This window comes from Calonectris borealis, chromosome 14, assembly GCF_964195595.1.
Source record: "Calonectris borealis chromosome 14, bCalBor7.hap1.2, whole genome shotgun sequence".
NCBI lineage: Eukaryota > Metazoa > Chordata > Aves > Procellariiformes > Procellariidae > Calonectris > Calonectris borealis.
In genome coordinates this window covers 2,758,528-2,882,259 of record NC_134325.1, presented here as the reverse complement: position 1 = coordinate 2,882,259, position 123,732 = coordinate 2,758,528, and the positions used below count along the sequence as shown (strand labels likewise).

At 40.0% G+C, this 123,732-nt stretch overlaps 2 protein-coding genes and 2 long non-coding RNA genes across 7 annotated transcripts; 2 read left to right on the top strand and 2 right to left on the bottom strand.

The window, feature by feature from the left end:
- Positions 1-27,043: 27,043 nt before the first annotated feature.
- TOLLIP (toll interacting protein) lies at positions 27,044-55,992 on the top strand. Of its 4 annotated transcripts, XM_075162983.1 has the most exons (7): positions 27,154-27,298; positions 34,988-35,054; positions 35,253-35,402; positions 39,361-39,543; positions 40,954-41,106; positions 42,496-42,586; positions 52,514-55,992. In XM_075162983.1, exons 3-7 carry the CDS (start codon positions 35,364-35,366, stop codon positions 52,726-52,728), a joined length of 681 nt encoding a protein of 226 aa, XP_075019084.1. In that variant the 5' UTR covers positions 27,154-27,298; positions 34,988-35,054; positions 35,253-35,363; the 3' UTR covers positions 52,729-55,992. The 4 variants fall into 4 exon arrangements, with proteins under 4 accessions (XP_075019081.1, XP_075019084.1, XP_075019083.1 ...); XM_075162980.1 differs by lacking the exon at positions 34,988-35,054 and having other exon boundaries at positions 27,044-27,298; XM_075162982.1 differs by lacking the exons at positions 27,154-27,298; positions 34,988-35,054 and adding an exon at positions 28,985-29,004.
- On the top strand, positions 35,411-37,788 carry LOC142088063 (uncharacterized). Its single transcript, XR_012675709.1, has 3 exons — positions 35,411-36,759; positions 36,911-37,567; positions 37,673-37,788. It is a non-coding gene; the product is annotated as an uncharacterized LOC142088063 (long non-coding RNA).
- Positions 55,993-68,703: 12,711 nt separating the features above from the next.
- LOC142088446 (uncharacterized) lies at positions 68,704-117,663 on the bottom strand. The gene is made up of 39 exons (XM_075163829.1): positions 117,552-117,663; positions 106,805-106,873; positions 105,792-105,845; positions 105,078-105,339; positions 104,560-104,674; positions 103,841-103,931; positions 102,888-102,997; positions 102,463-102,676; positions 101,379-101,504; positions 100,789-100,906; positions 99,842-99,980; positions 98,687-98,797; positions 98,038-98,107; positions 97,073-97,210; positions 96,824-96,988; positions 96,246-96,340; positions 95,302-95,428; positions 94,291-94,546; positions 92,767-92,819; positions 92,279-92,379; positions 90,758-90,909; positions 90,192-90,330; positions 89,991-90,104; positions 89,279-89,458; positions 87,756-87,995; positions 86,884-87,040; positions 86,472-86,600; positions 85,977-86,103; positions 85,232-85,275; positions 84,949-85,140; positions 76,262-83,647; positions 75,634-75,798; positions 75,262-75,425; positions 74,535-74,751; positions 73,400-73,443; positions 72,410-72,532; positions 72,205-72,303; positions 70,763-70,800; positions 68,704-68,947 (listed from the first exon to the last, which is right to left on the bottom strand). Exons 1-39 carry the CDS (start codon positions 117,661-117,663, stop codon positions 68,704-68,706), a joined length of 12,480 nt encoding a protein of 4,159 aa, XP_075019930.1.
- On the bottom strand, positions 70,851-71,699 carry LOC142088061 (uncharacterized). Its single transcript, XR_012675708.1, has 3 exons — positions 71,670-71,699; positions 71,286-71,331; positions 70,851-70,874 (listed from the first exon to the last, which is right to left on the bottom strand). It is a non-coding gene; the product is annotated as an uncharacterized LOC142088061 (long non-coding RNA).
- Positions 117,664-123,732: the final 6,069 nt, after the last annotated feature.

Genomic DNA, 123,732 nt, shown 5'->3' with positions numbered 1-123,732 from the left:
TTTTTTTCAGGTGACCATACCTCTTTTAGTGCAAAAGTGTTTCATTTCAGCTAACAAAAATTAATTTTATTACCCTTGCTAACTGTTGGGTTAGCAGATCTTACTTATTTACTGAATATTAATCAAATCCTTATAAAAAGACAATTATTAATTTCCCTGTGGGCTTTCCTATGGCAGTCATCACTGTACTGTACTCAGTTTTTGTAAACTGAGAGAAAACTCTCCCCAAACCTCTCAGCACAGCAAATAGAAGGTTCAAACAATAATGAATTAAAAACCCAAAATGCATTTGGCTTTTCTGACTTATCAGTTGTCCACATTTAACTAGCTTGGATTTCTTGTAAGGACTTCTGCTATGGTTGTTCTTTTTAATAGGTGTGATCTAGACCCACTGAAACTAAATGGGAATTTTTCAGGTGACAATGCTTTGCACCAGAAGAGCATTACTCTGCCTCTTGCCCCAAAACCACTAAGCACATAGCAGTAATTAAATGGATATAAGTTCATAAAAGCCCCTGTGCAGAGGAGACTCATGCCCTTGTGTTCATTCCTATCCTATGAACTACAGATATATGTAGTTTCTAGTAAAATTGCACTAACCACTTCCTTTCTCTTTTACAAAATACAGATTTCATCCAAGTATCTCCAGCCCTTACCCTATCCATGTGAAAAGCATTCTGTCTGTGACCTCTTTGATTTATAGTCAGAGAATTCCCACTGAAGTGCACCTAGAAATCTCAGCCAGGACAGTTGCAAAGGAGTCAAGAGGCAGTCCCTCTGGTAACCATATCCCATAAATTTAGGGATTTACAGGTTGATCCTAGTATTTCAAACTCCATTTAGAAACGCAGCGGCAGCTGCTACAGACCCAGAAATATTGGTGCAATAATAATTTTGTCATGATGCTGCTTTGAAAATTGGTCATAGAATTGTTCCTCAGCTTGAGTTTCCCAGGGGTGTTAAGGTAAAGTGTAATGCAGCTAAGTAATCTTGAAGTGATAGAAGTGGGGATTACTCTGGCAGGGATTACCCCTGGAAGAGAGAGTCATACTCTTCTCACCAGATACAGATGAGAATATTGATAATAAATCTGACTGAGAAAAGCTTTAGCATCCTTCTGTTTTATCTAAGCAGTAGAATTCAGCTGACATCTTTCCAAGTTAATGAGGCCACCATATAGGACATTTTGTGATGGCTGTGCAGCACTAGAGAATCTAGCTCAGTCTTTAGCTAGTGTAAATCAGCTCTGTTATCTTCTCACTAAATTGGCAAGTACTGTCATTCCCAAAGCCTCCAATAGCTTCAGGAATCAAGCTGCCATCCTTAACTTTATATGTCTGCTTCAGGACAAAATGAAAGTGCCTCTCTTAATGCCTAGAAATCCCCTGTCCTCACCCTGCTTATTATTACAATGTCTTGAAATTCAGCCAGAATGCTTAAGTAACTGAAGAATAATCTCCAGAGATTGAGAGATCTGCAACAAAAACAATAGGCAAGTGATCCCTAGAGTAGGGAGCTTTGTGACTCTTCTTTTGCTTATATAAGTCCATAGCAGCTTCACAAAAGTTACAGCAGCAGAAGAAACAAATGACAAGAGCATCCAGCCCTACGATTATTGCTAACTACATCTTTAAAAAGGAGGATTTTCCAGTGTAGAAAGGGAATTTGGAAGTGGATGGAAGGGCTTATATGAGTTTTAACACAAAAGGCTCTTATCTTTCCTGTTGATCTGGTTTTGCATCTTTTTTTTTTTTTTTTTTTACATTAGTGACCTACTCTTATCCCATATGGGGCAAAGATTTGGGGGTTAGCCTTTTTACTAGACCTCTGTAAAAGCTAGAAAGGATGGACACATGGTTATGAATCTGCATAGTGGACACAGACTTTTCTTCCCTATAGACTGAAAGCTTCTTTACCTGTTCAAGTTTCATCAAGTGTTTAATGTACAGCTCCAGAGATATCTGCACTATCTCTATAGACAGGCAATTGGTTTCCCCTTTTTTGGCAGTCAGTCATTTCACTGTTGTGCTGTGCTGAGCAGACACATAGGTCTTGGATTTGCCCAGGCCAGAGATTAGATCACATTTAAGTGGCATTGCAATTACAACATTTTCTTCTCTTCCTCATTCTCAGCTTCCAGGTTTCCTTCTTACACAGCCTTCTTTAGCTTCCAAAGTCTGCTAATTCCTTGCTTCTGTTTTAAGTAGCAAAGCCCAAAGCACCCTCCTTTCCATAACCTGTTTCTTTCCTAAGCTGACAGATATTTTTTCCCTTCTGGATCTTTTCCAGTCTTCGTTTTCTGTCTATCATGGCTTTCAATCAGTTCTCCTGACAAATCCTCTCTCACTGTGCTCCCAAAAACCTGGCTTTTGATCCAGTGCTCAGCCATTTCACCTCTGGGATTCCAGTCCTGTAACTCTAAAGATATAGCAATAAAGCAAGCACAAGTAAGACTAATCCCTGAAATGGACTAAGTAATTCTCCTTCCTATTCTCCCCCAAGGCAAACACATTGACATTTTGAGTTAAGTTATATTCTGGCTATATAAAAAGAAACTGAAGCTTACCTATAAAGTTTCTAATGGCTAGCTCTGAGAGTCTCTCAGAGGGCAAAAACTGGGGCAGACCTTGCTGCAAATTCATAGTAAATTTCTCTGGGTAATGACAGGGAAATCATTCTCCCTCTATATAAGCAAATCTTACTGAGGAACTCTGAGGAAAGCTATTAATCCCGGGCCTGATCCATCTTACACTAGTGTAAATCAGAAAAAAATCCTCTGAACTCAGAGGAGTTACAAAAACGCATTAAAAAATCTTTAATTATTACTAAGGCCAGGGAACCCTGTTATGAAAATAGGGACTAAGCCCCTGCCTCCATGCATTTGGCGTTTCTAAACTTGCTACCATGAGGAACAATGTGATCTAGCAGGCAGACCACAGAAATAAGAGCTTGGAGGCCTTGACTCTATTCCTGGCTCTGACAGTGACATATTAGGTGACAATGAGCAGATCATTTTACTTCTGTAAGCCAACACTTCCCCTTTCACCTTTGGTCTTGTTGGTCTGTAAATTCTTTGGTCTCAACAGGACCTTCTAAGTAAGTAACAACAAACTGACCCTTGCAAAGATTAATTCTAAAGGAAAATTAAATGGGACTTACATACACTGAAGTTACTTAAGAATGGAAATAACATATCAAGGTATTGTTTATTAGCACTGGGATTATATAACTCCAGAGCAATGAGGCTGTTTTGTTACCCCAAGACCCATTTATCACCAACAGTCACAATGTTTTCTTAAGATGACAAGAGATCAGTCTATCTAACTTGCAATTAGGGATAAAGAAAAAAGCTTGATTAAAAGATCTGACCTTAATTTAAAAAATTAACACTGTGGCAAAAAGCAAACGAAGTGCATTTTTAGTTTAATTAAAATGCCACAATTACAATGTAAATAATTGTGTTTTATTAATCGTCGGCATTCAAGCCTGAGACTGGAGCGATACTAAAGATAATTAAGTTGCTGGTGCTGAGTATGGTGCCTTAATAATTACATAGTAGTTAATACAGAATGCTAACTAAAACTGGGAAGTTCTGCATAGCAATTATGTTATCTAAGGCTGCTAATTAGTTATGTTAATTTAGAATTACTTTAGTTTCCTGTGTAGACTGGGCTTGTTAAACTGCAAGTCCCCATTGTCACTTCTGTCATATGCAACAGAACTGGTGCTCTCTTTCCCTTTCCAGTGAAGTTTACACAACAATGTTTCACATCATCAAAGTGGTCTCTAAAGGAGGCAGATCCTACAGAATCTTATACTGTATTTGTTAGTTATTTGTCTGGCATGTGCAGGTAGCAGCATGTTTATAGCTCAGGATGCTTAATCATGACAAGGACCCTTCTAATTGTTAAAGTCAAGGCAGAGTCCACTTTTTAAAGTCATTCTTATTAGTCCTATTTTACTGACAGAAAAAACAATGTGATTTTAAGGGGTATGAAGAGAATGAGGACAAGAAACTAAGCTGGTCCAGAGATAGACCAGAGACAGAATAAAAAAATCATAGGTAATTCCTGCTTGCAGTCATAATATTGAGGACTGTGTTTTAAGGTCTGGGCTCCTGAGTCAGGATATGGGCAAAGAGCTGTGAAGCCTGAAATGCCGAATCAGTTGAGCTGAATATAGTGTAAAGTAGACGTTGCAAATAGCTTGAGTGCACAAGGTCTCAAAGGTAAAAAGGAATTGAGAAAATACCCTGCAAGGGAAAGTGAACTGGTCAAAAGGCCCCACTTGTCAATTTAGAATTCTCCAGAAATATAGAAATCAAATGGAGGAAGATTAATGAGTACTTTCCCTGCGTCTGCAAGGAATGGCTGTCAGAAAAAGGAAGACAGAGGTGCAGCCTTCTTTCAGATAAACCTCGAGTGGCTGGGAGTCAGTAACCTAATGTCCCCATCTCCTTTTACCACCCCATGACAGGGTGGTTGCCCCCCAGTTTGAGAATGGGGGACATTTTTTCTTTATACCCTCCCATTAGGTTGTTGCAGGTAGCCATAAGATCTCCTCTTTGCCTTCTCTTCCTAAGACTAAAAAACCCAGCTACCTCAGCCTTTCCTAATGGCTTTTATGTATATATATATACTAAGATCCACAAGGGCATTTGGGCAACCCACTCAACTCAATCATCTAAATGCTTTTATGCATCATGGCCTGATTTCTGAACACCAGACAATCTCCTCTTTGTTTCTTAGAGAAGTAAGCTGCTTTGCCCCTTTTGTGGAGTAGTTACACCCACTGGAGGCAAAGCCTTCTTTGCCTGATCCTTCCATTCCCTGCCTTTTTGATCTTAATAGGGAGAAATACATACTCCCTATGCATTCATGTGATGACTTAAGGGATAGGGGGCAACGGCGACAAGTTCCTGCCTGGCGCAGCAGGCGCATCTCCTTCATGAGTACCCCACCCTCCCAGGTGCTCTTCATAATAGGTACGAGGCTCTGCAAGTGGAACCAAACAATGACAAGGACAATGGTTCATCTAGGTTGGAAGAGTTGCCAAGGTTAACTTGGCCTATGCCCTGCATCAAAACCGCTTCCATGAAGACAAAAAGACGGGTCATTGTCACAGGAGACTCTCTCCTGAGGGGAACAGAAGGCCCAATTTGCCAACCAGACCCATTTCTTAGGGAAGTCTGCTGCCTCCCTGGGGCTTGAGTTAAAGATGCAACAAGGAAACTTCCTACCCTGGTACGGCCCTCAGATTATTATCCATTATTGCTTTTTCAGGTAGACAGCGATGCAGTAAGAAGTCCGAGGGCAATCAAGAGAGACTTCAGGGCCTTGGGACAACTGGTTAAGGGATCAGGAGCACAAGTAGTGTTCTCCTCTATCCTTCCAGTTGCAGGGAATGATGAGGGAAGAAACAGGAAGACCCAGCTGTTCAATACCTGGCTCTGAGCCTGGTGTCACTGGCAGGATTTTGGGTTTTTTGATCATGGGTTGGTCTACATGACACCAGGCCTGCTGGTGACAGACGAGGTACACCTGTCTTAGAGGGGGGAAAGGATCTTTGCACAGGAGTTAGCAGCGTTCATTGAAAGAGCTTTAAACTAGATTTGAAGGAGGAAAGGGATAAAACCAGGCTCGCTAGAGATAAGCCTGGGGGTGGCATGCCAGTGTGTGAGGAATGGTGTGCTAGCAAGGTCCTTCAGCCTGCTCCACGATGTGCTGAGTACACTGGAGCACATTTGAAATGTCCCTGTACCAATGCGCGCAGCACCCTAGCCATTTCAGTGGAGGTAGGGGATGGGGATCCACGCGGCAGCAAAGACGCAAGGGTTGTTGATGTGTTAGAAACCACGGAAGTGCCTGATAACAATCACATAGGAATTAGGGCCTCTCCCCCAAAAAAGGTGGCAGGATCAATAGCCCAATTGAAGTGCATCTACACCAATGCACGCACTATGGGCAACAAACAGGAGGAGTTGGAAGCCTTTGTGCAGCTGTAAAACTATGATGTAATTGCAATCACGGAAACATGGTGGGATGACTCACACAACTGGAGTGCTGCAACGGATAGCTATAAACTCTTCAGAAGGGATAGGCAAGGCAGGAGAGGTGGTGGGGTAGCCCTGTATGTTAGGGAGTGTTTTGACTGTCTAGAGCTTGACGATGGTGATGAAAGAGTCACGTATTTATGGGTAAGAATCAGGGGAAAGGCCAACAAGGCAGATATCATGGTGGGAGTCTGTTATAGACCATCCAACCAGGAGGAAGAGACAGATGAAATATTCTATAAGCAGCTGGGAGAAGTCTCACAATCACTAGCCTTTGTTCTCATGGGGAACTTCAACTTACCAGGTGTCTGCTGGAAATACAATACAGCGGAGAGGAAACAGTCTAGGAGGTTCCTGGCGTGTGTGGAAGAGACCTTCCTGACAGAGCTGGTGAGTGAGCCAACTAGGGAAGGTGGCCCGCTGGACCTGTTGTTTGTGAACAGAGAAGAACTTGTGGGTGATGTGACGTTGGAGGCTGTCTTGGGCATAGCGATCACAAAATGATAGAGTTTTCAATTCTTGGAGAAGTAAGGAGGAGGGTCAGCAGAACTGCTACCTTGGACTTCCGGAGGGCAGACTTTGGCCTGTTTAGGAGCCTGGTTGACAGAGTCCCTTGGGAGGCAGTCCTGAACGGCAAAGGAGTCCAGGAAGGCTGGACGTTCTTCAGGAAGGAAATCTTAAAAGCGCAGGAGCAGGCTGTCCCCATGTGCAGAAAGACGAGCCAGTGGGAAAGAAGACTGGCCTGGCTGAACAGAGAGCTTTGGCTGGAACTCAGGAAAAAAAGGAGAGTTTATGACCTTTGGAAGAAGGGGCAGGCAACTTAAGAGGACTACAGGATATCATGAGGTTATGCAGGGAGAAAATTAGAAGGGCCAAAGCCCAACTACAACTTAATCTGGCTACTGTAGTAAAAGACAATAAAAATGTTTCCATAAATACATTAACAACAAAAGGTGGGCTAAGGAGTATCTCCATCCTTTATTGGATGCGGGGGGAAACATAGTGACAAAGGCTGAGGAAAAGGTACTTAATGTCTTTAATAGTAAGACTTTAATAGTTCTCTGGGTACCCAGCCCTCTGAGCTGGAAGACAGGGACAGGGAGCAGAATGAAGCCCCCATAATCCAAGGGGAAATGCTTAGTGACCTGCTACAACACTTAGACGTACACAAGTCTATAGAGCCGGATGGGATCCACCCAAGGGTACTGAGGGAGCTGGTGGAGGTGCTCACCAAGCCACTTTCAATCATTTATCAGCAGTCCTGGCTAACCGGGGAGGTCCCAGTTGACTGGAGGTTAGCAAATGTGATGCCCGTCTACAACAAAGGCCAGAAGGAGGATCTGGGAAACTATAGGCCTATCAGTCTGACCTTGGTGCCAGGGAAGGTATGGAGCAGATCATCTTGAGTGCCATCACACGGCATGCACATGACAAACGGGTGATCAGGCCCAGTCAACATGGGTTTATGAAAGGCAGGTCCTGCTTGACTAACCTGATCCCCTTCTATGGCAAGGTGACTCGCTTAGTGGATGAGGGAAAGGTTTTGGATGTTGTTTACCTGGGCTTTAGTAAAGCTTTTGACACCATTTCCCACAGCATTCTCCTGGAGAAACTGGCTGCTTATGGCTTGGATGGGCATACTCTTTGCTGGGTAAAAAGCTGGCTGGACGGCCGGGCCCAAAAAGTTGTGGTGAATGGAGTTGGCGGCCGGTCACAAGTGTGTTCTCCAGGGATCAGTATTGGGGCCAGTTCTGTTTAATATCTTTATCAATGATCTGGATGAGGGGATTGAGTGCTCCCTCAGTCAGTTTGCAGATGACACCAAGCTGGGCAGGAGTGTTGATCTGCTGGAGGGTAGGAAGGCTCTGCAGAGGGACCTGGACAGGCTGGATCGATGGGCCAAGGCCAATGTATGAGGTTCAACAAGGCCAAGTGCCGGGTCCTGCACTTGGGTCACAACAACCCCAGGCAACGCTACAGGCTTGGGGAAGAGCGGCTGGAAAGCTGCCCGGAGGAAAAGGACCTGGGGGTGCTGGTCAGTAGATGGCTGAATGTGAGCCAGCAGTGTGCCCAGGTGGCCAAGAAGGCCAACAGCATCCTGGCCTGTATCAGAACTAGTGTGGCCAGCAGGAGCAGGGAGGTGATCGTGCCCCTGTACTGGGCACTGGTGAGGCCGCACCTCGAATCCTGTGTTCAGTTTTGGGCCCCTCACGACAAGAAGGACATGGAGGTGTTGGAGCGTGTCCAAAGAAGAGCAATGAAGCTGGTGAAGGGCCTGGAGCACAAGTCTGATGGGGAGCGGCTGAGGGAACTGGGGGTGTTTAGCCTGGAGGAAAGGAGGCTGAGGGGAGACCTCATCACTCTCTACAACTACCTGAAAGGAGGTTGTTGCGAGGGTCTTTTCCAACCTAAATGATTCTATGATTCTATTCTTTCATGTCTTTAGAGAAACAAGAGAGCTTGGCCAACATGGAGTTGCAGGGAATGTGCCTTTTTCTTTTCTCCTTTTTATTGGCAGAGTAAGGGATACGAATCAAGATTTTGTGCTAATGCAATGGCAACATCAGGAGCTTTAAACCCTGATCTTATGTTTTCCAACACATATTCATCTTCTATGTTGACTGCTTCCTTATATTGTGAGGATAAGTTTCTAACTAATGTTCAAACGTTGCTCTGAGCTTGTTTGAAAAGACACTGTGGCTATGGGGAATCTCCAGAGACAATGGAACAAAAGAGAAGAATGCTTCCCTCCACTCAGCCTTTATGCATGCAGTAGCTATTTTTAATATTAGAAATTAATACATATGGGGAAACAGATCCTCTCAGCAACAGAGTGTCAGCAGCATCTAAGACTGAAAGATGCAGAGAAGCAGGGCTGGCAGCTCTAAGCTGAGCTTTAAGGGCTCTGTTGCCCCAGGTAAAGCAGCAAATCTCCCGTGTGGCATCGCCTACACATCTTTACTGGACAATTAGCTGTCCCTAATGTTTTGCAGTGCTTGCTAGCCCCATTGATAGGGCTGGCCTTGCAAAGAAGTTAAATACATCAGAATAGCTCAGTGACACTATCCCACAACTAACAGTTCCTTCACAGCTCAAAGCCCTGCTTATCGGATGTTGAAGGTGTGGCTGCTTTTACTTACTTTTTTTTCCCTTGGTGACTTTATTAGATTTTGATCTAGGCCTGAAGTTCATAATTTGGGTCTGTATATTTTCATAACACACCTGACTGAGGACCAAATTATGCTCCAATTACTCCTGTATAATATGATTCAAAAGTGTTACATGGGAATGGATTAATTTAGTTCCCTGTAGGGACTTTAATTTAGGGCCTCATTATGAACTTTGGAGTCCACATAGGAAGTCATCAGGGCTACAAAATACTGGTTTTTATCTTCCTCAGAAAGCTACTTGCGTAGTAGAATTTTTAATGTGAAATTTTAATTCTGCCATTATTTTCCTAGATTTGTTTCTAAGCTTGTTTTTCACGGAAGCAAAATTGTTTTTCAAGGAGCAAACACTATTCAGAGAGGCAGACTTCTGTTTTCTGTGGACAACTTTTCACAGTTATCCATAACTCCAGGGGCATTGAGACCACTCATTCAAGCTGCTCAGTAATTTTTATTATCCCAGTTTTACAGAACATGCAGCTATCAAGATAGACTGAAAAACTCGCATATGCTGTCCTATACAAAAAACACTCCTTGCATGTAGCCAGTAACATCCCTTGCAGTATCACAAAGCATTTTGTAAACATAAGCTAATTACATCGCCCCAGGATGGGTATCTCAACTGCAAATTCACAAACAAGGAAACTAAGACCCATAAGGTTTAAGTAACTTGGTTAACAGGAAGTTTGTGGTTAAGATATAGACTCTAGAAATTTTTACGAAGTTCTTCATGCTCTAATTGCTGGGCTGAACTTCTGAAGGGATTCTCCCCTGAAGCACTGCTACTTTACAACCGCTTTCCTGGCTATCTGCTACAGACCATCCGGACCCTGCCTGACTTAGTTTAGGTTATTTTCGTTGGCTGTGGCAGCGTCAGCAGAGGCAGTTCATCTCTTTGTTCTGCATGTACAAGCAGGAGGGTCTCTTTTAGGAAACTGTCACGTATTCCTTGCTAGCTGCATGTGTACCACCATAGATATGAGCACTTCTGTCCAGGAAATTTTGAGGTGAGCCACTTAACAAGCTGCCTCTGTACGGGAGCTTTGTCTAGAAAGCTGGAATGCAAAAGACTCCAAGGCCTGAATTGCCTCTGACAGATGAGTCGTTTCCAAATGCTTTTTATGTACCACAGGGTAAGAGCAATTAGCACAGTTCAGCGGATGTGCAGCAACGTCATGTCTAGCTTGTTTCAGTATCTTCAGCCCTAAAGTCCCCGCAGAGCATGCATCGGGCTATTGTGAAAATTTGGGCTTTTGTCTGAAGACAGGTCAGCCTGCATCTGCTTCCCCCAAAGTACAGACATGCTGACTTTTTCAATTTGGCATGCAGCTCCAAATGTTTCTCAAATCTTCCCCACAAACCCTTAGAAATACAGATCCTTGTACTCATGCTGTTCTCCATGTACTGAAATAAGTGGAATTACACCACTGTAAGATAGAAGTGAGGGGCGGAAATGGCCCCGTGAGAGGTCCTTCTGGATAGCAATGGTGAAAATGAAGCTGTTAATCATCATACTGCATAGTGATGAGGCTCCACTGCCAGGCTAATAAATACACTCTGATCCAGCATGGTGTGGATGCGCAACCAGATGTGTTCTTGTCTGCAGAGGGAGCAGAGGGATTTCAAGGTCTGCAGTGGGTCTGCTGGAGACAGAGGAATTATTAACAGTGTTAGCAATTTGAATAGTTAAATTGATGAGGGGCTCAGGGAAAATGTCAGGAAATTAGAAATCATTAGAGACATTTTGAAAAGCATTAGGGTTGAGAATTTTCTTAAAGGACGTGTTTATTACAAAGATGACTGAACCCTGTTAGAAATGAAAAGACATTTTGTAATATCACTTGACTGAAAGAACAAGGGCATACATATGTCTGTAAGTACATGCACACACTCACATTCACACACACTGGCAAGCTTTTAAAAGAGCAAAGTTTCAGACAAACAAAATGAGAGCAAGAATTTGAACAGGATGGGGAGTTGAAACAGAAGCTTTTAATTGCTTCCTGATTGCTGGGGTCAAGTGTTGAATATGATAAAAGGGAAAGCAGAACAACATGATTTTCTGTTTGATTCTCCCTCCTGCTGTTCTGTGAATGGAAGTGGTGAAGCACTGAAGAGGGGGGTAGGAGACAGGGGTCTGGAGAGACGAGAGAAAGAAAAGGCTTCTCAACACTTTCTACTTTTGTGCATGAAAATTTTGAAATATTGTAAAACTAATTATTTTAGGAGAAATGCACTGCTGTATTGTCTGAATGCCAGAAATACTTTTTTTTACCATAATCAGCAGAAATCATCCATCTCTATAATGTTTTCTAACTTCTTGATTAGCACTAAGTTAATTTGGTGCTTATCAGTCCAAAGCAAGGGGAGCATGAAATTAACTTAGGGCCAAATCTTCGTTTCCTTCCTTCACCAACTTCCTTTTGACATAAACAGTCATTTTGTTGAATAAGGAATAATTTTAAAATATACGAGGACTTTATTATTTTACTTATTACGGAGTATTTCCATGTTATTCAACATGGCATTTTTCTTTTGTGCAATTTATTCCTCCCTCCCCCAAAACCTTCTGAATACTCCCTTAAATACAGCAGGTCCAGTTTGGCTCTCGTGTAACTCTCTGGTTTTCCAACTTCCTTTCAAATAGAAAATTAGAATTTTGGACTTCCGTTCTAGTAATACCAATAGATGAATTGATATTGAATGTAGATATTTCTTTTCCAGTTTTATGACAAGCCATAGTGGTCCAAGGAGTACCTTCTTTTGGTTTTGAAGGCTGAACTTTTTTATCTTCCTCAAATTGTAATATCCCACACTGTTGTCTACAGGAGTTTGTCTTTCTCTCCTGCATCAATATACAACACAGGTGGGGAGGCTGCACTGCTGAAACAGCCACATGGAGTCTTCAAGAGGCAACCTGAACGGCGTGAGGAGTCATCAGCAGGGTTTTTAAGTGATTATCACTCTCCTTAGTCTCCCTTGGGTTTTGTGCAGCTGGTGGAGTGCCGCCTTAGTGAACCTTAACTGTGATGAACGAATCCTGTATGGGTTAAAATAAGTTGGGACATAACCTCCTAACAAGGTTCTCCTCCCATAGAAATTCATTGCACATTTCTGAATCTCCTTCTCGCTTCCCCCACCCTTTTTGCTTCTTAGTGAAGTGTGTTTTAAAGGGCCATTGTTCAAAGATATTTTAATAGAAGTGAGTCGCGCTATACGCCGAGCTGTTGCATGTCCCAAACTTATTAAAAACAATAAGGACTTCCCACACTGAAAATGAGGCTAACAAGCTCAAACTTTACAATGCAAGACATACCACAATCTTTCTTGCCCCTATTGCCTTTTCTCCCCCTGTGTTCCCTACAAGGTTAGTGGATGCTCCCATTCAAGAGACATTTAAAAAGGGCAGTTTTCTGAGGCCACTTGGAATTGCCTTTCTTGATACACCTGATATCCCTACAGAAATCTAATTTGCAGCATGGGACTTTGTAATTTCATGCTAGAACAGCATAAAATGGAAGAATAACTCATCCAGAAGGAGGGGATTATGTAACAGTAGTGAGGGAGAATCAGCAGAGACAGTGAAGATCCTTTGGAAAGTCATGTTGCTGGTTCTGCAGGTGCCGTATACCTGCTAATTGGTTTCAAACAACAGGGAGATACATTGCCAACAAGCAGAAGAAAAGGGAGGGAGGAAAAAAGCTTGGTATTAATACAACTCACCTAAACTCACTCAGACAGAAAGGTATATTGCAGCTGAATAAAATCCTCCTGTATTGCCCAGGCTCCATCTCATGAATGCCTGCTTTTTCTTCTCCTTTCCTTTTCTTTTCCATGGTATTACAGACTGTGACAAAAACAGTATCTTTGGTGTCACTGGTGTACTTCAGCCATTGAGAATGAAGAACGAGACATTTGGCATAGGGATGTGCACAACCTGTAACAAGTCATGTCAAACAGGAGCAGTACAGTTGAGTGCTGGGAGAGGCACAACACCACAATCCACATTAAGGATTTGGTGTGAAAGCGTGCCGAGTTAATGGAAGCTGTGGGCTCTGCCCCAGGAAGGACACTCATTAGCAAAGCAAAGGAACTGCTGACAGACACACTGAAGAAGCTTTGAAGGTTGATGAGCTGGATTGGGAAACCTCATTAATTATTCCAACACATGGATGCTCTAAAGGTGCCACAGATCTCCACTGGAGAATAGGGTAGACAGTCCTATACAGCCCACTTTGCTTATCCTGTTACTGGATTTTGTGAGGATGGGACTAGTGTGAAAATAGCAATGACTCTCAGTGCTGTATAAAGCGATTCTGGGCTGCTCCTTAACTTTAAAATAGCCACAGTAGAGGCACAGACAAAATACGCCGCCAACCAAGAGAAAAGGGTACACTACCACAGGCGCAGACTGGAGAAAAACCAAGCAGGAGAATTGCCATGGATAGGAGCAGGAGATGGGTGGGAGAGCCAAGAAGAGAGGGGTAGAGGAGCTCTGCTGCAAGAATGGCCCCCTAGGTCTTTGTTCTCCCTATCATTTTTTAATCTAGTATGAATTCTCCCTGCTGCTGCTAATGGTATGCTAATGGTAATGGTTGTTTTATTGATCTATCCACCATGATTTCCATGTTTGCCTCCTAAATGGTTATTGTTATCTAAGAATCTGGTGTACAATTCAGCTGGAATTGCTCTAATGGGCAGTATTTCTTAACTATCAAAAATGTACTTATCATTACATCATCTGTCTAGATGCCTTTCAAATTTCTTAATTTTCATGATAGTGCAGAATGCTATGTCATCTAAAAATGCGGTCACTTCACTGTTCATAACAGTTCTCTGAACATTCATTCAGTAAATATACCAAAAGCATCAGTCATAGCACAGTGCCTTTCACCGCTCTGTGAATACTTAGTACTTAGCTGTTTTGAAAAATGATCTGTTTCTGCTCACTGTTTAACTCTTAACTCATTTCTAATGAAGGAATTTTAGCCTAAAGCTCTTAATTTACTTAATAACACCTTCTGATGTTTTTTATCAGAACATCTTGCAAGCCTCGTCCGCCCAGTGGGAGCAGGCAGTTAGGAATCATGGGATTGTGACATCTGCACTATGTCACACTTGGGCAGGCTGGAAGCTCTCAGAGCACGGCAGTGTCCTGACACGATGGCTATGCTTTCTCCCTCTGACATGAAAACCTCTCTGGTTAATAAACTAACTTGGGCAAATGAAAACTTACAAAATCAAAGATGGCACTTCAGAGAAACAGTAGCAGACCTGGATATTGAAAATCGGAATTTACTGAAAGGAACTAAAGATTTGAAGGATAGATACAGGCAACTGCAGGCCAGTGCAAGCTGTTTGAGGACATTAGTAGGAGATCTACACAGAGAAGTGGATGATGCCAGGGACACACTGAAAGACAAAGAAAACAAGATCAAACAATTAGAACTGCAGAATAAAAATTTGAATGACATGAATGAACAAATGAAGGCAGAGATCATGGAAATGTCCTGCCAAATTTCTGCATACTGGGATAACAAAATGTATCGAAAGATAGATATATTAGAAGTGAGGAATATGTTTGAAAATGAGAAGCGTTTGGAACATTTGCAAATCAGACTGGAATTGAAGGAGATACTGTATGAGCAAGAAAAACTCCGAACCCACCATTTAAGGAACTTACTAGAAGAACTTGACAAGCTCAGGGAAGTTCAGAGAAATTGCATTGTGCAGATGAAAGGACAACTAGAAGAATTAGCTGAGGAAGCTGCACTTTTGGCAGTGAATGAGAACAAATCCTGGGCACGTTCCTCCTTACTGCATAAGTCTGCTGAACCCATACTTCTGGATGACTCTTTCCCTTTGCTTAAAACCCAAAATTGCTTCTGTTACATTTGGAATATCCTAAAGCTCTTTGGACTTCTCGGTTACTATTTTATCATCAACAAGATTCCACTATTGTTCAGTGGCTGTGTATTTGATATACTGGTGCTAATCTTGTACCCATACTTAATTTTTAAAAATGAAGGACTATTACCATTTTAAGAATAGCTATAAGGGCTCTGCAGAGCTGTCCACATCAATTTAGTAATCTCCCCTTGTACTGGTTTTGGCTATGATAGAATTAGTTTTCTTCAGAGTGCTTGTATATTGCTACATTTTGGATTTGTGATTAAAACAGTGTTGATGTAACACAGGGATGTTTTCGTTCCTGCTGAGCAGTGCTTACACACAGTCAAGGCCTTTTCTGCTTCTCACCCCACCCCACCAGCGAGCAGGCTGGGGGGGCACAAGAAGCTGAGAGGAGACACGGCTGGGACAGCTGATCCCTACTGACCAAAGGGATGTTCCATGCCATATGACGTCATACTCGGCAATAAAAGTGGGGAGGGTGAAGGTTGGCAGGGGCTGCTGTTGCTCAGGGACTGGCTGGGCATCGGTCAGTTGGTGGTGAGCAATTGTTTGCTTTCTTATCACTTGTGTTTCTTGGTTTTGTTTTGTTGTGGTTTCCCTCCACGCTTTTTTTTTTAGTTATTAAACCCTCCTTATCTCAATGCACAAGTTTTCTCACTTTTACCCTTTTGATTCTACCCCTAATACTGCTGGGGCGGAGTAAACGAGCAGCCATGTGGTGCTGAGCTGCCTACCAGGGTTAAACCATGACATCCCTTCTATGCATTAATACACGTGTTCATGGGTTTTTTTAGAAATAAGTAAACTTCAGGTTCTGAGCATAGTTTTTTTGTTTTAATTAGGTTGTTAACTGTGAATATATTTATAGTAGATAGCTGCATGTAGTAAAAACCCAAAGAGAACTCACTGCCTCAGGCAAAGGAGAGAAAAAAATTGCAGTTTGTGCTAATCTGACTGAAAGTGGGCAATGCGCAGTACTTGATCCTGGAATCCACTTCCCTACTAGACTGTCAACTTCTAAGTTTTTTCACCTGTCGGTCACATTGCAGAGTATAACTTTTCTCCAGACTTTGAGGAAGAGCATGGAGGAATTTAAAGATGTGGGAGGGTTTAGTATGTTAGTTGAGGTTGGTTAAGAAGGGCTTTCATTAGTGGACATTAATTCAGTCAGTGCATATTTACATTTGGTTAAAACCTTTTGTTTGTGCATCTAGAGACAATAGGCACAGGAACTTTTTAAATACAAATAAATAAATACATGCCATTTTGTGGATGTTAAGTTAAATCCTAAAAACCAACATGGCAGCTGGCCAACTGGTAATCATGCTGAGCTTTCAGAATTATCCCTGACATTTATGCACAAAGCAGGTAGACGAAGCTTGCCAGGCAGGAGCTAGCAAACAAACAGTACACTGAACAAATATGATACAGGGGAAAAAAGTCTTAGACATTGAAGTGAAAGCTGTGATTCCAGGACATCATTTTCACTGTAGCTTGTAGCAGTGGCAGTGGAGAAAAATTCCAGAGATGAAAAGGCTAGAACAACCTCTTAATCTCCTTTGTGCTTGTCCTGTGTGACAAGTCACCCTTTGAAATCAGAAGAGAGACAGTCTAGAAGAGGAAAGTTTGAGCATAAAGAGATCAGGCAACGCTCAGAGGTAAGGTGAAGTCAGAACAAAGAAGGTTTCTATTTAAGATGCTGAACTGTGACTCAGAGGAACTAAATTTTCTTCCTGCATCCTTCCTCCTTTTCCTCTGGGAAGTCACTTAATCTCTCCCTATCTCGGTTCCCTGACTGAATAATGAGGCAGTAATATTAAATAGTGTGTTTCTTTTCATACTTGAGAGCATTTGTTTGTTTGTTTGTTTTAAACTAGAATAATTTTACAGAACTGAGGGAGGGAATGATAAAATAAATAGTTGAAAGACCAAAGTGGAGAGGGCAAAAGAGAAGGAGTTGCAGCAAAGGCTGAGGGTAGGAATTTCTTACCCTGGATCAACAACTTCAGTCAGAACAGTTTGTGTACACATAAAAATGGTTTAGTCAGAGAAAATGCCTAGTATAATTAGGACCCAATCTAAATAGAGACCTTTAAGTACTATTCTTACTGGATAATACTAGTAATGAGAGGTGAACTGCCTGTAAGGGGGTATTTGTGCCAAGGGAGTCTGAACTGTATTACCTGGCAATTCGTTGACAATTGCAGCTGTGCAAAGCCAGACTGATGTTACTTAATCCTTGCTGCCCAGTGCCACAGGGAAAGCCATGAGAAAAACAAATGTTCAGTGGGGTCGAAGTTAAAAAGGAAACATGGTCACAAAGAAAGGGTTCCAGAAATATGTCCTGAGAAGAGTCACAGAAGATAACTCTGCAATGGGGTAGATGATAGCTTTGTTGCCCTAATTTTTCAACAGATCTTCTCAACCAGCTTCAGCTGCTGTCCTGTATGCACAACACACATGAAATCTGAAGGTGGCTTACATAAAACTGTAGAGGCTTCTGTAGGAACCAATGGTAGCATTACAGCTTGCAAATGTATTTTCAGTAAAAAATTGTTACTTCATGTAACACATAAATATGTGGTAAATTCTGCACAGAGAGGAAACAAATCTCTCCCTGTTTTTGATAGACTGTGTCAATAGCAGTATTTACAGGTCATACAAAAATAAGGTTTTTTGTTAAACCAGAGATAAAGAACTAGAATGAGGCAAAAAATCACATATGCAGCATTGTCCTTTCTACAATTTGCAGTCTTTATGAAGGATGTATAGAAGGCTCAGATAATCCTATAATGTTCCTGTCTTTCCCATCTTTATTTTAGGAAAAAAAAAAAAAGAAAATTATGTGCTTGGTTATCACAAAAAAAAGCAAAGACATATTTTTAATTCACACATTTGAATATAGCTGTAGGGCTGAATTCCTGCAGGGGAAATCTGTACAATTACAGTCAGGTGACAACACCTTTCCATTGAAAACACCATATGTGCCAGAAATTGCTACATAACGCTATAAGCAGCAGAAGGGAAGCCGAGCAAGAAGTGACTTGAAACAGGTACGTAAGCATGTGTTACACAGATATAAGATATGTGTGTTATACAAACTTTTGCTTTCTTTACAGTTTATTACAACTTCAGTTAAAACCACACTTACAGCAGCAATTAATTGCTTTTAAACAGCAGTTTTCTTAATCTGAAAACTTTACATACAAAGATGATGAAAACTAGCTTTTCTTACCCACCTTATTTCATTTTCACTCTTTGATTGGATCCATTACTTTTTCTGGCATTCATTCTTCCCACGTGCATTCTTGTAGACAACTTGAGGTGTACATGAGGTCTCATGAGGGTTCATATGCACACATACTTCCGCGGTTATGCTAACTAGAAGACCACTGTATGTTAACAAGTTAGTGATCTACAGAACAGTTAACCTGAGAAGGTGCAGGCTTGTGCTGTGCTGTACATTCAGCTTGGTATTCGGGCCTGTGGTGTGCTGCACATATCCTTTGGCCACAGGGGAAACCTAGCCTGCTTATTGTAATGAAGGAGCCTGCTGGCAGCTCTCGTGTGGCACCAGTGATTACACCACCTGCATGTCCTGTAGCTTAAAAAACACTTCCATTGTTCTAAGACTTTCTCCAGTCTTTCAGGAGATAGAAAGGAATGAAGTACACTCTCTAAATACCGGGTTTGTAATTTCTTCCTGTAAATGACAGTTTGTATATTGCATGTTGCAATAAGTGCTGAAGACCTTGACCAAAATGACCTTTTGTGCTAAACACTCTATGCGTGTTTATTGACACAGAGATCCTGCCCTTGAGCATGCAGAATTGTAACACACAACAGGTGTGTTAATATTGCCTTGTTTGGGAGTGGAGAGGCAGTGTGTCGAGATCAAATTAGTTATTGAGATCATAGAGCCTATGGAAACTGAACTTGAATCTTCAGCAAGTCTAACAAGATGAATATTGCTCTTGTGTTTAAAGCAGTTAGCTCATTAGAAGTCTCCCTTGTAGGAAGAAAATGAATTTTCTTCTTCACTCAGATACTTGTGTGACTGAACATTAAGGTGACACCTTATATGGTGACACCTAATGGTCAGTGAAGAGGAGTTGGGAAATGCTTGAAGTATTTAGCTACAGATGTAGACTCATCCAGTCCAGATGTTTGAGAACTCTGAAGCTACAGCTGACTCAATATCTAATTGCTTTTCCTCAGCACTGTCTCTAGTACCCTAACAACTTTGATATTGTTGGAAGAAACCTGCTAAAAAATTGCCAAATGTTCTGCGTTTTCAGAGGTGCTGCTCTCCTGCAGCTCCTGTTGACTTCCCTGAGGCTGAGGTAAGGCAGCTCTGCAGAGAAGCAAAACCGCTGTCCCTCCCTGGACAGAGCTCCAGACCCTCTTTGTACATCAGTGCTGACTTCAAAGGAGGCTGAGGATCTGACCACAAACAAACCAGAGCCAGTACGTATAAGAATCCTTTCACTACAGGCACCAAGTGTATTTCTGTGCAACTTACCCTGTTCCCCATAACCTCTCGCATTCAGCAAGAAAGGCTCTGGACCAAAGATGGAAATAGTAAATCAAGCTATTGTATCATTTGAAAATAATCTTTTCCAAAGGGAATATAGGCTAGGGACTTTTAAGAAGATGGGACTTTAGAGCTGACGAGTGTATCTAGTGTGTCAATGTAGTAATGAATTTAGTTCTGCACTGTTTGGAAAACTGCAAATTTCCTTGCAAGGTTTGTGATTAAACATCTAACAGAAAATAACGATTTCCTTGCAGGCACTTAGGCAGCAAATATAAAGACACAGAGGGAGAGCCAACCAGAGAAAGAACTTGCTAAATATCACTATTGAGAGACACTATTATCGTAGAGTCCTCTTAATATTCACTATTAATTATAAAAACTAATATCTATAAAATTGAAGTACCCAGTGGGAGAAAGTACGACATTTAACTTGCAGAATTCCTTCTCCCTTCAATCCTTTTACACACACACAAAATTGGTGCTTATTCTGTAAAAAACAGCAGTTGAAGAGAGAAGAGAGGTAGCATATTGATTTACATGTATATCTTGTTACCGAGGGGGAGCAACAAATTAGCTAAATTACAAAGGAGAAAAACTGTGTTTTGCTGCATATAAACAAAGATTTCTGTAATGAACTTGAATAAGCAGAAGAGCAATGTTTGCTTGCCTGGAGATGGAGTGGGAGAGAAAAAATTTCTGCCCATTACTATGTGTGGGGAATTGTACCTTATGTAAACCAGTGGCAAATGTTTGTTATGTTGAGCAAAGATTCACATTTGCACTACTTGTGCCTACATAAAATATTAGATTAAATGGGAAACGTATGAACAAATCGAGTATGAAGTATTTGGAAGAAATCTGAAAAAAAATTGGACTTGTTACCATTACTCTAAAATAATACCCTTAACTTCTTGAAGGAAGTTGTTGCTTCTTCCTATGTCATTTCACTCTTATTTTTCATCGTTTCTCTCCTTCTGTGTCTTAGTTTATATTTTGGTGAGGGGAAATTTAGTGAGTGGACAAAAACAATTCCTTCACTTTTCTACATATTTATTTTCTTTTCTGAGAAAAAAGAAAAAGAAAAGAGAAAAGAGAAGAAAAGAGAAACAAAGAGAAAAGAGCAAATAAAAAAAGAAACAAGTATATGGAAAATTGTACAGCATGAACAGGATTCCTACAATATCTAGTCACAGACTGGCATGGTACTAGATACAAATATGGATATCACAACTGAGAATGCTGCATGTCCTCTTTCTGTAAGACTAGAATGCCAAAATCTAAGTTGCCTTAGTCTTTGTTTTCAAATAACGACTTCTGAATTCTGTCTTTTTAAAAATGAGGCAGCAGGGAATTTTCCTATTTGAGAAATAATCTAGATAAAAAAGGATAATCTGATTCAATAAAAAAGATGTGAAGATTTCATTTGCTAGACTTCTCTCTAGAGAAGAGAGCAGCTTCTTTTTCAATAATAAACATGTTGATTTATTCACAAGTGCTGTGGGTAGGTATTTTTGCCAATCAAACATAACAGGTATACATTGTAGAATAACTTCAGGAGGAAGTTGAGAGGATGCAACTCGATAAAAACAACAGGTCACCACACTTAGACAAGAATAATGAACTGCAAAAACATAAGGCGAGGAAGGACAAGCTAAGTAACAGCATGGCAGAAAAAGATTTGGATGTTAACATAGATCATAGGCTGAACAGGAGTAAACAATGTTATGCTGCTGTAAAAACAGCAAATCTTACTGCAATTTATAGCCAGTGTTACCACGTACAAAACATTTAGTAATTCTTCAGCTCTCCTTGGAGCTGTCTGTGCCCCAGCTGGGATGCTGTGTTCAATTTTGGATACTTCAAGGAAGGTATGGTCCTATTGGGAAAAAAACAGAAGACAACAAAAATTACCAAGCTTCATAAAAGTATACTTATAAGGAAAGGCTGAAGGAATTGGGTTAAGTTTAGACTGACATCCACCTGAACAGCTGAACTTCAGAGAAAAGAAAACTAAGAGGTAAAACAATAGCAGTTTTCAAATACATAAAAGGTAATTTCAGTGAGAGGAACAAGCTGTTTTCTGTGTGTATTGTGGACAGGACAGAAACATTTTACTCTCATAACTGTTTGTTCATCTCTTTTGAAGTGCTGTCTGGAAATCGACAAGTTATCCAAATAACACTAAATACAGTTTTTGCACCGCTACAATTTTCCTGGTGCATTAAAAATACACTTAAGAAATACAATTCAGGAAAAGCATGGTGGAACTGGAGAAAAAGGAAAAAATCTTCCTATGATTGTAGATTGCTCTTCTCCTCTGAAGCAGCTGCTGTCTGAAATTGTTTTCAGAGAACCTTCTCCTCACCTCTGTGCTGAATGAGCCTACAGAAAAACCTGGCACGAGCTTGATCTGAAATGAAGTAACTCCCATTTTGGAGTGGACTCTGTGATGAAGATGTAGTTATAAAATAAATAATGATTCAGCTCTAACTTTCAATTTCGTCCTTATTAAGTTGCTCAACCAGGTGTTGAAGCCAATAGAATTTGCTTTTCCTCTGTTGGAAAGCTATTTTGAGTGCAGCGTGACTGAAGAACAGCTACTTATTAGCTGCTCGGCAGTGCTCTCGGCTTTTCTGCTAGAATCCCCCGCAATTGCTCGAACAACACTTTTGCCAATACTCATCTAGCTCAATCAGTAGCTGTAACGCTGGGGTATGAAATTATGCGTTGGTTGCAATGGTGGTAAGTTGCCTGCTGTTTAACATCTCTGTTTCATGGCCTGGTGTCGGGAGGGATGCAACGCTTATTTTGAGCTTGAGTCTGTATTTAATTCTTTCTCTCTTCAGTCTATCCAGTTGAATTCCCTTGTAGTTTCAGTGCAGTATGCATCCTGGCTGAAATTCCTGGGTAATGTTGTTGTGTGCTGTTACAGAGTTGCCATGTTTCCTGCTGGAGCTATCTTTCCTTCGTGATGAGGGATATAATCCTTCTGCATCCCAACTGGACTGTGAGGATTAATTAAAGTTTGCAGTGCACTGTGAGTACCTTGCATGCTATTGAAGTGGAAATTATCGTTTGTTACAGCCAGTCTGAATGCCATCTGGGATTTCCATGTTATTGTTTCAGTTCTGTTGTACATCACTAAGCTTGAGCTGGTACCAGGAACAAAAGATTAGCATTGCCCTCTGTTGTGTGTTTGGTGCTGTGTCCAGCGCCTATATAAGGCCACATACATCCTGAGGAGCTGGGCTCAGCACACTAGGACTCCAAGGGCTTTTCTATAGCTTGAAGCCTGCAACATCCCTTTCCTTCTTCTGCACTTCCACTCTGGTATGGGCTGGATCCACAGAGCAGTGGATCCCTTTGGCCTTCTCCACTGTCACCCTTGCCTGCTATTAACTTCAAGTCAGCTTTGGGAGACTGCATAAGAAATGATGGTGGAATTGGACTCTGCATTTTGCAAAAGATGCTTTTTCCTGTGCAACAGAGTTGTACCTTTGTGTGGCATCTAAAGTCCTACGGGGACATGGCAAAAAAGGCTAATCTTGCCTGAGACCCAAGCCAGTGATGTAAGTGAGGCATAGCCATCCCACATCATTTTTGTATGCTTGTAACACCTACAAAACTTAACCCAAATCCTGTCTTGCTAGTTCACTGTGAGATCCTTCTTCAGTCTCTGCAGGGCCAGATTAATATCTCTGAACTAAACACATCACAGCCATGATTTGTTACTCTGCTTTTATGCACCAGCTTTAGTTCAGCTAAGAGTGCATTTTAAAACACATTCCTGTGACTTCACTGTCTTTGTAAGCCACAGTAACCAAACAGGGTTTAAATGTGGAACTGTGGGAACTCCCCCAGTATCATGACAGAAAAAATGGCATAAAATGTAACCACCCAATTCACTTGTGAGCTTTCCCTGGGAAAGAGATCAGCTAACAGTTTGAAGTTCATTTCCTAACTGAAGGATACTATTATGTATCTTACCTAAATAAACTGGGAGGCTTGACCTTCCTAAAAGGGCACTATTAAAAAGGTACAAATGTAGTCCTCTCACCACACTAATTACTGCTGTTTACATTTTTGTAGATCTGACAGGTTTCAGTTTTAGTTAGACCCCAATGCTGAGTGCTAAATAAATACCTACCAAAAGTTAGATGCTATCCCACTGAGCTTTGTGTTCCCTCACTCACCCCATAGCATCAGACTCTCCTCAACCTTTGAAGTGTCCCTTCTGGTTTTGTGAACAAGCACAAAATTAATTTGGCAGGAATTCTGCTGTAACTGTTCTTCAGTGAGGACAGCATCATGTGCATTACTCTTCTTCTCCCCTCCTCCCCCCCATGAGACATTAGTTTCTGTTTTTATGAAGAAAAGCATAATTGGTATCTACACTTTCAGATTCTGGAGCCAGCCTAGGGAGCAATGCCTATTTGATAATTTTCAAGCAACCACACTATGTGGATGTATATTTGTTTGTCTCTACACATCTCCAACCTGCTGTCCACTTGCAATCAATTTTTACTTAATGTCTTCAGAGATATTAAGCTCTTAGAAAGTTCATAAAAATAAGCAACTGGTTACAGAAAATAAACCATATTAGTGACCCCACCAGGCAAAGGTTTCAGCAAAGGTAATAGTCATCTTTGGCATTTGGCCTTGTATTGGGGAAGCAGCATGGAGGGCTCAGAAATATCTGTTGCCTCTTACCCAGCCAGTAGCTGGGAGCAAAGAGATGAGGTTATAAAAAATGTGAACAGAAAGCTCCAGGTGAAATTTCAGGGAATATGGGGCTTACAACAAATCTGTAGGAAGCAAAGTTAAATAGAAAAATGTAGGAGATGAAACAGAGTGTCAAAGCAAAAGAGAGGATGGAGAGGAGATGCAAAAGGGGTAGAAACATTTAGGAAAGAACAGATGGGGCAATGGAAAAAAGGGGGAGATTTGGGTAGGGGAGATTCTGGGAGGGACAGATGAAGAACTGGGAAGAACAGAGAAGAGACTGGGAATCAGAATGAAAGAATGATACAGGAGAAACTGATGTCTAAATTTTTATTACAAGATAAATGCAATTTATTGTCATTATAGCTTCTTTAATTACCTTTCAACCTTTTTTTAATGATGCCCATATGTTGCAAATAACAGGGTTTTATGACTTTTGTTCTCTCACCTTTCCCATGGCTTACATTCCCACTTTAATTACTACATAGACATCAGATGCCTTGCCTAATGTTTTTGCACCAGTGCTCCCTATTTGTGGTGATATCGCACTTGGGGAAACAAAAACACCTCTCTCTCCTGGTCGAAGGCTACTTGCTGTTCTTGTGGATGTCCACCAGATGGCAAAGCCGGTATTTTTGTAGAGTTTCCAGGCCACCTCCAGATACTAATTTACCCTAGGGAGAGTGGAGGCTTTTTTAACAACAGATCCTTTACTGCATAGATTAAAAATGGTGATTAAAAATAAGTGATTAGATTCTATGTGGATTTCCTGGGAATACTAGTAAAACAGGAAAATAAAAAATGCAGTTAGAAAATGGTCGTTCTGTCAGGAAGGCACAACGTTCGCTCTAGTCACTGCGAATCTCTGTATGAGGAAAACAAATCTCAAGAATCTCTGAGTTAATATTGCTACTTTTTTCTGTTGATATAAATTTTATAGAGACAATAACGTTTTCTCATGTTTAATCCCTTTGAAATTGTTGTGACTAGACCAGGTCTTAGAATGAAATCCACGGTAAGTAAAACTGTAACTGCCCATGACTTACCTAAAACTAATTTCCTAGCTCATGTGGTTATAGAGGTAAGAATAGCAACGAGGCTTGTTAACATTCTTTTCCCTCCAACCTGCCCTCACGATGTCAAGATTGTAATTATGGAGATAGGCACTGATTTTCTTCCCTTACCTCTATGGGGTTTACTTACTGTTTTAACCATGTTGGCTCAAGAAACTTCTATCATTTAATCATTGAAACTCAGTTGCATATATATACAGTACGAACAAATGGAGAGTTTCCTGAAAGAGGCTACATCTGGATAGCATTTGTTATAAACTAATGTAACTGTACTAGTACACAAGCTTTGTACAGACAGGGCACATATCTGACATTATAAGATGCTGAATGTTCTTAATCACTTAGCTGAATTTTACATTGCATTGTCCCTTCATATAGTGCACTATCTCTGCTGAAAGGCCTATACAAGAGGCAATGAAAAAAATCTAGTCCCTTTAGCTTCCCCCAAGAAACTTAACCCCTTCTCCCTGCAAAAAAAAACCCTATGGCAAGAGACTGTTTAGAGACTTAAACTAACAAAACAAACCAACAACCAACCAAAAAAGAAGGGGGTGAATTTACCCTTCTTTTTAAAGAAAAAATCCATGTCTTTTCAGGTTTGGTTTCTTTTCTAGTGGTAGGACCAAGGGAAGGATGATTTGCTTTTTTAATGGTTTTGTAGGTTGACCTGAATTCTGCTTCCATGGAGGAGCCGTTGACAAGGGTAAGGGGAACGTTACAGCCTTTCTCTTCAGCGGGCTGGCGGACTTACAGCTGGCGTCAACTATATTTGTTCCACGGCTCCCAATCAATTATATCCTGTAGTACTCATTTTTCTGAGTATCAAGACACAAGCAAAAAGATGAGGCCATTCCCACTCCAAGTAGATGTTAGGGTAGTGCGCAAAAAAAAGCTGGTGCTATATTTGGAGCGTTCCTAATTGCACTGTTCTATTTCCAGCTGCTGAAATCTGCGCTAGAATTTTAATTAAGGGCTAAATTCGTGCAGCAGATCCTAACAACAGGAAACAGTTATGTTATTTAAATAGGCTTTGAAATGATCAGATTTTATCTCCCAAAGCAGCGCTCCGATGAATATTAAAGCCGCTATTGTTCTTCTGGAACGGGCTGCGATTGCTCAGCAAGCTGAAGGAGGTCACGGTCTCCGCTTTGGAAAACTACTCACACCGGGCCAGCTGTCCAGAGGACAGCCTGGGCGAGGCGAAAAGTCGCTTCCTTACACACATCGCATCCACTGACAGAAAACCCAGCGGAGAGCGCTCCACGGGCTCCCACGCAAAACCTCTGCCCGCTTCGTCCCGGCGTGGGAGGGGAGCCCTGCCCCCGGCCGGCGGAGGACGCCGCCCCCGCCCCAAGATGTCGGCCCCGAGGCCTCCTACCGGCCCCGGCTCCTCCCCTGCGCCGCGGCGCCCCCTAGCGACTGCGGCGCCCCCCGCAGCGCCCCGCTCCGTTGCGGCGGCCGCAGAGGAGAAGAGCGCATGCGCAAGAGTGGCTCCGCGCTTCCCGCTCCTTCCCCTCCCAGTAGGTCGCTAGGCGCATGCGCGAGGCGGGGTGGCCGCGTTCCCCCTCCTTCCCTTGGTGCATGCGCACGGCGCGGCTTTGGAAACCGCCAGAAGGGGCGGGGGAGGAATGCGTTGCTGCAGGCACGCGCGGCGCTGGGGGCGGGGCCGGGGTCAGCTGACTCGAGGGCCTCGCGCTGAGTGACGGTTAGCGGCGGCCGTTGGAGCAGTAACGGTAGCGGCGGCGGCGGCGGTGGCGGCCTGGCGGGGCGGAAGGAGGGGTCTCGGCCCGAGGGAGGCGGAATGGCGACCACCGTCACTACTCAGCGGGGCCCGGTGAGTGCTGCCGGGTGAGGATCAGCGGCAGGGGCCTCTGAAGGTTGTCTCCTGTTAATTCTTGCGACTGCACCGCGTTGGGCCGGTGAGGCCCGGCTTGGACCCTTCTGGGCTTCGGCTTCTGTCCCTCTCCCCCTCGGCTCGGCTCCTGCCAGTGGGCCTCGGTGGGAGCGTGACTCACGCTTCGTGTCTCTCTCCCTTCCCCCGCTCACGGCCTGTGGCAGAGAGGAGAGACAAGACCTCTCTTCTTCTCCAGACTGCCGTGATACGGGGGAAGGGGGCGGGGGAAGGAAAGTCTGCCTCTTCTCCTGGTTCTCCGCCTGGCGAAGAGGCTTTGGGAAAGGGGAGGGGAAAGTCCCTCCTATCCGCGTGTGGGGCTTGGAGAGGCTATTCTGCCCGTTCTTTGTCTAAGGGCCTTCCAAAGGAGGGAACGGCTTAAACTAAACCAAAGCTAAACCTCTTTCTCTTTAAAGCAAAGTAGAGCTTTGTGTTTTCGTGGTTGGGCTGGGCAGATTCAGGTAGCTGTCTCTGAAATTGCCACCTGAAAGCTGGAACGTGAAACGTGCTGAAAGACACATTTAGTGGTGGTACGTAGGCATGTGTGTTGGGGGGGAGGAACTGAGCAGTCTTAAAACCAATCTAACAATATTCTGGGAGTTAGTGTTGATAGTTTATTGGAAATGTGTTATTGTCTAGTTTTGCCCTGGAATAATCTTGCCCTACACCGGGACGTTCTACTGTGTGGTGTATAACTGCGGTATAACATCAGCTCTCGATTGATGTGCTGTTCCTGTCTGTTCCTCCTGCCTGGAAGGATCTGGTAGTAACTGACAATACGATGTTGCTCTGCAGGCGAAGTAAGATTTTCTTAAACAATCAAGTTAAACTGTATTTTATTTCCTAGAAACAGCTACTTTTTTTGTGTGTCTGTGCAGCCTTGATGAAAGACCAGAGGAGTGAATTATTAAACTGCTGATCTTGAAAAACTGCATCACCATCTGTTATTATCTCGTGACAGTAATATTATATGATCATCAATTTAATTCCTTAAAATGCCTTACTTGTCTGGTCTTCCAGAATAGATTCCTTTTACAACAGATTGTGATGATGGTTCTGTTGTTGGAATAAAAGTTTGAAATGGAGAATTAAAGTAAAAAGAGTGAATTAAGTTTTTTGTTCTCTCTTGATGGTATTATGAAAAGACGACAACTGCTGTTCTGGTTGAATCTGTGGTGAATTAAGCAGTTGCAATCCTCAAAGGCTTGATGTTTGGGAGTTGATTGGGTGGGTGTGATTGGACCCAAATAGAATTCTGTCAATATGTAACAGGTTTTACTCAAAAAAAGCTCAAAATAATATAAATACCTTTTTTCTTATGTGTTCCTAACATTTTTGTGTATGCTTTTCTTCCCTGTCTTAACCACTTTAGAGATTTGAATGTTTTCAAATGAATGAATAAATTATGCAATATTAAGCAGCCATTCACAAGTGAGGATGCTGATACGGTACATGCCAGCCTTTCTTAATTCTCTTTAGAGCAGAAGGTAGAATTCTGCTTGTTTCTATATATACAGCTGCATTACAAATGAATAGCCACTAAATGGTGCTAAAGGATTGGGAAACATTTTCTCTTTAGTGCTGCAGAGAACAGTTCTGTCTCTTTCTGTTTGAACAGGCAAGAAAATATTCAAGGTTGTTTCATGCAGGTAAGAAAATAAAGTATGCTGCTATACTGTTGCCAGTCTTGTTCTTATACCTGTGCTTTCTAGTTTGTGATGATGCTTATGTGGTGAGTAATTAAAACTTCTGATTGCTGTTTAGTTTTTTCAGATCAAACAGAATTGGAATTCATCCTGTTTGTTACTGGTAAATATTCTGCTAGAGTATAGATTTCTCTGGCTGTTTTCAGGATATTGTGGAATTAGCATGTTTTCACATTTTGTGATCTTTTGGGAACAAAACAGCTTTTGAAGTCTAAACTGTAGCTGAATATATAAGGGCTGGTAAATGATACCTTTTCCAAGTGAGAGGTATTAATGAACAGTTTGATCAGGCTTCAGGTTAAATCCAAGGGACCAAAACCTTGTATTTGATTCCTTATCAAGCCAAGCACACCCAAAATTAATCTCCGTGATTATTCACCATGCTGGCAAATATGTCAGGTCCTCCAAAATTAGATCAAGTATCAAGCTAGGACTACTTGGATTTCTGCTCCTAATCTCGCTAATAACCACTACTCTGATGATTGGACATCTTCTAATGGGCAGGCTATATTTATGATTACTTCCCTTTTCTTGTCCTAATGTTGTCATTTAACTACGTAAGTCTTGTTGTCTCTGATTTTACTTGAAGTTTTGTTTTGAGGCTCTTCAAAACTTTGATACCTTTTTCTGAACGAAGGTGGCAAAGAAGCAATTCCTGTTTGCTTTGTCCGGTATCAATATATGTTATGCTGTCACATGAGCAATTCTGAATGCAAGGTCCCATCACCACAATTGTGTTGATAATTCTGGGTATAATTGAGTATTTTATTAGATATTTTGTTTCTTATTAGGATGTGAATATATGCAGTATTAAAATCCTGATCTGTGAAGGTGGAAATATCATAAAGACACATTGTTACAATCAATTTGGATTTCAGAAGTTGTTTAAGAAGTTGAGGGAGTAAGATGTCATTAAGTGCTTCTAAGCAAAATGTGAATTAATTTTTAAGTGCTGGGATCTGATCTCTGGAGCCATGTTCCTTTGACAGAAAATGTTGAGGGCAGCGTTGATAATGCTTTGAAGTTCTTGCTCTCTAACAGATAAGAGAAGTACCTTAAGGCACTATGTGGCTTCTTTTCTGTTGCATCCAATGGCATTTTCTTTTAACCAGGACTTAGAGGAAGGAAAGATCTGAATTGGTATGTCTAGTGGTAGTGTAGAAAAAATTAGAAGCCTGTTCCTGGAATTGATGGCAATTATCCTGCTCCTTAATGCTAATCTCAATACTATTAAGGCGTTGACTATAAAATCATAAAGCCTTTACAGGTAGACATACAGAAGCAACAGAAACAGCAAAGTAGATTGGCAACAGGAAGAAATAATAAGAACGGGAGAAGAAATGTCTGGTACCTTACAATCCATGACACTTTTTTTATTTTGGTGACATTTTAAAAAAAAAAAAAAAACCCCAAACCAAAAAACCAAACAGCAAAAATCTGTAAATGTAATAAACTTAATTGCTGTTATATTCTTTCCTTTATCCACCTCTAAATTGAAATTCTGAAGTAGAGCCATCTCAGAAGAGAACCTGGCTCTGTTTTCGTAAGGACCTTCTTATAGATACTGGAAAGCTGCTACGAGGTGCGTACTAAGTTTCTTCTACTCTCAAATCCTCAGCCTGTCCTCACAAGTCTTGTGTTACAGCCCTTTTCATGCGCCCTCTTGGTGGATCTTTGGTGGGCTCACTCAAGTTTATCATTTTTTCATGTACTACTGGGCCCCAAATGGGTTGCAGTATTCCAGATGTGGTCTAATGAGTGCTGAGTAAAGGGAAACAATCGTTTTCCTCAGCTTACTGGCTAGGCTTTTGTTGATCCAGTGTAGTATGCTCTTAGACTTCATTGTTGCAAGAGTGCTCTGCTTATTCATGTTTACCTTGTTCTCTACCAGGACCTGCATGTTCCTCTCTGTAGAGCTGCAGCCCTGCCAGTTGTTCCCTAGTCTGTACCAGCGCCAGGGATTTTTCTGTCCAAAGTACAGGACTTTGCACTTGTTGTTGAATTCAGTGAAATTCCTGCTGGTGAATTCTTCTGTCTCTCTGGTTGTTGGTCCTGTCCTCAAGTATACCAGTCGTCCCCCCCCCAGATTTGGTGTCATCCTCTAAACTGATAAGGGTACATTCTGTCTTCATCTCTGGTCACTGATAAGGAAAAATATTAGACTCATAAGTTAGTCTCAGTACAGACCTCTGAGAAACTTTGCTTTTAACCAACCTCCAGTGTTACTAACCACTGAACTTCAACTTCTGAGCTCAGTGACCCAGCCAGTTTTTCATCCATCTAGTGGTCCACCCATTTGGATTGTAACGACCCAGCTTTGATACCTACCACTCTCTCCTTATGCACAGATTCTACTAATTTTATTGCAGAAGGCAGTTGGGCTCATTAGGCCTTGGTAAAGGCTGGCTATTCCTAGTCCCTGGTTTTTCCTTCGTGTGTCTAGAAGTGCCTTCCAGAAGGACTTGCTCTATGAATTTCTTAGCAACTGAAGTGAAGCTGACCTACCCGTTGTTCCTCAAGACATCCTTCTTGCCCTTTTGAAAGCTGGGTATGACATTTGTCTTTCTCCAGTTATAGGGGACTTCCTCTAATCTCCATGACCTTTTAAAGATGATAGACAGTAGCCTTGAAAAAGTATCAGCTAGCTTTTTTAGGACCTCTGGATGCATCCTATCTGGTCCCAATTTTTTCTTTAGTGTGCAAAACATAGAATAATAATTCAAAATTCTCTCTCATTCGCTCACTTACTCTTTCTTAAAAACAGTAAAACCATTTAAAGGAGAATGGTTAGAAATTTTTTGAATAGCTAGGTGTTTAAAGCTCTTTAACATGAAACTTCTCTGAAACCTAGGATCAGAGTTTCTTGGTAATTGCTGGCGTGGCAACCTCTAGTTACGGTTCCCTGAATGTACCATGTCTGGATGTATGGATCCGTAAGTCAGGGCATTTGTGGTTGTTCTTGGCTCTGCATTCCCTTTCCCTCCCGTATGTAGGTATCAGTACTCACATGATCAGTTAGCGAGGTAAGGATCCTGATGACTTCCCCTCCTCTTCCCTTTACCTCCAACCCTTGTTTTATTTTCTTCTGATCTGCCCTCTGCAGTAGCGTACTTTGCAATTGCCTTGGCACCATTTAATGTTGCACAAGAAATGGGGGTGAGAAGAAACAGGAGGGTGAGACTGAGACAGGCCAGTCCTAAATTAGCTCGAATAGCTGTATAACATCACACCGCCTTCAATTTGAAGAAGTTGAGATGCAGTTTTTACACCTGCAGTGTTTCACTTTGAAGATCCTCAAAACTAGCTCTTAGGCGGTTTGAGCAGATAGAAAGGGCAGTATTATTCGGTTTCTAGATAATTCATATTTTTGATATGCAATGCTGTCAAAGTTTATTAGGAAGTAATTAACAAGGCAGGCTTATTTTTGTGAATGCCTGCTCAACATTTGTCTTCCAAATTGTAGTTCTATCATAGCACTGTCATATTGCTGTCTTGCTTGAAAAGAAAGTTTAGTAAAATTCAGATGTTAAACGGAATTAATTTTTTGTTCTACAGTTAACGGCAGAGCAGGGTTGAATTTCACATTCTTCCTTAAATGTTGTTATAGTAGAGGGAAGTGCATTTGTTGTAAAGTGGGTGTTGAGCAGGATCAGTGATACAACCTTGTCACTTATGTTCTCCTTGCTTTAAAAACAAAAACTGTGGTTGAACTCTGGTTATGTAACTTGGTATTTTTGATTCGGGTTTGGAGGTGGCAATTATGTGCCTGCTTTTAAATGCTTTGAGGAAAACATAAATTAGCTTGTTTTCTTTACAGATAAAAAGATTGCACACTACTGATTTATCTCTATCAATATGGAATCAACTGATAATTAGCATAAGAATTTACCGAGTAGTGTATTTTCCTCAATAAGTATCTCTCCTAGATATTTTACTGAATATATCACCAGGACTTGTGTACCAGATCTCAGTCAGAGCAGAACATTTAAGATGGGAGCATATGCATCTCCTGTTCCCTACTCGTCCTTTTGGAGGCATTTACCAGTTGGGTCTTTTGAGAATTTAGTTACATTGGCTGTTTTCAGTTTCTGTGTATGTCTGCTCTGCAATTCCAGGATAAGAATGTAGCTTCGTCTGAGATAACTGAATGACCTAAAATCAGCTTAGATGCTGTAAGAAAACTTTGGTCTCCCGTACAGATTTTGTTTGTCCCTTTTGGACCTCGGTCTGGAGACTAGTTTATATATTTTATTTTGGAGCAGTATTTGGGTGACTTAAATAAAATTAAATTTAAAAAGTGAAAGATATTATTATTCTTCTCACTTGTTGTGAATGAATTAAGCTTTCCAATGTCCATGATAAGATGGTTGAGAGAAAATATGCTACCCTTTTTTCTGAGAAGTTGACAGAGGGAGCTTGCATATGTGGCAATGTAATTTCAGGGCTGCAGCCACCAATTCTGACTGTGGGAAATCTTTGATGTCTATTCTTGGAGATGCTAATAACACCAGATTTGAAACTTCCTGGAGGTCAAGGGTTGGAGGGGACCTGCTGTGTTGTAAATACCATTGCCTTGCTAATTCTGGTGCCATTTCAAATCTTTCCTAAATGGATTATGTTTTATTTTAAAACTAACTCATTTTTATAACATGTATTCTAATGAGAAGGCTGTTACAAGACCCTGTCTAATTTCCAGCCTAACTTAAATAAGCTTTCTTTTAATATTAGCACTATCTTTTAGCTTAGTCTTCTCCCTCTCTGCCCCACTTTTTAAAGCTTAAGCTACTTAGGATCTTAGTTGTGAAATTTCAAGATGCTTGTAAGCAAAACTGGTTCCCTCTTTTCCCTCCTTCCCAAGAGCCTAGCAGCAGGCATTCAGTAATTCCTCCTTAGCTTTTTTATAAACTTCCTTTCTGGCATGTAACACCTACTGTTGCCAGGATCCTGAGGCTCTCAGGCAGAAATTGCAGCTCTTGCCAAATCACATTTGTATGAGTATTGCTATCTCCAAGATGCAGTCTTGGCATGCAAGTACTGTCTGATCTTCAAAAGCTATGTCCTAGAGGCCTGTTAACTTCTTAAAGTATGTTCTGTAGGCAGGCATCTGCCAGCTGTACAATGGAGTAATCTTGCCTGGGATAGCAACATAAGAAATTGCACTCTTTTGTCTTGATGCGGTGGACGGTTCTGTATTAAATATGTAAGCAACTCTATAGTCAACAGAAATGAGTACAGCTTGATTATAAATTTTTTATGCCACTTTATTTGCCTTTTAAAATTTGCTGTTATAGTATGCCTGTTATTTTAATATGATGATTTCTCTAAATGTGTTATTGATAATGTTCACTGAGCATTTAAAACCTAGAAACAACCTGAGTTGTTGAATTGACAGTAATAGAACTGACAAATAATAGGTAGAAACTTTCCCTCCTTTTACCGTAAAGCTAACAGAAAATACATGGTGACTGCTGATTCATATTGACACATGTGACACAGTTCCTCTAAGGTTTTTCTACTTTGAATTTTTCGTCATGGTTCGTTCTTGTGATAGACCAGATTTTGAATTTCTCCATTACTGTTTTGAGTATGGTGGGATTTTGTCCCCAAATTGTCCCCAAAGTTAGTTACAGGCCAGCCGTGTTTAACATTGGAAAAGCATTAGGGCATCCTTGTAATATTGAAGGATTCTTAGTTATGTTAAAGGCTTTGGTTCATAGGAAACGTTGTCTTTATGATCTGTCTTGAAGGTGACTGAAAGTGACCCTTTCAGATGAAAGCAAGGTGCTACTTGTCACAGGAATGATTGGGTGCAACATGGGTGATGAATAAGAGAAAGAGCTGGGTGCCATCAGATGTCATATGTGAATGGGATGTAAAACTCGGTAGCTCTGACTTTTGTGTGGACTACTTAAATGTTTCGTTGCAGAGCAGCCTTGGATCTGTGTCCCCTACTTTTTGTCAGAGGCTTATGTTGGAAATTAGTGTTTTTGAATGTGAGTATGAGAACATTCTCTACATGAGTTGGCAGTTTTGTCATTTAATTAGTTCTTTGTTCACGCTGTCAAAACTAGACTAAATTCTGCCGAATGTTTTTGCTAAGCTTTTCTTTGATTTATATTCTTCTCTCTTTTTCATTGTGAGAGAGGAAGACTTAAGTTTGATGGTTTCTTCTTTTTCTTTTCTTTTTTAAGGTATACGTTGGTGAGCTTCCTCAAGATTTTCTTCGCATTACCCCAACGCAGCAGCAACAGCAAATCCAGCTGGATGCCCAGGCAGCTCAGCAGCTACAGTATGGAGGACCAATGGGTACAGTAGGCAGACTGAGCATTACTGTAGTACAGGTATAAATTGTACTGTCTTTGTACAATTAAGTAATTGTAATTATAATACAATTAATCTTTTTGATCACAAAGATTTTATGTTGGAATTTGAGTTACTAAATTACTTGTATATAGGGAATGAGTAATTTTTAAAGTTTTTGTAGCTTCATGTTTCTGCACCTCAGCATTTTTTCCAGTTTCATAGCTGCATTGTGCATGGTGCAGCAATTTTCTATAAATCTTGCTATTACAGCACATAATCAAATAAACTCATGGGTTTTTTACAGTGAACAGGTTTCTCTGAAAAAGTTCTGTTAAGAAGGCTTCCTATAGAAACACTTAATATTGGAAGACATTAGCAATTTTGAGAATGTCGTGGGAAACTGCAGTTGCCTTACATATTTTTCCTTAAGTGACTGCTCTATTGCATCCCCATTTTCTCTAATGCATTTGCTGTTTTTCCTAGTGCTTTCTGCAGGCTTTCTTATTAATGCAAAAATAAGTCAAATGCATAGTCCTAGCTCTTTACTTTCTGCTTCCTCTTTTCTCTTGTTATCCTTTCTTTTTTGTCTTGGCAGTACTGTATTACTGCATTCATTATGCATAAGATTTCAGGTTTTAAAACTTGTCTGTCTTAGCACAGTTCTGTTTATCTACATTAGCATACCAGATGTCCTTCATATTTGCTTAACACACCTCATCTATTTAGAAGTACTGTTTTCAAGTCATTCTCGAAAAACATACCAAAGAGATATTTAGCCTCAAATTTAGCACCAAGCCTGGAATAGTACACGTATGGTTATAGCTTCCATGGTGAGGTCCTTATTGGGGAGTAAACCTGTATAGGGTCTTAAGGAAAAGAGGCACTGATCCTTCCTTTCTATGTCTTTCACTGGTCAGTTTGCTCCTTCAGAGCCAACGTCCTTCCTTTGAAAACTGGGGGCAATGCTTTTTCAAAGTTTATTACTTCTAAGGGCTAGACTCTTGAACTCGTTCATTGCATTCAGTTGCAGCCTTCTTTCTAGTTCTGCGGAGTTTCCCAATCTGTGTTCAGAGAGTGTAAGATTGGAAGCTGCTTCTGCAACTTTGAACAGCAGAAAGCTGTTACCACTCTTGGAGCATAGTGGAAGAAGCTTTAGTATAAATTCTTTTTCCAGAGCTAGGAATAGATGATTCAGGTTAAACCTCAGGCCTATAAAGAAACAAAATATTTATCAAACAACGTGCCATGTCTGTCTTAACTCTCTAGCAGTTTCTAGCAACTTGTATGCTACTCCATAGGTTGTTCATCTTTGGCTATTTGCTTGGACAGCTTAAAGTGCTTTTTGTCACGGGATGTTGATCCAATCAGTATAGATGGTGGAAGTTCCTGGAGCAGGTAAGGGGGCAGACAGTACAGTGTTCAAGAAGGGAGTTTTGCATCTCACTTTGAGTGGCTATGTACAGAAACATCCAGATTCCTGTTTGGATTGGTGAACTGATGGAGTTGATACTGGTCTTTATCAGGTTCAATCCTTATTTATTTTTAGGTGCTTGTGCAGAAATAAATATTTATCTTGCTTGAAGAATAAAACCTAATGGCTGTTCTTGATGCCATGTCTGTAAGTAACCACTTGTTATAGGATCACAGGATAGTTGAGGTTAGAGGGGACCTCTGGAGTTTATTTTGTCCAAACCTCATCCCACCCCTACCCGCCCCCACCCAGGCCAGTCCCTTAATTGAGGATTAAGGAGGATGTTATATACAAGGAAAGGCTGAGAAAGCTGGGGAATCTTATCAACGAGTTGTCCCTGCCATCAGGTATTTATGAAGATGACAGCTAGGCTCTTTTCAGTGCTGTGTAGAGGAAAGACAAGAGGCGCAGCAACCACAAATTGAAATACAGCAAACTCTAATTAAATATATGAAAAACCTTTTTGCTGTGAGAGTTGTCAAACATCAGAACAGATTGCCCAAACAGGTTGTAGAGCTTCCGTCCATGAAGATGCTCAGAACTTGCCTAAGCATTTGACCCTGCTTTGAGCAGGGAGCTTGGACTAGCCAATCTCTAGAGGTCCCATCCAACCTCAGCCATTCTGTGATTATGTAAAATGCTTTATTGTGTTAGTGGCCCTTTGCTGGACGTGTTCAAGTATGACCACGTCTTCTACTGGGCAGCCCAGAACTAAAGAGAACAGCACTCCAGGTATGGTCTCCTCAGTGCTGAGTAGAAGGGATCATATTCCTTGACCTGCTAACTGTGCTTTTCCTAATGCAGCTCAGGATGCTGTCTATCTTCTTTGTTACAAAGGTGCATTGCTGGCTTATTTCCAACTTGGTGTAAACCAAGACCCCCAGGTCCTTCTCTGCAAAGCTGCTCTCCAACCAGTTGGCCCACAGCCTGTAGTGATGCATGTGGTTATTCCTCCTCAGGGGCAGAACGGTACATTTTCATTTGCTGAACTTTGAGATTCCTGTCTGCGCACTTCTCCAGCCTCTCAAGGTCCCTCTGAATCGCAGTACAACCCTGTGGTGTCCCAAGAGATAGTCTTCTGTACCTATCTGAGAGTTTATGCAAGAATGCTGTGGGAATCTTGGCTGCGTATTGAGGCATGTGGCATTCTGGATAGGAGACTACCATGGCATAGTTAACCTGTGGAACGTGAAAAGCTGGTTTAAGTCTTTTGTATTTAAATATGTGTTGATAAAGTGTATAGAGCAGCATGCCTTAATTCCTGTACTAATAAACTGGTGGAAGATCAGAAAATGTTTTTGGGAAGGTAGCTTACTGCTTTTTTTTCGTTACAGATATATAGGAATGGTGGTGAGTTTGAGCACAGTTGATTGTGTCCTCTTAAATTACTAGACAGACAATTTATATGCCTTTTTTTCTTTTGGTGAAGTTTCATGGTAAGATGCTTAATCTCAGGACTTCAGAGTCTAGAAAGCACATAATTTAGGTGCCAAGTTTCTTACTTTAATTGTTAAGCCTACATCTACAAGGAACAGTTTGAGACATTTCTCACCAGCTCTACTGTATGAATTACTGAACCAGCATGTGTCCTGAAGGAGAAAAGGGCTTTCCAGGCCAGAGCTGCAGCCATTGTGACTAAATCTTATGCAAGTGTCAACTGTTCCAGTTCTTTAAATGTCCTGTAGGTGGGAGGCATCCTAGGCACCATATTTCGTTACTTGTCTTACTATAAAAAGAATTATAGGCTGTTTAGTACAGGTCAGAGAAACAGCATGTCCAAAAAGTCCGAATTTCTACTTTGGCATAGCTATGCAACAGTACTCAGTGTTGTCTTCAGGACTGTCATCAACTTGTTTTGTTCTATTTCTCTGATGTTACAGCAAAAGTATGTTGGATATCTTCTGATTCTATACAGCATCTGTTTTTATAGTAACGTAGAACTTAAGTTGCCCACTGAATTAAGTAATATCAAATGCACACACTGAATTAAGTTTTTTAATCACTTTGAAAAGTATGATCTACTAAATTTTATCTCAATTGAACTGTTCTTGCAGTTTGTGCTTTCCTGTTGTGTGATGTTCTTGAAGCTACTGGATTTCTGTATTTCATCCTTTAAAAGTACTTCAGTGAAAGAGGACAGGCTACCTATCGCATTAAGTTTATGATTGTATATTGGAGAGCAGATACTTAGGCAATAATTGAACTTAGTATTATTTCCTTGTAATCAGGTATCGTTTAGTTTGGAACGAAGTAATTTATTTTAGCTATGGTGAAGATGTGTATTTTCTACAACAGACAGGTTAAAAAGAGATTCCCTTTTCAAGGTCTCCCAGACATTTAATGGTGTCATTGGCTGTTCTGTGTTTTAATCTGAATGCTGTTTTTCTTAATTTTTTTTTTTCTGTCTACCTCATAATTGAATCTAGTCCTTTGTTCAATATCTGATTCTCTTTGTGAACTGATAGTAATTAACTTCTCAAGTTAATGTAAATATTATACACTTACAGGCTTTCTTTTCTTTCCAGGCAAAATTGGCAAAGAACTATGGAATGACCCGCATGGATCCATATTGTCGAATACGGCTGGGGTATGCTGTGTATGAAACTCCAACAGCACATAATGGAGCCAAGAACCCCCGCTGGAACAAAGTTATTCAATGCACTGTGCCCCCGGGTGTGGACTCTTTTTATCTGGAGATATTTGATGAGGTCAGAACTACTATGTATTTTTCACCCCCTCCCCGTCTCCTGTTTGGACTGAGATTTGGGTGGAATCTTGCAAAAAAGGATTGAGTTACTAAAGGCTGTTTCTTCGGTGTGCTCTCTGGGAGATGATGGAAATTTTTCAGAATCCCAAGAGCAGCAATGCATAAGGCTTCGCTCTTCCCCAAGAATGTCCAAGCTGTTACTTTTCCTTTGCTAGCTGATAAGGGGCCTTAGCAGGGTTCCCTGCAAAGGAAGAGAAGCAAAAACGTCTGAGTGGTGTTTAAGCTCTTCTTTGCTATCAAAATGCCCTGCAGCCTTATATTCTGTACTGTCCCTATTAAAAATAGCTTGTTCATACAATGCTGTTTTACTCAGAAATTCTTCAGTGTTGTTCTAACCCAGGAGGAGCTTGGAAGCTTTCCCAAGCTTGGAAATGCGGAGAATAAAACTGTCAAATATAGACTGTGTGTAGTCACTAAGATTTATTAGCAGAAACATAACTTAATCTGTACTTGCCTGAATTTCATTCCAAGGGGCATGTAGGCACTTGTCTATGCTTTACTTAAGACACAGTGGTAATAAATACCTAACCTCTGAACAATTTCATTTTCTTAGAGATTGAATGGGTCTGATTAACAGCTCTGGTAGGTAATCTGCTCTACAAAGCTTTTCTAGAAGAGTACTATCTTGAATTCTAGTATGTTGTTCTGCTAGATGTTGCTATTGTTGGCAGCAGGGAGTATGTGCCTGCATCTCAGCTGTTCCAGTTCAGGATATTGACTTGGACTTAGCACAAACATACCTTCTTGAACAATTTAAACTAAGAGTCGACAACTGAGGCTAAAGTCAGTGGTTTGCCTTTTTTGCTGCCTTTCTTACTGTGTGTAGTAAAACTTGACATTGCACCAGCTGTGTGGTCATTACACAAGCGAGGCTTTTGGATGCTATTTCGTGGGCTTAAGTGTCTGTTCCATTGCTGCAACAGGGGTGGCAGATCAGTACTTGTATCTGCTCTTGAACTACTGGAGTTCACAGCCTATCGTAGTAGTGTAAACAGAAGCTGTTTACATTCATTTAATGGCCTCTGATATGATGTCACTAGATTCACACACAGACTGCTGATACTGGTATGTTGTATTTCTAGAAGTGTTCTGCTTCAGGTTTTCAATTTCTTATTATTAAATATCTGCAATCAATCTATAATCCCACTTAAAGCATCATTCATCCTTGTTGGAAAGGAGATGGCTAAAATATTTACTGACACTTTAGTAATTTCAAAAGGAATAACTTAAAAATAAAATTCGCAAAATGAAGTAGCACAAAACTGAAGGAAGTGTTAGTCAAGAATAATTTTAAGATATTGGGTTTTTTCAGGACAAGTAACTTGATAATATTTTTTAAATTATATTCCAGCGGGCCTTTTCAATGGATGACCGTATCGCTTGGACACACATTACAATTCCTGAGTCTCTGAAACAAGGAAATGTGGAGGATGAATGGTACAGCCTGAGCGGAAGGCAGGGTGATGACAAGGAAGGAATGATTAATCTGGTTATGTCGTATACGGTACGTTTGGGGTGGGAGGAGGGAAAAGAGAGAAGCTTCTTGGGTAGTGTGAGGGAGGTATTTTAGTTTGAGGTAGAAGTAGTTCCATTGTACCTTACTGGGTGTTTGTGTGTGTTAGCATTTAAAATAATTACACTTTACTTTGGGAATAGCGGTCAAAAATATTAGTTAAGGCAGTAAATATTTTTTGCTGAGGTGGTAAATGGGTATTTATTTATCTGGTTTTGCAATTACAAAAATTCAACATATTCCTGTGCTAATAAAAGTATAAAAAAGAAATCCTCAGTCAAATGGTCCGTTGTAATTTCTAATTTAATAATAATAATAATAACAACAGTAATTATTATTATTTTTAAAAAGCTTAATGGAATCTAACAACAACTTACTTTTCCCTAAATCTTTAGATAAGGGAAATGTCAATTTAAAAGTAAAAATAGTGGAAACTCTTCTCTGTTCTTTCTGGCTAGTTTGAATGCTCTTTCTGATGATTTTGTGTTTTGCTTCCACTCTTGTTCATTTGGTGCTCCTAGTCATGAACTGCTGACTTAGACTGGTCCATTTAGCGGCTCATGGACTATTGTCATCTGTCACTTGTCTTAAGTAGCTGTTGGATAGCATGTATAATATGTGCAGCCCTGAATGCTTCCTACTACACTTGTACATGATCAAAAGTTCCAAGTTGCTGTTAAGTGCCAACTGGGAGCAGATGTTCCCTGCTGTTTTGAAATTCACATTCTGCCCCACATCTGAACAGTTGTTCCATTACCCCTAGGAGAAATGAGTTTGTAATTAACCTTTAAAATTGTCTGCCCATGAATGTACTGTACATAGAATCTGACCTTTTAATATTTTCCAGGATCAAACTGAACACAAATTGTGGTAGTAAAAGGGAATGGAGTTAAATTGATACTTTGTTTAAAGTACTGGTTTACCTCAAAAATAATTGATTTGAACTAAAATTTGCTTCTAGGAGCAGTATACTGCTTTTAATCAAATTCAGCTTTGCTCTAAGTTTTCATTTACAATGAATATGTTGTATATTCATTTCACAAGAATAAGGCATGAAAGCTGAGTAAACCCATATTTTAAAATAATTTGCTTCAGTAACAAAATTTCAGTGGCAAAATTTATCAAACTGTTGCAAAAGGCTAGTTTGACATGATGTGTTTATATTGATTTACAGGCAAATTAATTGTCATTTAAAAGGATGGTAGTTCTGTTACTTTGCCAGAGATTTTGCTTAATATAGATTAGCACTTAGTGGAGTCATATTGTAATGTTGAACATGGATTTGCAAAGTCATGATTTTTGCAAATACTGTTTTAATTGCTGGTTTAGTTTTTTTCTGTTTCTTGAGTAGTTCTAATCTATTGTGTTTTTTGTGTCAAGTCTTTGCCAGCAGCCATGATGATGCAGCCCCAGCCAGTGGTCCTCATGCCCACTGTATATCAGCAAGGAGTTGGATATGTGCCTATAGCAGGTATGTTTTCTCTCCTTGAAGACTCTTAAAACTTCCAGATGAAGGATTTTGCAGAAATAACTACCAAATGTATCCTGTTTTTCGGAATGTAAAGGAAGCTATAAATGATTTTGTCCGTGACCACTTTTCCCGTGATACATTTTTGGGAGGAGAAGAGTGAGCGAATTAAGTGTAGGTCTGCTTTCAGCCTTGTATCCTGTGTAAAGGAGCTGCATGAGTTCAATTCAATGGATTTAAATGACTATCAAGTTGGTAACAAGTGGCTTGAAGGCTTCTTTTTTTGAGTGTTTATTTTAGTCGTATGTCAGGTCACTGAATAACTAAATATTTAGCAGGCTGCACTCTAATATAACGTGTGCTTATTTAAATGGTGGCAATCCATGTGTGAAACTGTTCAGACTTCAGAAAGTGCAGCAAATGACTTGTGCTGTCAGAACTGCAGCTTAAATAGCCCATAAAGGGATTGACTCTTCTGAGGTCTTTGAAGGTGCTTTGTTGGAAACTTGCTATGCAGCATGAGAAGAATGAAAAATGTTAGGGAGCTCTGAGATAGTTACGTAAATACAACAGGAAGAGCTAAAGCACGTATTGTCAGTTCTCTTAGTCTGTGCAAAGTAAGTTTTGGACTTGTATAGAAAGATGCATTAACTTAGGTTTTGTAATTTTTCTATCAAAGATGAAAAGTTTAAAAGTATGTGAATAAGCTTGAATTCGTCCTACTTAGATAACTGATAAATAAAGTTCAGGGTTTTTTTGTGTGTTTCACTTACAGCTCTTAAAAGCTCCAGTTTGTTGTATGGTCTTTTATTCAGTAATATGTGTACTTTTCATGGAAAATAAGATATAAATTTACATATTTTGAATTTCTTTGCATACAAGTGTATGAATGAGTGATAGAGTGTGTGGGATATAATTGCAGTGCTAAAGGCTGACACAACAGATTTTTTTTTTTAAAAAAAGACTCAATTCCTGATTGAATTTAAAATTTCATTCTCTGTAAAAACAAACCTCTCCAACAGAAGGCTGCTTATGTAACTTAAAGAATCATACCTCCTGTTTCATTTTTGTAGAGTTAAGTTAGAGCAAAACGTGGAAAAGTTTGGTTACATACTTTGTTCCCTGATGAAAACATGCCGTTTGCTTCATTTAAAGTGCTTTTATCTCTATAGCTTAATTCTTAGGATTTAAGTCTTGCTTGCTTTGCCAACGAACTAGTTTCAACTTGTGTGTGCATCCTGAAGTGTGATTCCATTGTGGTAAGCGAGACTTCTGTGTAGCTTTTCTGTGTTTGAATTAGATGCCGTATCTTTTTTGCTTGTAGTTTCATCGCATCCCTATATACTGAAGCGCTTAGTGAACTTCAAACATAGTTATCTCGTGTATGGTTAAAAGAAAAACAATAGCTAGGGTGGTACATATAGCAATATAATAGAATTTGCTATAGAATTTCTTGAACAGATCAAAATGAGAATATTCATATTGCAAAATTACTGTGCCAGAGTACGAACAGTAGAAATGAAGAGACTAGTTTCAGATATAATTGAAACTAGACGTAGAATTGAACAGATAAAACTGTTACTAGGCCTTCAGAGTTGAAAAATGAGTACAGTGGTGTATCTTGGTGTTCTGTAAATTTTTTTATTTATCTTGAGAATATTTTCACTAATAGTTATTAAATCTACTTGGACAAGTGAAGAAGTAACTAACATTTAGCAAATGATAGTCATGCCTGACATTTTAGCATATAAGAATTTGGCTTTATGTAACAATTTTATTGATCTGTATGTTGCCTTCTGCAAAGATCCAGCATGTTTGTTTTCATTACTGTGATGATAATCTGTATTAAAAATTCTTTCTGATTCTGTGACTTGTATATTTAAAGCATTGCGAAGTTCCACCCCTCAATTTGAACTTTTCTTTTGTTTTGGGAAATTTGAATGTACTTCCTTGACTGTATAAATGCCAAACTTATTACAAGCCACCTTTGGCGTATAGATTTTTTTTATATTTTTGATTTTTTTCTTTTTAATATTACTGTGCTTTGTTTGCTGTTCTAGAATTTCTGTGTGCACCATCAAAATTTCTCAAAGTACTGTGAGTTTTAAAGCTTTTTTTTAAAGCTATTCACTAATCAATGACCCACTCATAATAATTAGATGGATGGTTAGGTTTGGACTTTGAAAGTGACTTGCTTCAGAATACTTTTACTGTTTCATAAATTTAATTGTATGGCTTAATAAAAGTAATTTCAAATTATAAAGGAACCAATAGTGCATCTTGGAAGACATGGAGTATTGTCAGAATGTTTTGTACGTACTGAACTAGATGCTCCTCCTGGATTCTGTAAATTCTTTCAGAAAGGTGCATGTAAACTACTGGCCTTCCCTCCCCAGCTGAATTGATTGTATCTTCTGGAGAAACTCCTTTGGTACATTTTCTCTGGAACACGGTGCAGGGTCGTCTTTCTTTTTGAGACTGCTTCAAGAAGGGCAATGGCAGGACATTAGTATGCTCCACAGGAATATCCACCACCTTCCCATCTTCTTAGTTCAGGTTTTTTACCTGCCCAGTTAAATGAGTGTAGTCAATAAGAAAGTTCTATTTGTTTCCTTCAGAAGAGTGGAAGAGCAGCACTGAATAGTTTATTACATCTGAAATGGAGGACGTTCTGGTGTTGGGCAAGACTGTTAGATTCTAAGTCTTATCTATGATGGAAATGCAGTGGGTGGACCAAAATGCTTATCCAGACAATTTAACAGTTATTTGTTGACTGTCCAAAATAATTGCGCTTTAAAGAGAGATGGTGTTAAGTCAAATTTAGCTGTCCTGAAGGCCAAGCTGTTTTTTCTGTAACAGAAGATTTCTGTTCAAAACTTAGTATGCATAACTAACCTTCTAATTAAGATCGAAGCAACTAATTCCTCTCACATGAATCTCTATCACACAAACTGAGGTAAATAGTAGTAGCGAGCAGTTCGTCACTGTGGTAAGCAGATGAAGCTTGAAATGCCGACACAAGTAATGCTTTTTTTCCCACATTTGATGGTACATGTTACAGAACTGTGATGTAAGCAGAAATGGCCATAGAATATTCTTGCACCATGTTAATTAATTTCAAAAGTTTTAAAAATTAAAAACTGTTGACAATAGCGCTAGTTGCTACAAACTATAGTTGCCATAGATGATATCTATGGATTGGGTTTGGAAAAATTTGAACCTGTCAATCCTGTTGCTCTTCTAAAAGTTGAGTTCATCTACCATTTCTTCCTGTTTCTTTTTCTAAAGATTACTTAATTTAGGCTGTAGAATGTTGTGATATACTGGTTGCTTACAGTCCAAGCTGATCTTCTTGATAGTGTATCAAAGACAGTAAGCTAAAAAAAGTTAGTTCAATGAAGCAAGCTATATTTCTTATCAGCTAAGTATTCATGGGATAAATAGGAAATCTATTTTTACTTAACTGATAATACACACCTCTGTAAAAAGTAGGTTAAAACCCTATGTGTTTCAGGGCTCTGTCAGAGTCCAGAATATAATTTTTCATTGAGGCAAAGTTGTGCGTATATGTACATTACTCCTTTAGGTGTCTGTATTGATTTTCATAGGTTAGCTTGTGATGTTATTGGTATTTGTTCAGAAAACCATGGATCTATGTTGTCCTTTGTGGACTATAAAATATAATCCTTGCTGCAAACAGCTGGTGGCTTACTTATTTTGAAAACGCTTCCTCTAATTGTTACTTCTGTAAAAACAGCACATTTAGGAAACTTGTTCAGAGCGTAAATTAGTTGGGAGACTGAATCCTAGCAGCACCTAGTTTTTGATGTTAGGTAGTTTAGTTTTTACCCAATTGCCTCAGTTTATCCAATTTTCACCTTTGGAAGCTAAATGGTTCGTGTCCTTTTAAAAATAGATTAATATTTCTTTCCCATGTCTTATTCCTTTCCCCTTGCCCCTTCATTTTCACCTGTCTTTAGGGCTTGAGTACTTTGCTCTGGGTAAGTTTCCAAGCTCTTTTCTCACTCCCATCCTCATTGACTCAAGAGTCTTTGCATGAACTTATCTAAACAGCTTTATTTGTTACAGCAGACTGTTTCACAAGGTATTGCCACTTGAATGTCACAATAGAACAATTTAATGCATCTCCTGGAAATTGTTAAAGCCCCTCTAACCTGTTAGAAAGTCTTTAAAGGCATCTGCTCAGCTTCAAGCTATAATGATTAAAGTAATTGGTGATAGTGGTGTTGATGGCTAAAACGTGATGTTGATATTCTTCTGAAACTGTTGTATGTCAGTGAGCTATTCTAGGTGATAGTACTGGTTTCCTAGAAGAGAAACTTTAACCTTGCAGTTGTTCTGCTACTGCAAGATTTGGGGAGAAGCAGTTAATGTCCTGACTTTTTGTGAACTTGAAAGTGAAGAACTCAATTCTGCAATGACATTGAGAAGACAGCCTGCCAGTTGCCTTCTGTTAATCTTCAAGTAAGCCTTTTTTCTAAAAGATAACACTTTTTTCATCAGTGTGTATCTTTCATGCACATCTGTTTTAAATCCATGTCAAATGAGCATCTGACTTGAACTCTAAAAGCAAATTATGTACAGGAAATCAATTTTCCTTCAATTTAAACTCACTTTACTATGACACCTTTGATTTTGAATTGTGCAAAGATATTGTGACATCCTTAACTTGGATAAAAGCATTGGTCTTCAATCAAGTATGTTCAGAAAATTCTAGAATTCTGTGAGATAAAATGTCGTTTCTTGATAATCTGAATTTCAGAAAGATGCTGTAAATAAAACTGATGTGGTTGTCGCAGCATATTTGGTTTATTCAGAGCAGTGGAACTGTAGAATTTTTGTGTGGGTCCATATGCTTCACTTTTCTAGTAGTTTGCAAAGAAGCAACGCTTAGAAAAAATTGAGATGATGGCATCCATATTTTAGCACTGAATTTTTTTCTGAAGCAAATACCATTAAGACCTATTTGTATATTTACAAAAAAGTGATACTGATTTCTTCCTTTAAATGAAAGAATTCGTGCTGAGAAGGTTCCTGAGTTTACTTTGAAAGGGTCTATGCATGGGACAGGGTACTAATGAGTTAAGAAATTAAACATAGGGCACTTGACTGAACAAGAAAATAAAATAAAAAGTGTGTAATGCCTTGTGTGCAGTTAGAAAAGATTTACCCTGTTATTGCTGCTTTGATGCTTCCATTGCTGCTCGTAGCAATTGACTTGCTATTGTACATATTCATTTCATGTATTGGAATGTCACTGCTTATGCCAGCATGTTTGTCATTGCCATTTCACTGAATTGGAAAACAGTGCTCCATTCTTCTGATTTATAACACTTACCTAATATCTGAGAGCAACACAGGAGTGTGCAATTCCATTTATAGTGGATTCTTATGTGGTTTAGTTTCAGTTTTCACCTGTTAGTGAAATAAGATGCTTAATATGTAAAGCAGCTTTTTACTAAACATTGATAATTTTGAAGTTTATTATAACTTCCTCTAATGACTGCATATATATATGTATATTTGCTAAATTTTAGTGCATAGTTCTTTAAGTTTATGCTTAAGTTTTGCTTACTATTTTGTAAATCAGAAATTATGGATGCTTTTACTCTGAGTGCGGAACAAAGTAAAAAACCAAGGTACTCTTTAAATTGGTATTTGTATAGCTTGAATGTTGAGTTTCGTGAAAAGTAAGCATTTATCGTGGAAATATTTATTAAAAATCACTGTGATACTAACTTCCATTTGTATACAGTGTAGTTATAGACAGCATAAACTAATTATAGAACTGTAAGAGCTGAGAAAATGGATTTTGCAAATTCTTAATGAAAAACAAAACTATCAAGAAATTTCTTGTCTCTAAAATTGAATATTTAGATTGAAAATACTTCTTGAATACTGCCTGTGCAGATGTCTGGCTTCATAATTACCTTGTTTTGATGAAAGCAGTAAGAAAAACTGTGTGCTGGTCTTGATTTTTTTGACACTGACAAGACACTGAAACTTTATTGGTAAGCTGTAGGATGCTGTGGTACTCGAGAAGTGAGCCTCATGTTTCATTTGGATATATAATAATTAATAATTAATACTTTAAACTGATCTCTTGTATGGACAGTTCCTACACAACTTAGGCTGATAGTTGGATAATCTTAGGGTGCTGATGACTTACTGAAGAATATTAGGAAGCTTGTGTTAGAAGTAAAACATAACTTCTGTTGCTCTGTTCTTTCAGGTACTTTACAGCTTTATTTTTTGGGGCCATAAATCTTTGTTCACCTCTTGTAAATGCCTGGATTGTTTGTAGGAAGCGTGAGGAGTGAGTTTAGGCTTGTTGAAGCTATAGGAGAGAGAATCTGAAACACTGCTGGATATGATTATTGGGTAAAGTGTATTTGAGTGTGGGTGAGGACTGCATAGTGGTTTACCTCCAGGGTGCACACATGGTCTGATTTGCCAGATGTTCAAACACATAGTGCCAGACAGAATTCCAGGGACCATGGTCCAAATGGCATAAGAAGCTCTAGAGCTAAAGTTTAGGCTGTTGCAGAATAGGTGATAGATATCCTTGGTAGTGGTGTGATGCAAATGGCTGGGCAGAGACATGGTTCCAGTGTGTACATAATAAATTTATGGTGAGAGAGACATTTCTTCAGTTGCCAGTATGAATTTTTTCAAATAGATGCAGTCTGTACATTAGACTTAAAGCATCTAGACTCCTTTTTTTCTTCTAATAAAACTTACGATTACAAGGGGAATTTTTAAAATCAAAATTGGAGAACACTGGTAAGTATGGAGGTGCTTACAATTCAGTAATGCATCCTTTCAGATAGGACAGAAGTCCAAGATGAGGAAAGAAATAACAAAGAGTACCTTAGGTAAAATCTCGATCGCAATGCACACAGTCAAACTATGTTCAGTTACAGTACCTTGTCAACCAGAGTTTATGTAAGTTAAGATGAGTTTAGCTGATCCAACCTTGAATTTTAAAATATCATTTTTAAAGCTGAGAGAAGAACGATAATCACTGATATGCTAAAATATTTGCGAGAGTTAGAATGAGCATAGACATTTCTGATTAAATAGTTACAGGTTAAAGAAAATCTTGAAGAGACAAGGTAAGTATTGAAATCGTTCTTTGCTTTTTTCTTTTTTTTTTTGGAGGTGTTAAGTCTGAATAGAAGTAGTATAAAATAGTTGCAATACATTTGATCACTTTAGTCATTATGCGAAGAGAGATGAGGCTGCAAAGAGCCACACTTGAAAATTATGTCGGTTGTAGATCTGCTTTATGTTATTATAGAATAGAAGAGAAGCAGCTTTTGATCTACTCCTGAGTAATATATGAAACCTGGTCCAAAAAGTACCTTATTTTGAAGATGTATAATAGTGGTGACGCAAATAGTTCATCCTTTGTTTAACTTAAGGAGAAATATTTAAGGTCAGAGAAAGAAAGCTAAACAAGTGAACTAAAAGCTATGTAAAAAAAAAAGTTGTTAGCTGCTCAAAGTAAAGGTATGCCAAATTTAAAAAAAAAAAAAAAAAGCACTTGGAGAATCCTAAAAAGTCTCTGCAGTAAAACAGTAAAGTAGGTTTCTGCCAAAAATTGGTAGGTCTGCCCACATGAGGGGATGTGAGAGAGTTAAATTATATATTAAATCTAAACTGGTATTAAGGTTGGCTAACAAAGCCTTTGAAGATCAAATGTGTAAGGAGTTGAGAACCTAAGAAGCAGAGAACCTAGAATCATTTAGGTAATTAAGTGACTATAAAGATATAAGTATATAAGGGAGTACCAAAAAAACAGTTGGAATGTGAGACCATAATGCGGGGAGGAAGAAAGTGTTTGATTTTGTCCTTCTTAGGAAGGAATGCCTTTTTATGGAGAAGGAGCCTCAGGTTATTTTAGAGTTTAACAGTAATTGTTAAGATGATCAGTAAGAAAATGCAGGTAAGAGAACATTTATTACCGGTCTTGTATTTTGGATTTTTTTACCAAATGCAGTATGTAACCTATTGATGAATTAGTCTTGCTTTCAGAGGACTGGAGGATAACAAACTGAATTTTTTTTTTTAAAAACAATTCTGAAGTAACTGTTTTCCCTATTGCATAAACTGATTAAAACCTATGGAGATTACAACAAGATTTAAAACAAAAAACTAACTAGGTAAACTTTAGAAGGAGGTGACATGGTTATGTAGGGAAAGCTCATACCTTAGAAATTATAGGTGTATGAGTATGTGGGTAAGAATGATGTGGTCTGTGTATATCACCTCATCAGCTGCATTTTGAAAGTGTTTTTTGCCAAGGACTCTTCCTATCATATGATATTCTGATACAATAAAGGTCCTCTCGTGGTTTAATAGCTATTTTGAAAAGCTGGTGAACAGATAAAAATAAGTGATGAGTCATCCCCTAAGGGAGGGAGGCCTTTGGTGGGGTGCATCATATTTTTAAAAAACTAATCGAGGGAAGGGGACTAATAGAGAATTTGTCAAAACAAAAACTCTTAGCAATTTTCGAAGTCTTTCTGACTGCAGCAGGTTGCAGAAGGATCTCATTATAGCAAATGTGAAATAAAATCATATATTAAGGCTAGTGTTAAAGTATTGTGTGTAGAGAAAAATCTTAACTAATACATATTTAGTGATGATTTCTTGATGGTCATTACTACACATAAAGATCTTTGAACTACTGTGGACTATTCTATGAAAATACCAGGTGAATAGTGTTTGAAACAGTGGATAAAATGCTTGAAAGCAAATAGAGAACAAGTACAAAAGCTTTATCATGCTGCTGTATGAAGCAGTGCCATGTTTGCATCTAGATGCAGGTAGTTCTCCTTGTCCTACCTTAGAAACAATACAGCAGAACTGGAAAAGTAACACACAAAGGTGTGGGACTAAGATAATCGGAGGTCCGGAACTATTTAGAGAAGAAATGAAATACGCCATTTTCAGAAGTGGTAACAAAAGGCTCCAGATGTATACTATTCCTGGTTGCACTTCTGTAGAAACAAATGGTAATTTTTTTCAGCAATGAATCTACGCTTAATTAATGATAAAAGATGTTAAGTGATGAAAAGGGACTTTCGTCTAGTAATTCCTTTTAATAGGAATTAGGAAACTCATTTTCTAAAACTGTCTTTATAAACTGACAGTGCTTTAATTTTACACAGACATACAAGAAGTTAATGAAAAATGTCAGATTAATTTTGTCCTCTGGCAAGGAACAGGGAAAAGCAGTGTCTACCCCTATAGGCATAAGAGGAATTGCTCTTTTGCCACTTTGTGACTTTGCAGGCTGAACTGGATGGAACTTTAACCAGGGAAAAACATCTGCTTAGAATTTGCTTATGAGTGTGGTCCAGTCTCCTAGTGGACCTAAGTATTTTGCTTTCCTTTGAATGCAATGGAGATTGCATTCATTGAATTTCTAAGTACCAGTTATGTATTTTGCTGATGTAAAACCATCTTTTTCATCACAACATAAATACACTAGGAAGTAAAGTATGATGGGTGCCTTGCTTTTGGAGTTTAGAGCGGAGCGGGGGGGAACACTCCCACCTTTCTGTGGTGCGCTTAGTGTTTGGTTAGTGATTCATGTGTAAACCTGCTTAATGCGAGTTGTACCTAATTTTGAGCTGTACCCGTTGCCATACTGTAGTTTACTACTTGTGGAACATAACTTGGACAGAGAACCTGTTTCAGAAAAATGTATTCTGATTGCAGCAGTCTAGGTATAATCTCTGCAATCTTTTCCTTTTTTTCTGGAGTACGTGTTTTAACAAAAAAAAAAAATCCTGAAGAAGGTTGGGACGAGTCATGGGCTGCTTTGTTCAAAATCATTGATTTCCCTCCCCCCCACTCATGTATGTTTTGTTTTTTTCTTGTTCTGTTTTTTGCCTGCAGGGATGCCTGCAGTCTGTAATCCAGGCATGGTACCAGTGGCAATACCACCTCCTGCCGTCAACCCTCAGCACCTGTGTAATGAAGAGGATCTGAAATCTATCCAGGACATGTTTCCCAACATGGACAGGGAAGTAATCCGCTCAGTGCTAGAAGCTCAAAGGGGGAACAAGGATGCAGCTATCAACTCCTTGCTTCAGATGGCTGAAGAATCATAAATCCCTACTTCCTGCATAGTCCGCGTCCTTGATGCCACTTATTTTTACTTGCCAAGCCAGGGATTTAGCTAGAGGAAGAATTTCCCAACAGCTTTCTGTTAGTGTATTCTGTGTGAAAGATTATACCCCTCTTCTCCTTGCACATTTGGATCTTTTTCACTTTCTTTCTTAATCTGTACATACTCAGTTTAGCTTATGTCCTGCAATATAGCATTGAAGCATCTTTACTATCAGCTCTGCCCTGTGTGGCTATATTCTGATGGGGTGGGGAGTAATGCTGCTTTTTTTTCTTTCTCTCCCCCTTTTCATAAATTTGTTCTTACAAAGTAACTCTATGCAGTACAGGATTTACTACTGTTTGTTAGATTGAATTTTTTTTTTCCCGTGGAGCGTTTGCTCTTTAAACATAACTGATTTGTTAAAGTATTTAGGTTTCATCAAGCAGCCTATTTCTGCCAGAAATTAAAAGAAAGACCCTTTCCTTGTCCTGTGGTGTTTAGTTATTGCTGTGATATATTCAACTGTTTCTGATTGAGGATTTTTAATTTAATAAGGTAAATTTCTTAGGTTGTGCTGTTGGTATTTGTAATGAGCATCTTCTATTCAATCTAGTCATCGGGCACCAAAGCAATATATTATCTGGCGTGCATTTGGGGCTTTATCCTCCCATATAGTATTGTTATGTATCTGTAAAATCTTAACAGGTAACTTTTAACTTGTACAGTATGTATTGCTGTAGCAGAGAACAGGACTGAGCCCTAATGTACTCCCACAGTTAATTGCACTCTTAACTACTACTTCTGCATTCCCATGGCTATTTCAAAGGATAAGTGCAGAAGGAAAGATTTTTTTTATACCTGGAAAATTACTGAAGCCGTAAACAATTATTTAAGGTGTTATCTTACATTAAAAAAGCAGAAATCTATGATCTGGTTATAAGGCTTCTTTCTTTACACCTATATTTCAGCAAAATTATAATTTTATATCTGTGGAAAAACTATTGTATTTTTTCCTGTAATATGAAATAAGAAGCACGAAAAGTAGCTTCAGAATCTTTGAATGGCATTATGAGTTGCTCAGTGACTTGTTAGACTACAGTTGCTGTAGTCAATTTATTATTATTTGACGCAGATGGAAATAAATTCTTTGTGAGAGAAAATTTAACATATCTGAGTTATAGTCTGATCCTCAGAGGAGGTTGGAGGTTGTTTGTATTTATTGTTAGTGTTATTTTTTCAGATAACAGTTCATCTTGGAGCTGCAGAAATTTACAGTATGCACCAGTTCAACCTGTTGGATAAATTTCTGCAGTGCCTGTTTTTGTAGCTGGTAAAGTAATGCACTTTAAATAGTATGCACCAGTTTATTTTTCCAGTGATGTGCAATGTTGCTGTTTTATCTTTTTAATGTTTGATTTCAAATACTTTCTACAATAGCCATAGACCTTTATATTTTCAAGGGTTGGAATGAATGTACACTTGATATCGAGGCTCTTGAGTGATTCATGAGAACATTAAAGCCAGGTTTGGAATAGGGAAAAGGGACCCGTATTCTCTTCTTCCCCACACTTTGTTTCATGACTCACACTTACAATATTTTCTTTATTATCTGCTGAAAAGCTGATCCTCCCCCCCCATTCAAGAAGCCTTTAGGTAGCACTGGCAGTAGAGCATGAATATTTATTTTTTTATGATTAAAAGTGATACTGAAACTTTTAAAATACAGTACCAAAAATCATCCCAGTTTGTGACCTTCTAAAGCTGTCTTTTCATAATATATGATTTTAAGTTTTGTTATGAATCCCTTACCATCTTAAATTTACCATTGAAAGCATAAGTGTCTTTATACGTCCTCCAATTGGCTTTTCAATAATGAGATTCAAGGCTATAGTTTCTGTGTGCTTTAGTTGTAAAGTCACCACATTTTTATTTTCTAAAATAAACCAGGTGTTCATCAAGAAACTAGTCTTGCCCCTTCCCTACAATCATGGTAAATTTTGTGATTGAGTAAGTATAGAGGCATTTGGACTTTATAGCACAGTGATTTGTGACATCGTCACCCAAAAGGGTAAATCTTAGTAAGGATTTAATGCTTAGATATCTCCAGGAAGAGTCCCTTTTTACACAGAGAGCATGAATTGCTAGGGATGGAACAATTCAGGGAAAATGTATATATTTAAATTTTTATATTAAAATGTCGGGATCCATAATACAGCTTTTTATAAAAGCAAGTGGTCATGGTTCAACTTAATGGCTGGTAAATTGTACTGCGTCCTATTACAGCTCAATTTCAAGCACAGAATAAACACCTTTCCATCCTAACCACCAGGAGGGGTAAGTGCGAATGTTAGGTTAGCCAGGTTTATTCATAAACAAGGCTCTGGGCCTCTGAAGGAGGCTCCTGTTCTTAGACTTTTTTTGTTTGTTTTGTTCTAGGCAAATGTTATGCAAAACAGGGTAGATGTCTGAGTTGAAGATGGGATATGTAGGAGCAGTATGGCCAGTAGATGGATTTCAGCATGTTACACTATACTTAAGTATTGTTCTGGGGATTTTTTGTCTTGATTTAATTAAGCATTATAGCTGAAACTCTTATGTCAAGATGTGCTACTTTATCGTGTTAAAAAGAACAAAACACTGATCATAAGCCTTCTCAGCTTTTCAGCATACATATCCTCTCAGTCAAACTGCTCATTGTCAGGTTTGAATTGGAGAGATGAAAAAAGGCAGGGAGTGTTTAGTTATTCTAGGGTCTGTGAAATTAAGGTATTGAAACTGAAAGTCTGTTTCTTGATTTAAACCAAATAAATTGTCACTCATTATGATTGTAGCTTTTGACAAAATGCTAATGGGATAATACTGTGTTTGATGCTGCTCTTCTGCTCAACAGCTTCAAGCAGCTTGGAGCCAAAACCAGCTGTATAAGACTGGCATCTGCTAAAAGTTAGTGCTCTTAGTACTAGTTTGAGTCCTGCCAAGAGCCTAAACTTGCTAAAGGTAGGAACATCTTTTGTCTAGCTAGATCCTTGCTACTTTCTTCTCTACCGCTCTTTGCATCTGCTGATGGTACTGAATGTTTTTTCCCTTACAAATGTTATTGCTTGTTTGGTTGATATGTAATACCGTACAGAGGATGTTTTTCGCTGTAATAATTCTGAAGACATTGTTTCTCTGTATTGAGGTCCAGTGTCCAAATGTGTTTCTTGCACTCTAAAGTACATTAACTTTTTCATTCTAATTTAATAAATGTATCATCTAAATGAAAGTGTATTATGTCTCTGTTGGAGAGCACCACAATTTGAGTCTTTGTCTATAGAGTGATGTAGAATTCAAGTATTAGTTACTGTCTCTTATTCAGTCTCACGCATTAGTTAACAAGTTACACTGGTTCTTAATGTGATCATCTGGTGGGACTAGTATAGTAAATGCTCAAAAGTATTTTAAGCATTCATCTCTAGGTAAATGCCTTTTTCTAACTCTTCTAGGTGCTACTTTCTCAAGAAAATGTTACAGTATTGCAGGTCTAGAGAACAGAATGAGGTAGTAGTGAGGTTGCGTTGTTCGAAGGGCAAGGAGGAGGAAAGAACAGACCTTTTATGTGCTATTTTAGCTACAATAAGAGCTGGCTTTATCTGCTAATATATAATTAATGAATTTCAAAAATTTGGTTTACATAGCATCTGCTCTTAGTTCTGTGATTGGCTGCAAAGCTGAGTTCCTCTTTCTCATTTAACAGCATTGCTGTCTATGCTCAGTGATTATTAATCAACTGCTACTTTGTAGTTTTAGTGTATTATCAAGCTAACATTTTGGGTTTTACTGTCCAGTTCATAGTGTGTATTTTATCAGGAGTTTTTTTTTTAACAAATGATAGTTGAGAGGCATCTTTCACAACTGAATTTCTTTTGATTTATTTCCTTAACATACTTAGTACCTACTGTGAAATGAAATTGTGTTCCAATTATGCTTTCTGCTAGCCCTTGGGTGTCAGTTTCTATCCCAATTTATGTTCTAAAGCTTATAGTTTGCTTTCACATTCCTCCAGTGCACTGTGAGAGATAAGAAAAGTGAGAATTAATTTACTTAAACAAATGTTGGCGTTCTTGTGGCTGCTAAAGCATCTATTTAGCATTTTAATATTTTTTAGCTTTTTCATTTCAATGCTAATCAACCCGTGATGATGTGTGGGGGTGTAAAGGGAAATCAGTGTGTTTTGAATTATTAAAACGTTTAAGTACATTGATGAGAGCAGGGCCTCTAGGAAGAAATGCAAATGTGTGTTTTCTTAGAATAAGTAGGAAAAATGAAAAACGATATTAACAAGCTTCTCCGTTGCAGTTTTAAGTTGTAGACTACTGAAGACTTCAACTTTCTCTCCTAGATCTTCAGGAAGCTTGTTTATAAACCCAAGTTGATCTGTTTTCATACTATAGTATATTTTAGAAGGATTTTCTTTACTATCTTGCCAAAAAGCATAATTAATTTTGTAAGAACAAATAGTTTATACTTACGGTATATCATAACTTTTGAAGTAAAATTTGCATATAGATGGGAAAAGTGAATTTGTGGAAAGCAAATAGATTGAAATTGATCTTAGCTACATCTGTGTTTCCGTGTGTGGGAGAACTATGAAAGTACTGCTGTTTGGAGTATTCAAAGAATTCACTTAGGACATGTTTTTAAAACAGTAAGTGTACTAATCTGGGATATGAAGCAGACTAGATACCAATGGACAACCTTTGTAATTTTAATGCATTTATCATTGGAAGAGAATGAAGGATGATTCAATGTATTTTAAAATTATCTCTAATTATGAAATTACAGTGAGTGAAAAAGTACACTGAACTTACCTTCCATGTCTGTGCTGTCCATGTTTCTTTATGGATTAGGTTCAGGAGCTTGGCACTGTGTCACAGGACAGTGTTTTTCCACAAATGCATAATTTCTGTAATAGTAATCAGCTTAATGTGAAGCATTCAGGTTGATTTGAAATGCTTAATGCTATTTTAAAAATGAACCATGAAGTAATTGTAAAAGTGCACATAGTGGGGGGAACGGCGACAAGTTGCTGCCCGCCACAGCAGGCGCATCTCCTTCCCAGGTGCCCTTGCATAATAGGTGCGAGGCTCTGCAAGTGGAACCGAACAATGATGAGGACAATGGTTCATCTAGGTGGAGATGTTGCCAAGGTTAAGTTGGCCTAGGCCCTGCATCAAAACCACTTCCTTAAAGAAAAAACAACGGGTCGTTGTCATAGGAGACTCTCTCCTGAGGGGAACAGAAGGCCCAATTTGCTGACCTGACCCATTTCTTAGGGAAGTCTGCTGCCTCCCTGGGGCTTGAGTTAAAGATGCGACAAGGAAACTTCCTACCCTGGTACGGCCCTCAGATTATTATCCGTTATTGCTTTTTCAGGTAGGCAGCGATGAAGTTGCAGTAAGAAGTCCAAGGGTGATGAAAAGAAACTTCAGAGACTTGGGACAGTCCCAGAGCTATGATGTCGTTGGCTTAAGCGAAGCCTGGTGGGATGTGTCCTGTCGGTGGTGTGCCATGATGGACGGGTATAGGCCCCTCAGGAGGGATAGGCAGGGCAGGCGAGGCGGGGGGGTGGCGCTGTGTGTAAGGGAGGGGTTGGGTTGTGTGACGCTTACGGTTGGCGAAGACGTGGTTGAGAGCCTCTGGGTAAGGATGAAGGGGAAAGCAAATAAAGCGAATGTTGTTGTGAGAGTCTACTATCAACCAGCCAGGTCAACGACACCGGTGAATTATTCTACAAGAAATTAAGGGGTATCTCTAGATCAACTGCCCTTGTCCTTATGGGTGATTTTAACTTCTCAGACGTCGACTGGGAATATCATACAGCGGACGCAAACAGGTCCAGGAAATTCCCGAAGCACATTGAAGATAACTTCTTGGTGCAGGTACTAAGGGAGCTGACTAGGAAAGGTGCCCTCCTAGGTTTGCTGTTTGTAAACAGAGGGACTTGTGGGCAAAGTGGTGATGGGTGGCTGTCTTGATCACAGCGACCATGAAGTAGTTGAGTTTCAAATGACTGGCGATAGGAGAAAAACTGCCGGTAAAACTTTGACCCTGGATATGGGAAGAGCAGACTTCAGGCTGCTGAAGGAGCTAGTTAGTAAGGTCTCCTGGGCATCTGCTTTTGAAGGTATTGGGCTCCATGAATGCTCGTCACTTTTTTAAGTGTCATCTCTTAAGAGCGCAGGAGCAGGCAATTCTGAAGTGTCAGAAGTCAAGCAAGGAGGGCAGAAGGCTGGCCTGGCTGAGCAGGGATCTTCTGCTAGAACTTAGGCGGGAAAGGAAAGTGTAGGGACATTGGAAGCAAGGACAGGTGACACAGGAGGACTACAGAGATGGCTGTTTGCCACTGTAGGGAGAAAATTCATGTGGCCAAAGCTCGAGTGGGGTTCAAGCTGGCCAGCACTGTGAAGGACAACAAAAAGGGCTTTTTTTTTAAAAAAATATGTTAACAGCAAAAGGAGGAGGATCAGATATGATAACATTGATCCGTTGCTTGATGAGGTCGGTCATCTCACAAGTAGGGACGTAGACAAAGCGGAGACGTTCAATGCCTTCTTCACCCCTGTCTTTAACACTGATGAATGGCCCTGGGACCCCCGGAGCCCTGTGTTGGAAGACCATGACTGGGGGGATGATAAACTCCCAGCTGACTCCGAACTTGTTCGAGACTTGCTGCTCCAGCTGGATGCGCATAAATCTATGGGACCAGATGGGATTCATCCCAGGGCACTGAAATATCTGTCCGATGTTATCGTGGAACCTCTCTCCATTACTGTTCAATGGTCTTCGGAGTCTGGAGAGGTCCCAGTTGACTGGAAGCTGGCAAATGTTGTCCCAATTTTCAAGAAGGGAAAGAAGGAAGACCCTGGTAATTACAGGCCTGTCTGTCTCACTTCAGTGCCTGGTAAAATTACAGAGAAGGTTGTTCCGGGAGTTACTGAAAAAACAGTTGAGAGAATGCAGTCATTGGTCACAGCCAACATGGGTTCATGAGGGTAAAGTCCTGCTTAGCTAACTTAATTTCCTTTTATGACAAGGTCACCCATCTAGTTGACCAAGGGAAGCCACTAGATGTGGTGTTTTGGGATTTTAGCAAAGCTTTTGATACTGTCCCTCACAGTATCCTTCTGGACAAAATGTCCAGCACACAGCTAGACAAGTCCATAGTACGTTGGGTGAACAATTGGCTGACGGGTTGGGCTCAAAGAGTTGTAGTAAATGGGGTTACATCAGGCTGGTGGCCAGTCAGCAGTGGGGCTCCCCAGGGCTCAACTTTAGGGCCAGTGCTCTTCAATGTTTTTATGAAGGGTCTGGATGCAGGAGTCGAATGTACATTAAGTAATTTTGCCGATGATACTAAAGGAGGAGCTGTTGACTCCCTCAAAGGTAGAGAGACCTGGATAGACTAGAGAGCTGGGCAATCACAACCATATGAAATTTAACAAGAGCGAGTGCTGGATTCTGCACCTGGGACAGGATAATCCTGGTTATACGTACAAATTGGGGGACGACAGGCTGGACAGCAGCCCTGCAGAAAGAGATCTGGGGGTTGGGGTTGATGGCAAGTTGAATATGAGTCAACAGTGTGCCCTGGCAGCCAGAAGGGCCAACCATGTCCTGGGGTGCATCAAGCACAGCATAGGTAGCCAGTTGAGGGAGGTGATTGTCCCACTCTACACCGCAGTAGTGCGGCCCCATCTCGAGTGCTGTGTGCAGTTTTGGATGCCTCAATGTAAGAAGGTCATCAAAGTACTAGAGTGTCCAGAGGAGGGCGACCAAGATTGTGAAAGGTCTCAAGGGCAAGACTTGTGAGGAGCAGCTGAGGGCACTTGGCTTCTTCAGCTTGGAGAAGAGAAGGCTGAGGGGTGACTTCATTGCAGTCTACAACTTCCTCAAGAGGGGTGGCGGAGGGGGAGGTGCTGATCTCCTCTCTCTGGTGACCAGTGATAGGACACGAGGAAATGGAATGAAGCTGCATCAGGGGAAGTTCAGGTTGGACATTAGGAAAAGGTTCTCTGAGAGGGTGGTCGATCGCTGGAACAGGCTCCCCAGGGAAGTGGTCACGGCACCAAGCCTGACAGAGTTCAAGGAGTGTCTGGATGATGCTCTTAGTCATATGGTTCAGTTTTAGGTAGTCCTGCGAGGAGCAGGGAGTTGGACTCAATGATCCTCATGGGTCCCTTCCAACTTGAGATGTTCTATGATTGTAGCTTTTATTTAAGGCCAGCTCACTAAACTAATTGTCTTTATAAAATTGAATTTATTCTGTTCTCAAATAGCACAGTATGAATTAACAAGCTCGCTTGTTATCATGAGATTATTATTTTCATTTTAACGTGGTGTGTAAATAAACTGGCCACAACTTCAGTTTAATTTCATGGCTGGGTTGTAACTCTGAAAGTCCAGAAGATGCTTCATATAGTTTCAAATAATACAGCTGTGCTTGGAACAAATCTTTGGGAAGCTAGAGATCCAGATAGCTGAGAATAGCGTCAGTTCAGCTCTCCAACTTTAAGGTGTCTAGGTTTTGAGCTTTTAAAGGGAGGTTGATTTATACATTTGTCCTACTCCTAATGAATTTGCAATGTTGAATTTTGTAGTGACTTCTTATCTGGGCTTGATTATGTCATTTTCTATCATTTTGAAGAATGAAAATACCGCTCTGCTTGTTCTAGTAGGTTAGAACAAGCTTAGTTTCCAAGCTTAAAACCTTTTGTAGTCAGTCTGTTGTTAATGTTTTATGTTTTTTGATTGTCACACATAATGATTTGTTTGTTCGCAGATAGTAAGGCTTTGAAGAACATTGAACACCAGAAATCAGGTGTGCAGTTCCAGCACAGCCATAGTGCTACTGAAGAAAATACAAAACATAGAAGGCTACAACAGCACAGTTTTAATGGCGTAGAATTTTGTAGTAAGTTCGAAACTCCCATTAACTTACAAATGGTGTTAGAAAATACGGAGAAACTCTTGAACAATTGGGCAGGGGGTGTGTGTGTGCTATTTTTTCATCTTTTCACTTCAAGTGTTTTCTACAGTGGTGAAGTGTTAAAATGTTTAGGTTTCAGTAATAATTTTCTTCATCCTAAATATTATGAAGAATAATTACTACTTGTTATTTTTTTAAAAATTGTGAATTTAAATCTTACTGAATACCATTAAAATTTCTAATTGATTATAAAGGGCAGGTTCATGTACAGCTTAGAAGTTCTTACATTGTGCCCCCCATTTTGGGTGGTTACACTAGCTATGTGCACAGTCGGCAAGGGATTTCTCATGTCCTCCTGTTTCATGTTACCTTGCTCTTAGGTGAGATACCAAGAGTGGGCTCTCACAGCACTGATGTTCTCCATGAATACACTTGCATCTTGAAGTATGGGGCGAGTAGTATATTCTCCTGGAAAAACACCCTTAGCTTAGTTGGAAGGAGGAGGGAACAGTCAGGTTTCTGTGTTCTGTAATGTGTGCTTGAACCTTCTCTTGTGAAGAGAGGTATCTGCAGGCCAGAAATGAGTTACCATTGGCGACGCTTCCGACAAGCGTGAGAAGTATTTAAAAAGAAACTCTTTCTCATGGCAGGTTGACTAGCAAACCTAATCATTACAATCATAAGAATAAGGCTGCAGTTTCATGAGTGAGGTACTTAGCATAAATTAAACAACATTATCTGCCTTTTTCCATAAATGCGAGGTTTGATTCAAAGCCACCTGATATCAGCAGGCATATTTTCACTGAATTCAGTGGTTGAGATCAGGCTCTGTTTTACTACAGGTCACACGGTAAGCACTGGAGTGTGAGAGGCTTTGTGTTATTGTTTTATTTTCAGATGTCTTTTATTCATCTACTCTGCATTTCCTTCATTGTTAATTGACCACGTATCTAAAGCTATGATATACACTCATTTGGGTGTTTCAATTTGATTCAAGTCCTACTAACAGGAATAGGCTATCAATTAGTCTAACCTGTGTGCTGCTGCTGGCAGAAACTGGTACTGAGATCGTTGCACAGAAAATAACCCTCCAAGGTACCTGCTTGCGTTTTTTAATAGTACTGGTAAGAAGAAATTGTGAAGGGACATTATTCTTTTTTCAGCTCAAATTAAAAGTCGGCATGTGGCCTGTAGCAGGAGGATTGAGAACCCTCTTCCTCTTCGTCCTAAATAATATATTCTCAAGTGCTATTTTTGTCCATTTGAAAAAGGTCACTTGAAATGACTAAAATGTGGGTGTCTGAATAAGAAAACCTTAGCAGGATGATGCCAAAAGAAATGATGATTTTGTTTTTCTTTTATGATACAGAGTACTATGGGAATGCTTTAAAATGATAAATTTGAGTACTTCCATTGAAACAGCTGGTAAGACAAACCTGATAACCTCTCTGGAGCACATTTCTTTTCAAAAGAAATGGAAGGGTGATTTGTGTGTCTCTTAGGGTTTCAGCATGTTCACACAGCATGGAAGCAAGAAGCGGCTAAATCCTTTCTGGCATACTTCAGGACTTAAATTCATATAGCACCCCGTTACCTGAGGGCCAGGACTCAGCCTTCGTGTCCCGTGAATGTTTCAAGAGAATTTAACATGATCTGTGTCTTCGCTATTGAAATATAGCAGAAGTGCTAAAATGTACCTCAGAAATGGCTCAGCCCGCTGAGCTAATCTGAATATTTTTATATTGAAGGTGATCCATGACTGTTCTGTTCAGTGCGGGGAGCAAACAGTGAAAGCAGCTGGGAAAATCAGGGGAGTTTAATTAGTGTTGTGGTATAGTCAGCTGTCAGCAAACAGCACGACTGTAAGGACTATGTTGTGACTCTCTATAAACAGCTGCAAAGCTGCTGTGATACTGGATGTTAGAACACAGCATTTCTGTTTCTTTGATTGTCGCTTTTATATTTTAAATAAAAATGCTCGTTTGTGCTATTAAGTGAGTTGGGTTGGATGGGGTGAAGGAAGCTTATGCAAAAGAAATTCTCAATCCTTTTCTTACAGGAGGCAAAATCCAATTAAGAATCTTGTACTTCTCTAGAGAGGAAAAGGCAGAGGCTTTATAAAGAGGAATAAGTAAAAATGGATTCAAGGTCTGCAATATCTTAATTTTTAGATTCCAAGCTAGTGTATCTATGATTTTTGTAACAAAAATAAATGGAGTATGATTGGTATGAAGGTCAGCATACCATGTTTTAATGGTCCCTTCTGACACTGTGTAGAAAGGAAGTATTCTTTAGTTTGTAGCCAGCTCCTTATAAAGTTCTAGATCCCCAAAATCATAAAAATATTAGGGCTCTGTATGATACTCATACATCGGGCAACCCCTTTTGCACAAACCTCCTATTTTCAGGATTATAGTAAGTGAACTTCATATACTTCTGTTAGCTACTGGCGCAGTATTTGGGGAGCCTAATAAGCCAAATCAGTGACTTATCCTCCTGTTGGCAACATAATCTTGAGGCTCAGGGAATGGAAGTGTGAAAACAGGAGATATAAAAGTGAAGGTATCCATAAGAATGTTCTGGTATAACTCATTGCCAGTTATGTTGCCTCTTAGAGAATAGAATCTCTGCTCTCCCAACAGGTGGAATTGTGTTATGTGTAGTGGCAAAATTAACAATGCAAAACTCCATGTGTTGTTGGGAGACAAGTAGGTGACATGAATGAACACATCAAACTCATTAGACATAATGTTATTGTATTAAAAACATGAGAAGTGCTATCAAATATCAATAGCGTAAGGGAGGTGAATGCAAGTCAGAAGCCCAAATCAATGCAATAGCTCCTTAAATCACTGCCTGGAGGCGCTGTTTCAAAAGAAGAGGAAACAGGACAAGTTACCTGAAAGGTGAGGAGGAAAGAGAAATGTTGGTGTAGAGAGAGAAGTATTTATCTTGTTGTTTAGTGTTTCTATATCACACAAATTTTTCAAAATATGCTTAAGACTTAGGGAAAGATTGATAAATAGGGACCTACGGTTCTTTATTAACCAAAACACTTTGGAGCTATTTTTTCCCAGTTTACAGGGTAATTGGTTTCATCTAATCTTTCAAATTGCTTTCAGTCTGTTTGGCTATTTTCCACTCCTCCACCTGATCGAATGTTGTTGGTATTTTCTGTTTTGGAAAGCCTAGAGCAAGCATAAGTCATTGATTTGGATTGGGAGGCAAAGGGCCCTGCATATGAATATTGTGCAGATACCTTACCTGATTTAGTTTGTTCTCCAATTGATGAACTCTGGAAATGTATTATAGATATTAATTTAAAACCTAACAAATGTCTTTCATGTGGTTAAGTAGTACAGTTACACATATGCACTGACTTTTACAGTACAACAGCATAACCTTCGTATTTGCCCAGTTTAGATCATCAGACAATAAAACCTGTAAATTATTTTATTTTATTCAACGTGCTGTTTAAGATTCTCAGTATGGTTGACAGATTTGTTTAAAAGGCATTATGTTGACACATAATAATGCACACAATAAAATGCACTAACTGGGTAGTTTCACCATATATATGCATATTACTACATAATATTCCCTAATGCAGTAGTCCCTGTAATTGGCTAGTTAGTGGGATAGAAAAACGAGTTTTCTGTTTCCTGATGTAGGTAAGTACTTTTCTATGGTAATTTTTATTGAAGCATCAGTATATTTGATTATAATAGGTAAATCCTAAATTTTAGGATGAAAAGTCAGCACTTTCTGATTAATTTGATACCCCATGGAAATGACAGGAAAGAGCTCAGGATTCATTTTATATTATATACTCTTTCTTGTTTTAAATATAATTTATGAATCTGTAGTTCTATAACTGGAACTATTTTGTTGCTATGATTGTACATTTAACACATTTGGAAATTTTGCTATAAAATTAAGGCGTGCATGCATTTTTATCATTTTAAGTTCTAAGGAGCTTGATATATACAATGGCTAGATATATTTTAACATAAATGGTAACTTCTTGTATATCAAACAATTGTATGTCTTCATGTTTTCCTATTCAGCTTTAAAGTAATTACTGGAGGTTCCTTGGACTTGTCATTGTAGTATAGCATTTGTTCCAAAGAGAAATCTACATGTTTGTCTCCTCCTGAATCCTTTTTACTTAGAGTGCAAATCCCCTGGGTTTTCTTCTGTGTAGGCTTGAGAGAAAAAAGGTACAAAAATAGATTTCCCTTAAAAAGAATTGGAAGCTGTATTTTAAGGAGAGCAGAGAAAATTCAGTGATTTCTAGCATTTTGCAGTGGATTGGTTTTCAAAGCAAAAAAAACCCCAAACAACCCAAAACCCAAAAAACCCACTAATCAAGATAATCTCTTCTAAGCAGTGAATTGTGATGCTGATATTTTTTTATGAACGCAGTACGTGAACACCGAGGATTGCAATGGCATCTTCAGATTAAACTCACGGGTAACTGATTGGATACCTAGAAATGATGTGGTGTTCAGCTTTGAAAAATAGCCTCTACATCTTCCATAACTTGGGAATTTAAAATAAAATTGATCTCTGATGGATGAACATGGTCTGCAAGGCTTAATGTTTCCAGTAGAATTAAGGGAATAATTCCTGGTTTGGTTTTCTTTAGAGAAGTGAATAATGACCGTTAGAGGGCAGCTTCAGACTTGAACTGGAATGTACTGCTAACATGGCAATAGGGTGCTTAAAATAGTCGAGGAAAACCTGCAGACCAGAAAATGTTCGGGGAGCTTTGTTAACTGGTGAACATGGTACTAAGTTCTCGGAATACAGGGACTAGGGAGTTAGGAAGGGGAAAAGCACGCAGATTTCATTGGCTTCAGTCTGAACTCAAAGCCAACCGTAGAAGTGTTTACAGATGTTTGTTTGTTATATGTTGCATAAATGTCGCTGGGTTTTTGCACTCTGCACCCTGACCTGTCAGCTCTGCAGGCATCAATTTGTCTCGCTTGTATTAATAGTGCTAGCTCTGCATTATAACACCAGGCCCAACACGGCTGGCATACGTGAACGCCTCTCCCGTAGGAAGCCCTCCTGCAGCCAGCAGTGCTGGTTTTTCACTGCGGTACAGTTCGAGATGCCATCGGGCACTCTCTGTTCTTGTGGTGCTGTGCCCAAAGCGCTAAACCCTCTGGAAGCCAGAAACCTGGGAAGCTGTGCTGAGGCTGTCAAACCCTGACCCACTGGTCGCTCTGTCCAGGACTGTTTGGGTGTCTCTCGTAGCGATACCTCTCTCGGTGACACAGCGAACACCGCCTCTCTCATGGTGTTCAGGGTCTGAGGACGCAGTGGTGAAATTGTAAAACGGGTGGTGCGCAGCTGGTCTGGCTTCAGCCCGGGTTCCCAGTGAAAAGTGGCTTATTACGGGTCAGAGAAGGCGCAGGGAGAGGTACAGCCGTCTGCTCCACCGTCATAGCCCGTAACCCTGCCTGGAGCCCGCGTGCCAGCTGCGGGACGGGCAAACCGTGGGTAGTTGAGAGATGAATGCAGTTCAGCAGTAAAATGCGAAGCTTACAAACCTGCCTGCTTCTCCCCGCTGGTTAATCCCAATGTGATATCAGGTCATGCCTGTGAAGGCCAATAGATAGGGCTCTGCTGATTTCATTCAGGGATTGAATTTCACCTCTAAATAAGCATGTATCAAATGTGCAATTATTTAATCAAACAGTTCCTCCTTTATTTTTCAGCCAAGCCTTCCAGGCAGATTTCAGGCTTTGTATTATAACAGCTACTGATAAGGTAAATGCTCCAAACAGTTCAGATAAACACGATGAACTACTGTGGGAGAAGGCAGCCAATTTTCTCACTAGTGTAAATCCAATCAAAATCTTTTAGATAGCACAGGAAACAAATTCACAGTTTAAAAACATATTCTGAACTTATTTGTGAATATTGTTAAAATTGTGGGCAGGAATTTTCTGATTTTACTAAGTTCATTGACTTCACCGTAAGTATTCAACTAATTAGAACTTTCATTTATATATAGATTTGTTTCTTCAATGGAAGAAGCAAGTGCTGATTTCTAAAGCCAGATACATTTTGATCTAGAACATGAATTGGTAGTTTTCCCTTCCTCATTTTTCATACTTGTCTTCTGGACCTCTCCACTAATTACAGGGAAAACAAACTACAGCCTGCCTGTTATCCTACCATCTTGACAACTAGGATACAATGCGCAGAGAGTTGTGGGGGTTTTTTTTATCCCTGTACCTTTTATGCCAGTGAGCAGAGCTATTTAGACCTGGGTGAGGGAATTTAACCTCATCCAGGGAAAGGGTTTTGAGAGTGTCTTCATTCCCAAAGGCTGCTAGAGACTATACCCATCTGAGTTAGGAAACTCCCTGATGCCACTGGACTCTCCGTCATTTAGGTAATGAAGATGAGTATCGAACAGTAACCGAAACTGAAAAATGCTGAAAGTGTTATTGATTAAACAAGAGACAAAATGAACAGGAAAACAGTCTTCTCCCCGTCACTGATGTCTGTTAGGACCATTACATCTGTAAAAATGATATGCAATAAAACTTTCTCTAGGCACAAGAGTTAAGTGCAATGTAGCTACAATGTTTTCTGGTTTTGTTTTTTAGAGATCCCTTAAACCTTTTTTCCAAAATGTCAGTTTTGTGATCAAATGGAAACATATTTGCATATTTCCATAATTTACACAAAGGCATTTTACACAGTCAGCTAGTTTTACCCTTGAATATTGCATCACTTTAAAAAACCAAACAAACAACCGCCCCCAAAAAAAACAAACAAAAATCCCCCCAAAACCCCCCCAACAAACCACACAACCAAGATTTAATTATTTTCCTTTTTTTTTCTTTTTTTTTTTTTTTTTTACAAGTAAGAAATGAGAAAAGGTGATAACAGAAACTGAAGTAAGATCTGTTAAAGAAGGAGCACAAGTTATTCTGGGGAATATGTGATTTCAGCTTCCCTAGGGTCTCTGCTTTCTTTTTGCAATGATCATCTCTCTCTTCTGCTGATTTTCCGTTGGGAACCATATGCTGCAGAGTTTTTCGATTGGGAACTATATTCTGCAGAGGTTTCTGAAGTGCATGCATTCATACACTGGCATTGTTCCACATAGACATAGTTATAATTTATGCTTGTTCCATTTTGGCAAGTCAGGATCACCTCTCTTGTTTGGCTGCTGAACTCCTGGCAGCAACTACACTCGTGTTGCATCTGGTTTGCTTCAAGAGAATACCTGTGTTCCGCCAGGAAAAGAAAATATATCTTCTCATTAAAAACTGACACACAGAAACCACCCAGTGACTTGTATTTTGGGGTTTGTTGGGGATGGTTTTTTTCACATCTTCTCTTCCTCCCTCCCTCCCCCACACACTTATGAATGCGATTTTAATGACCTGTCTCTTCAATAACAAAACTGTTCTTGCTTCCATTGAGTCTGATTCCACTCAATGGAATCGTATAAACAAATTAACTTTGTTGCTGTTCTGCAATCATGGAATCATTCAGGTTGGAAGAGACCCTTAAGATCATCGAGTCCAACCGTGAACGTAGCACTGCCAAGTCCACCGCTAAACCATCTCCCTAAACACCACATCTACACGTCTTTTAAATACCTCCAGGGATGGGGACTCCACCACTTCCCTGGGCAGCCTGTTCCAAGGCCTGACCACTCTGTCAGTGAAGAAATTTCTCCTCATGTCCAATCTAAACCTCCCTTGGCGCAACTTGAGGCCATTTCCTCTTGTCCTATCGCTGTTACTTGGGAGAAGAGACCAACCCCCACCTCACTACAACCTCCTTTCAGGTAGTTGTAGAGCGCGATGAGGTCTCCCCTCACCTCCTCTTCTCCAGGCTAAACACCCCCAGTTCCCTCAGTCGCTCCCCATCAGACTTGTGCTCCAGACCCTTCACCAGCTTCGTTGCCCTCCTCTGGACACGCTCCAGCACCTCCATGTCCTTCTTGTAGTGAGGGGCCCAGAACTGAACACAGGATTCGAGGTGCGGCCTCACCAGTGCCCAGTACAGGGGCACGACCACCTCCCTGCTCCTGCTGGCCACACCAGTTCTGATACAGGCCAGGATGCTGTTGGCCTTCTTGGCCACCTGGGCACACTGCTGGCTCATGTTCAGCCGGCTGTCGACCAGCACCCCCAGGTCCTTTTCCTCCGGGCACTTTCCAGCCGCTCTTCCCCAAGCCTGTAGCGTTGCCTGGGGTTGTTGTGACCCAAGTGCAGGACCCCGCACTTGGCCTTGTTGAACCTCATGAATTGGCCTTGGCCCATCGATCCAGCCTGTCCAGGTCCCTCTGCAGAGCCTTCCCACCCTCCAGCAGATCAACACTCCCGCCCAGCTTGGTGTCATCTGCAAACTGACTGAGGGAGCACTCGATCCCCTCGTCCAGGTCGTTGATAAAGATATTGAACAGGACCGGCCCCAGCACTGAGCCCTGGGGAACACCGCTCGTGACCGGCCGCCAACTGGATTTAACTCCGTTGACCACAACTCTCTGGGCCCGGCCGTCCAGCCAGTTTTTTACCCAGCAAAGAGGATGCCCGTCCAAGCCATAAGCAGCCAGTTTCTCCAGGAGAATGCTGTGGGAAACGGTGTCAAAGGCTTTACTAAAGCCCAGGTAAACAACATCCAAAACCTTTCCCTCATCCACTAAGCGGGTCACCTTGTCACAGAAGGGGATCAGGTTGGTCAAGCAGGACCTGCCTTTCATAAACCCATGCTGACTGGTTGTCGTGTACGTGCTGCGGATGGCACTCAAGATGATCTGCTCCATACCTTCCCTGGCACCAAGGTCAGACTGATAGGCCTATAGTTTCCCAGATCCTCCTTCTGGCCTTTGTTGTAGATGGGCGTCACATTTGCTAACCTCCAGTCAACTGGGACCTCCCCGGTTAGCCAGGACTGCTGATAAATGATTGAAAGTGCTTGGTGAGCACCTCCACCAGCTCCCTCAGTACCCTTGGGTGATTGATTAACTTGAGAGACCACAAGTATAGATGAAGCCATAGAGATGCTAAATTAAGTTTTTGGAACTTACACTGAGGAGCCAGGACAACTTCCTTCACAATATGCCAGCTCAACAGGTTCGGGAGATTCACAGTCACCGTGGCTGATCACAGTTTTCTTGCTGTAAGGTTTGCAGCTTGTAGCTTCACAAGAAGAGGGGGAAAAAACCGTATACTTCAGATCTCTAGTTCATAACTAAGTGACTGCTAAAACAATTTCGAAGTGCATGATGTCTGGTTATTGAGACTCTGTAGTATGTGACAGTGGGGGGGATACTGTGTAATGTATCTGGAGTTTTCAGGTTATTCTTTAATCTCAGCCATACAGTGTCTTTGGAAGATAATGCAGAGGCTTGAGCGTTGGTGGCTTGTGTCGTGGTATTCAGTACCAGGAAAACAGATTTTCTTTTTCTTTTTGAATAAACAGTGAAACACAGGGTCTTGATCAACAGAATAAGTGAAAACTGGGGGAGTGAAGAATCCTTCCATCTACTCAAAGATAGAAGTTGGATACAGCAGTGTACAAGCAGAAAACATGAACACAGCATTACTTACGTTTACATATTTTGCAGCAGCCATCGGGAGTAGTCTCTGCTTCATCCTTTGCAGAAGTAAAGAAGGAGGATTTGTATTAATGCACAGATGACAATCATGAGTAAGAATATGAGTGAGCATTACTGATACTGGGCAGAAGGCTCCTCTGTGATGAGCACTGAATGAAACCATGGATGACTTACTGTCCCCACCATAGAAGTCTTGAATCCTTGTAGCCTCTTGTAAAAATACTAATCTTTTCTTATTACTAATGTTACAGCAAGATTAATTTCATTCTTGAGACATTCCTGCATTCTTAGTGAAAGTGTTCTGTTATATTCTTCCTTGCCCCGCCCTTGTTCTTTTAAACTGCATTCAGTTGATGAAGAATTGAGTAAAACTTACAGGATCGCACTCTCCTGGGTTGTACTCGGGACATATTTTTTTAGTTTGGACTGCAACAAATTGATCTTCAATTTTTTCACATTTGTAATGGCTGCAATGATCGAGTGGCAGGATCTCATCAACCTAAGATTTTATAAGAAAAGAAAACTATTATTGTTTTCATTGTGATCTGGTATAGTATGATTACTTTAAAAATGTCTGAGCTAATTAAGTTCTCACACCTCAGAGATTCTCAGATACTTCTGAACTTCCCTCAAGTGGCAAATACGAAATTTTGCAAACTGTGGCTTGCTTGAAAGTTTAAATCCTGGATCTGAACACTCAGACCACAAATTAGAAACCATTGCCCAGTTAACCACACATATCAAGAATTTGTTATTCCAAGTAAGTGTTCAATTCAGAAAACTGGTGTGTTGTTTTCAGAGTAATTTCAGTGTTAATTAGATTTTTACTAGTAAGGGACCCGAGTTGACTCTTAGCTGTTCTACCATTTATTGGCTAATACAGAGATCTGAAAATGAAGAGAGCTACTTACGCTGAGCACCAGAACAGTGTTGTTACTTAGTTTGATTTTGCAAGCTACCTCAATACACTTCCCACAGCACTCTCCATCTGCAATCATATATTGATGACCCTATTCACAAGCAGATGAAAGAGAAAGTATGTTGAGCTGGTGATGGATAATTCTAGTCTTCCTGTAATTGAGGGCCGACTGGGCAGCCTGGAGAAACTGAACTCACCAGTGGGCAAGATGTTTCACATTGAAGTGTTTCACAATGCACAATATTTGCTTTAGTCACTGGATTTTTCTCCGAAGTGCAAGTACAGTTCTTACATGAATTGATTATTGTTGACACTCCAACCTGGAAGACAGAAAAAAAAATTCAAATGGAAACAGTTTCTATATAACGTATAGGCAGAGTTGAAAGCATTGCTGAGAACCATTAAGGTCGTTGAAACACAAGTACGACTGAGTTGTTGAACTCTCTTCAAACATAATAAAGTTGTTTGGCTTTATGCCTTGCAAGGAAACACACATTAGGAGGAAACTAAATGAAGCAATATAAAAGAGAAAAGTAAATTAATAAAATGCAGGTAAGACACGTTCGTACTGCCTCGTCATTTTACCAGCTTTTCAATGCTCCATTTAAGAATTTTTTTTCCCCTTTAAGTCATGTTCAGTGGTTACAAAACAATTATAATTTACAAATGGAGATTAAATTAATTGGATACATATGCAGATACATAAGCAGAGATACAAATTTACACATGGATTTTAGTATTTCTGAAATGTATCCCCAAAAGGCTCCAGTGCTAATGTTTAAATTTTAACTAAATGACCTAAGTACCAATTTTAGCAAAAGATTTAGGGATCAATTAAAGCAAAAATCTTAGCTTTATTTTTGAAGGTTCTCTGGGCTTATTTCAAAGAATGGTTGAGTCTGGGCTATTCATCAGCTCATTTGGAAAATTCATTAATTCCAGAAGTGGGAGAGAGCTTAAAAAGAAAATACATCACTAAAAATGGTACACTCTTGTTTTACGCTACGTGTTAAGGAACTCTTCTGTGACGATTTTGGTTTTGACATTAGAAAAAAAATAACTTCCAGTTAAGGGCTAGAGGTAAAACAACATGTGCTGGGAAAAGAACTTTCTCAAAGGCTTATTTTGGTAGAAAGGGTGTACACTTCACTTCCAGCAATATACCACTATAAGTATAACATTCTCACCGGGTATACTGTACCGTTAATGAAACAGATGTCAGGTATTTGTTCTGAAAAACAAACAAACAAAAAATTCCAGAGTGAACTCAAATTGTGAGACTTCTTGAGAAGTCAAGATGTTACAAAGGTTTGTTACTAACACAGAGATTATGCAAAACTTGAATTCAATCCCCCCTATATGCTTAGACCTCATATTTAGCATAGCTGGACGGTTAAGTAAAGTTTCATCTTTGAAATTAGCTAGAAGAGTTGAAGAGGAATGGCTTCAAACTCGAGCTATACATGAAAAATCCCTTTTTTGCCCTTTCAATATCAGGTTCACTTCAAATTAAATTAGTTTTTTGCTCTTTGAACCCTAGAAGTCCAGTAACCTTCAAAGATGCCTTTGTTATTGATTCTTTATGACCTCTCAGAACATGGCTTGGACGGAAGATTGACTGTGAGTGGGAGAAAGGTATTCCTACCGTGGTCTTATAAATAATTTGACAACATGGCAGAGCCCATTGATGTCTTTCACAGAACTACTTCAAACTTGGCTGTTCCTTCGTTTTGATCTTCCTGTTTTGGGCTTAATTTATGGCTACCTTTTTCTTTTTATTCTTTTGTAAAAATATATGTGTATAAAAATAGATGTATATAAATAAATATAACTGTTGGATTTTTAAATTTTTGTGAGCATTCAACAACAGTGTAAGTATAATTATTTTTTTTCATACATCGACAATTCAGTTACTGATTACAATTCATGTGTTATTGCTTTGTGTTACTTGCTTTTGTAGTTAAGCTTTCTGCTGGCTTATTCTTATGTTTATGTATCTTAGTTTAGCTACAGTCAGGCTAATTAGAATATGCTCCAATGTTACATTAATAACATTAAATATAATACATTAATAACCTTTATGATTACAGATTGAAGGTTCAAGTGGCCTATGTCTATCCTGCTCTCCCACCCAGTTTTTAAATAAATTTCTAATGCATATTTAGCCAAAAATGGATGCGTGTTCACTGAGCCGGAATAATTTAAGGAAGGTATTGCTGGTTTTGTCATACATGAAGAACTTGCTTAGATATTAACAGAAGTGCAAATGTAATTTACCAGTGTCTGTAGCCTGGTGTGTATATATGTATTTTTAATACTTACGGCATTCAAATTCAGGACAACATAGGTCTTTTGATGGTAGTACAGGCACGCGAACAAATCCTATGTCACAAATTTCAGGCAGAGCTGTTTGGCATAGGAGCGGCTTGCATTGGACAGTACCAGTGACGGGGTCACAGACACAGTTCTGGCATTCACTTATCCAGTTCTCTCCAGGCTGAAAATATGTAAATGATTTATTCTTAAGTGCTCTCTCACCCTAGTTGTTCTGGGTCACCTTGAGATAGACTCTCAAAATTGGTAGGGAGTTCAGATTAGAATTTTCTTAGCATATGATTTCAGACCTTAAGAGCAGGCAAGCTGAGAACTATCACAGAATTTTTTTCTGTGTAGAAGGAATGAGATTTTAACACTTTCATAGCTGATCTACTTATTTCTATGACATTTAAATGTCTTTTATTAAAAAAAAAGTCTTTGCCATGGTATTAGTGAGCTTTTCAATCTCCAGATTACTTAAAAGCCTGGTAACGCCAGGTTAAGAATTGTGTGCTATCTGGTAATTTGTAACATGACCAACTTTGTTATTGAAATACATACAAGTTGATTTGAATTGATTATTAGAGGACAGAAATTGGGCTGGTTTTGCAATGATGATAGAACAGAAAATAATGAGGGGAACCACCTTTCGTGGAGGACTGACATCAGTACAGTTTCTTCCTACTGAAGTTGTGAGGGATGTTGCTGTGGTTGGTGAGATAGAAGAAAATACACGTTCTGTGGATGAGGCGGCTTGTGTTGTAATTTCTGGGGCGACTGAAGTGAAAGGAGTTGTCGAAGGACATGGCCCCTGAAATGGGTGAATTTCGCATTCCTTGCTGCAAAGTGCATAAAAATTACAGCCAGCCTTGTCTGTTCTGTTGTATACCACTTCCCCTGTAGAGAAAATTTGGAAGAGAAATTAAAAGACCAATGAAAATACTTTGGGAAAAAACCCAAGAAAATATTGTGAAAATATAAGGTGTATTCATGTGTATGAAGTTCTATGTTTAGATGATTTTAAGTGGTTATCTTTAATTGAATAGAGTATTAAGGGTTTATATTGCTTATGAAAATTTTTATAACCATAAAATAAGACACTTACCAGGAGAAAAAATATTACCAAACACTTGACAAAAACATGGAGTTGTTCTGCTTGATGTAACATATGTACTCGCTTCTGTGGTGATAGGTGTGCTCAGGGAAGAACTGAAGATTGCAGAAGTGCTTGTTGTAACATGGCTTGACTGTGATGTACCAGTTGTAGCTACTGTTGAGCACAAGACATGCTTTAGTATGCAGCACAGGATTTTGATCTCATAATTTTAACATATTGGGGAGGACTGTTCAAATTTCCGGCAAATCAAGTCAACGTTTTGGTTACATTCAATTATTTGACCTACTGCTAAGTGAAGATCGTTGAAATCTTTTACTTCTACCCTGAATATCATCTGGGATTTGGCAAATCTTATGAGATTTAGCTCTAATGTTTTCAAAAGTTTCGAAGTCACCACTGTCTCTCTTGAGGTCAGGATAAATAATATCAAGCTACGGGGTTCACTCACACACCTGTCTAAGACAGATACCAGTAGCAGAAGGACAGATAGATGAAAAAGCGGTTTATATATTGGAAGAAATAGGGATGATAGTGGAAGAAGTCACAGAAGACGATACCAATGTTGTTCTACTGAAATAGCTGTTTCTAACCTTTCCAGAGGTAGACAATGACATACCTGGGCTGCTTGTGTTAGTGAACATTGAAGGAAAAACAGTGGTGGCAGTACTTTGTCTGGTAGAAGAAAGAGATGTTGGAAGAACACCTTTACCACCTATGGTGCTTGTAAGTCCTGTCTGGGGGAGAGTGGAGGTGGCAGTGGGTGATGTTGGAGCCTGTGTTGCCACAGTGGAGGTTTCTGCTGGAGCAGACGTGGCTGTGGACATCGTGGTGCTCCCTGTGGTGGTCCAGGAGGTGCTGGTAGTCCTACTGGCTGAGGTGGGTGCTGTTGGTGTGGTAGCGATGATGGTCGTGCGTTGTGTTGGTAGGGCAGTGGTACTGGGGACAGCTGTGGTGCCAGTGGTGGTTCTTATTTTTGGTTCGGTGACAGTGGAGGCAGCAGTGGTTGATGTTGGAGCCTGTGTTGCCACAGTGGAGGCTTCTGCTGGAGCAGACGTGGCTGTAGACGTTGTGGTGCTTCCTGTGGTGATCCAGGAGGTGCTGGTAGTGCTACTGGCTGAGGTGGGCGCTGTTAGTGTGGGAGTGACGATGGTTGTGCCTTGTGTCGGAGGCAGAGAGGTCTTGGTGGTGCTGGCCCTACTGGTGGTAGTGATGATGGTCGTGCCTTGTGTTGGTGGCTTAGTGGTACTGGGGACAGCTGTGGTGCCAGTGGTGGTTCTTATTTTTGGTTCGGTGACAGTGGAGGCAGCAGTGGTTGATGTTGGAGCCTGTGTTGCCACAGTGGAGGTTTCTGCTGGAGCAGACGTGGCTGTGGATATTGTGGTGCTTCCTATGGTGGTCCAGGAGGTGCTGGTGGTGCTGCTGGCTGACGTGGGTGCTGTTGGTGTGGGAGTGACGATGGTCGTGCGTTGTGTTGGTGGGGCAGTGGTACTGGCGACAGCTGTGGTGCCAGTGGTGGTTCTTATTTTTGGTTCGGTGACAGTGGAGGTGGCAGTGGTTGATGTTGGAGCCTGTGTTGCCACAGTGGATGTTTCTGCTGGAGCAGGCGTGGCTTTGGACGTTGTGGTGCTTCCTATGGTGGTCCAGGAGGTGCTGGTGGTGCTACTGGCTGAGGCGGGCGCTGTTGGTGTGGGAGTGACGATGGTTGTGCCTTCTGTCGGAGGGGGAGAGGTCTTGGTGGTGCTGGCCCTGCTGGTGGTAGTGATGATGGTCGTGCGTTGTGTTGGCGGGGCAGTGGTACTGGGGACAGCTGTGGTGCCAGTGGTGGTTCTTATTTTTGGTTCGGTGACAGTGGAGGTGGCAGTGGTTGATGTTGGAGCCTGTGTTGCCACAGTGGAGGTTTCTGCTGGAGCAGACGTGGCTGTGGACATCGTGGTGCTCCCCGTCGTGGTCCAGGAGGTGCTGGTAGTGCTACTGGCTGAGGTGGGTGCTGTTGGTGTGGTAGCGACGATGGTCGTGCGTTGTGTTGGCGGGGCAGTGGTACTGGGGACAGCTGTGGTGCCAGTGGTGGTTCTTATTTTTGGTTCGGTGACAGTGGAGGTGGCAGTGGGTGATGTTGGAGCCTGTGTTGCCACAGTGGAGGCTTCTGCTGGAGCAGACGTGGCTGTGGACGTTGTGGTGCTTCCTGCGGTCGTCCTGGAGGTGCTGGTAGTGCTACTGGCTGAGGTGAGCGCTGTTGGTGTGGGAGTGATGATGGTCGTGCCTTGTGTTGGTGGGTTAGTAGTACTGGGGACTGCTGTGGTGCCAGTGGTGGTTCTTATTTTCGGTTCGGTGACGGTGGAGGTGGCAGTGGTTGATGTTGGAGCTTGTGTTGCCACAGTGGTGGTTTCTGCAAGAGAGGCTGTAGTGGAGGACCTTGCGGTGGTGCCTGGTGGTGCTGATGTTGTCTGGCAGTGATTACGGTCACAGCACAGCACCTTGACCTCGTAGTCGAAGCACATAGGGTACTTTCTTATCTGATCCTTATTTCTGCACACAAGCCCAGTGTCAAGGCTGCACTCAAATTTCTGTCCCAGTTTCTCCAGACTCCTCTGAGGGTAATCTTTAGCACGGCACTTGATGTCTTGTGGGTTGTCGCACAGTGCATACCCAGCGGCTCGGATTTTTGCAAATGTCTCTATGTCTCCATTTTGGCTACCAGGGCTAGGGGAATCCAAGTCAAACCACTGCGTCCAGGCACAGTGCTGCTGGCAGCTGTTTGTGGTCCTGGAGGTGCTGGCAGTGGTGGTGGCTGCTGAGGTGGGCGCTGTTGTTGTGGGAGTGATGGTGGTTGTGCCTCGTGTTGGAGGGGTAGAGGTCTCGGTGGTGCTGGCCCTGCTGGTGGTAGTGATGATGGTCGTGCGTTGTGTTGGTGGGGCAGTGGTACTGGGGACAGCTGTGGTGCCAGTGGTGGTTTTTATTTTTGGTTCGGTGACAGTGGAGGCAGCAGTGGTTGATGTTGGAGCCTGTGTTGCCACAGTGGAGGTTTCTGCTGGAGCAGACATGGCTGTGGACATCGTGGTGCTCCCTGTGGTGCTCCGGGAGGTGCTGGTAGTGCTACTGGCTGAGGTGGGCGCTGTTGGTGTGGGAGTGACGATGGTTGTGCCTTCTGTCGGAGGGGGAGAGGTCTTGGTGGTGCTGGCCCTGCTGGTGGTAGTGATGATGGTCGTGCGTTGTGTTGGCGGGGCAGTGGTACTGGGGACAGCTGTGGTGCCAGTGGTGGTTCTTATTTTTGGTTCGGTGACAGTGGAGGTGGCAGTGGTTGATGTTGGAGCCTGTGTTGCCACAGTGGAGGTTTCTGCTGGAGCAGATGTGGCTGTAGACGTTGTGGTGCTTCCTGCGGTCGTCCTAGAGGTGCTGGTGGTGCTACTGGCTGAGGTGGGCGCTGTTGGTGTGGGAGTGACGATGGTTGTGCCTCGTGTTGGAGGGGTAGAGGTCTCGGTGGTGCTGGCCCTGCTGGTGGTAGTGATGATGGTCGTGCGTTGTGTTGGCAGGGCAGTGGTACTGGGGACAGCTGTGGTGCCAGTGGTGGTTCTTATTTTCGGTTCGGTGACAGTGGAGGCAGCAGTGGTTGATGTTGGAGCCTGTGTTGCCACAGTGGAGGTTTCTGCTGCAGCAGATGTGGCTGTGGATGTTGTGGTGCTCCCCGTGGTGGTCCAGGAGGTGCTGGCAGTGCTACTGGCTGAGGCGGGCACTGTTGGTGTGGGAGTGACGATGGTTGTGCCTTCTGTCGGTGGGGGAGAGGTCTCGGTGGTGCTGGCCCTGCTGGTGGTAGTGATGATGGTCATGCGTTGTGTTGGCGGGGCAGTGGTACTGGGGACAGCTGTGGTGCCAGTGGTGGTTCTTATTTTTGGTTCGGTGACAGTGGAGGTGGCAGTGGTTGATGTTGGAGCCTGTGTTGCCACAGTGGAGGTTTCTGCTGGAGCAGATGTGGCTGTAGACGTTGTGGTGCTTCCTGCGGTCGTCCTAGAGGTGCTGGTGGTGCTACTGGCTGAGGTGGGCGCTGTTGGTGTGGGAGTGACGATGGTTGTGCCTCGTGTTGGAGGGGTAGAGGTCTCGGTGGTGCTGGCCCTGCTGGTGGTAGTGATGATGGTCGTGCGTTGTGTTGGTGGGGCAGTGGTACTGGGGACAGCTGTGGTGCCAGTGGTGGTTCTTATTTTTGGTTCGGTGACAGTGGAGGCAGCAGTGGTTGATGTTGGAGCCTGTGTTGCCACAGTGGAGGTTTCTGCTGGAGCAGACATGGCTGTGGACATCGTGGTGCTCCCTGTGGTGCTCCGGGAGGTGCTGGTAGTGCTACTGGCTGAGGTGGGCGCTGTTGGTGTGGGAGTGACGATGGTTGTGCCTTCTGTCGGAGGGGGAGAGGTCTTGGTGGTGCTGGCCCTGCTGGTGGTAGTGATGATGGTCGTGCGTTGTGTTGGCGGGGCAGTGGTACTGGGGACAGCTGTGGTGCCAGTGGTGGTTCTTATTTTTGGTTCGGTGACAGTGGAGGTGGCAGTGGGTGATGTTGGAGCCTGTGTTGCCACAGTGGAGGTTTCTGCTGGAGCAGACGTGGCTGTAGACGTTGTGATGCTCCCCGTCGTGGTCCAGGAGGTGCTGGTAGTGCTACTGGCTGAGGTGGGCGCTGTTGGTGTGGTAGTGATGATGGTCGTGCGTTGTGTTGGCGGGACAGCAGTACTGGGGACAGCTGTGGTGCCAGTGGTGGTTCTTATTTTTGGTTCGGTGACAGTGGAGGCAGCAGTGGTTGATGTTGGAGCCTGTGTTGCCACAGTGGAGGTTTCTGCTGGAGCAGACGTGGCTGTAGACGTTGTGGTGCTTCCTGCGGTCGTCCTAGAGGTGCTGGTGGTGCTACTGGCTGAGGTGGGCGCTGTTGGTGTGGGAGTGACGATGGTTGTGCCTCGTGTTGGAGGGGTAGAGGTCTCGGTGGTGCTGGCCCTGCTGGTGGTAGTGATGATGGTCGTGCGTTGTGTTGGCAGGGCAGTGGTACTGGGGACAGCTGTGGTGCCAGTGGTGGTTCTTATTTTCGGTTCGGTGACAGTGGAGGCAGCAGTGGGTGATGTTGGAGCCTGTGTTGCCACAGTGGATGTTTCTGCTGGAGCAGACGTGGCTGTAGATGTTGTGGTGCTCCCTGTGGTGCTCCGGGAGGTGCTGGTAGTGCTACTGGCTGAGGCGGGCACTGTTGGTGTGGGAGTGACGATGGTTGTTCCTTCTGTCGGAGGGGGAGAAGTCTCGGTGGTGCTGGCCCTGCTGGTGGTAGTGATGATGGTCGTGCGTTGTGTTGGCGGGGCAGTGGTACTGGGGACAGCTGTGGTGCCAGTGGTGGTTCTTATTTTTGGTTCGGTGACAGTGGAGGCAGCAGTGGTTGATGTTGGAGCCTGTGTTGCCACAGTGGAGGCTTCTGCTGGAGCAGACGTGGCTGTGGACGTTGTGGTGCTTCCTGCGGTCGTCCTGGAGGTGCTGGTAGTGCTACTGGCTGAGGTGGGCACTGTTGGTGTGGGAGTGATGATGGTTGTGCCTCGTGTTGGTGGGTTAGTAGTACTGGGGACTGCTGTGGTGCCAGTGGTGGTTCTTATTTTCGGTTCGGTGACGGTGGAGGTGGCAGTGGTTGATGTTGGAGCCTGTGTTGCCACAGTGGTGGTTTCTGCAAGAGAGGCTGTAGTGGAGGACCTTGCGGTGGTGCCTGGTGGTGCTGATGTTGTCTGGCAGTGATTACGGTCACAGCACAGCACCTTGACCTCGTAGTCGAAGCACATAGGGTACTTTCTTATCTGATCCTTATTTCTGCACACAAGCCCAGTGTCAAGGCTGCACTCAAATTTCTGTCCCAGTTTCTCCAGACTCCTCTGAGGGTAATCTTTAGCACGGCACTTGATGTCTTGTGGGTTGTCGCACAGTGCATACCCAGCGGCTCGGATTTTTGCAAATGTCTCTATGTCTCCATTTTGGCTACCAGGGCTAGGGGAATCCAAGTCAAACCACTGCGTCCAGGCACAGTGCTGCTGGCAGCTGTTTGTGGTCCTGGAGGTGCTGGCAGTGGTGGTGGCTGCTGAGGTGGGCGCTGTTGTTGTGGGAGTGATGGTGGTTGTGCCTCGTGTTGGAGCGGGAGAGGTCTCGGTGGTGCTGGCCCTGCTGGTGGTAGTGATGATGGTCGTGCGTTGTGTTGGCGGGGCAGTGGTACTGGGGACAGCTGTGGTGCCAGTGGTGGTTTTTATTTTTGGTTCGGTGACAGTGGAGGCAGCAGTGGTTGATGTTGGAGCCTGTGTTGCCACAGTGGAGGTTTCTGCTGGAGCAGATGTGGCTGTAGACGTTGTGGTGCTTCCTGCGATCGTCCTAGAGGTGCTGGTAGTGCTACTGGCTGAGGTGGGCACTGTTGTTGTGGGAGTGATGGTGGTTGTGCCTCGTGTTGGAGCGGGAGAGGTCTCGGTGGTGCTGGCCCTGCTGGTGGTAGTGATGATGGTCGTGCGTTGTGTTGGCAGGGCAGTGGTACTGGGGACAGCTGTGGTGCCAGTGGTGGTTCTTATTTTTGGTTCGGTGACAGTGGAGGCAGCAGTGGTTGATGTTGGAGCCTGTGTTGCCACAGTGGAGGTTTCTGCTGGAGCAGACATGGCTGTGGACATCGTGATGCTCCCCGTGGTGGTCCAGGAGGTGCTGGTGGTGCTGCTGGCTGAGGTGGGCGCTGTTGGTGTGGGAGTGACGATGGTCGTGCGTTGTGTTGGCGGGGCAGTGGTACTAGGGACAGCTGTGATGCCAGTGGTGGTTCTTATTTTCGGTTCGGTGACAGTGGAGGTGGCAGTGGGTGATGTTGGAGCCTGTGTTGCCACAGTGGTGGTTTCGGCTGGAGCAGACGTGGCTGTGGATGTTGTGGTGCTTCCTGCGGTCGTCCTAGAGGTGCTGGTGGTGCTACTGGCTGAGGTGGGCGCTGTTGGTGTGGGAGTGACGATGGTTGTGCCTTGTGTCGGAGGCGGAGAGGTCTTGGTGGTGCTGGCCCTGCTGGTGGTAGTGATGATGGTCGTGCCTTGTGTTGGTGGCTTAGTGGTACTGGGGACAGCTGTGGTGCCAGTGGTGGTTCTTATTTTTGGTTCGGTGACAGTGGAGGCAGCAGTGGTTGATGTTGGAGCCTGTGTTGCCACAGTGGAGGTTTCTGCTGGAGCAGACGTGGCTGTGGATATTGTGGTGCTTCCTATGGTGGTCCAGGAGGTGCTGGTGGTGCTGCTGGCTGACGTGGGTGCTGTTGGTGTGGGAGTGACGATGGTCGTGCGTTGTGTTGGCGGGGCAGTGGTACTGGGGACAGCTGTGGGGCCAGCGGTGGTTGTCATTGCTGGCTGGGGGCGGGTTGAGGCAGTAGTGGTTGATGTTGGAGCCTGTGTTGCCGCAGTGGTGATTTCTGCTGGAGCTGACGTGGTCTGGTAACCTGTTGTTGAGACTTCTGATGTCTTTGCTGTAACTGAAGTTTCAGTCAGAGGAGTCGTGCTTTCTCTGTGTCTTGTTGACATTGTAGGAACTTCGGTGTTTAGCGCTTCAGTTTGTTTTTTCGTTGTTGTTTTTGTCTTTGTCTGTACTGTAAATTGTGTTGATTTTATAGCAGTAGTTGTTGTGAATTCTTCTGTGGTTGTTGGTGTTGTAGTTTGTATTTCTCTACATGGTACATAGCTGCAGCATGATATTCTGATTTCATAATTATAGCAGTACTTAGATTGTTGGTCTTTGTTATTGCATATTAATCCTTTGCTTTGACTACATTGTACCGTTTGGTTAAGTCTGGTTATTTCTGTATCTGGGTATTCTTTGGCTCTGCATTGAATACCGTTTGGGTTTTTACATACGCTGTATCCTTTAACTGTGAGATTTTCAAATGTTTCATAATCTCCACTGTCCTCTTTGTTTTCAGGCTGTGTGCCATCATACCATTCTGACCATGCACATACATTCTTCACACATACAGTTGTCACTGGTGTTGCGGTTGTCATTTCTGTAATTAAAAGGAGGAAATATAAGTTTTGTCTGTTCTTATTAAAGAAAGTGCCAGGAAAAAATTATTAATCTTCCACATATTCTAATGTTGTATGTAATATTATATATGTTAATATAGTATTTTAATTTTAATGAACTTGCTTTGACAGTCTTGAATTTCATTTCTAAGGTAGGTTTTGAGCTCATGACTGTATTATTTTTCTAGTGGTACTTTATGTGACATTTATTAAAAAACTGCAGTCAAGTATAGCTAATATGATATCCTTTGTGTGCAATGTAAATACATAGGATAATGTGATCTCATGATTGCTATGGTATAAGTAAGAGGAGGTTTTATTCTCCTTGGTATTATCTCTGTACTTATTTACACTTAACTGCATAACCACACAGGCTTGAAAATATTTTTACAGGTTAATGACTTTTCTACTTGTTTTAATGTTATAACATGTAATATACTTATAAATATAAAATATATATTCAACACATTATTTTATATATAATACATTATAATATAGAATACAGATATACAATATATATGAAATATATAATCTAATAAGTATTTTCTACCTATTTTAATAAGATTTCTTTTTATATTCTTAGCATTTTGAAGATAACCATTTGGAATATATACCACTTATATACCACCATCCATATGAATGTTTCTTAATAGAAGATTTAAAGTTGAATATTTAGTTCTTGCTGTAGTATTATATAATTTTGTGGAAACATTTCTCACAATTTCTCAGAATTACATGGTCACTATAATGAGTTAACTGTAGGAATAATGTAGAGATGTACTGCAGGAGTAGAAGGAAACTATTGATTTGATTATTAAATACAATTAGGGAAGTTTCCAAAGAATGGTTTTAAATAATTTGAGCATTCCCTCAAACTAGATTTCTTATCTCCGATTTGCACTAATGAGGTCAGTAATTTAAAAAATGGCTGTAATTGTCTTTTGTGTTTTCAGAAGTTGGTCTACAACTGCTGTTTTTTGTTTGCAAGGAGATAAAGAGATTCTTCAGGGTGCAATGATTGATAAGGTCTATTATTTTTTCCCCTGGAAAAACCATGGTGAAACAGGGAGACTGAGTTTGTAAGAAATGCTGTACTCATTTCTACATCCTTGATTATGGTCTCTAGCCACGGAAGCTGCCAGATGACTAGGTGGCTCCAGCAGAAGTCAACAGTTTCAAGTAAAATTATATGCCATTAACTGATGAAAAGGCTCTCCCTTTCAGGCAATTTCCAGTCCCTTCCAGAGATTTTTCAGTTATTTTAAAGAGTATTCATGCGTACCTGAAGCAGTAGTTGTGGGCTGACTTGTAGAAAATGTAAATGGGGTTGTTGTAAAGCCACATCTAAAGATATTTCTGTTTATTGTTCCATTGATGTCACATGTTGCACTGAAACACCATCCAGTTCCATCTGTGGTGTTGTAGATGAGTTCACCATATTTATATTTGTTCTCTTCGTAAATGCAGTGGCATGCTGTAATTCAGAAAAAGTTTGTTGTCAGGCATCTATGAAAAGGTAATACCCAGTATTTCATTTTCTTAATAATTCTTGTTAGCTGTCTTACCTTTATCATCAAACTTGCACTGTAAACCTTCTGATGTGCATTCACTGAAACAAAAAACATAAAAAACCACATATTTTTTGATTATGAGGTAATTTTATTAGTCATCTTTCTACCAGATACTAGCATCAAAAGACAGGACATTTTATTTTTGTTTATTCCTTGAGTGTCCAATTCACGTTGGCTCCTTTTTGCCATTGTTTTCCAAAATCTTTCTTTATATTAAACCCAAACTTATAAATAGAAGTGAAGCTAAATATTGTTAAAAGCTACATGTAGAAGTCTTAAGGAAGACTTTCCTTCTTTCCTCCTTATCACTTTCCTTGCACTTGCAATGTTTTTGTACTAAAAAGCAGGCTAAAAAGAGTCTAAATACTACAAGCAGTATAAGAATGTAATAAAATCCTTGGAAGTAGACCTCTATTAGATATCTATACTCCTGGAACAATGTTTTTCCTGCTATAGGAATGGGAAATAGAGAAAGCCTGGTCATAAAGGACTTAATGTTCTTGTTGTATCTTTATACTGAGGATTTACAACATAATCAGGAACAAATTCAACAGACTATAAAATCACATAAGAACTTCTTGCTACTAATGCAGTAAGAAAACTGGCATTTGGTAGTAAGGCATCATTTTTACACAGGTAGCATAAACTAGTCTTGTCGTGTAACAGGAACATGCAATTTCCCACTGCTGTTTTGATTGTTTTTCCTTGTACACGATTAGGCTGGTACGTTAAGTCTTACCATAAATGACATTCATCCCGTCTATATATCTTTCCATCTTCATTATCATAACAGTCACAGAGACTGACGCACTTCATCTGATCCTCATGAAAATATGGCTTATCTGGTGGGCAGTTAGGGTAGCAGCCTGAAGGAAGGAAAAGGGCATAGAGAAGGTAGAAAAGGAGGGAATGAGATACAGCAAAAGTTTTATTTGTGCAGAATGTGTTTGCAGGTCTTGTTTTTAACAGTCGTAGTTTTTACTACTTAATGTTTTCCAGTAATTTTAGGAAGTAATGCAGAGTACTAGCATGAGCAGAGCCCACCCACAAGGACTTAGTCCTAGAGATGTTTTTAACTCCAATTTCCATACTCTGCCTCCATTCACGTGGATGTAATGATGTTGAAGAGAATTGAATGGTGCAAATGCAGCTGATGGGGGAAATACACTCCATTAAAGACCATTAAAAATACAATAAAATGTACCCACTTAAAGGTACTTGCAACTCTTTTTACCTTCTAAACCTGGCAGGTTATGGAGGCATTTTCCACTTGGGTTTCTACAGGTCTTCATACAGGAGGCTCCACAAGGCTTATAGTGCCATTCACATTCCCCTTGTTGATTGTAGTAATCACAGAATAGTGCTAAGGAGAAACAGAAATTTGGACATGTTCAGAAAAAAAAAAGAGCTTTTTTTGACTCGTGTCTGTTCATCATATCCCTGCAATGCTGCTTGAACAGTCTTGAAAACTGTGAATGAATATGTGAAAAATGTGTGACCATCAGAACAGCTTGGTGTGAAACGTCTACACAGTGAGATTATAATGCACGTATGTAAGATACCCAGAGTGTGTGTTCAAGGACATCGGCAAGGCACTGTACATTTAACTACACTCTCAGAAGAAGTGTTTATGACATAAAACTCACGACAGATTGATGGGGTTCTCCAGGCTATGCAGACACCAACTTCACTACATGCTTGAGCGTAGGCAGCTACTGCTGTACAAAAGCAATCACAGTCTCCTCCAGTGTCACATGCACAAGCATCTGTCACACATGCCTGGTAATATTTTGCTGGTTCAACCTGTTATTAAAAAGAAATTTTATGCTATACATCCTGCCTTCTAAATTCTTTCTTAGCTTTGCTAGGGTAATTTTCTTAAAACTGTAATATCTCAGAAGAAAGGCCTACATCAGTAATTTCTTTTTCTTTTGTTTATAGACACTGTTAAACACCAGACGTGATGCCAGATGATACATCCAAATCACATATTGACAGATTTTTAGACACCCAGATTTGTGTGCTACTGGCAGATTAGATTCGTGTTCCCAAGCAATATTAGGCAACTGCACTTGAAAATGAAAGTCTCTGCCAGTGGAAAGAACCAAGGTAATAGGAAGAGCACAGAGTTACCCTGCATTGTTTGGTATGTACTTTGCGTCAGATAAAGGCTATGCTGATACTTCATTATTATGTTATTATTTCACTGAACTTGTGTTCTGTACATGGTATATGAGAATTTTTATTCAAGTCACACTACAAAAAAATACATAGTAATTATGAAATTATTATTCTTTCATAATAGGTCAATATTTCCTATGAACTTAATATCCTTTTATTTCTTACGGGTAGGAACTATAAATCTGTCCCATTGAGTGGGATTCAGATTGAAGTTTTCCTGACACATTTCAAAGTGAAACATGCTAATGAATTAGGCATGCATGTTAAAATGTATGCGGATAGCAGCTTCAATAATACACAGACCTAGTCTTCACACAGTAAACTGCCCTGGTAATACCTGAGAGTGACAGGCAGCAAAGACGTTGCTGTTGATGATGCTACACTGCTTCTCTGACCAGGATTTTCGATAAGGGTTGGTAGAACATGGGTCCTTTATGCTGTAAGCATCAGGACATGTAGAGGATACTTTCCAGCTATTTCCAAACTCTAGGACATTCTCTACCACAGACTGACTCCTTGTAGTAAAGTCATTGATGCCGTTGCCATCATAATTTCCACAGAGGCCACAGATCTGGCCCTGCAAAGGGAAGTAAATAAAATAATAATGGATGTGAGAAAACTTGAAACAACATCTGAGACTGAAAGAATACTTGAAATTCAGCTCTTAGAATGGTGCCATTCCATTCTAACATTCCTGAACATCTTCATCCTTTGTTTCCTCAGAGCAACAGAACATGACCACTAAGGCTAGAAGGATACTGCTATTGACTTTTCTTCTTTTAAATCTGAACAATAAAACCATCTTTGTCATTGTAACCTTCTGTCTTTGAGGTATGTCTTTAACAAGGAAACGAGGACTCACAGTTAGCCGACTAATCTTTTCATTTAAGCCTTGTTTTATACACTAGATGTACATATAAAAAACAGCCTTACAAAGCTGTCATAAATACTACCAGTCCAGCCATGTAGTCTACTCATTGAGTCTTTACTGCTATGACTGCTCACAGGTATAAAAAGAAATGACATTTTCCTTGCACATCCAGAAATATCCCTCATTCTAATTTTATGGATCTGTAAAACTGTGATAGGCTACAATAGATGCTATGCTTTCTCTATGAATCTAAGGTGCATACTTTCCATATTACTACTATTTTTATAAAGTGCCAGTGGGTGAGGCAGCAAAAGAACCTATGATACTGAAATAAATTTGTATATCTAGTTCTAAATTACACTTAATTTATATACCTAACTGAAATGTCACTGTGGTATAAAATAAGATGGCAAATTCCTCATTTACTACAAGTTTTAGTACTTATATATCATAAGAGGAGAAGGAGTATGACAACAGGAATACATTTGCCTTATCACCTGTGTAGATATATGCTTGAAAAATACATGGTAGCATTTTACGAGAATCTTTCACTCATAATATTTCACTTCCTTGTTCTTGAAGTATGATATTTTGATTTGTGTGTCAATGAGAACCGGACACAATGGATTACTTTCAAGATCAAGATTACTCAACTGATTTCTACACATGTAGCTATGTAATTATAATAAGGTCTGATAACCTCTACCAAGGTTCAGTGGGCAATTTTAACAAAGTCAAGTCCAAAAAGGCGGTTTGCCAACTCAAGTTCTGTCAGTACAAATAGGTACTGAAAGCTGCCTTCAGAGCTCGGAACAGCAGCAGGATGATGACATGGCTTCCTGAGGCACCAGAGGAATGAAAAACAACATGGGATGTCCTGCAGCAATGCTAGAGACATCACCTGTTTAGGATCTTGGCAGGGTCTCAACAAAATTCACACCCAATCCAAATCTGGACTGTAAATTGCCATTTAACTGCTAGTTCCACACCTTAAAATCAGGGCTGAGCTTGATGAAGATGCTGGTTTTCTTGTCCCACATGAGGATCAGTCCGCTTGTGGTCTCGATTACCAAGTACATACCCATATAGCGGACTCTGTATGGCACCTCATCATTTTGTCCTCTCTTTACAATACTGACATGCTCCTCACCAAGTATCAGTTCATAGCCCTGAAACAGGAGGAAAAGGTGATTAGAAATGAACTCAATAGCTGTAGCTGTGGTCTTAAACATGTTTTTCTGCTTTTAAGAGTATTACAAATAGTTTATAAAATGAAAATAAATAATCCAAATGCAATAAATCAGAACTATGTAGTTCAAATCTCAGATTCCTGGAACTGTGGTGAAAAAGGTATTTTAAATGGCGTAGGTCAAAAAGAGTGTTTTGGTAGTCATGAAGGAACTACATTGCACAGAATAAAATAATCTTTTGACATGATAGACTAAATTTCAGCTAAAAACTATTTTCCTGTAGATCAGTAGTTTGCTCAAGAGTGGTATAAGATAGGGTGGGAAATGGGAAAGATAGAAGGCTGGGAAGCTCTACCAAATATTTCACCTGAATTTGATTTAAGCTTAATTTACAAGTTGATTTGCTTTTTAAAATATTTTTCCAACTTCCTTGAAGCAATGGATATCTAGGCTTCTCCTAAGCCCTAAACAGATACAGAACAAAACTGGTCTATATGCAAAACCTCCTTACCTCTAAGAAAACTTTGATAGATTTTGAGCAAGTTGTCCCAGTGTTGCCACAGGGAATATTTTCAGTGATAACCCTGAAGGTCCCGTTGGCTGTGCCACTCTTCCCACAGTGGTCCTGGGTAGAGAATAACATTTAAAAATATATTATTTTTGTAGACACGATCAAGGTTACATCTCATTTACTGTTGTTAATTATCAGTACCTGAACCAGTGTGTATTCACAGTTTCCATTGAAGCTGAACCTTTTGTCATCAAAGGTATTATAATGACCATCTCCATAAACAGCACAAGTGCCCTGACATTGATCTTCGGTACATTCCCACTTCCTATTCTTGCATACACTAGGAATGAGAATAAAATATTTTAATAATAAAACAACTCACTGTTTTGTGTAGACGTATCCCAAAATTCAGTATTTGTTTGGCAACTCATCCCTGGTAAATGTTATATTGATTCTGGAGTTAAAATAGTCTTTTACATTTTTCATGTAAAGAATTAAAGCGAAGTTCTGTTCTGCTGCTCTGAATGCATTAACTGCAAAATAGGATAATACTTAAACAATGTAGTCCCAAAGATTTCCTCCCATTCTGTGCTTTGGCCATCTGCCTACATCAGAAGGAAATCTGCTCATGCTGTTTAATCCAAAACTAAAAGATCCATCAGTTGATGAAATGTGCAATCCAAATCTTTCCTCACTGCTGTACTATTTAAGATCTTTGGAAAGCCAAATTATGGAACCAGGAATGCTACTTCCAAGGAAATATTTACCAGGTGTTACAGTCAACGTTGATCTTTTCCCCAGGCTTATACATGGCTTCATTGTGAATACATGGACATTCCTCTTCAGGAATACAACCACCATTCCCATCTAACACAAGCCCAGCTGGGCACACGCAGCCAGATATACATTGTGTGCTATACTGGAAAAGTCAAGAGGAAGATATGATTTCAGAATGAAATAATCACAGTAGAAAAAGGAAGATTAAATTCTCATAAAATGTCTTTATATGGTCTTATTTCTTAATGGCAGCTTAAATGGGAGAGGATTACAAAGTGCTTACAGGACAACGGAACAAAAAGGAAGTTATTTGCCATTGATTTAATAGAATATAAATCTGTTAAAGATAAATGTTTTATGTATGCCAATCCTGATTGTTCTGCTGGAGTCTGTGAAATTTGAAATACGTTAATCTTAAGTCTTACTCTGTGTTAGCTGAAGAAGCCTTGCACTTTGTAGTGGGTGATTTGTGATTGAACGGAGCTTTAAAAGGAAAATAACTAATATTTTTTTCAGTTTGGCTGAGTTACATTGAAATGTGTTTATCTCATATGGTACTTATTTGCGAAATGGCTTGTGGCTACCATGCACCTAGCCGGAGAAATATAATTAGATGTGCAAGAAGTTCACAATTGCATCAAGGTATGAGAAAGAATTATTTCTCCTAGCCAGTTTATAGCCAGCAATTTTCTCCTAAAGAAGTAAAATGCATGGCAGAGCCTTAGATATTTTCACTACTAATTACTATTACCTGCATTAGCTGAAGAAAGGTAGATACTAATCTTATGAATTAAGTGGATGTTACTTTATTATATTTTGGTTTAAGGGTCCCGTTGTTAATGCTTCATAACATGGTTTTAGGCTTTTGCTACAAGAACAAAGTATCTGTGTTGTAGATTTGAAGATAGATCAATTACATTGGCACCAAGAGCACAGACAAAACCTGGAAGCACCATTTCATCCAGCCATGTGTCCTGGTTTCGGCTGGAATAGAGTTCATTTTCTTCCCAGTAGCTGGTATAGTGCTGTGTTTTGGACTTAGTATGAGAATAATGTTGATAACACACTGATGTTTTAGTTGTTGCTAAGTAATGTTTAGCAAAAGTCAAAGACTTTTCACCTTCCCATGCTCTGCCAGGTGCACAAGAAACTGGGAGGGAGCATAGCCAGGACAGCTGACCTAAACTGGCCAACAGAGTATTCCATACCATATGATATCATGCTGGGGGGTTGACTGGGGAGCAGTGACCGCTGCTCAGGAACTGGCTGGGTATCAGTTGGCAGGTGGTGAGCAATTGTATTGTGCATCACTTATTTTGTATATTCTATCATCATTATTATTATTTTCCCTCCCTTTTCTGTTCTATTAAACTGTCTTTATCTCAATCCACAAATTTTACTTCTTTTTTTCCCAATTCTCTCCCCCATCCCACTGGGAGGGGAGTGAGTGAGCAGCTGTATGGTGTTTAGCTGCCAGCTGGGGCTAAACCACGACACCATGACATACTCACACACTGCATATCCAGCGTCTGGCAACTTTTTTGGCATTCTGCTCCAATTGTTCCTACAGTGAAGTTTCTACAGTTGAAGTAGACCATGGGAGATTCACAGACTAGAGGAAGGAAAGAAGTGAGAGCAGTAAGAAATGGCACAGTGTTTATCCCAGAGCTGTAGCCATTAAAACAATCTAGAAATTCTTTGGAAATCCCATGCTTCAGTTAGTAGGGATTGCTGTCCCTATTCAATCTGCTAAATAGATTCATTTCAGAGCACTGAATTCCCAGAAAAAAACCCACAGAATTTCAGAAAAAATCTTTATGAGAAGAGGTCTTATCATTAATCTAGGTTCACTCCTGCCTTTTATGATAACAGTTGCACTGTAACTAAATGAGAAATACTTCTATTATTTAAAAATCCATTAAGAAAAATCAATTCTAGAAACTATTTCTGTCCAAAACCTGGCACAGAGAAAAAGGTAAGTGGAATTTGTTTTTTTTACCTGGAGTTGGATTGGGTGCTCCAATGCAATTCAGTCTTCCCTGGATGCAAGTGCTGTAAGAGAGGGAAAAACATTTTTCTTTCCTCTCAAACCATGTATCGAGACTGAGAGCTACTTCTCATCAAGTCTCAGAATTTTCGAAGGAATTCCAGAATGCTTTTTTGCAGTCTCAGAAGAGAATTTCCCTCAATACTGCTACCAGTGCTGCTTTCATATGATATCCATTATCGCTTAACAGGAAAAATCATAGATTGAAATGAGTGTATGTCTCTGCTTGTTACTTACTTTCTCATAAGATTTCTCCTTGCTGGTGTTGTCATAACTTTATGCTTGAAAAATCATGGAATTAAATAGAAAATGCACCTAAATACAATAGCTGTATCAATCTGGAAATATCATAGAATCACGTAGGTTGGAAAAGACCCTTAAGATCATCAAGTCCAACCGTGAACGTAGCACTGCCAAGTCCACCACTAAGCCATGTCCCTAAACACCGCATCTACACGTCTTTTAAATACCTCCAGGGATGGGGACTCAACCGCTTCCTTGGGCAGCCTGTTCCAAGGCTTGACCACTCTTTCAGCAAAGAAATTTTTCCTAATCTAAAGTCCAACTTGAGGCCATTTCCTCTCGTACTATCGCTTGTTACTTGGGAGAAGAGACCAACCCCCACCTCGCTACAACCTCCTTTCAGGTAGTTGTAGAGCGCGATGAGGTCTCCCCTCAGCCTCCTCTTCTCCAGGCTAAACAACCCCAGTTCCCTCACCCACTCCCCAGTCAGGCTTGTGCTCCAGGCCCTTCACCAGCTTCGTTGCCCTTCTCTGGGCACGCTCCAGCACCTCCATGTCCTTCTTGTGGTGAGGGGCCCAACACTGAACACAGGATTCGAGGTACGGCCTCACCAGTGCCCAGTACAGGGGCACGATCACCTCCCTGCTCCTGCTGGCCACACCAGTTCTGATACAGGCCAGGATGCTCTTGGCCTTCTTGGCCACCTGGGCACACTGCCGGCTCATGTTCAGCTGCTGTCGACCAGCACCCCCAGGTCCTTTTCCTCCGGGCAGCTTTCCAGCCGCTCTTCCCCAAGCCTGTAGCGTTGCCTGGGGTTGTTGTGACCCAAGTGCAGGACCCGGCACTTGGCCTTGTTGAACCTCATGAATTGGCCTCGGCTCATCGATCCAGCCTGTCCAGGTCCCTCTGCAGAGCCTTCCCACCCTCCAGCAGATCAACACTCGCGCCCAGCTTGGTGTCATCTGCAAACTGACTGAGGGAGCACTCGATCCCCTCGTCCAGATCATTGATAAAGATATTGAACAGAACTGGCCCCAGTACTGCTCCCTGTCCCTGTCTTCCAGCTCAGGGGAATATGTACCATTCTTAAAAGTTGAAAATAAAGTTGAAAAAAATGAGAGAGCATTGTATTGAAATTCAGGCAAGGCGGGGTGAGACCAGTTTAAATGTAGCAGATTTTAATGAGAAAATATATATACTATTGCTTGAGTGTTTTGCAAAAGATTCACTTACCATACAAGGCCATTTTCATGTACAACTTCTCCAAACGGTATGGGAGATCCTCTGTAGTAGCAGGGGCATTCATTAGCAGGCACACATTTGCCACTCTCATCCATGTAGGTTCCGTTTACGCAGGTGCAGCCATCAACTGGGACAAACTTAATGTTGCATGTGACATCAGGCTCACTAAGAGACCGACAAGTGGGTTGACAGGAAGAGATGATATAGCTGTAGCTTAGGGATTTGGGACATGAGGTGGTGTATTTTGCTTGAGAGAGGAAAATAGAACAGGTTTGTTAATTCCAGATGGTAATTTCTGGTGGGAAAAAAGAAACCATAGGCAGTAGAAATAACATGTAAACAATACTGTACACCTCTGCCTATGTTGCATCTCTCATGTAAATGTATTTCTGAATACTTGCAGAGTTAGACCTGAAAAGTTACTGTACATGTGGAATAAGTGATGTATGCAAAGAAGAAAATATTTTTTCAAATGAAATTTTGGAAAGAAACCTCCATTTGGTGCTGCCATTCATTGCCAAGACTTCTAAACCTTTTGAAGTACGAGACAAGGTGTGTCCTTGAATGTCTCCTGGTATGCTGAAAACAGACCTACTGGATCAGTGGAACCCAGCATGCAGCTTTAGAGACCTTTCATTAGCAAGTGTTCTGGTTAGTATTACTAGTACTGTTATTCTAATATGTCACATTTTCTCTACAATAGGTTGTGATACATAAAGCTGTAGTGAAGTTCAAAGAAGTTGCACAGAAACAGGTGGAGACACTTCCATAACAGCAGTCTCTTTCCTAAGCAAGCTACATTTCCCATCTATTCATATTCACTCTTGCTTGCAATGGATTGATTCTAAGGGAACAGCAAAGAATTATTTCTGGGAGTGCACTTAACACAATCCCTTCCTCAACACTTACTATATTTGTCTAGAAATCAATATAAAATAATCTCTGATCAGCATTTTTTACTGATGTGTGTTCTTAGGAAAGTGGATAGTTAAGAGTACTTACAGCAGACATCAGTCCTCCATCCACGCAGCTGGATTCCTTTTGCAGCACAAGCTCTCACATAGGAAGACAGGGCTGCACACAGGCAGTCCTCACTATTTTCACAGTTACATGTGTCAAACATGCAGTTCTAAGAAAAATAAAGATAAATAACATGCAGAGAAAAATAAAGTCTCAACACTGGTAATATTGTCAATCTAAAAAAAATGAACTTCATCTTTCTGGTCTTATGCACTAATCCTTCTTCAGATATGCTCGCTCATAGACACCACTAACATAGCTTTATCACTTTCCAGCCTTTGGCTAAGTTTCCTGGCAGGGGAGAATGAAAGTAATGGAAATTCAGTCAGTGTCTGCAGTTATTATTGGGAAATAGTGGTCTCAAAGTCTGTTATACAGTTAACAGCTTCATGTTCCTCTGAACCATATTTACAAATATGCTGCAAAATAGCATACAAAGCTCTATTCACAGCACGCAGTCTGGACACGTCATTTCACCAGTGTCCATACCTGGATGATTCATAGTGAGAACAGATTGGCAACACATTGATAGCAGGATGATGATGCTTAGCTAACGGGCTTTCTGTGCCAACTAGTTATTAATGAGATACGAGGCTGATGAGACAATTCACTGATATTCAAACAAGCATTTGACATGCCTTTACAGACAATTTCTCCTACATATGTATATGCATCCAGGAATAAACAGCTGCCTTTTCATTTGCAAGCAAATCAGGATCTTAAAGCCAGGACTGGCAATTGAAATAAGGTAATGTTACAACACAAACAGAAACACATGTTGAAAGAAGGAAGTGCTGCCATACAGAAATGAAAATACAGGTATTGCGTAAGACAAGAGATATCTCTGGAACAGTCCTTTTCTGGTAGCTAGTTGTAATGATCCTATTTCTATTGTTTCTAAAGGGAAAAACAGTCTAACAAAGTACCATGTGGTAAACAGAGGGATTCACTGCATAGTGACAGTCAGCAAAAGGTCCTTTGCTGTCAGTTAGTAGTCCACACCAATGCTGAGCATATTTTTCTGTGAAGAGAACAAACAATAGAAATGCACATTACTCTCTGTATTTCATTTGTCACAAAAACACACTGCCCAGGTCTATGAAGCCAGTTCTGAAATTATATCAAATCTCTCCTTCTCCTGTCTTTTTTTCACTCAGCTTGTGGGCTAAGGTTCCTAAAACCAAAGAAGAGGACTTGCTGAAGGGGATGAATAAAAGATTTCCAAAGATACTCCTACTACCCACTCCTCTGACACCAAGTTATCAGCTTAGATATCCTCTCTGTTTTCAACAACCATACAGTTTCCTTCAGCTATATTTCTATGACTCTGCCTTTACTTTGTTACTTATCCCTAGTGCTTTCATTTTGAATATTTGTTTCTGATTTCAGATGTATGTTTTTACCAAGTATATAAGTCTTTATTCTCTTTTGTTTGTTACCAATGGATGTTTTTTCCTTAGCAGTAAGCAAAAAAAAAATAGAAAAAATTCTAAGAAGCACGCACCGTTATCAATGCTGAGTGCGCAAGGGTTCTCAAAACTGCGCTGGATATTAGGGCATGAAGCCTGAGTTCTCCACGTATTAGCAAATGCTGTTGCTGTTCCTTCAATTATTCCACTTATGGCCTTGAAGTCATCAGTTTGGATATTATTGAAATTTCCACAGAGACCTGTTGAAAACCAATGAAAAGTTTATACTGCTCGTACTAGACAAAAGACATTAATCAAGATGTTCTTATATTTCATTCACTTACCGCAGGTCTGGTTTTTGAAAATAGGATCCAGTCGCACAAATACTTGCATGATGGGTATGATTTGGATTTCAAGGTGGACGCCAAAGTTTGTCTGCATGATGATGAAGAATGATGAAGGTCTGAACACGGTGACATTAGCTACAGATGAAAAAAAGAATGATCACTTTCTGAATGAGGTCGAATGCTGGAAACAGTGCATCATTATACTATTCTTCCTGAATTTCTATCGCAATTGTTGCAAATTCTGTGATGAAATAAAGCCAATCTTTATGAAAATGAATCAGAAATATAAATCAAAATTTACAGTTCAGAATTCGCTTGTAGCTACCAAGTTGTTAACATTATTTGCTGTCTCAACATTAAGCAGTTGGAGATTACTCTTTCCAAAAGAGTAAGAAGGAAAAACTGTATGGCACTGAGCATTAAAAAGAATACTTCTATTTTTGTTTCTAAGCTTGTGCAGCATACATGGGAGCTCTCACTCTGCTGGAGAGGGAAACTAAGCAGATCTGGAGGCCAGAGATATTGCATAGAATCATTAGTTATTGAGACAGAGAGAAAAAAATCAAATTTCTGTCTATGGAAGCGTGAGCACAGGGGTGGTAAGTTAAAAAAAAAAAAAGAGGTAGAAGAGGTAAACAAATGTCTTCTGTGTTCAATTTTGGGCAGTGAGAAGGCAGTAAACCTTACAGTGATCAAATCAGGAGAGTGTAAATGCTGTTTGCTTCTGTTTGAACTCTTGCCTATGCTTGTACTGTCTCCCATTTCTTTATGCCACCACACTTCCCATTTCTACTGCAAAAACACTTGTGTGACTCAGGAAATATCCCAAAGAGAACTGAGTTGTGAACATGCAAGTTCTGAACAACTCACAGTCCTTTTATCTTCCATACTTTAAGAAAATAAACAGGTGTGGAGTTGAAGTTCTGAGCTTATTGCTCATGGACTGTTAGAGAAAAAAATACCTGCTGAGATGGGCAGCTGGGTGTAGATCGAGTTCACAAACACACCACCATCAGGTTTGACCTCAATGAGCTGATAAGAAAGAGAAACAAGAGGCAAATGTGTGAAGGATAACTATAGTTCAAAGAGTAATAATGGTGATGACTCCAGTGATATTAATTAAAAAGATATAAAATAAAAAAAGTAGTTTTTTGTGATTTCACCTCCTCCCTCTTTCCACTTTGTACACTTTACTAATTTTCTCTGCCATAAAATAATTATTTTTAAAGAGACTTTCTCAACTCCTTAGGGAATTACATCATCCTGGTTTCTTTGAACACATCTTTGTGATGAATTACATCCCTTACTGTTGTACTTGTAGTTTCTAACCTAAAAGCTCGTGATTTTTCCATCTAATTGGCAGAGAAAATAGCTTTTTTCTGCTTTGTGAGTACAATGCTTTTCTTAATGAACTTCCACAAAGCCAAATTTACAGCTGATCTGATTTTCATAACAAAATCAATTTCTTTTCACTTGATTAAAAATAACATGTGCTTATTGCATATGCTGACCATTTGAGAGAGAAATGCAGTTCCCTGACTGATTAAGGCCTAGCTCCTTTGCTCCTCGTATTTTTAACAGTTGTTTCCCATGCTTATTTTGCATTCTTACAGTTTGTCCTTTATTCATGTTGAGGGTCACTGTCTTTAAACATGTCTCAGTGTCTGTTAGGCCACATTTGCGTAGTTCTACCAGGATGGTGAATGTTTCATCCTTACAGTGCTGAAAGAAAATGCCAACAATTATTTCATGAAAGGCTAATTACAGAAGCTTTCTCTGTAAAATTTTCTCTCAACTCTGAAAAAACATTTCTGTTTCTGGAGAAGATCCAGACTCTCCCAAATCCCAGGCCTTCTTTTGCCTAAGATTCAGTTTTGCCTTTTGCAATGATTAGGAACAACGAGAGAATTAGAATCTGGTTTTGCATTTTATTGATGATATACATATTTGGAGTTTTTGTTCATGCCCACTTCCAATGTTTGATTCAATTCTAGTGTATCTCTCATCTTTCTGTAGCAGGTATCAATGCTACACAAAAATTTCAGATAAAACATTTTTCAGGAGAACAGTAATATACAGAATTTTTTTTTTACTGAATTGTGCAGATGGGGAAAAAGGAAAGCAAAGAGCAAACAGAAGAAGACCCTAAAAGATCAAAACATTTCACTTGCACATTGCTGTAATTAAGTATTTTTATTATAATTTTTAATTTTTCTATTTGTTTTGACTTATTTTTAAATCTGTTTAAAAATGTTCAAAACCTAAATGAAATGTTTCAGTTGACTTGAACTGATTTTCTGTATTTGAACTTCCCAGAAATGAAACAAAAATATTAGTCTTATAAATTAAAAAAATTTTTTTTTCAGAACTGTTAGTGTAATTTTTCAGACTTGTACCATTTGGCCCGATACCATATAATACAGTAACAGGGCAAAAATAATGCAACTCAGTAAGAAAGCTGGGTTAATCACACTGAAGAATGTAGACTAAGCAAGTTCTTAAAAAAGGCAATGCTCTTCAGCAATTACTACGTCACAGAACTGGAAATTCCCCAGTAAATACCATATGCTGTTGCATGACATCCTAATAGTTAACTGATGATTGTCATTTGAATGGCAGCATATGTTCTAGTAAACATCTGGCTAAGTGAGAGGCAATTTAACGTCTGTATGTCAAAAGAAGTAAGTTTCAAAAGCTTTGATTGAGATCATCTTTTCTTTCTATAAATGTATAAGGCTTTATGACCTAGTAATACCTGACTCCCACCTTAGAAAGGACATAAGTGCAGTCTCCATGGTGATCGTAGTGTTTTTTATCATACGTGGAAATGTGCGAACCTCCCTCTACTGAACATGTTCCTGGGCATGACATGTCTTGGCAACTCCACTGGCCTCCATTACAAGTACTGGAAGAGAGAGAATAAAGTTAGCTGAAATCAGTAACAGTGGTCCAGAGTAAAAGGAATTACAGTGACATTAGGTTCAACTATTTTGCTACTGTTTTTCCCTTCAAGCTGTAGTTTGACACACAGTAGATCTAGGTTTAAGACGTTCCAAAACATTGTGAACATGCGTAAAAGGAATGACTCTGGTATGCATTCACTTTGCTTATTTAATTATTTTCCTTTCTTTGAACGGGTGAACTCTCCAGCAACAGGTATTGGATGAGTAATTACTTGTTTTTTGCAGCTAACATAAAGCACAATGACAAATGAAAATCTCTTCTGTTTTCTTATACAAATGTATCAGAAACTAACAGAAATGTAACTCCACGTCTACTCCTGAGGCAGAGCGTATCTGTTTTCTAGGGTGATGTGGTAGTGCACAGGTACAGGATCAATAATTGTGAAATCGAGGTTGTATTGTGTCATCCAGAGAAAATAAATATTTGCAAATACATATATGACTGCAACTTCATTCCCCTTAGAGAAGTCCAAATGTTTGAACAAAATAAACAAAGAGGAAGCATTTTAATTGAATGGTGAGAAATTTAAACATTGTAAATCCTTGCTTTGATCACCTTGAGATAAAGTGCAAAGCTAGTTAAGGCTATTGCTAAATAAAACAAAGAATGTTCTTTAGGGATATTTTGGAACTGCAGCGGTCAGTTAAATACACATATCAATTACCAATGATGCAATTGCATATAATAAACCATTAAACTCATTAAATATATGAGAGGAAATAGTAAGTTAGAAAGGTAACAAAGGTTACCAGGAATGGCACTGCTCTGAAAAAGAAGTTCCTGTAGCATAGGTGTTGCCATTGTAAATACAGGAGCACTGCTGATGGGGAATGCAGCCAGAATTGTTGATGTCATCAAATACAGTCCCTAGATTAAAAAAAAAAGACAAAACCTTGATCAATTAAACAGGCATTTCCTAGACACCATTTTTGTTTGTTACAAATCCTAAATATCATCTTAGAGACAGATCTGCAGCTGTTGTGAATGGATATACCTATGCTGAGGACAGTAGAACTATGGCAATTTGCACAGTGAAGGATTCAACCTTTGTATTCTTAAATTCCACATGTTTTGAAAGAGGGACTTATTGTAACACAGGTGGCTTGTTGAGAGACTGGTCTTGATCTGTTTGTTGTTCTGCTTTCCAGCTTTCTGAATATTGCATATGTATTGGCAATTAATTCAGATATCTTTTCTCAGCTGAGACATGACAAATGCTTGTCACTTGCAGCTGTGAAAAATGCGAATACAGGAGGCTTAAACCCCATGGAACCTGCCCAAATCCTACAGGTAAGCTGTTGATGTTTGAGATCAGAGATATGAGTACATAAGGACTTGCCTGAGGGGCAGAAACAACCATCCATACAGTGTTCTTCACAAAACTGAGATCGTTCAGGATTGGTGCATGTGTCAGCACAGGGGGAGCTGCACTCCTGGTACTGCATGTTGTAAGGACACTTCTTGGCTGAAATTTTAAAGGAGGAGAGAATTTTTTTCAGTCAAAAGTATTTCTAGTTTGCTGTACATGAAAATATTAATATTCATTTAAGTTTTTCAGCTAGAGTAAAGCCACGCTAAACTGCAGATCCACTGCCAGCTCTCAAAATGTGCAAATGTAGTCACCTAGATCCATATTTTACAGTTGAGATATGCTTTCCATGACTGTCTGGTGCTGAACTGGCTCAATGACTGAGGATTTCTGGGGACAGCAAGATAATGACCCCACAAAGTCAGCAAGGCCTATGTTTCTACTGAAGGCACCCTTCTCTTGAACACCTGTATTACTAGTGAAATGTAAGACTTAAGTTTCTAAAGCTTTAGTATATTTGCATTTTTCAGATACCATTGGAGGGGCAAATAGTACCTCATGGGGGGTTTTTCTGGGGGAAATACTGGTGACAGTATCAACAGCTACACCCCATAATCTAGTATGTGTTTAATTCAGTGCAAATCTCTATGAAGACTACAGTGGTGCAAACTCCCCACTACCAAGCGAGAGGAGATAAATAAGTGCTTAACCAGTCAAACACCTGTGAAGACCCAGTCAGTTAATAATTGAGAATAAAAAATGCTGTAGCCACCATGAGAACAGGAGAGAAACAAGAATACAAGCAAACAAGTACGCCTCATTCTTTCTCCTTGTTTCTCCTTTATTTGCCTACTTTACTGTCCCAGTTAATTAAATAACACTTTGACTCTCAATTAGAGTATCCATGTAAATGTTTGATAGTGTTTAATCCAGTTTGCATCAAAACCCTTAGCTCTTTTGCTGAAGTCTTCATGCTGGAACTTGTACATCAGAACCCTCTGGAGAATACAATCTTGAATGGCCTGTAATTTCTCATGCATCCTCAGCACCATTTGAGAGCTTGTTGTTTGTTAGTTACCAAGCATAAAGTAAGGCTATCCCCAGTGATACTTACGGCACAGTTTTGAGGTTCTCCAGTTCAGAGGATGCCCACCAGCATGAGCACACTGCCGGGAGTATTCAGCAAAGGTGTCACAGATACATGAAGCGTTTTTAGACTCTTCAGAGTGGCACAAGTCATCTTGGCAAGCCATAATGTACTCTCTAACATCAACTAGGTCATTACACTCTGCAAATGCAGAGCTGGTCAATGTCTTCTGGCATATGTCCTTGGGAGAAAAAAAAATTAAACAACTTCCAGAAAATAGAAAGGAGCAATTTTTTGGTATTGTTACTTTGTATAATTATTCTTTGACAGAATCTTATATCCCTCTTCAAGTTGCTGTTGCCCGAGGGCTTTTCCTGTTGACCCATCTGGAGCTGTAGAAAGGTACAGATAAATTTGAAAGAAAAATAAAAGAATAGTCAAAAGATCCTTACAGAATTATCAGTGCAATTATCTGGCGGGGTAGAAGTGGAGTCTTCACAGTGTTCTGTTGGCCCATCCATTTTCTGCATATTCCCAAACTGCAAGGCTGTCATCTTAATATCTGTACAAAAGAAGTTTAATAATGAAGGTTGAGGTTTTTTTTCAGTGCAACTGCCTGTTATCTTTTTCTCCACTCAAGAATTCTGCTCAAGACTGGCCAAGGCAGCTAGTTCCCTTAAGTCTTTAAATTTGATCATCATCCCTTCCAAAAGAAGCACTACATCATTGTCTCAATTTACTTTGCACAGCACCATGGAAAAAGTAAACATTAGAAAACAATTCTCAGCCTATTACATCTAGATGCAAACTAAGATTTTTACCAGAAAAATAACAAACTGTTTTCAGATTATATTGAGCCCATCCAGGGAAGAGAGAAAAGAATCTAAACAGGGATTTGGACAATGGAGACTGCGTGAGACAAGATTTAGGAAAAAGCTCAAACTGGGAATAGATAAAATGATGAAGATAAGATCTTATAAAGATTATGCAATTCAGCAGCCAAATGTGGATATACAATTTTTAAGATAGAAATGAAACAATAAATATACTGACTAGACAATATAATTGCCTTTTGTTTTATTGAATATATTTCTGTATTTATTTATGTTATTAGTGAAAATCTGACTCATTTTTATGGGGTTAGCTGATTAGGTAGATAAAACCATGGCATACAAGAAATATGCAATCAGTTGTTAGCACCAGTACTATATTTATACTTAAAGTATCAAATCATGTTATCTGATCTCTGTACTACATATTTTTCAACAGAGGTTGAATCATATCTTCTAGGTAAATCATTTAACAGGATAGGAAAGAGGAATGCTGATGATATTAGAGTTAAAAGAATACAAAAAAAGTATGTTGGAGACTCCAGAAACCAATTTTTATTATTTAAAAAACTTACTGTTTGAATAGAATTCATTGTAAACTGGAAGGCCATTGAAGTCCCCGCAAAGTCCACAAGTCTGATTGGCATATTTCTCATTCAATTCCAGCTAAAACGATGGACAGTAAGTTGATAGAAGTCAGTATAAACATTCTAAAATATATTCAAGACCACTCAAAGCACCTGCACCTGCTGCCTTTAAGTATATTTCATCAGATCTGTGTAATTTTATTTAGCAATCTAATTCAAACCTGGGGGATAGAATGAAGAATTGGCTTGGATTTGATTTACAATGCAGAGTCCAAGCTATTGATGTTATTGATGCAGACTTAAATTTTCTCTTTAATACCTATATTGCTCTCAGCCTCTTTCTCTCTATTCATTCTTCAGAAAGAAAATCAAATCCACAGCAAACATGAAGGCCTAAGGGAGTGAAATTCTGCTAGAAAATGATATTTGAAGGGGTAAGTAGGTCCTATAACAATGCCAATATGTTAATGATATAATGAAAGTGATTTATCACCCTATTTTAAGCAGATTTCTGCTATCCACTAGAAGTAAATCCATGTAATTTTCTTTAGCACTACCTGGATGCAAACCTGTGTTTCTTAAGAAAGAATTGCTCAACAGTATGAGATGGGAAGGCAATAGTAATCCCCTAAACACATAGGGACTGGCCTAATCAAAGATTAGCTCTGCTCTCTGAAGGTATAGACAGGTCCAGGAGCAGTTCTTACCAGCATACTGTCATCTTCATTCCACATTAAGACAATACCCATTTTGCTGGCAACTTTCACATAAATGCTGCTTTTCTCTATTGTAATTCCAGATTGGCTGTATGGCAGTTGAACTCTGGGAAAAGGCAGAAAGGAAGTTAGGTATTTTCTGATCCAGATGTCTGATAAAGAGAAAAAAAAAGGCTTGTGGTATCCAGCATCTGTAAGGATTCTAAAATAATGCAGTTGTGTGGAAAGAAAAGTGATTAAAAAATAAGATGGTCCAACGTCATCAAATATGGATCTGAATTTGGATCCAATCTCTCAGAATTTTTCATCCAAATTTTATTTTTGAGGTAATCTTTAAGGGAAGGATTAAATGTGAAAGGAATTAATAGCAACTTATTCATTATTTATGTTGGTAACATTGTCAGATTTATTGAAGAACACATAATTTTTCCCCCCAAATACACTAAAGTACCTGGCAAGTTTGAAAAAAAGGTCTGTGGTTACCAAACAAGTGTTATGAATAAACTTACCTGTTGCCATCGATCATAACAACATCCTTTGTTAGTTCAACAGCTACGCCTTCAAGTTTCATGGTGATACGGTTGATTGTTGGAGCATTTTCCACCACTATGCGCCTAATTTGGATGTTGAAATCCTCATAGGGAGCGTTGCAATGGGATGCAAAAACATAATTACAGAGCCCAGGGAAGGAGAATATGTCTCCATCAAAGGTCTTGAAGTGGAAGTTGCCCCATGTGCTGCACACGCGACCATTGTGAGCAGGATTGGAAGCTGTGAATTAAAACTAGTTGTAAAAAATGACTTAAAATTCCCAGCTTTAATATGGTGAAAATCAACTTGTCCAAAGCTTCATTTTGTCATTGAATAGTTTTTGCCTGCCTACCTTCATTTGTTATTTTCTGTCCACCTATCCATTATAAAAATGTGTATTCATTCTTCAATCATCTTATATCTTACTCATCTTATATATCCCTATAAATGGTTATAGCTATGTTCAGCTAGAGTTTTATTAGTTGTCCACATTTCAGCTAAGAGTACAGTTCAATATTGTTTCTTAACCACCCCCTTTCTCCTCTTAGTAATCCATGACTTCCTTTACCAGCGCCTTTCCCTATTTGTAATAGATTCCTCTGTCTACATCCCCTAAACCGGAAAACTTATTTTTAACTATTATTAAAATAATTATCAATTATTATTAATTATTATTAATTTCCTTTACTTACATGTTATTACTGGATTTGTCAACATTGGCTGGATGATGTTGACCTTAGATGAAGCTAGAAAAGAGGAAGAAAGAAAACAAAAACTGGTATAACAATACCAAAATTTGCACCTAAAATTGACCTAGAAAGGACTGGAAAGTTAATGTGCCAGATCCAATGAAACAATGTTAAGCCTGTTTTGTTTTACACAGGCTATGGATCAGGTTAAAAGTGCGTACTAAAATTCACATACAAGATAGTTAAATCATAAGAAATTGCTGTCAACTGTGATGATCTGCATTTTCTACCTTTTAATTTTGACCCTTTTATGAAACTCTGTATTGTGTTAGGAGAGGCAGAAATTCACAGCTCTACATATTGGAGTGCTTCAGACATACTGAACATACAAAGGGTTAAGCTGTTACTGTAAGATTGGCCTGTTACTGGTGCAAAAGCATAGTTGCCTTCTCATCACACCTCCTCTGACTAAGGAGGGAATAAAAACTTTAATCATCTGCTTTGCTCTCTGTTTAATATTTTTCTGTTAAGTGGCTGAAAACCCTTAGAAATGACCACAAATCCATTGTACTGGATCATCACAAATCATTACATGGTAAAAATCAATGAAGTTGGGTTGCCGCCTTGATTTCCCAACATCAGTTGCTGACTTTACAGCTTGCAAAAGTGGTCTCATTTCCTTTTTTATAAGGAACCAACATCCTGCATGTATATTCCACTTTGATTTTATGTATACATATTCATGCACATATGCATACAGCCTCTACAAGCACACACCTGTTTTCTTAGTTACCTGTTATTATACAAATATAACCATACTGTGTGTGTTTAGTAATTGGTATCTAATAAAGGTATTACTATTCTTATATAGAAAGAGGCTTGTTAATACACATTTATCTTTATTTGACATTACCAGCAAAACGCTAAGGAGGTTTTTTAGGCATTTTTATTATTTAGTAGAGATGTAACAAATAAACACACATACGAATACGAATACACAGTATAAACGAACGTACTGTTTTGTTTCTGCTGAACAACCTCAGTGTAGTTGCTTCCTGTTTCCTGTTGGGTTTCAGTCTGGGCTCCTATGAAGAAATTGTAAAAAGCATATAAAGTACTGTGTCCTGTATCTGGACTTCTAAAGCAAAGCTTTTAGACAGGATCAAAGGATTCAGATACATCTCTGAAAGACAAAGGGGGCAGTCCTTTATCACATCAGAAAAAATGAAACAGGCCCCCAAAAAAGGTAAAATATAATTATAGAAAGAGACTTTCTGTTACAAATACACAGAGTTTGAAATCCAAATAACATTTCACGTATATCTGTTTTCTTCGTTTCCCTTAAAACTCACTACAAGGGATTGTAGTGACTGGATCACAGCTCTTATTTCACTGCTGCACTAAATATCACTAATATGTGAAAAAATTACAGGAAAAATTCACAAAACGTAAAAGAGTCATTTATTAAAATTGCTGTGTAGTAGCTAGGTAATAATAAGAAAAGGCACAGAACTGGTTAAAAGAAACAAGAGACTTAGGGCTTGATCCAGTAATGGCTGCAGATATTTATATGCCTGTTTCTTTAGTGCCTAAGCATAGGGCCTTTTCTTCTGGAGCAAATCTAAAGCCTCAATCAGGGATCTAGATTTGCTTTAGAGCTGGATGCAAGAAGGTACCTCTGAGTGATAATACAAGGGCCCATAGCCTGAGCAGTAACCCAGGAGAAGTAACCAAAGAACAAGGTTTCCTGCTTCCCCTATTCTCACTCAGATAGTTCAAACTCATATTTTCTCTGCAGAAAACCTTAAGCATCATACTGTAAGTCTATTTGACCAAGGGTTCCTGCTAACCCACCTGAAGCTGAGACACAGTGCCAAAACCAGTGGGACAGTGACAAAGGGGGAAAAAATAGGCCATGATGATGGGACCACGATTAGGGCACTCAGCTACATCAAAACTGTCTTTTTCCTGTGCCTTGCTTCAAGGATTATTTTTGTACCTCCAGTTAAATGGTTACTGTATCAACTACATAAATTGTCCTCCAGGTGAGTTCTCCTTCCCTCTGTCATGACTCCATGAGTTTTTAATTTCTTTCCATGCATGGTCCAGCAATACCATACCAGAGGAGGTATTGGCAAAGACTTCTGAGAGATGACAAATGTTGACCTGAACAATTTCATGCCTAGAAAAAAATTGACTCTGAGTTCCTAGGTTGGTGCTCTAAGCTCTTGTCTTTTATAAGTGAATACGGCAGGCATTTCCTGTAAAAGAAAAATGGCTACAACTTTATTTTGTAAAGGACTGAATCCTGTCAGCATGTGATAACCGTGCTTGGAACATGTTGACTAACATGTACCTATAACCTGCCAGGTCTAAATCCTCAAAGGATTTAGGTGATGAAAGGACTAATACCTGAATCTTGATCAGGATTATATTAATGAGCACTCTAGGTGTCTAGAGAATTTCTCAGTCAAAGAGGAACTGTCTATGTAATTTAGTCCTAGATTAAGCCCCCTTTTTGCTTATAGAATAGGTGGGAAGAGTTCACTGACTCAGAACTGGATCCATAACACCCATCTCACTGAACAGGGAGCCAGACTGGTAGAAAAGGGGGAAATGCTGAAGTCAGGGGTGTGCCATAAACCCCAGTCCCCTTTGGTGCTTACATTCCTTGCTGAGCATTTCCTCCACTTAAGAATCTCAGCCCAGATACCTCCATGAAAGCAGGACAACTACCTTTGCCTTAAAAATAACTGGATCAGGAGCACCTTTTCTTTTTTTATTATTTTTCTAATGTAACTTCTGGCTGTGCCCATCATGTAAGTAGATTGAGTACTTGATTCCGGAGCTGAAAGATGCCTGTCTGAAAGGATTCAAGCCCCCAGTCCCAAAGAGGTCCCCAAGAGACTGCTGGCTCTGCTGGCTTTGGAGAAGAGAGTTCTGGGTAACCTCACCGTACCTAGAAGTTGCTGCAGTGCCTGCAGTTTCTTTCAGACCTAAGCTTTTAATTCTTTTCTCATTTAACTTTATGCGTGACCACTAATGATGGTAACTTAAGAAGTAACTTAGAACACAGTTTAACCATTTTCCATTTCCTGTTAGTCTTTCAGTATCACAGATAATATCATTAGGTAAATGCATTCATGTCATTATAATTGATACTGATCAGCTGAGACAAATGCCTCTGTAAGTCTTAATAATAGGCCAGAATTTGCTCTCACCCAACACATCTATAGGAATCTCAGCAGGTGTGGAATCATAGAATGTTTGTTTGTTCTAGCATGAGAACCTGTGTAGCAGAGCAAAATAGTATATACATGTATTTTGGTCTATTAATTTTTCTCAAGGAAACAGCAGGGGGTTTTGTTTACTTAACAAATACATCATTCCCAAGAAAATGCTATCTGCATTGGTTTATTTAGCAATTGCACAATGCCACATTGTTGACCATTATAAAAATAAGTGTCTTTCAGTTGTAAGAATAGTCAAGATAATTTACTATTTGATAATTTGGGAACTGACCTATTTATTAAGAATATTTCTGGATGCACCTTGCTAGGTCTGTATCCAGCTGCCAATCCGCATATGCAATTATCGTTACAATCAATTTATAAAAGTTAGTATTTGACCCAAAATATAAAGTCAGGCCCAGAATGTTCTGGAGATAGCATGGGATTGGGCGAATATTCTTTAGTCACTCAGGACATCTGAAAATATTTTCCACAGAGTTTGATTTGAATAAAGAGGAGTTTGCTGGACGCTGTCTAGCCAGTACTCATTTTTCAAAGCAATTTATCAGATTAGCATTGCACAGTACAAATAACTTTCTTGTTCAATGAATGGCTGCAGATGCTTTTGACTGGCATTGTGTAACTCTAAATGTAAGCTTATACTCTAAGTGACTGCTGTATTTTGTGCTTAAATCAACTTGCCAGAATTTTAGTGTTTATTTCACAAGCTATAAAGTAGTCTAAAATTATATTTCCACTTGTCAATGTCTTGAAAATAATATGCAAGATAAATTTACATAGGCAATCTGAAGATTTAAAAATGTTAGCTGACAGGGCAGTAATTTCTGTATATGAATGGGACTGACTTAGCAAGCTTGTACTCATGCAAGTAATTTCAATTTAAGTGGTCTCATTGACTTAATAGGGCTACTCATATTAATAAAAACTGCCAAGACCAGCCCTGATGGATATAATATTGACAGGAGAAAAAAAAACATGCAAAATGATGGATTGCATGTGTCAGATAAATCTCCCAGTCCTGCTCACACTCAATATCAGTAATTTATATAAATATTTTGCATAGCGTATTATCAATGCACAATTAGTTACTGAAAATCATTGCCACATGAATATTCCCTTCTAGTCTCTTTTGCAAAAGAAGTTGCAAGAAATCTTGAGGAATCTGGTATTAGCTCCTGGTAGGTGACAAGATATGGAAAAGATTGACCAGCGGTTTGATCTAGCAACTGGAAAATGCAGTGTTTTAAATTTCATAAAAAACATAACATTCATAATCAATCCTAATAAAAAATGCAACAGGAATAAAATGTTTTTGTAAGGTGTAAGCGGTACTGGAAAACTGATATTTTAAGACATGAATAATGGTTCTTTTTGATTTGATCTTCAAGGCTACCTTCCAAACGTAGTTATATGCAGTAGTTTGAGGCAATATTAAATTAAATCAGTCCAGTAAATAGATAGACATTAAATATTTAATGAAAATTGGAAAAAAAAAAGATATAAAGTAATCTTGTTTAAATGCAACCATCTGTTAAGTGAAACAATAAAATTACTATAGTTGTTTAAAATATATTTCTAATCTAATCAGAATATTTTTTCTTTTCCCAATAAGAAAGAGAGATTCTTACCTATCTGATGGATACAGAAAATTGCTAACAGGAAAGCCCGTTCTGGTAGCCATATCCCCCTGCCAAACCCCATCTTGAGTGGAGTCTGGCACAAGGATGTCGGGTCCAAAGTTGGTCAGGAGGAGTAGTTCACCGGTGCTCTGTCAGTCTTATATAGTAGGTGACTTTGGCTTCAGTCCCAGATTGATTCAGAGAGTCTAGAAAGGTGGGGCTTGGGGGATTTTAGCAAATGAACAGGTAAACAGAGGATGCTCTTCCTTCCTCAGCAACTGGCCAATGGTATTTGCATTTTGGGAGGAGTATATACATATACGTACGTATATTTTGTTAAGGTTCAGTCTAATAAAGAAACATAACATGATTGCGAATAAAACACAACTCCTCTTCCACAAATAACAGGTCCTGGAACAAATTTAAGTTGGTGTTTCTTTACAGTTATGCAGATGGCATGCAGGTAACTATTCTAAGTTTTTTCAATACTGTAACTGATGCCAGGCAGCTCCTTGGCAAAAAAACCCTCTGACTTCTGAAGTCTAAGGAGGTGTGGAGTATTTCATATGTGGGGACCCAGCATCAGGAAGTCACTCCGTGCCTCTTGGGACAGCTAATCTTCTTGTAAAAAGAACAGACTAATAACCTTGAAGGGTCCTGTACTATCGCACGGTCACGTTGAGTGCCATGGAAACCCTTCTGTGTGGCACTGACAAACATTAGGTACCTGGAAATTAAGCCAGCTTCCCCTAGACTGTATCCTACATTTATTAGAGATGAGCTTAAATCTTGAAATCTACTTCTGAATTCTCTGCATAATCTGATTTTGCCTTCTGGTAGAAAATATCAGGAGTAATTTCAGGCAGTCAGACAGCCTTACACCAGCTTTGTAGGAGGAAAAAAAATGTTAAATTGATTATGGCCTGCGAGCATGATCACATTGTTTCAGTATTATTCCTGTGTAATTCTATTCACGTCCATGGAGTTATGAGGACTACAAATTACAGAAACAGGGAACGAATCAGTCCTATAAGGCTTGCCAGTAAATGTTTAATGTACTTTTTTTTCTGGACATTAGTTTTTTGCAGTTCTACCAGATTATAATTTCAAAAGCAGGAATGAATGTATACTTCAATAAACATACACAGTATTGCTACTTCGTGTCACTTTATCCTTCTTTTTTTAGCTTGGCATCTGAGACAGGTAGGATGAATTGCTCTGGGCAGATTTCTGCCTCTTTCCCAGGTCAATAGACCTTACTTTAATATGGTAAAAGATGGACAAAAATGTTCAAAGTTAGTGAAACCATTCTTTCAAAACTGCTAGGTTTGGCAAAAACGATACACAGTCCAGCACTTGGTATACACGTAACATTTGCCCTCATCTTCATCGTCAGCCTCCTGCCAGTTTACAAGAATGAAGGTAGCTGGTGGATCCAAAAAGCTTCACCATAAGAAATGGAATGAGGGCTGCTGCTCGGTAGGGGATTTAGCAAGAGGCACCTGGGAGATAAAATTGGAGTGGGGGAGCCACAGGAGAAGGAGCAAAAAAAAAAAAGAGAAGTGTACTAGGAGGTGTAGAGATGCAGAAAGGACTTTCTTTGCATAAAATGGGCTGCATGTCTGGTAGGATTCAGTTCATCAGTCTCTACTGATGTTTGTCATTTCTGCTGAAGCAGGGGAAGCAGACAAAGTTGGGAAGGTGTCAGAATTGTAAAATGTGATCACAGCTGGATGCCTAATTCCCTTGCGTTCTTATCAAAATCTTACCCCACAACTATAAATTTAAAAATATTTCTGTAAAAAAATAGGAGAGCATAGTACAATATTGCATTCAGGTGTTACTGAACTGAATTGTGTCTTTTTTTTCAATTTATTTCAGTTCAGCCCTTATTTCCACATTTGTTTAGTACTAAATATATTAGATCCTCACTCATTTAGTATTATAAAATATATAAAAACACAGTTCCTTTATGAAGTGTCATCTGGATTTGATTTTTGGACTGAAATCAGTAGTAGCTTACTATGGCAAAGTTGGGGTCAACATATTGGCCTGCTATAGCATGAAACATGTTCCCTGTCAAAATATCCAGGATGTTTAATGAAGTTACATCTTCATAATCAGTAGTAAGCTGTTTATACACCCTAGATATATATCTTCATGCTTCAGCAGACCAGGAAAAAAAGAAAAGACTGGATTTCCTGCCCATAGAATGTTGTTTTATTCTGTGCCAGTACCCATAATGAATATAAATTCATCTGTACATAGAGAAGGCAAATGATATCTTGTTTACGTGACCAGTTAGCTGTATTAAATAAATATACAAGAGTCTCACTTAAGCAATTAAAAAAGCCACTCAACAAACTAGGCTTTCAGCAACTAATGTGCATATTCCTTTAGCAATGGGCTACATGTGATGGTCAGAAGTAGCAGGGCTTGCTTCCCTTCTCAGTTACACCCACCTCTGCACGAGGGGAATAACAGAATACCAGGATCTTCTTGAGTTACTTTAAAATATTTGGAGAGAGTTTCTTCTTTCCCATTGGGTATACTAGAGCAAGGGACTACTGATAAAGGGAGGAGTTTTCTGAGGGGGCAAATAGTGCTTTTGATACTTATTTGGTGAATGTGAGGAGGGTGTCTGTACCTAGGATGACTAGGTGTGTCAGTGGGGCCAAGGTTTTTTTTCCTTTACCATGTCTTTTTTATTGGAGTTGTTAAGCAGAGTGTTAATATCAAACACTTCTTTCTTCTTCTAAGACAGTTTTTACTTTTCACTCATTATAACTCTTTGTGACTAGAATAATGCATGTCAAACTTGAATACGCTACTTCACTAAGCATTTACCAGTGCACAGTATTATATAGCTGTTGAGAAGGTTGCCCCAGTTGTATTTGAAGGTGTTCTTCAAAAGATGTTGCTCAGATATTTTTTACAAAATTTCACATATTCTGGAGTTGTTATGATTGCTACTGCTCAGACTGAAATTTTTGATCTCCAGAGAGCAGTGATATTCAAATGATGTTCCAGTGTTCAGCTTATCCAACCATACAAGCTCTTTCTCTTCCTTCCTCTCCACCAAAAGGAGTGAGTGCAATTGGTCATAACAAAACAGGTAGAGAAGAAATTCAGGTCAGTCTGTTAGGTGGCTTATGAAATTTTGAAAGCTATCAAGCTGTGAGATTTTACTGATTGCTGGAGGAATCATACTGTAGATGAGAGTATCACAGAAAAAAAAGAGAAGGGTTTAAGCAAACATGTTCATTGGTCACATGGGTGGTTGCTCCAATGGTTCTTGTAGATTAAAAAGAAGTAGTTGGAGGACTTTTGAGTTTCCCAGATGATACAGTGAAAAGACCCTACCTACGTAGGTAGGGAGGAGCAAGCTCTCCTTTTCAGTTGTATGAGGGGACAGAAACCCGAGAAGCAAGTTTTTAAGTATTTTAATAACAGAAAATTAAGCAGCTGTCTTTATTGTTAATGTACACCAGGAGTCCACTAAGGGAGCACAGTTTTGGTATTGCCTGGCACTAAAACAAAGCACTTTTGTTTGCAGGAGGGAATGCTCAGGGAGGTGATCAAAGCATTTTTGTTTCTTTTCTGCATTTTTGTCTGTTTTTCTCAGTTTTAATGCTGTGTGAAACCCAGAAGCTTATCTCAACATCTCAGTGACAAATGACATGAAAATTAATTTAGGATAGATCTATAGAGTTGATATAGACCAGCTTATTTTATACGAGGTTATTGGAAATTCATTACAACAGTCAAGGATCTGGCTGACAAATATTCTTCTGACTCCTATTTTGATCTTGATTCAAAAATCTATACCAATGGATTGGTCACTGAAAGTACCTCTTGTAACAATAAATCCAATGTATGTGTTATTTGACCCATAATTTTGACAATGTATATAATCTTTCCAATTTTACCTTTTCTTCTTGGTTTCTTGCATAGAAGTAGGGACAAAATTTGAGACATTGATTATACCAATTTAATGTAAAATTTCAAATGCCAGATAAAATGTGGATATCATATATACTATCAATAGTATAATTACCACCTGAAAGTAGATCATATAATATGAGGGTCACAAAGGCAAGCATTTAGAAGTTAGGAAGTGGTAGTATTAAGGCTATTAATGAAACCAGAATTCATCTGGCTTCTGTGTTCAAATTACACTCCACTAGTGTTGAGAACTTCTACCTCCTTACAAGCATGATAAACCAGAGACAGCTGGGACCTCGGTGAAGCTGCATTGTGCCTCAGATCTGTGAAGTCCTTGCTTGCCATGTGAATTGGGAAAATGAATAAATAGTTGGATTGGTCAGAGAAGGCAATATTTATTGTGGTGTGGAAAGTAATGTAAAGTAATGACAGTCTGCAATTAACGTAAACCAAGTTGGCATTAACTTAAGCAGAGGATCCAGTACATGCTTTCCACTTAGCTCTGTAGAGGTTTAGCTGCTCTCCTTGGCTTGTCCTGCTCATGCTTTTCTCACCTTTCTCTGATAGCCTCAACCGTTCTTTCCTTCCATCAGTCTACAGGTGACTCACCAGGGTTTTGCTTTCCAGCCCTATGCAGGGATTCACGCTCACTCTCCGCCCTTTTTTCAACGGCCTGTTAACTTCCCTCTAATAAATACGTGCACTGCCACTGTGGAAGAAAATGGTGGACACACTCTGGCCATAGGCTCCTTTCTCTGGTTCTTGGAATAGATGACACAGTCTGTTTTCTGTTTAGTATAACATCACACCACTTGAGAAATCTCAGAGAGGTTTCTCCATGGGAAACAAAGTTGCACACAGCCTCATGGTGAAAAGCATGGGGAGAGGGTGTTAAACTCTTACAGTGAAGGGCAGATGAGCTCTATGTTGTATACGGTTGTTATTGCTTTTTAGTTTGTTACAGTAACTTTAGGACTGGTTATGCAAGATACTATGGAATGTGGAAGAAAACTCTGGCTGTGGAGATTAGATTGTTTAAATGGAAAACAAGTGAGAGCTAAGAGTAGTGAAGGTTAGAAGAAATGAAGTAACTTGCCTCATTTGTCAGTGACATTAGTCATAGTTCCTTAATTACAGAGTGACACCTTAAGTGCACAGTTGTGCTGTCCACCCTTTCCTTGATTCTGTTTTAAAGGATTTGGAAGAGGAGCCTGTAACTGGTAAGTTGAACTGTTGGCAGGCAAGGAAGAGCAGAGCAAGGAAGAGCTCTTGCTCTGCTCACCTTAATTAAGGAGAATGAAAGATGCAAGAAAAATAAATGAAACTCATGTCTAATACCTTGGCAACAATGGCTTCTGAGCACTTCAATTGAATTAATGAAATGTGGTCATTGGTGTTCTGGTTTTCAAATGTATTAGCTCTTCTTAAGTGCACAGCTTGCTTGACTTCTACATGGTCAGCATATAACCCAGGTGAGCTCCATTTCTTTCTCATTGTGATTCTTGCTCCTGGGCTTTAACTATGTGAGTACTCAGCTGAATAATTTTTTTACCTAATTGCCATCATTTAAAAACATCTGGAAAAGCTTTTAATAACTTTGCTGCCAGAAAGCTGCCATGCGGTGACTTATCTCAGTATTTTTGATTGTTGGGTGCTATTTTTTTAAGTTGGGAAAATGTATATACAGATGTGGTAAACCATTTTTACCAGGTTTAATGTCCTTAGGTTCATTGTGAACTTAATTCAGCGGAAAGCACAACTTTTCCATTGTACATGCAATCTGAAAACTCAGCTGGTAGGTTTTTCACCTTCAGTATTTGCTTGGTTCTCACAGTGTTAGAATGGTGTTTATAGCTCTCATTTGGTTTATCTGGCTGGATTTCTGTTTTGTTTTCTTCCTCTGTATAGTACTGAGTATGCCTTTCTGGGCTAATATTGCCACTGATGCTTTGTTATCTGTTTGCCATTCACTGTCCTATATATTATTGTGCTTTTGCCTTTCCTGTGCATCTTTTCTTCATTTCATAAATTGCTTATTCTGTGGGATACTAATAACATACATGAGCCAAATCTGGCCTTTTGAATCCTTGGTGGGACACTTAGATATAGTTCGTTTTTTCCTTTGTTTTTCTTCTCCACAAGCTTGGCATAATTATTTCTCCTGCCCCAGTAATTGCATGTAGTCCCTCATGTTAATGATTCTTTTTTTCCAAAGCTCTCTCAAGTTTTCATTTGCATTTCTCTGCCTACTTCAGAATCTGCTGTTGAACACATTTTGGTGTATTTTTCCTTGTATTGTGAGCCTTTCTCAGTGATACTTGATGAGTCATTTCTGCATCTGTTCCATGAAAAATTGTTCAGATTTGAGGATGCTCATTAGTGCTGCACATATCCTCGATGCTTACAGATTAAGTTTATGTCCATATTGATAGGTAACTTTAAGTTCAATCTGAGGACTGTATGTGGGGTCCAGGCTCTAAGTTTAACTCCTGTCTGCAGTGCTGACTGAGTTTAGAGGCTCAGCTGAACTTCTGCTTAAGGAGTCAAGCTTATCATCCCTTATCTCCTTGTCTGCCCTATTCTTCAGATTAATGGAAGTTACCTGGCATCCATCCTGGGCAGACAAACAACAATGCAACAACTCAGTTTTCAGTTCATGGCTCTTCTGCTCCCTTTTTCCCTCTCTGTCACCAATAGAGAGTATAAGACAAATCTGCAAGTTGAGAGAAGCTTACGCAGACTAACTCCTGGAATAGCCCAGTTTGCAAATAAAAGCTCAACATAGATAGTTTTGTGGGCTACCAAATGTGCAGCAGAGTCCATCTGTTTTGGGATGGCTGATGCCAAGGGTCAGTGCAGACGACCACAGGGGTTCCTGCTGGTCTCCTCTGTGACATCCTGTTCTACCCCATTATTTAAGACGTGGTTCCCAAGAAGTTCAAACCCACCTAAGGCAGAGCTGCTGCTATCTCCTTTTCCCCTGCACTGGCTACACATGTCCACTGCCTCCCTTGCTGCAGCCTTGGCACTCTTATGACCCCCACAGTGAACCAGGTCCATGAACGACCTGGCTCCAAAATTTCATCACCCTTTTGTGCAAGATTATCCATCATGAATTTAGTTGCTTTCTAAAGCTTTGACAATTATAGGAATCAATCAATTTTTGTGGTTTATGATCTATCATTTCTCCAAATTCTTGGGGACATGAGCTGAAAACACACCTTTTATAGATAACAAATTTGTGTCTTGAAATTTTTTGGAGGGAGCTTCTGGGACTTATTACAAGCCCTCCTTATCTTCTCGTGGCACATCTAGATGCTGTAGGAGCACCTGTAAGCCTTTTCCCCTTCCTACCAATTCTGTTTCAGTCTTTCTTTTCCTTACTCATTCCTATTTCAATTTCAGAACTCCTCTTTAATGTTTAAAAATCACCATGATATTGTTAAATGCGCTTCTGTCTGCTCAGGGACAAGGAATCGGTGTTGTAGTTTAATTCCTTTTTTCCGTATATAGTCATCTTTCATCAAATGCTTCCTAAAAGTAGGATTTTCTGAATCCCTAGGCATCGTGCTGTACATGAGACATCACACGGGCTGCCATATCCATGGAGGAGAGGGGCTGCGAGCTGTGTAGCTGTGGCTATATTACCCTGTTACAATGCTCTCTGTATGTTATCTGGCAAAACACTAGTAAGGACCAGACATTCAAAACACAGTCCAGCCTGGTGGTGAGTACAGCACCTGCTCTCTGAGTATGTTCTGCAGCCAGCAAACAGAATAAGGGAGGCAAGGAATGGATGTGAATTTGGTGTTATTTCTCTTGCCCCAGTCTAATCAGACAAAGAAGCTAGGCAGGAATAGGGGTAAGCAAGCTTCTGATTTCTACAGACTGCAGCATCATCATTTATTTTAAGACCAAGCAAGAATTATGGGACAGCAAAGTGCTGCCTGCCACTGTTCGGGTAGGGAAAGTAGTTGAACTGAGTTTCAAACCAATTGCAACTCATTCAAAGTACTTAGGAAACAAAAGCTGGGTATTTCTGCCTATGTCTGAGTATGAACATAGATAGGACATAATTCACAGTAAGAATCTTGATGTTTTCCCGATTGCACTGTTTGACTCCTAGTTGCAGTAAAAGGTTTCAGGTAATAGAGGTGTATTAATTACTGTTATTCTTTTACTGCTGAGGTGAGCTTTAATTTTAAATATTGTTCCTTACAAACAGAAAGAACACGCAAAGCAACTCGCACTTGGTTTAAATTAATTGCCATTCTGTATATGGTATTTAAGGGCCAGTCAAAGCAGAATGTTGATGGATCTCATGCAGTCAGGCTTTGCTCTGGGAGAGGCTGCAAGTCACCCATACTATTTATTATTTGCACATCATAACCTTTTGGTGTATGCACGTATGCTGCTCTGCTAGTTTACCTTAATGAATATATTGCAACTGCTGAAGGAGATGATCCTGAGAGCTGTAAGAGGGTTTGTTTCTTCACTTCTAGTTTCAAATTCCCAAAGAGAACTTGAAATTAACCAGACTTCATTTCTTCTCATTTCTGTGGCATACGTCTGTAAAGAAGGGAGTACTGACAACTTTAGCAATTTTATTTCATCCAAACTCAACTGTATTTTAGGACCACATTCAAGAATGGTTCTGTAGAAACATTGCAAAGAACAGTAAAAACTATTCTTGCAACTTTCTGAACGTAATGAGCAAGATTCTGACCTCATTTGCATTCTTGTATGTCATAGCCAAAGGTACTCAGGGACCCTGCTTACAGATAAGAAGCTTGAGAATCAGATTAAATGCGGATAGTGTGGTATTAAAGTGGCTTAGTGAAGACAGGAATTTGTACAATGCTGAAGAGGTGGTCTGAGATCCTGAAGGTCATCATCCAAATACCTGCCCATCACAGGCTCTTTATGAAACTCACGTCACTGCACGTAGGATATCTTCAAATTTGTGGGTTAAGGTATGATCTGTTTGCATCCTATGTAGGAAGAGTAGACTTTAATATGAAAACCAATCCCTGGGAATAAAAATCTTACTGCCATCTCATTGCTGAGCTTGTTGGTTCTCTCTCAGGGAACAGCAGGCAATAGTGTGAAGGGCTACACATTGCTGTGAATTTTCTCCACCGCTCTATTTTTTCTTTGCTGATGCGTTTCCATGCACCTCAGCTGCATACTCTACAGCAGCCCTCACTCCTGTGCGTAACTCTTCAATCCCACTGTTACCCACAGACAGAAAACAGCCTCCTCTGCAACTCCAAGCTGTTTGTACTCACCTAAATGTCCTATCAAATGGCCTTCCAACTTCCTTTTAACCTCAACCTGTGTTGCCTGCAACACCACTACTTGTACTCCAGTATTCACCCTGCCTATTGCTTCATAAACTCCTCCACACAAGAGAATCTTATGTTTTCTGACCCTTTGTGGAAATAAGATCCTTGGACATACGCTTGCCATGTACTCCTGAAGCAGCCTCTCTTCTTAATCACTATTTCTGGCTACAGAAGCATGTCTTGCCCTTCTGAAAAGGGGAAGTGGAGGGGGGTATAATATGGGTATAAAAGAAGAGGAAATATCAGGAAAGGAATTGGAGAAGCCGTACAGTTGTGTTCCATAAAGACATGTCTTCCAGCTCTGATAACAACAATTCCCAGTTGCAGCTTATTGTAGCTCAAGTAACTATTCAAACCTGTTAACTCTCTTCTTTTGATAGCATCTAAGTAATGAGTAAATATCAAAGTAGCGTATTAAATAGCATTGCGTATGTAAGTGCTTGAAATTTCCCATCATAATGAAAAAAGGAGGATACAGATCTTTTCATTACATGTTTCTTAGGGTATTCCATACCCACACTACCCTGAGATAGTGTAGCTCATTGTCTATGTAGAACATAATATTTAAATTCATATACCTATTAAGATGAAGTGTTTTAAACAACCTGTCAAGCTCTCCCAATCCATCTGTTGATGGGGTATGTAAAGCAGATGAACTGTTTCAAACCACTTGAAACTCATTCAAAGTACTTAGGAACCAAAAGCTGGGTATTTTTGCTTATGTCTGAGTATGAATGTGGATAGGACACAATTAACAGTAAGAGTCTTGACGTATATTGCAAGAAATGTTATTAGAAAAGATATCAAAATAAATTGGATCTAATTCAGAATCAAAGTAGCAATGTGATCGTTAACAGAGGAATCTGGTCGGGCTATGGTCTCTTACAGAAGTGGCTATGGCAGTCTACTGAGAATCAGGAGTCCTTGGATTTATTTTCAACTTTATGATTTCCTTGTGGAACGCCAATGTGCAAAATTCCTCTGTGTATCTGATTTCCCTTCTATCTTTTGCCTGGCTAAAATAATTTTATCATAGATGTCTCAAGAAGGAACTAACAAATTCCTCATTTACATACTAGTATGATAGGAACTTGATACTGGTTGCTACTGGAGCAAAAAACACTAATTATTGAAAATTGCTAATTAAAAATGCTAACCCTTTTCCCCAGATTTCAGTGTGCAGAGGGTAGGAATGGGCTCTTCCACCTGCAATGACTTTGCTATATCTTGGCACTAGGAGTGAATTAAAGTATCTTTCAGGTTGTCCTAATCTGAGCAAAGGAACTAGTCCTCTCTTGTACCACTTGTGGAAGTGGTACAGTGTTTAACCTCCCACTTTGACTCTATTGAGTAATGCTCAGATGAAGCCAAACATCTGCTCTGCCATGTCTTTTGACACATGGAGGCATATGCTATACCTTATATCTACCCGTTGTCCTTCACAGGTCAGTATCACAGCAGCCCTGAGTTTGGTACAGTCATTTGTGCCATTTCAAACAATAATTTCAAAGTAATGTTTAAAGTTTCAAGTCGCAAACTTGGCCAACTCAAGGACTTTCTAGGCACATTTTATACATTTGAGAGATAAATTGACTTCTTTTCTGCTCCCTTTCAAGTTACTAAGGAGTTTTTCCATTGTATTCAGTTTGAACATAATCATGTCAACTGTGAGGCAACCTTTTGGGACTCTTGTATGTAATAAAATGTATTGTTGGATTAACATCAGACACACCTTAATTGTGAAGGCTAAGGTGGTCTCAAGCAGAGAGCATGCTGTATATATACCCTGACAATCCAGTGGGTGTTTCCATTTTGTGCTACCTTGCTCCTAACAGAAGCAACATCCTGTATATATCAAGATCAAAGACAAGTAAGACTTCAGGAAAGAATTTCCAGTTTGACCACTCATGAAAGAACTGAATGAGCTCATTCTGTACATCAGAGATATTAGCTGTACCCAAGAAGACATCTGGCTCTAGAATTATTTGCTAGGGTATTTGTGGATCAAAACCATGTAAAAGTTCTGAATGGAGCAAAACGTTTGGTATGTTATATTTTGAAACCAAGGAGAATAGAATAGAATGTCAGGAAACTCTCATGGTTGTTCTTTTGGGTGTACCTGCTTATTAGTCACTATTCTAGCTAATATTTGCTCATAAAGAGAAAGGAATGTAAGTATATTTATGCATGTAATTTAGTCATTTCTACACTAAAACTTATTTAAAAAATCATTTTCCTCAGAACTTTTTTATTCAATGGCTCTTGAACGCTACTGTGGGACAGTTGTTCCTGTGGGTTTACAGGTTGAATTGATTTAGTGAAGAACACCTTGGGAAAAGAACTGTCTTTGGATATTTTTTCTGTGGTCCAGAGATCGAGATAACGAAAGTGATAACAAAGATCTATGCAAATTCATATTTTTCTTAAATTATGTTAATTTGCTAAAACATAAGAATTTGCATTTCTATTTTAGTGATTAACCTTAGATATCTTCTATTCCTTACAGTTGGGTAAGAATTTAATATATGTAGAACATTATTCACCTCCCACTGAAATCAATGAAGAGACTTCTATGGAAGCTCATACAAATTTTATTAATCCTTTAATAAACTATATTTTGATAATGATTGTATCCTTTCACATGCTGGCTTACTAAGTTGGCAAAATGCTTCCTATCCCAAGCCAATGTATAATGGAGAATCGTGGAAGCTGAATGACTCCATATCTACTGACATGAATCTTGAACCATCAGTTATACACTAGCTAGAACATGACCGACTCTAGTTTTGATTTGTTCCTGAATCTTTCTTATATCTTTACCTTATAGCACTGCCAGATGTGATTATACAACATTTTCCATGCTAAGACCCTCTTTCCAATTGCTATGACTTTGTCAAGCTTTTAATCGTTTAGTTGACATTATACAGACTTTTGAACTACTTATGCCAAGTATTTTTGGAAGGAGGAGGTGGAAATATTTCAATCAGAATGATCCAGCTGTTCAGAACGTAGCAAGAGAATAAATTGCTTGATATACCATTTAACAAATCAACATGTTGCAGCATAAGGGAATTTGGGGGGATCTTGCTTCTGTTTAAAAAGCATGTATTGACAACTATACTTGAAAAGCGAAACACTGTTCATTTGAATTTACCGGAATTCAAGTTGTTCATACAACTGCTGATGCCATCCTAGGGTGTTGCGTTTAGTTCAGAGAGATCCTGGTATTTCTATTGTGTGGTAAAGCATTTAATGGATGCCAAATCAAACTCTTAATCTTTCCGTACTTCAGCAGAAATGTAAACTAGATACTGGGAAACAGAATGAAACCTTTCTGATAAATACGTGTTTGCTTTACTAATATGTTGGAGGTTTTTTCCCCCAACACTAACGTAAAACAAGAACAGTAGGTAAGTTGGTGTTGGTTTTACCCAGATGAGAACTACTTCCACTCTGTTCCTTTAATATAAGCATGACCACAGCAGATGAGAGGAAATGTCCATCCAACCCAATACCCTATCTGTGGCAGTGGCCAACATAGCGCGTCAAGGAAAGAGCTGAGCAAGCACAAAGTGGTAATTCTGAAGAATACTCTCCTACACTCCACAACATGTGGCTCAGGGGATCCTGATGTGATGCCTTTGGGTTCACTATCTCTATGGCTTTGTTGTTGTTGTTTTTCTTGTTGTTACTAAGTTAAAAGGGCATATGGATCACGGTTGCGGTCAGTATGGAGAAGAAGCAAATTTAAAATAGACATTAAAAGACCTTGAAGACTGACCAA

Coding starts and splice junctions, on each gene's coding strand:
- TOLLIP (XM_075162980.1), top strand. CDS start 27,266: ATGGCGACCACCGTCACTACTCAGCGGGGCCCG. Junction 27,299..35,252: donor TCACTACTCAGCGGGGCCCG/GTGAGTGCTGCC, acceptor TTCTTTTTTAAG/GTATACGTTGGTGAGCTTCC. Junction 39,544..40,953: donor ATCTGGAGATATTTGATGAG/GTCAGAACTACT, acceptor ATTATATTCCAG/CGGGCCTTTTCAATGGATGA.
- LOC142088446 (XM_075163829.1), bottom strand. CDS start 117,663: ATGGACCTGGTTCACTGTGGGGGTCATAAGAGTGCCAAGGCTGCAGCA. Junction 86,104..86,471: donor TAACCTGCCAGGTTTAGAAG/GTAAAAAGAGTT, acceptor TCCTTCCTTCAG/GCTGCTACCCTAACTGCCCA. Junction 74,752..75,261: donor CCGCCTCATCCACAGAACGT/GTATTTTCTTCT, acceptor CAGAACAACTAG/GGTGAGAGAGCACTTAAGAA.